The following is a 144,179-nucleotide window of genomic DNA, read 5'->3' as shown; positions in this document are numbered from 1 at the left end:
TTATTAGCTGGTAAAATAAAAGGATTTTCTCTCATCATTTGCCATTTTATCTTTACTAGCATGCTTTTAGAGCAGATTTTTCAGTTAATTAGCCTTTTTAAAAGAAATACATCTGTAAAATATTATTGCTGAGATTAAAAAAAAGAACATTCTATTAGGAAGAATAAGGGATGTTAATATTGGGACACTATTACTGTGTATTTTTGGGTAAATCACAAAAACTCTCTGAACCTCAGATTTCTTATCTCTACAATAAGGAGGATGAGATGCTTTGGTCATACAATTCTATTCTCCTCTGATAAATATTATAGTTTTTGTAATTCTTGCCATACTAGCAAACCAACGTCAAATATCACACGCACAGTAAACTCATAGTTTTACCTTCTTTCAGGACAGGATTAACTTTCAGGTTTATGCTCTTAAATTGTTGACAATTATATTTATCTCAGCATTTCTTCTGAAATCACCACACTCCATGTTTTTTTTTTTAAATTTTATTTCTTTTTAACAATACTCAAGAACTTTAGAATCTTAGAATGCTAGTTGTGTTCAGGATTTAAAGGATCATTTAGCTCGGTGTTTTTCAGAAGTGCTGTTGTCATGTGATGGGGATAATTCTTTAAGTTCACTTGTAACCTCCTCACTATGGTGCCTTTAGTGTCCCTGGTGCCCTGGTACTCGATTCTAGTAGAGTCACAGTCCTCTCACGACAGACAGGTCTTTGCCCCATATTTCCATTTCCACTATTTCACATGGTGGGACAATCAAATAAGCCTGTATTAATTGTCACACAATATGATGTCATAGGAGCTTAAGTTTTTCTACTTAAATCAAAGACAAATACGAGTAGATTCCAAAAACTGAAACAAGGCTATTTTTTTAATCACAATTTAGAATCCCTTCCAAAATTCTTTGTAGCTGTAGTTTAATCTTTCATTTTTTTCTTCCTAAAATTATAATTGGAATAAAATATTTTGTTCTCTTGGGTTCTTTCTTTTTTCTTATTTTTCTTTTTAAAGTTTTTATTTAAATCTCTATTAGTTAGCATGCAATGTAATCTTAGTTTCAGGTGTAGAATTTAACGATTAAACATGTGCATACAACATCTCAAAGTTTGTTTCAAAAACAGGAATTGCTTTGTTTTCTTATTTCTTACCCATTTTCTTTTCATTGACTCTTTACGATTGGAAATTTATATTTACTTTAATGAGCACTTTGTTGAAAAGACCCTTAATATTTCATGTAAACTTTAGTTTATTCTATTTTCTGCAGTACATCAATGTATATTTTGAGTTTATATATCTTGCTCTTGTCTTCCTTGCCAACTTCTTCAACACATTCTAATGGAAGGCTTTTTTAGCTATTCTTTTTTTTTTTTAGCTATTCTTTTTATTTTTTTTTAAATATTTTTATCCTCCACCAAAGCATTTCTTGAATTTCTTCATAAATAGAGTATAAAGGCTTACTCCACTTTTGTCCTTTGCAATCTTGCTTTTGAAATACAGAGCTCTTATCCTATAGAATAATACTCCATTCAACCAAACTTACATAACTGGAGTGATAGTCCTCTTTGTGACAAAAATATTTTTTTCTGGAAACATCCTTAAATAGCTTTGGACATTAATTTGCATGTAACTATGGTTTGGGATAATTGCTGTTGTAGGGATTATTGCCATGTTTTTATCTCTCCTTGTTGCATTTCTTTCCCCAACAAAATGATGTCATGAAAATTACTTCCCCAATTAGAGAGTGTTGGGAGTGTTGGAAGTCGTCCGGAAGGCTGAGTGGGCGTACAACCCCAGGCAAATCATAGGCTCTCCAGCTCTTCCTGCCACTGTCAGCAGCTGTGCAGTTTAAATGAATCCCCAGCCAACAAATAGTAAACAAAGTTTATGGAAGCACCAAACTAGTGTAAGACAAACAAGCAGTAATTTGTCTTCAAATGTCTCTAAGGAGAATTCCATGGGAAGTGTCGGGAGCCCCCTGAGTAGTCTAGTATCGTCTTGCAAGTGAGCCATAACAACGTTTAAGCTTCTCTGCTACTTGATTTCTATACTTGAGAAGCTCACATTTACTTTCCTATTTTCCTATATTTTATCAGATAATTGATTTTAGTAAGTTTTAGAAGACTTAACATTTGAGATAAAGGTGAGTTTCTTAGAATTTGGTTTTATGGGCTTCTGACTTGTCCTTTGAAAGATCATAACAAGCCATCCTGGCATAAGCATTTAACCACAGAAAAATGGAACAGTGTTTCCTGTTATGTATGTTTCCTTTCATCTCCCCTTTTTGGGTATATTACATAAGTATTGGATTTATATGTGACATATCTCTTGTCAGATAGTTTCAACTTATGCCATCTTGATAAAAAATAGTTTGGGGGGAATCAAGATCCTTTTTTTGTTTTGTTTTATAATTTTCAAGTATTGCAAAATCCGCATAAACAGCATTGAATTTTTTAAAGGTAGAATAAAATTTCATGACAATATATTAATCCAATATAGCAGGTATTGAGACTAAACACTGTAGCAGATGTAGAGTTTTATAAGACCATATTTGCCTTCAAACATCATTGTCCATTGAGATGAGAGTGTTTAAAAAGGTGTCAAGAAAACATACTATTGACCCTTGAACAACACAGGTTTGAATTCTGTGGGTCCACTTATATGCAGATATTTTGGGGGATAAATACAGTACAGTACTGTAAATGTATGTCCTCTTCTTTATGATTTTCTTAGTAAACTTTCTTTTCTCTAGCTTACTTGATTATAATAATACAGTATATAATATATATAACATATAAAATATGTGTTAATTGACTGTTTATGTTTTTGGGAAGGCTTCCAGTCAATAGTAGGGTATTAGTAGTTACCCTAATAACTTTAGGGAGTCACAAGTTACAGACGGATTTTTGACTGGGCAGAAGGAGAGGGTAGTGATCCTAACTTCTACATTGTCCAAAGATCAACTATACTCTAAGTACAATGAGGATTCAAAAGACTGAATATTCATAGAATGTGAAAAATCAGAAAATACCCTAATGTAGAATGCTGAATTCAGAGTTCTTGTTAATAATGAAGATAATCGATTATTTCATAGACAAATACTTCTAAGTAATTTAACATGCTGCTGATATGCTGAAGTGTTTTTTTTTTTTTTTGCATATTAAGCATTGAATCTTCACATATTTTGCTATACTTTAACTTCCTTATTTTGAGATGATCAAAAAGGCTTTTTTCATAATTTTCTTAAATGCATTTTTTTCATCTTGCTTTGAAATAATAAATGCCACTACAGACAGAGATGTTATCTGCATACTGTAACATTAATCAGTCTCACAGCTGGAGACAGAGAATTTCCCTGAAAATAATTTGTCTATGTAGTAAAACATGCCTTATATTGTGAGGTCAGAGAGTAAGTTCAATCAATAGCAAAACAGATTAGAACCATTGGTGTGTTTGCGTGGGAAAGAGGGAGAAAGAAATGGGGAGGGTATAGAAATTGACTAAATAGTAGCACAATCATAATTGATTATTTTTTTTTCACAGCTCCTTTGACTCTTCCATGGACATTTGAATTAATTAATGCCACGTAGACCCATCCAGGAATTTTAATTCTTTTTTAACTTATGCTTGAAGATCCTGTAACAGTGATATGGGACTTTTTAGCAATTTCCTTGTTCTTCTTTCACTTAAGTGCTTAAAACTTAACTCTTCTCAATATTTAGGTTTAGTCTTACATTTTACTGCTCATGCAAAGCTTATCTATTTCCCAAAGAGGTTAGTGTGGTGGCTTTGTTTCAAGTCCTTTTAGAATTCTGTTTCCTCTTTTCTATCATTCTTTACACTTAATGGTTGGTCATTGCTCCTGATTCCTTTACTTCTTCCCCTTGAGGGAAAGGAGTTGTTTTTGTTGTTGTTGTTGTTGTTGTTGTTGTTGTTTTCCTTGCTCACTCTTGAATTTCTGTTGCCTAACGCAGTGTTGGAAACTGCGGATATATAATAAAAATATGTTAAATGGATGAGTGAATTCTAATTCCTTGAACTCAATTGGCTTATCTTCCAACAACTTGCAGATAACTCCTCCAGTTACTTTTTATGCCTCTATACATACAGTAAAATCTTGGATTGTGAGTAACTTGTTCTGTGAGTGTTCTGCAAGATGGACAAACATTTCTAATAAATTTTAGCTTCATGAAAGAACGATATCTTGCAATACGAGTAGTACTTGATGCCAAATGTCACATGATCACAACTGAGTCAATGGCTCTTCTCTCGCTCTCTCACTGCAAGATTGCGGGTGATCGTCTCCATACTCAGATGCTCGGTCTCACGCCGTGTGGTGTTTGGCAGAAATCAGTGATTTTCAGAACGTTGGGAAGTGCCCACAACCGGCCCTAGTGTATTTTTTGCCACTTCAAAGCACCTATGGACAGTCCTTTGCTTTTCCATACAAGAGTAAGCTTGGGATTGTTTTGCTTCCTTCTAGGTCAGGCTGCCTGCTGATATAGACCCTTTCCTCTGCTGCCTTATTGTCAGTTACAGTAAGTACAGTATATGACAAGAGTTTATTAATACTGTATGGTGGCCAACATACGTGCAGGCATATATAATGGCCTCCATGCGGAAAAAGATTCCATTGAGCCAATAGATAGTAGTGAATCTGCTAGTGGTAGTGAAAGTTGTTCTACACAATAGCCCTCCTCGCTCTTGTCTCCTTCACACCAGCCAAGAAAATTTTCATAGCTAAGTGCAGGTTAATTTGTTTATTTTTCTTCATATTTTGTATTGTCTTTATCATTTTGTATTACATTACAGTGAATATTTTTGGATTGTAGAATGAATCATCTGAGTTTCCATTATTTCTTATGGGGAAATTAGCTTTGATATACAAGTGCTTTGGATTACAAGCATGTTTCTGGAACAAATTATGCTTGTAAACCAAGGTTTTACTGTATGTGTGTGTATGTATGTGTGTATGTATATATATATATATATTATATATTATATATTTTATATATATATATATATATATATGTTTCCTGCTCTGATTCAGAATAGAATCTCTCACATTTCAAGAGAAATGAATTTTATGTTTTCTGGGTTTTGTTTAGTTGTGGCAACAAACGCCAATATGCAGTTAGTATGTATTTTTCCCTCTTTTGCATTGTTTTAAAATCAATATATCATGGGGGAATCATGCAAAGATATAAAATCAAGTACAGCTGGAACAGAACTGACGATTTCAGACCAACTAACATAGCCAGCAGAACTGTTCTAATGGTATTTCTTTGGACAAATTATATACCTCTTCAAACATCATTTCTGCCATGTAGAAATCCACATAGTATGTAGTGAAGATGTAATGAGGTAATGTACATCAAACATTTAGTAATGCCTTACACATCCTAACTGGGGCGATCTAATAATTTTTGCTACTGTAAAATAACTGATATTACACAGAGAGCTATGTCTGTCAACTGAGATCTACTTTTTCGTTGGTCTGGAATGATGTTTCCTAAGAGCATTTGTTTGGATTAAATGATCTTTGAAGACTTATTTCCTCAATTTTATTAAAATAATAGGAATAGATTTATCATATATAATAGTATCTTTACGTATTAGATATTTTTAGTGTATGTAATTTATATATATATGTGTGTGTGTGTGTGTGTGTGTGTATGTGTGTATATAAATACACCCGGGTTATTTTTGTTCATAATGACTGTACATAGACTCAAACTTGGCTATATGCGTATTCTACATATTTGAACGTATGAACATTTGCTTTCATCCATGAATGACAGGCTAAGATCGTTAATTTATGGAATGTCATTAATATAGCCTCAAAATATTTCCAATTACTTTTTTATTTCTATGGATGAATCATTCTGTGCATTCTTCTCCACTTTTTTTTTTTTTTTTTTGAGAGAGAGAGAGAGAGAGAGAGACCACAAGTGAGTAAGGGGTAAAGAGAGAGTGAGAATCCCAGGAGGGGCAGAGAGAGAGAGAGAGAGGGAGAGAAAGAGAGAGGGAGAGAAGTAGTGCTCACCCAAGGCAGGGCTTGTGCTCACCTGAGTTGGGGTTCAAGCTTCTTTGACGTGGGACTCGAATTCACAAGCCATGAGATCATGACCTGAGCCAAAGTCAGATGTTTAATGATTGAGCCACCAAGGAGCCCTGTGCATTCTTATACAGACTCATATTGCAAAGATGAATATATTGACATACTGTGACTATTAATATTTTATTTGTTATTTTTTTTTATTTTTACAGAGAGGGAGGTGTGAGAGTAGGGGAGAGAGGCCGAGGGAGAAATAGAAAGAATCTTAAGCAGGTTCCACACTCAGCTCAGAGCCTGATGCAGGGCTCAATCCCACCACCCTGGGATCATGACCTGAGCTGAAATTAAGAATTGGATGCTCAACAGGCTGAGCCACCCAGGTACCCCAATATATTTTAATTTTAATCTCTTATTTGCTCCATTAACAGCTTTTAAGAAACATTGAAACTATATGAAAACATAGGAGGTAAAGTAAATGCATTTGGATTTTTTTTTCTTTGTTGGGAGGGACACTGAGGATGCTGGGTTATTCATTTATTGCATTGCAAAAGTGACCCCCAAAACAGACAGTAAAGGCCAGTATACACAGAAAAAACATGGCTGAACACAAATATATTAACATAAGTACAAACCAATAATTTAATTGTTAGAACAAATGAACTCTAAGAGTTGTTTTTATCAAGTATGTCCATGCAAAGCTCTTTAGAAAATTTCCTATGATAGTTAAATTCTAGCAAAGACTTTGGCATCTGTTTTGGGGCTGTTATTTCCAGTTACTTTAAATGATTCTGAAACAAAATGCAAAAACTAAATTTTCAAAATACATGGCCTTAGATGATATTTACTTGGCCTTTAGTAGTGAGATACTAGCCTAATGAGGTAGCAGCAAATGTTTGACATGTGTGGAACCAATCTGTTTCTCAAACATTGTTAGTCTTGTCTGTTTCAATAAATGGTCTGTGTGAACTGAAATATTTTGCTTCCACTATAGGTAACAATCAGAGGTGGGCAATGGTTTCCCAACCTGGGAATTATTCAGTATGAATGAAAGTCACTTCCTTCCCGAATGACAGAATCAAGATGAAAATGGGATTGTAGATAATGCCCTGACATCCCAAGATCTTGATTTACCTTGTTCCTCGGCTCTTTTTGTCCTATTCTAGGCTGAAACGGGAAGCCACAGCATGTTCATTTTTATAAGTATCCACTCACCCCATATTAACACCTTGTACACATTGTACATCTCCTGTACTCTGGTATAAAAGAAGTTGCCCCCATTATAGTGTTCTCAATTTCCTGCATAACTATAGAAAATAGCAAGTCATAGTAAATCCACTATAGGAAAAGAACACGTCATAGTAAATCCACTATAGTTGTCCAATCTGTTAACTAGATTGGAAGGGACATAGCAACTCCAATGTTCTTATACTGGCCATGTATAATAATAATAAAAAGTATAAAACGAGATATTCTACCTCCTAGTTATTTATATGAGTTCGTTTTTCTAGATTCTATCTTCATATTTAATACCCTGCTTTTTAAGGTTTTTTCATAGTTATTTTTGTGTTGTTATAAAAGAAGCCGATATAATGCCTACAGATATATGAAGATTGGAAATGAACTGCTATCACAGCCACAAAACAGATATATCTGCTCTCACAAGAGTATACTTTTGACATATATTAAATTTATTGCAAAGGTTTTAAACCATTTCTCCCTGCATATAATAAATTTTAAAAAGCAATTTAGAAATTACTCATAGAAAAGTGAATTGCCTAGCAATCCCATGAGTTAAAATTATGTCCTTGAGAAATCATTTAAAATAAAACAGACTTCCTTAAATGAGAAAAATAAATCCCTCTATTAACATAGCACCTAAACTAACAATACAAGTAACAAACCGCTAGAGGCCTCAAATCATAGGATTCTAACCAAGGTTAATTTCTTTAATATTTTGAACACTGAGAAGTTGTAGTCTAGAAGAAATAATATTTTAAGTCACCAAGTTATCAAAATATCATGGGAAAATAACAGATTTAAGTTTTTACTATCCTTCTGCTAAAGCCCCCTTGAGTTGCCAATAAATGACTGAGTTGAAAAAGAATATTTTATATGTAAGTTTGGAAATCTTTGAGGGTATAGTGGTTAAATCTCTGCAGCCTTTTTCTTAAAGACAGAGAGTAGCCATTCATCTAGAGCTTTTAGAAAAAAAAAAGAAGAAAACAAAAGAAAAAATATCTTTCTCATAGAGAAGTAATTTCCCTTATTGCTCTTAGAAGAGTGCACAATGGATGCTAAATATTTTATTTCCAAACGGATAAAGATCTTCAGGAATTGTCCTGTTAATCTAACTTTATATCTACTTCAAGTCAACAAATGTTTATGGGACATTTATAAAATGCAAAACTCTGCTTTAAATTCCTAAAGGATTTATAAAGATGAGCTAGACATGTTCTTGTTTTGAGGGAGTAAATATAGGAAGGAAATCCTAATTGCAAGGAAATGAAACACATCTTAGGTAAGACGTAGCTGAGTCTTGAAGAGTTAGGGTGACATGAACAGGCAAAAATAAATTGGGGATAATTCAGATAGAAGGCAGCAATAGAAATAAGATATGGAGATTGCTGATAGTACAACAAATTGTTATAAAATTAAAACATGTTAAGTTACCTTTTCATAGAAGATGAATTCTTCCTCATGTATAGAATTATTGTCTTTAGAACAATGCAATTATGTTACAAAGCAGGTGTCATGCACGTGTGTGTGTGTGTGTGTGTGTGTGTGTGTGTGTGTGTTGCACATAAGAAAATAGTGGCCTTTCCATTCCTTTATGCTAATTAGTAACAAAATTAGAAATTAACCATCTTCTTTGGCTACTAGAACTGTTCTCTTCCCACTACACTGTGCTCCCTTTCATATTACTTTTGGATCATATTGAACGAGCATTACTCCTCAAGGAAAATAAGAGCTCAAGAGGCAGAACATCATAGAAACAGGAGAAACACCATGCCTCAAGTAATTTATGTGAAACTATTCAATTGACAAAAAACTAAAACACTGCCCCCTCAGTTAGATTTCAGCTATGAATAGTCATATTAAACAAACATGGGGTAAAGGAGAAGGTAAACAGAAGTCAAATTGCAAGATCCCTGAGAGAAAACCTTCAACAATGATGAAGGAGACTTCTCGAATTGGGGTCAAACTAAATCATGGGACCTGAATGTGGTGAGGAAAATGTAATTTGAATTTTCAAAGATGTAGCCTAACAAATTAATTTTTTTGTCATGGTGAGGAGACCCTCAGTTAAAAGAAATTAGAAGAAATGAAGAAATTATATTAGATATCAATTCAATTTATTTTACAAATGGTTTCAGTAATTCAATTCAGCAAGGATCACCACTCCAGAATACTTACTGATGATATACAAAACTAAAAAAAATAACAAAAAATTCAGTAAGGGTAGATCTCAATGAACCAAAATATTTATCACCAAAATGAATTTTTGGAAGTAAATATGAAAGGTTTTTTCATTACTAGGTTATATTTCAAAATATACTCCCCTTTCCTATTCAGATTTTTATGCAGATCTCCATTCTATAAATAATCCCTTCTAAATATTTATTTTTCTTAGAAGACACTTATGATTTTGCTTTTGGGTTTTTTGTTTTGTTGTTTTTCTTTCTTTTTTTTTTAGTTTTTTAATAATTTAAGAATTCAGTAAATAGTCTAATTTTAGCCATTCTTTCATATTATTAAATGAGAAATTTGATAAAGAGAACCAGTATTTTGGATAGTCCACACGTATTTTTGTCTATATGGGTCTGATTTGGGGGTGCCCAATGCCAACCTATGGTCAGTGATTTGCTAAACAGAACTCACAAAACTCAGAAAAAAAACACATTATACTACGGCTGCAGCGTGTTACTGTGACAGGATATAGGTAAAATATCAAAGGGCAGAGGTTCATAGAGTCTAGGAGACAGACACAGGTGCAAGCTTCCAGGCGTCCTCTCCCAGTGGATTGTGCTCCCAGTCATGATGTATGACAACATGCATGGAGTATTGCCAAACAATGAGCTTGATGTCCAGGGTTTTTGTTGAGGTTCAGTGACATAAGTATGACTGTGTGCCTTGCCTTTATTCTCCAGCCCTTTCAGGAATCAAGCTAATAACGCATGGCCCATCCTTGTCACCATAAATCCCATTATTATCAAGAACTATCATTGTTGCCAAAATCCTTGAAGCAAACAAGGATACCCTTAACAGACAGGATATTCTAAGGATGTGGGTGTTGCCTCCTAGGGATGAGGCAAGGGACAGACCTTTAATGTGCAAAGTGTGCACAACCCAGACTTGCTGAGTTAATCATTTCGGGCACAATGGGATTAACGTTTTATTAAATACAGAAATATTTCTTTTTTAGATCCTGGAAAAAACATTTTTCCTTTAGATACTAGAAACACTAACAGTCAGGGGAAGATAAAAACAGTGAAAACAGAAAAGGTATTGTGGATAGCAAAAAACTAACTTAATTCTTATACGCTATTCTACACCAGATTTCATCACTTTCTTCCCTCTCATTCATTTCTCAGAACATAGCATTTAGCTTTTCTTTATACCACACTAAAGAAGCTTCCTGAAGGACACCTATAACGCCGTAAGATAGTAAATCTAATGAATTTTTCATTCTTTTTATTTTTTAATGTTTATTTTGAGAGAGAGAGAGAGAGAGAGAGAGAGAGAGAGAGAGAGCACATGTGTGTGCGCCAGAGAGGGGCAGAGAGAGAGAGAGGGAGAGAAAGAGAATCCCAAGCAGGCTCTGCACAGAGCCTGACATGGGACTCAGTCTCACTAATCCTGAGATCATGACTTGAACCGAAATCAAGAGTCAGAAGCTTAACCAACTGAGCCACCCTGGCGCCCTGAGTTTTTCATTCTTTGACTTTAGTGAGCTGTAGCACCAGACAGTGATGAGTACAAATCATGCTAGATTTTATTTGCATTTTTGACTATTTAAAATATATGTGCACAAAGATCCAAACTGCCTATAAGCTTACAATGAGAAATACTATACCTGAGAGCATTTTCAAACCTATAAAATAATCACCATTTACATTTTATGTATGTCCTTCCAGAAGTTGTCTACATACACGCATGTACACACACACACACACACGCACACACACGCACACACACGCACCTCTGTATGTCTACATTATTTATTCCAAGTGAAAAATAAAATATATGAACCAATCTTTTTCTTTTATTTAACATCTAACCGAGATACTGCAATGAGATATAAAGATAAAGCTGGATTTATACAACTACAGAGAATATTGATAAATAATTATGGTACAATTTATAATATTTAAGTTGTACAGTTTTGTTCTTTTAATATTTCTCAAGCTACGATGATAAAAGAATCTTATTGCTATTATTTTATGCATCAGTTTATACTCAATTAATTTGATCATATTTATTTATCTTTATCAACCATCCATACCTCTTTATTTTATATTATTATATCAATATCATTAGAACTGTAATCTGTCATATTTGCTGTAATTGTATATTTCCTTGGTGTTTTTATTTTTACTGTATTTTTGGTATGGTTTCTCTGCCAAAAAAAATCTGCACTGAGATTCTGTCGTTTCCTTTACAATTTTTGGGGTTGGTGTTTAGAAGAAATTTCTAAATAACAAGGTTATGGATACCCCTTTTTTGCATTTTTAGTGTAGATTTTAGTCTGTGACACTTCTATGTTTTGCAACCTATTGACATTAACTTTGTGGCTTAATATATAATAAATTTAGATACATTTTTTGTAAACACTTGAAAATATAATGTTTTATCTGTTTTCAGGGGCCAGAATTTAATAGTAACTAATACATTTACCCAATTTATTTGAGTCCTTAGATTATGTCTATATTTCTTGCTGTTTACTTGCTTTGTATATTTTTAGTAATGAGTTAAAATTCTAACATTTATGAGTTTCTGTTAATTTCTCCGATATAATTTCTATAGTGTTTGATAAATTCTGAATCTGTAATTTACTTCAAGTTTTTCCTTTAAAAATAATTTGGTTCATTATGGAATTCTCTTTTTCATTTTCTTTAAAATTTTTTGCCTTGGTTTTAAAATTTTTTAATTTTCATTTGCATATTTGGTATGTCATCTTTTTCTAACACGATGCTTATCACTTTCAAATTTATTAGTAATATGCTTTAATTTAGCTCTATCTTATTATGTGCTTTTTGCTTTAGATATTTCTTTACTTTTAATCTTTACTATAGCTTCTACTATTGTCATGAGTGTGTGAATGAACATGCATGGATTCGTGGGTTTTTTTCTGCTGAATATTTAAAATTCTGACATTTGTATTTATTGATTTATTAATTTTAATTTTTATTTTAATTTTAATTGAATTTTATTTTAGAGAGAGGGAATGAGAGCACAAATGGGAGAGAGGGGCAGAGGAAGAGAGAGAGATAAAGAATCTCAAGCAGGATCCATGCTCAACATGGATCCCAAGGCAGGGCTTAATCCCATGACCTTGAGATCATGACCTGAGCAGAAGCCAACAGTCAGACTCTCAACCAATTGAGCCACCCAAGAGCCCACTGACATTTTTATTTTTTCAAAATACTATGACAGCTGTTAACATCTACAATTTTAAGTAATAATCATACATATCCGTTAGTGGATTTATCAAAATTGAACAGTTGCACAATGTTGATTTTCTTATTCTAATCATTGATCACCAGCCTTGAAAGAATATGAAATCAGCATACCTAATTCATCACTTTGCCCTTCACTATCCTAATTTTATTTTCTATAATATCACTTTTCATAACTTTTTTATACTATAACCATAATCATAATTGTTTAGAGAAGGACTCAAGGCTTCTATGTTTACTGATTTCTTTCATATCTAAAGATAAACTCTTATGCTTATCTAGATATTCGTAATCCCCATTTTCCTTTTTTGAGTATTCTTTAGACATATTTTCACAATCTCCTCACTCTATCTGGGCATCTAAGGTCAGCCTTATTCCCCCCACGCAGGAAAGAATTAACTTGGTAAGTCAGGGTTGTCCACACCCCAAACATTTCAAAGAAAAATTGGCCCTTGTCTGGGAAGTAACGTCTAAGCCCTTGGCATATCCTGCCTGATAAAAGTGTCTGTTTATCTGAAGACCTTGGACCAGAAAACATACACTATGATAAGAATGTGATTTATGATGGAGACTGTGGGCCGTGAGGTATCATTTTGACTTCTGGAAGGGTATGAGTCTGAAGATCAGTCATGCTTGTGGTCAGACATACTAATGTGAATGACTCCCCAGTATAGGCCTCGGACATTAAGGTTTAGGTGATCTTTGCTGGTTAGCTATACTCTGTATGTGTTGCCATATGTCCATGCCGTATGCAAAACTCCACTGGGAAAAGGCAATTGGACCTTTGCCTGGTGTCTCCTGGACTCTGGCCTAGGAGTTTCTTTCCTTTGCTGACTTTAGCTTCTATTCTTTCATTATTATAAAATATAACCATAAGTATAACAGCTTTTCATAGTTCTCTGTGTCTTACCAGTGAGTCATTGCATCTGAGTGTGATCTTATGACCCACCCCCAGCAGTACTCCCTGTTATACTTACCTTGACCTTTTTGGATTTGGGGGCATTAAGGATAAGTGGGATATATTCATTTCAGGAAATTGTTAATCTCATTATTTGTTTTCAAATGTGTTTGGGTTCCACCTTGTCTCTTTCGTTTTGAAGAATGTTAATTATGGTTATATTGGCTTTGAGTTATCGGTCATCACTATATATTTTCTCTAGTCATTTGTAACTCTGTTGATTTCAGTTTTTTCTTTATGTGTTAATCTGGACCTATATTCCATGTTCTTGACTGTATAAAGTTGTGCATGTTTTCCTGTTCTGTTGCATGTATGCGAAGATCATTTCTATGATTATCTTATTTTCTCTTCTATTAATTATTGAACTCTTTTACCATTCTTTTCATATTTATCTTTGTATACTTTCTTTGAATTTTTATTTTTGGAAAATGATATTTTCCATAATTTTAGTTCTTATAGCATTTACCCACAAATCTGTGAGACAGCTTTTTCTGACATGCAATTTGTTGGGGTATATCTTGTATGTACCTACTCCCATTCCCTTTGAATGTTCCTTTTTCCTCTTTCAATATCTTTTCAAAGATCCTATACTGGTTCCTTTGTAATTTTTTTTTTCACTTTTGAAATGTAGGGGTACTTTTTTGAGCTGGCTATTTGTTGAAGGGTGTTTTGAGTGCGGGGCCAGACTAAAGACCTGGGTCACCTGGACTTTGGTCCATTTTCTCTGAAATCTTTCTCATGAATACTCTCCCTGAGGATAATTCTCTGTTCTGGTGTAGAAGAAAATAAGTAGAGAGTGCCCTAAAGCTTTGAATGTTCCTGTCCCCTGCAGTGATTTAACATTTACTTCTGCTGATCTGACCAAGACTATCCTTAGCAGCAGTGATTTCCACTTTTTTTTTTCTTTTCTAACCTGCCTTATTGAAAAGTTAGCTACATCTTACAAAAAAGCAGATCTATATATTTTCTTTTCTTCGCCTATTCTCCCATCTTACGCTGCTTTTCAAATTGTCTGAAACTAACTGCTGAAATCAGTTTAAACTTAAGAATGGACAGAAGTGATTGTGGTTTGCTTGCTTTTAACTATAGTTTAGAAGTTATTTTCCAATGCATCTCTTGTTTGCTTTCCACCCACTGGGCCACAGATTCAGATACTACTCTGGGATGATCTGTCAGCTCTCTCATAAACCCAGATCAGCAACAAATTTTGGGTTCATGTCTCAAGATGTATGTCACTCACTGATCAAAATTTATGTGGTCGTGTTCATCTCTTACATTCTTTTTGGTAGTTTTCAAAGATGTTTGATGTAAATGAGAGTTAACTACCCCACAGATTCACTACCATATTAAAATAAAAGGAGACCTGAGAACAAACACTGTCTCACATATAGATATCCAACAAACATTTATAAGACAGTAAATAGAAGATATCTCATAAAATCTGTTCTAGGAGTTTGATAAAATTAAACTTCACAACTTCACATGAAAAGTGAAGACAAAGCAGAGAATAGTACTCTAGAGGCAAGATTCTGTTTTCTTTAGGATTACCATCAGGGAAATAGAAATTCTTCAAAAGTAATTTCTGGATACAGCCATGTGTAAGGTTCAAGCTTCTGCCTTGCCTATATTCTTAAAGAAAATGGTAAGTTTAAAAAAAAAATCAGCTTTTTCAAGCCTAGTCAATTGAAAATTGAGAACCTATTTCTAATATTCATCATGTTATTTAATAAATCACCGATTTCACTTATAAAATTCCTTTTTACTTCAAATTTTCTAATGAGCAAATATTCAGCCATTGATCTATTTATGGGAAATAGGATTCAGTACTATTCAGTACTATCTTTGGATAATAGGCTTTCTGGAATAATTATGACTAACCACTCCTGTAGGATGTTTTTCTGATTACCCCTAGATAGAGTTGAAGCTCAAACTAACTAGTATATACTTACTAACATACTGTCTATGTTACTATGCTAAAATCTTGAATTATTTAAAAATAGATTACAGACAAGAAAAAAAAAATACTTCCTTTTGGAGAAACTGGCTTAATTCCCAAGATCAGCTTTTCAGCACACAAACTACCATATTGTCATTACTTTTGGTAGCTCTTTTTTTTTTAATTTTTTCATACATTATATATTTAAATGATCACTAACTATCACGGGATTTGAATTCTTAATTCTAACATATTTCAGAAAGGAGATTCAAGCAGATCTCTCTCCAAGCCCTCATTCTTCAATCAAATATTCATATATCCTTTCTTGGATATATATATATATATATATATATATATATATATATATATATATATATACATAGTTTTGCTACCTTTATCCCTTTCTGCATTTTTCTTCCTGTGCTCATTTTTTTTCATTCATTTCAAATTATATTTTTTTAGTTTGTTATTATTTCAAAGTTATAGGAAATGTGCAAGAATTATATCCAAACTAAGATCATGTGTTCACTTCCTCGGACTTTATTTTCTATGACTATGTAATTCTGTCAGTGTCAGAATACATGACTGTTAATTTGTAAAATGACCCTCTTTTGAGTTTCTTTGGTGTCTCCTGATGATGAAGTGTAGGTTATACCACTCGGCAGGAATACACAGGATACGTTTTGCATCCTCAATGTGTATCATATGAGGAGACACATAATGTTCATTTGTCCCTTGATCTGTCATCTAATTAGGCTGGGCACCTAAGAAAGTCATTGGCATAGTTCCAGTCTGAGTTCTAGGGCCTGAAACCCAGGAGAATTTATGGTGTAAGTTCCAGTCCAAGGGCAAGTATACATTGACGTCCCAGCTCAAGCAATCAGGCAGAGACAGTGAATTGTCCCATACCCTGCCTTTTGTTCTATTCATAAGCACAAGGAATTAGAGGATACCACTCGCATTAGAGAGCACAATCTGTATACTCAGTCTACTGATTCAAATGCTAATCTCATCTGGAAACATCCCCACAGAAACACAGAGAATTAATATTTACCAAATATCTGGGCATCTCATGGTCCAGCCAAGCTGACGCAGAGAATTAACTACATTACAATAACTTTTATCACTTGCAAGCCCAGAAAACTGGATATTTACTAGATTACTTCTTTGTACTCATCTTGCCACCCCCCACAGACACTAAACAATTCACAAAGAGATGTAATTAGTATTTCCTTCATGACTCTCAAATCTGTCACCTCTTTCTCATTAACTCATCAACAGTCTTAAGTATAAGCCTTGTAATTTTACAATATATTATTGTAGCGGTTTTCTAACTGATCACTATATCTCCAACCCTATCCTTCTTCAGTCTGCTCTTCTGTAGATGTCAGTGTCAGTATCCTGGAATAGAAGGTCCCTGACAGCAACGGATTTGCCTCTTTTATACACCATTGTGCTAGAACAGAGTCTAGGGCATAGAAAGTATTCCATAAATATCAGTTGAAGAAAATAATAAAATGAAATTTGAAAATGTATTTTCCAAACCAAACTTATTCCAATACTTCCAACAGACTTACAAACAATCTTCAAACACACTGGCCTAGTAAACAAAATACAGGCTTACCATCCCAAATTTATCATCTACCACCCTTTAATATACTCCATTGCTCTGGTGTTACAAAATTACTGTTTTTCACTTAACCTGTCAATCTATGTTATAACAACACAATTTCACACACGCTGTTAATTTGATCTTTTCACTCATATTTGAACGAACCATAAACTTACTTACACTTCAAAAAATGCAGCTCAATTCTTGCTTGATCACCATGCACCCTCAGTTGTCATGCATATATATATATATATATATATATATATATATTTTTTTTTTTTTTTTTTTTTTGTATGTGTGCTCCAGTAACGTACTTCATCAAAGCATTTAAATCACTGAATGGTAGTTTCTGTCCTCTTTTTCTGCCTTCTTTTGGTTAAGGACCATTTATTATTTATATTTTCACCTCTAGTTCATAACTGAGTACCTCTTACAGATAGACAATCAATACATATTTGTTAAAAAAGTGAATGCTGAACCCTAATGCCAAACCTTTCATCTCTTCTTTACTTCGTTTAGTATTGCAGTTTGTTTCACTATTCATTCTTCAAAACTCAGTTTTCATCTCCTCCAGGAGAAATGGTCTATTTTCCTTCTTGGAATTCAATAATCTCTTTGCTCGTATCCCACATAATGTTTGTCATTATTAAAACATTTAAATCAATCTGATTTGTTATAGAAATGACTATTTATTTTTCTATCTCCCCAAGTGAACTATAAGCCCATTAACAACAAAATCCAGGGGTGCCTGGGCGGCTCAGTCGATTAAGTGTCCAACTTCGGCTCAGGTCATGATCTCACAGTTTATGGGTTCAAGTCCTAGATCAGACTCTGTGCTGACAGCTCAGAGCCTGGAGCTTGCTTTCGATTCTGTGTCTTCCTCTCTCTCCATTCCTCCCCTGCCCATGCTTTGTCTCTCTTTCTCTTTCAAAAATAGATTTAAAAAAAAGATATTAAGAAAATTAAAAAAAAAACAAAATCCATGTGTTACCTTTCACTAGATATGCTATAATAATTATATTAAGAACAATTAAGGAAAAAGCAGGATTACAATGAGCAATAGTCAGATATTATTACAGAAACTAACTATTGGAGTCGATCGAAGAAGTGAACTCTTTAAGGGAAGGATCTTCATGGAGAATAAAGACAACATTCTACTGTACAATAAAGTACAGAATCAGCTGCCTTGTACAAAATGCTGTGCAGATATAACTTGACCGAACAATCTTTGGGGTCAGGCCGTGAAGACGTTTCTTGTACATTTTACATATAATCATCTTTTTGATAATTTTTAGTTAAGTACAAATTGTGAAAGGTTGTTATTATTGCTTATGAAATTGCTTCTCACATTTCAACAGTGATTCACACTTTGTAAATTGTGTTTGCATACATTATCTAATTTTAATAATAATATTATTCTGTAAAGTAGGAATTATCATCTCTGAATTATAGGAGAAGAAACTGAGGTTGAGCAAACTCCAACCATTTTCCTAAGCTCTAGTACAGCTTCCATTACCACAGAAATGAGTAATTGTATAACCATAAGCATGGCAATAAAGGCAGAGAGGGGGGAAGAAAGTATTGATTTATGATCTGATCTGTTTTTTTTCTTTGTTTTTTTGTTTTGTTTTCTTTTGTTTTGTTTTGTTTTGTTTTGTTTTGTGGGGCAGCTACTAGGAAAGCTTATCTTGGTGTATAAGCTAACTAGAGATGCTATGATTCTGAAGCATGTCCAAGAAATAGCAAATAAAAGTAAAGTAATTCAAATTTCCAACATCAAAGAAGTTTTCATTTCTCACCTATAAAACTAACAAATGTATTTTTTTGAAAAATCAATAGAAAGATGACATAAGGTTAGTTATTTAAGCTGTATTTAGCAAATGAACAAAGAGGAGTACAAGAGAAAAGGAGACAAACCGAGAAACAGACTCTTAAACTATAGAGAAAGACTGATGGTTACCAGAGGGTAGGAGAGTAGGGAAATGGTTAAATATGTAATGGGGATTAAAAAGTGCACTTGTTGTGATGTGTGTTCTATGGAGGTGTGGAATCACTATAGTGTATACCTGAAAATAATATTACAGTGTATGTTAACTACCTGGAATTTAAATAAAATCTTAAAGGGAGAGGGAGATGCCAAGTGGATAAAGTATAAAATGCAGAATCTGAGATTTTTATTACCATATTTGGTTTTGCAATTTGGAACATTAATCATAACTCAGCAGATTCCCCAATCTTTGTGTGCATCCAATGTTGGGAGTTGTTAAGTTCTAAAATCAAAGCAGGTCTCCTGGACCTGGGCCCAAATTAGGACATGGTTAGTTGATTTACAACAGTGTACTCAGAGCAGGAGCAAGGAGAGGAAGTTTAGGTGACAATGTTAATTTATTGCCTCATGTGAAAGTGTCTCAAGTATAATTTGGAGGAAAGAGTAGTGTTGGTAAGCCTGGCAGTGAAAAGTAAAATGAAGTGATTGGTGAGTCTGACAATTCAGTTTTTTGTCATTCCAGATCCAGTGCTGATTCTATTCTACCCCGTCACCACAACAGTTATTTTCAGATATTCACTAAATATTAATTGTTGAGTGAATTATATCCTGTAAAATATCATGTTCTCATGACCTCCCTACATTTTTAAGAACATATTCATTTTTTTCATTCTCCCAGTTTTGAAACCTTAACATCCTCTATAAAATAAATTATATAATATTTGAATTCACTAGCTATAGTTAATGAGGCATTCTATATATACTCACTATCTCTCAAATTCTTTATTCAATTATATATCATGCATTATGTATAATTCTTCATTATCACTGAATGAAGTTCAAGGCCCTCATTATTGCATGTGTGATCAATAGCAGTGATATTGTACATATTATTCCTATTTCTAAATTAGCAGATATCCTAAAGATCTTGGTCAAACTTTCTACAGCACAATGTTGATCATAAAATTTCCCACTAGAACACCTTTAAAGACCCCATGTTGAATGTGTAACAAGTACCAAAAAGAACTTTATAAAGATTTTATTCTCACTAATTTTCATGTCTTAGTAGGGGAGTAATATTATTTTCTTTTTGTTGACTTTTAAAAATGTCAGGTTAAATTTAGAACTTCAAAAAAAAAAGGGGGGGGTGTCTGGGTGGCTCAGTTGGTCGAGTGCCCATCTCTTGATTTTGGTTCAGGCCATGATCCCAGGGTCATGGGATTGAGCCCCACTTCAGGCTCCATGCTAAGCTTGGATTCTGCTTGAGATTCTCTCTCCCTCTCTCTCTCTGTATCTGTCTCTCCCTCCCTCTGCCCCTACCCCACTAATGTTGTCTCTCTTCTCTTTCTCTAAGAAAAAAAAAAAAAAGGAACAAAACAAAACAAAAAAAAATTCAAAATAGAAGAAATAAGGCAGGAAGAAAAAGAAAAAAGGGAGAAAGAAAGAAAGAAAGAAAGAAAGAAAAACTTATTTTAATCCACACTTTTTTTTCCTCATTTTCAAATCTGATACCACTGGAATACATACACTGCACCAAAGAAAGAGCAGTGATTCTATTGACTAGTCATTTATTCCATTCACCCACATAAACATGTTTCAAACACACGTATGCATAGTTCGGTTAGACTTATCACTCCCACACTGCCTCTGCCTCACCAGTCAACCCATATTTAATAAGAAAATAGATTACTAATTAATTTATATAAATTGCAACATAAAAAAAATTTATGAAAATCAAGGGACTTTGAAAATAAATGGTTTATTTTAGAACATGCTCAAAACGATGGTTACCGATGTTCAAAAGTACTGTTACATAGCTCTGAAGAAATGAGAAACATTCCTATAGAAATGTTTCTTATAGAAATCCTGACTGAAAGTTTGATTCCATTCTTAAGCCAATAAAAAGTCTCTTTAGAACAACATATACCTGAATCATTATATAGACAGGGTATTTTCTGGGAATGAATTGTGAGTAAGCATAAATTGGTTTAGAATATATAAAAGTCTTGGGATGGAACTCTAGACGTTACAAAGATCTTAGTCATATCAACTAATTTTAATTTTTATATTGTTAATTTCTAAGTATTCCTGCAAAAGTACTAGACATGAGTCACATTTCTAAAAATATATTTTCAGTTTTGTTGTCATTTTCTTCCAGTAACAGAAATAAAGTTGGACTATTTGGATAATTTAGAAAATATAATGAAACAGTAATCTAATGACCTGTAAAGTTCAGTAAATGTTCTGATGCATCTTTTTACTACCAGTAAATAATACATAGTAAGCTAATTTCCATTACAGTTAATTTTTAGTTTGAATACAATATTAATTTAATAATTAACTTATATATAATAATGCAAAAAGGGAAATATAGTTGAATTTATATATTTATTACAGAGATTATTTTTAAAAAGGATCTAAAAAGTTTCAAAATGAAATACAAATTTGAGGAGTAAAATATGACCGAATTAAAAATTAGTAAAACAAAGAAATAGTTGAAAATGCTATATGGAATCCTAAAAGAATATTAAGATGCATTCCATTTGTTTTCAAGTTAATAGGAAGTTTCTATACCAATTAATAAGATACTATGTTCTTTCAAAATATATTTTATTAAACTGAAGTCATATATTTTTCTCAAAAAATAAAACTTTTTCATATTATCATTTTTAAAGTATTTGTTTGTTTTTCATTTATTTTGGAAGATAGGGAGCAAGTGGGGGAGGGGAGGAGAAAGGGGGAGACATAACCTTAAGCAGGCTCCACATGACAGCACAGAGCTGAGTGCTGGGCTTGGACTCACAAACCACAAGATCATGACCTGAGCCGAAATCAAGAGACAAGACACTAAACCAACTGAACCACCCAGGAGCCCCCATATTGCCATTTTTAAGTAATTCATACCTTTGCCTCTTCAATTCAATGCTTCCTAAAAATATGCAGTTCATTATATGAAGGAAATTGATTTCATAATCACTTTCATAATAACAACAACACTTCTAAACACCAATCTGTCACTACAATTCCGTTTAGTGTCTTTTGAGTATTCTGAGGGGAAATGAAAGCTGAAGGTTCTAAAAAAGTCCAGCAGAATCCCTGAACATAAAGAGTGTGCATTTTATCTTCCAACATCATCGTGATATTCATGCCTTATCCCCAAGATCCAGCATTTATAAAATTGTATGGCTCTCACTGGCCACATAATAAAATTCAGACTCCCAAGAAAACACTTTATGAGTGGTCACGGCTAACTCTTTCCAGTCTAATCTCTACTTAATGACCCATTAACAAAGAAACAAGACTGGAACAAATGAAATAATTGGCAAAAGTACGTGACAATATAAAATATATTTACTTAATGCATTGTGATGTACAAAGTCCAACTGCTAATACGCTGTTAATAGGCTAGAGTAATCAGAAGGTTTTTGGAGAAAATATTAAAAAATATTTTGAAGGTAAACTGGATATCAACTAATTTATGGGAGAGAGAACACCATTTCTGTGAGGACACTTTAAAGAGGGGATAATTATGATGTGAATGTTATAAAATATTTACATCAGTCTGAATAAATAAGTTGTATTAATACTTAAAAGTAACCCAAATTAGAGTTTGATAAGTAGAGAGACACCAGACTGTGGAAAACTCTGAAATTAATTTAGAACAGACTTGATTGGTTTCAGAAGTGGGACTGCGAAAAATAAATTATATACTGTCCTTCTCCCAAGTCTAATTGCATGATGTAAGATTTTTCTCCTTCATCATTCATTTGAAATTATGTATTGAACTTCTGAACTTCTTTGTTAAATGTCTCGCATAGTTAAAGCATTACCCAATTTGGGGAAGATAAAATTCATGTGCCATAAACATAAATGTCTTAAGGAAAAACCATCATCAATCATTTCTTCGACAAATGTTTATTGAGCAACTTTCATGTACTGGGCACAGTTTTCAACATAGTCAGACATAAAACAATGAATCCAGGGAACCAGGGCAAACTAGAGAATTCTTGCTTTGCTTAAATGCTTTCTGTTTGGGGCGCCTGGGTGGTGCAGTCGGTTAAGCGTCCGACTTCAGCCAGGTCACGATCTCGCGGTCCGTGAGTTCGAGCCCCGCGTCAGGCTCTGGGCTGATGGCTCAGAGCCTGGAGCCTGTTTCCGATTCTGTGTCTCCCTCTCTCTCTGCCCCTCCCCCGTTCATGCTCTGTCTCTCTCTGTCCCAAAAACAAATAAAAAACGTTGAAAAAAAATAAAAAAAAAATAATAAATGCTTTCTGTTCATTTATTTATTTTAATCAAGCAGTCAGAAAACACAAATCTGATACTTCCCCCATTGACCTACCCTGACTCCTACCTCCTGAGCTGAGCCTTCCTAGCAGGGCAACCTGACTTTTTCAGACATTCTGAGAGGATCTCAGATAATATAGAAAAATGATCATTATTGGGTTTGTTTCTTTCAGAGCACCCTCGGGTTTAGAGGACGTTAATACTGGTTTCTGGAAATACAGCACTGAAAAAAGTTTGAAGTACAAACAGCTAATCCCTTTGCTATTTTATCTTCCCCAAAATATTGCCATCTGTCAGTTGCCTAGTGAAAAGCAAAGCTAATTTACACCTCTCTGAAATTTCTTTAACATCAACCAGTCCTCTTTCCACACAACTGCTGGGATTCTGCCTTAGTTATAGAAACAGTGAGTCTTTGAAAAGTGATCAGAAGAATTCAGTTACTTTTCATTTCTGTAGAAATTAGAGGCCAGCAAGATGAGAAGAGTGTGAAGGAAATAAACATATTATGATGCATTTTTCCCTTTTAGCTGTATTTGTTCATGAAAGTGGTTTAAGTTACTCAAATGTGTCACCAGTTAAACATAACTCATTAAAAGAAGATATTTCTTTTTAATTTAAAGTTTACTTATTTATTTTTGAGAGAGAGAGAGAGAGAGAGAGAGAGCACTCATGGGAAGGGCAGAGAGAGAGAGAGAGGGAGAGAGAGAAGAGAATCTCAAGCAGGCTCTGTGCTGTTAGTGCACAGCCTGATGCAAGGATCAATCTCATGAACCGTGAGATCATGACCTGAGCCAAAATTAAGATTTGGATGCTTAACTGACTGAGCTGCTCAGGTGCCCAAAGAAAATATCTATTGATAGTAATATTAGAAATCTACAGAAGTTATTTCACTCAAAATGAAGCCAAAGACACTTGCTTATATTTTGTTTTGTTAAGGTGAGATGATGTAGTTTTGTGTGCAAGATCTGTTGTATGTGAACATATTTTATCAAAAGAAGACCTAAAACTAATTAGCATTGTTGTTTATATAAACATAATTGTTGAATAAGCTCATGTATGATTTCACATGTGGGAAAAATACATATATTGAGTCAATGTTTTACCAAAATATGTCATAGATTTTTTTCCAAACATAGCTAAAGAACATTTTCATCAAAATGAAAAACAAATCTAGTGTATTAATTTGGAATAGGTCAATATAATTTGTGATTCATAAACATTAGTAAGGTTCACAATATCAAAATATTAAGAGTCAGGAAATATTTTAATAAATATTAAAATAATAAAAATATTTTGCCTTTTATTTCTTCATTTAAAGAAATGAAATGACATATTGCTAGTTATTAGTTAGTAACATATATGGAAATAAAATCGTTGTTCTTATATTTTACTATCCAAGCACCCATTAAACTCCTATCTCACTTATAAGGCTTATTATTTCTGAATTTGTTACACTAGATAGGTTAATTGACTTGCTCAACGTTTGATGATTCTTTCATTGTATTGGTAGCAGTGGACTGAATCTCACTCACCTACTAGGAACCTCAACCTAACACTTTTCCGCTGTATATTTGGACTGATACCCATGCTTATACTTTCTCCATACAATAGACATTGTTCCGACATACTTAATATACTTAACATATTTCTCTTTGTACTAGTCATAAATTGTTTTACCAAAACAGTGGAAAACTCAATAGAGGAACTGGAAATCAGTTAGTGGCAGCTGAGTATGTGAATTGCCACTCATGATTGTGCCGCTATTTAACTTATAGTAGGAAATTCATTTATTTAAAAAATACTTCATTTTAAGGAGACACTGGGCTTCAAGACTGGCCCCAGAATACCTGAACCAACATGGACTTTTAAGGAGACACCTAGGTTTGGGTAGGGCTGCATTGTCATTTTGCTAGAGAATGCATGCTCTCTTGCAGCATGCATGGGCTTTAATATGAGGCCATGTGCCTAGCAGATATGGCGATGTGCTAGCGGGCAAGGAGATGGAGCTCTATCTGAGGAAAATGAAAGCTCAGAGAGGCAAATAAATCTTCCTCCCTCTTACATTGGGTCATGTAATAAAGGTGTTTACTGTTCAAAAAATTAAATTAAAATTTTAATTTAATTAATTTAATTTAATTCTTAATTTTGGGTGAATCTTAAAATTGCAAAATAACTTTTGCTAATGTTCAATGAACCACAGGTATGTACATATGCATACATAAATTACATTTAGACATATGTGCATGTGTTTAGGGACAATAAATCATATGTAATGCTAAAAATTTTACAGATATGGGATACTCATGACATCAATTTACTTTTTTAATCTCCTACACATAGTTGTGATGTTATGTTGCTATTGAGCGGAGAACAATGTGGCATTTATAATGTCAACAGTTTTAAAGTAACTTTCTCTTCATGAAGATTTGTAGAGATCTGTGCTTGCAAAAACTAGCAGAGAAATGCAGTCAAACCACAGACAGATTTACCTTGTTCCTTCTTCAATCTTAGGAGAGGAAACCAACCATATTTATAAAGATAAGTCATACCAACCAGTAGAAGTATGATCCTTTTTCTTTTCCTGTTGGTTTAGTTTCACAAGAAAGTCAAAATGGCCAGTGGAAAGTTTCTGCCTACAATTGACCAAGTCCATGATCTTTTTTCCTGCTTGAAAGACTCCTTTCTCAGGAATTTCAAACCCACCCAGTATAAAAGATTAGAGATAAGAAGCAAAAATTCTTCAAATGAATTTTATGTAATATTAAAAGAGGTGAGCCCCACTTCTTATATTTGATCCCATGTCTGTGAATTCAGTAAAGAGAGACGGCAATACAATTTAGTGGCTGTGGTTTCAACAATATGTCAAATCTTATAGAAAAAGCCCCAAATCTTATAGGTCTGCCCTCTAGGCAGGTACCATAACTCATCCTTTAGCTGGCCATCTCTCATTTAATCAAGCCAGTTACATCCAAATGATGGGACTCATGGCAATAATAGTATATTCTTTGTGCAGGAACCAAAGGTCACGGTTCCTTTCTTCTAAAATAGGCTCTGTTTGAATGTTGAGAAGCCTAATCTGGGTTGACGATATTGTAAAATTAATTTGTATAATAAATTATTCAAGAGGATAAAGGGCAGGCGGGGTAGAGGGAAAGCAAGCTTCACAAAGTTGTCTCAGCTGCAATGTAGTTTCAGTTGATCACACTGAGAGGATTTGAAATGAAAACATAAGCTTAGAGTTTGTTCCATCTCGAGACAAGGACATAGTCCATTGTACTCCATTTCAGTCCAACACTGGTTGCTGACTTCATTTCTTTAGATAATGGTATAGGTGTAAGTTATAAGCATCCAATTTCAATAGCTGCTGGGTTATGGTGCACTGTCTCAGTAAAAGAATGTCTCATTTGGCATGGAAATAGAAACACGCAACAGAGTCAATTTTGTGTGGGATATCATGGTGCTGTATAAAGAATATTGAATTCCAAAGGTGCCTGAATGGCTCAGTTGGTTAAGCGTTCGACTCCTGATTTTGGCTCGGCTCATGATCTCATAGTCGTGAGACTGAACCCTGTGTTGAGTTCTGTGCTGACAGCATAGAGCCTGCTTGGGAATTCTCTCTCTTCCTTTGTCTCTGCCTCTCCTCGATGTGTACTCTCTCTCTCAAAATAAATAAATAAATAAATAAATAAATAAATAAATAAATAAACATTTTTAAAAAGGAATATTGAAGTCCAATCATATTAACACTGACTGGCATTAAGGGCAATCCATATCTGAAATATTTTCTTTCCCTGTGAGGACAAAGTGCTCAACCTCCATGATTGGAATGATCCAATATAATTAGCCAGTCATCACAGAACTGATTGGATACCCAGGAATTGCTACTATGTGACAGGGTCAGCGTTGTGTTCACAGTAATGATTATGGGCAGATCATGGTGAAAACAGACTATATTGTTTTGTCTCCTGCCATGGAGACTTTTTTCAAAAACCAATTATTGGCAGATTCCTTTCATATAGAAACTTTCTGGTTGGCATTTTATGTGGTATACAGGTGTCTCACACTCTTCTAAGTACTATCCCTACACTTCTTTAGATTTCCTTGGATGAACGTGTCAATGTTATTCAATGTAAATCTTTCCAAATCTTGCCCACCTGTTAGCCACTGTCCATGGGTCCATCAGATTCATATTTTAGACCATCTCTCCTTTCATGAGAAATGTACAACCAAACCTATTGCCTCATATTCTCACCTTTGGATAGTGAGTTTATAAGGTAGCAGACATTTATTTTTGACTTGTGTTAGGATATTTTTCAGGTCCATCCATGAACAGAACAGCAACTTTACTCTTCAAGGAATTGGTCAGAGGGAACTTACTATAATTCTTGGGTTTAAGAAGAGGTCTAACAAGAGAAGATGCCAAGGATTGTGAGTCATGTTTAACTTACTTTGATCTTCTGGTCATGTTCAGGACCAGTTTGTATAAACCTCTTCTCTTTTATAATACTACTCAACATCTCAATTTTATTAGAAATTGAATATGCCCTATTTATTATTCTATCATTCAGTGCATGGCATGATAATCAATGCTTATATGCTCAAAAATTATTACAAGATTTTAAAATGGAACGCATCAAAATTGTATAATAATTAGCCAAAATATTATAAAATTATTTCCTTTTGTTCTCCAGTGTTAATTTTATTTTATTATTCTTAAATAATTATTTCTAAAATAATTAAAATTATTAATTATTTAATTAATAATAATTACAATAATTATTTTTAAAAAATTTAAATTTTATTATTAAATTTTTTTAATGTTTATTTATTTATTTCCAGAATGCATGATCAGCAGAGGGGCAGAGAGAGGAGAGATAGAATCCCAAGCAGACTCCACACTGAGCTCAATCACTGGAGCCTTGATCTCATAAACACGAGATCAAGACCTGAGCAGATATCAAGAGTTGGACGCCTAACCAACTGAGATGCGAGGTGCCCCACTCCAGTGTTGATTTTCAAAAGGTAAAATTAGCCACTGTAATGAAAAAAAAACCCTGAAATATCAGTAGTTTAATAGAGATCTTTCTTGTTTATGTGACTTAAAAAGAAATGGCTACAAATAATGTACATCAATTTCTCTCCTCTTCTATTAGCTGGAAATTAGTTCCATAGGTACTCCTAACTGCAAGTGATGATTGACAGTTGTGGTAAAGTAATTAGTGATAGTAAATATCAAAGCACACAGAAAATATAATATTTCTATTCTTTAAACTATATTTGAGTTATTGAAAAGATGAAGTTATTTTAAAAGATAAAAAAAAATAAATAAAACGAAGAAAGAAATAGGATGTAATTAAACATTTTGAAACATGGTCAAGATTGCTAAAGTTTTCATCAAAGTCATTTTTCTCTTACCAGGAACTCAGTTAGATTATCATTGTTGTATAGATGGGCCAAAAATGGACCCCTATGTATTGACCTAAAATGGGCCCCATGATATTTCATTTTATTCAAAAGCCTAGGATCATTAGCTCAAAGCCTACTAGCACTAGGACTTTGGTTTAATCAAGGAGGAAACAGGATTATAAGAGACAATAACATACAACAAGCTTTACTGGGCATCATTTAGACAGGATTGCATGAGAGGGAAAGTCCCTTTCATCACGAAACCTTCCATGAAGCTGCATAAGGCCACCTACAAGGGGAATAGAAGTTTTAGCAGAGAGAAACAAACAGAGATAGACCTCATTTGTCTCAGCAGCAAGGTGGGGATTCTCTGGGTAATAGAGTTCCATAGAGTAGTAGAAGTTTAAAGTATTTTATACCTATAGAGTTTGACTTATGATTAGCAAATGTTGGATGTAGTTTGTAAGGTATGCAAAGTAGTTCCAGTCTAAATAACTAAAAATATGTCTAGTTGTAATATATTTAAATAAATGAAAAATTTCAGTTTGGTGTTGGTTGGTTCAGAGCAATGTGACTAAATACTTAGGATTGGGAATACAGTACCATAAGTGTATGTCTGACTTTCAAGAAATGATTAGAGTGTTTTCCAAAGTAGTTGTATAATTTTACATTCCCACTAGTAGCTTATGAGAATTCCTGTTCCTCCACATCCTCACCAACACTGCATATTATTGGAGGTTTTAATTTTAGTCATTTTAAAAGATTTGGTTTATAAATATTTTCTCATAAATTGTGACTTTTCATTCCTTTATAGTTTATAAATATTTTCTTTTAGATTGTGACTTTTCTTTTCATTCCTTTATAGTTTCTTTTTGAGAATGAATAAATTTTTCTTAAGCCCAAGTTATCATTTTTAAAATTGGGTTGATTTTGCTTCGGCTGTCATAGCTAAGAAATCTTTGTTTAACCTCTCTTATGTTTTCTTCTAAATATTTGGCGGGTCTGGTTTTATAATTAGTTCTATGATCCTTTTAATTACTTTTATATATGTTGTGAAGGACAACTATAAATATTTTAAAATTACTAGTCGTAGCAAATAATTATATTTTATTATTATAATAAAGAATAAAAATGGTTTTTTTGCTTTCATTTGTCAATGTCCATCATTCTTTAAATATTTCTGTATATCTACAATAAACAAATATTTACTGAGCTAAACTTATTTCTCTAGGGGATAAAATGTTAAGCAGGATGCAACATCAAATATACAATTACAGATGGTGATGGGAGCTGAAAAAGTAAAGTACGTGGAATAACGGAAGGGAAAAACAGCAGGACCTGGACGGATGTGGAGAGGCAGCTGTTGAGTTTGTGAGCCACAAAATCTTTATCTTTGAAAAGAGATCTGAAAGGTAAGGAAGACTTCAATCTCTCTCTCTCTCTCCACCTCCTCTCCGAACACACCATCTGTGTGTGTGTGTGTGTGTGTGTGTGTGTGTGTGTGTGAGTGTGTGTGTGTGCGTGTCTATTGCAGGGCACTGTGTATCAAGGAGTCCAACATTCATTCTAACATATTGAAAATCCCTAGGGGTGGGAGAAAACAAGGGAAGTTCAATGTAGTCAGAAAAAAGAGTGCTGGAATGCGTAATGCCATGATAGGTAAGCATTGTAACATGGCGTTTCTATTATTCAGAACCTTTTATGGACACTACCAAAGGTCTTCAAGAATCCTTTCAAGAGAGAAATTTTTACAACATTAAATTTTAATTTTAAAATGATTACCTAGATGCAATGTGAACAGAGTATGGATGGAACAGAAGAGCATGTAGGGAAATAAATTAATATAACTACTGAACACAGGAAATTAAAATTGCATGGACATTTATGAGGTGGATTAGACAGAGCTTGGCAAGAAATTGGAAGAGTTCAGGAAAAAGGAAGCACCAAAGATGATTTCATATTTTCTAGCTTACAAAATTGTCATTTATTAAAATAAATAATAGTGTAAGTGGATCAGCAAAGTTTGTCTTTTAAAACATTGATCTTGTAGGGTTTCTGTAATACTTTTAGTAAAGAAAGAAAAATCCTGGTAACAGGGTTAATTTTTACTAAAGCACACATCACATAAACTCTCTGGAAATGTCCAATCTTTCTTAAAATTTGTTTTTATGTTTATTTTTTTTGAGAGAGAGAGACAAAGTATGAACAGAAGAGGGGCAGAGAGAGAGGGGGACACAGAATCGAAGCAGGGTCCAGCTGTCAGCACAGAGCCCGAGGCAGGGCTGGAAACCACCAACTGTAAGATCATGACCTCAGCCGAAGTCCGACATTCAACTGACTGAGCCACCCAGGCGCCCCTGGAAATATACAGTCTTAAGCATCCATTTCCACATGATATATCGGGAGATACATAGATAGATAATTTAAATAGAATTAGCTAGTTTCATTCCTGTTTATCCTTAGGGCTAACTAAAACAAAATCAGAAGGCTGCTAATTTGAGTTATTTTCACAAAAGAAGGAATGGACACTTACCATTTAAGAAGCATTAAAAAGTCATGTTTATTTTAAGCCTGTTGAATTTAATATCTAAAATATTGGAATAAGTATAATGGTTTTTTATTTCTTCTCATTAGAAATCATGACACCCAGTACATCAGTCCGTCACATTTACTGCCTATTGCCCACCTGTTCTGGAGAACAATTGCCAAATAATAGGATCTATGATGAAAAGCAACTGCGATGACATACCAAGAAAATCGGATTATTTGGTGTTGTCTCTTTTAAAAAGAGAAAAACTGATAGCTCACAGAAGTGTCTAGAAGTTTCACAGAGAAGAAACTTTCTACTAAACAACTAATCTTCATGATGGCTTTTTTTTAACCTGGATTCTATCAGAGATCCATCTCAAAAGTTAAATGTGTATAGCTATTCAACCTATCTAAAGAAATTTAACACTATGCTCTTCATTTAAATTGCATTTGTACAAGATGATCCAATAAAATGTCAGATTGTACTTGGTGACACTGATTTCTTTTCAAGGATATCTTTTTGCTGATTACAAATATAATGCATCTTTACAGGACAGATTTTTAACTTTCAGAGGAGAAAATAGAGAACATTCATATGTCTACAGAGTTAGCCACAACAATAAGTTTGGTATAGCTTTAAAAACTTGTAAGCATGACATTTTATAGTTGCTGTCACCTTGATTTGTTATTAAACTAGTCAACAAGTTGTTAAAAGGAATTATTTAAGATCTCATACAGAAGAAGGTGGTCTTAGCTCCCAATGTTTCTTAACTTTCATCTTCATGAATATGGGGCTACAATTCAATAAGTTTAGTAATCCATTTAGAGTGAATATACCAGGCAGAGATGCCCAATATCCTCAGCTTCAGTGCCTTGAATTTTTTAGTGTTAGAGAACAGCCAAGGCTGGACCAGTTAAAGGATATTAATTTATGTCCTAATTATATAGTTTTCCATTCTGTTTCTTACTATATTGTCAGATTCATTAGGTATTTTGGTATATATTACCATTTATAAGAAGGAATATACACTTGGTTGCCTCTTGTTCCTAGCATAGAGCTCCTAAACCCTCGAAATTTCCAGTGGTGAGAGCTATGCTATGTTTTGTTACGTTAATGAAAACTTTTAGAAAGTATCTAGAGATCAATCTGGTTGTCAGTAGAACCGATTTATGATTAGTGGGTTGAAACTTTCGTCCCTTACTTTCAGAGAGGGGAGAGGGCTGAGTCAATCACCAACAGCCAATAATGTAATCAGTCATGGCTTTGTAATGAAGTATCCATAAAAACCCAAAAGGATGGGTTTGGAGAGTTTCCAAGTTGGTGAACCAGAATGCTTCCACCTGCCACTATGCCAGGCCCAGACTCCACAGGGAGAGAAGCTTCTTGGCTCAGGATCTTGCCCTCTGTCTTTTCACCTGACTGCTGGTTTGTGTCCTTGAATATCCTTTGTAAAAAAATAAAAGTCGTGTGGACTCTCCAGCAAATCAATAGAATACAAGGACTGGGTTATGAAAACCTCTGATTTATACCTAGTCTGTCAGAAACACAGCCTGGACTTAAGTTTTGTTAATAGAGGGTGATATTATTGGACTGAACTCTTAACCTATGGCATCTAATGGTATTTCTGGGTGGATAGTGTCAGCATTGAGTTGGATTGTAGGACATATGACTGCTATCAGAAAACTGCTTTGTGTTGGGACAAACCCCACACACTGGAATTGGGTGCAAAATCCTTGTGCAGTAAGCTTGACTACAGCCTGCCACATTCAGCAGGATCTATCATTTACAGACTTTCCACTGTATATACATGGTATAAAATATAACACATACATGTTACATATCTCTTTATGCAAAGACATATATATATATAAATACTATATATTCAATCATATATATGCATGTATATCAATATCTTTTATCTATCTATAATTATTAAAGTCTTTCTCTACACTTTGCTTCAATTATACTTTGATAGCAGCCCAAATGACTCATCCACTACAGAATCAGAAAATATGAGCAGCAAAGACTTGAAAACAATTCCACTTCATTAATGTGAGTATAAGGAAAAAGAGACATAGCTAAAAAAGTGCCATTGCAAGGTGAGCTACCTCAGTCCTAAACGAGAGAAAGAGGGGGAGAGTGGAGCATGGAGAGAGAAGGAAAAAGGTGGGGGGAGAGGGAGAGGGAGAGAGAAAGAAAGAGAGAGAGGGGGGAGCATGGAGAGAGAAGCAAAAGGTAGGGGGAGAGGGAGAGAGAGAAAGAGAGAGAGAGAGAGAGAGAGTGAGTCAGTACCACCTGACTCTTTGCTGCTTGGAAAAGACCAAGAGTTGACAGTAACTACCTTGGTTGCCCTTAAGTGAGGTGCACCTATGCCTTAACTCTTATTTTCCCTCTGACCTTCACAAAACTCTTAGTATAATAGGTCACTGTGTTCTTGGAATGATGTCAATAGCATGAGGTGAAAGTTCCCACATCTAAAGATGAGACAGCGAACCAGCACATAATGTCTTAAGTTTGAAAAACCTGTAAGCCATCAGGCCTATTTATACTGGTATTTTTATTTCTCTTTCCACATAACTTGATTCGAACGATGTTTCTCTACATCCAGATTTATGTTTCTTCTCTCATGTGCTAGTGTACTGTAAACTGTTTCTGTTTTGATTATTTTTTGGATATTTCTCTTTCACTGGTGGCATTAGCGGCATCCAAGGTTGGGGCCCTTCTCTCATGTCTCACTGGCCCTGCCTCTCCATCAGGCCACAGACACCATGTTGTATTGTGAACAAAAACACAGACTTTGTGGTCTAAAGTGATCCTACTTCTGCTTACTCTGTTATTTTCATTTGACTTGTTTCCAGTTTTGTCGCTATCATAAACTAGGATGCAAAAAACATGATTTACTTTCATCTTCATGCAAAGATCTCATTATTTGAGGGATACAGTTCAGATGTGAATTTATCGGGTCAAAAACATATTTTAAGATTATTAAAAATATGCTTATTTATATTATTTGTAATTTCATCACATACTATAATTATATACTAAACTATATTAATTAGTAATTTATACAATAAATTTTATGAAGAAATACAAATAATTTTTTTCTATTCATACTTTCACAACATATATAATTATGATACCTATTATTTCTCCCTTTTTCTAAAGTAAACTATTTTTTAGTAAAAATTAATATGCCTTGTAGTTATAGTTTTGTCCATTTAGTAAGATTTAGCATATACCCATAAGCTTGTTTCACATTGTCTTCTGGAGACTTTCTTTTTTTGCAAGTGTTCCATATTTATGGCATGGCTTTTTAGGAGCACTTTGCAAATTTAAAATTTCTGCTTCAATTTGTTATTTACTTTAAATTGTATGTGTATCAGTTTAAAATATTACAGTCAAATTGCTAAATCCTTTTTGGTTACATAGAGTCCTTTCTTATGTCATCATAATTAAAGTACATGTCTACTTTGAGTTTTACATTTAAATTATATTTTTCTTTCAAATTCTTTAGTTGTTTTAGAACTGACTTTGCATTTTTACTTATGCTAAATATCACTTATGCTAAATAAATTTCCCAGAATTATTTATTTAATAAGCTATCCCTTTCTCATTAATTCAAAACATGAATTAATTTTATCGTGTAATACATTTCTGCTTATACTTTGAATTTCTTGTCATAATTTTTATTTCATATTATCTGTTGTTTTGCTTACATCACCAATTTAAGCTAAATGCTAATTTCAAGTAGTACAAAGTCCCTCAATTACTCAAAAAATCACATTTATATTACTTTGTTTTTGAGTTTAAAATTAATGTGTGTGTATGAATGTATATATTTATTTTATCATATATATGTATAACATATACATAAATTTATATAGTGAATACGTTTAAAAGGGCTACGTCAATGTTTTCCAAAAGTATAAATTGCAATTGAAAGTGCATTAATACCTCAAAATAATTTGAAAGTGTTCGGATTTTTGTCATATTGTCTTACAGAGAATTTTCCCATATATAGATATCTTGACTCATTTCTTAGTAAAGCTTTAAGTCTCATGCCCTACCCTCAAATATAGTTATGTATATTTCTTTTTACTTTGTTTACAGTATATGTACATTAACTAGGAACATTCAGAGAGCACTACTCCTTGAGGTATGAACCCTTACATCCTTGCAATTTTAACAAACAAATCAATAACTAGAAAAGTAAAAAATAACAGACTTTGCTTCTCTCATTAAAGGAATTTCTGAGACTGGATTGCTATGGTTAGTAGTCAAAGACACTATCTAGCAAATAACGAAGTTAAACCCCTACAGGATTTGAAGATCAATTAAAGTCACAACGTAGTAGCTAAAAAATAAGTCTACAATCTGATACTAGGCTTTTATTTTTTAATCATCTTTGATCTCATTTAGGTCTTCAAATGCTTTTTCTGCCTTCCTCTCTGTTTCTTATTTGAGTAAATTATTTGAGTCAGCTTATACATAAAAAATCAAAGTGGATAATACAAACATTAATTAAAAGTATCTAAACAAGCAAAAAAGTTAAAAAAGTGAAATATACTAGGAAGTGATTATTAAACAAGCATATGCTGGGGCTCCTGGGTGGGTCAGTTGGTTAGGCGGCCGACTTCGGCTCAGGTCATGATCTTGCGGTCTGTGAGTTCGGGCCCCGCGTCGGGCTCTGTGCTGACAGCTCGGAGCCTGGAGCCTGTTTCGCATTCTGTGTCTCTCTCTCTCTGACCCTCCCCCATTCATGCTCTGTCTCTCTCTGTCTCAAAAATAAATAAACGTTAAAAAAAATTAAAAAAAAATAATAAACAAGCATATGCTGTGATTTCACTACATGTATTATGTAAATGCATTTGGGAAATTTCAGATGTGGCATGATATTTTGTATTTCAATTCTGACCAAATTAAATTGCTTTACATTTTAAATCTTGACATGCCTCATCAAAAAATATAGTACTTTTAGGAAATCTAAATCAAGTTCAAATGCTCATCACATTAAGGGGATAAGTCTGCTATAGCTCAGTTAAGGAATTGCCTGTATAAACATAACATATGAAAATTATAATAGCCCATGCAGGAACTCAACATGTATGATGTAATACATAGTTTTGTTATTAAAGACAAAACATTTTTGAAAAGTTGGTTTTATTTCTATTATTAAGTATCTATACTTCTTTCTTTACAATTGCAAACTACTTTTGTACTCTGTGCCCACAAATTTTCATAAAAGCCAAAGAATTAGACTTACATTTAAAATTAAGGTTTTGAGAGAAAGAAACATGAAAAGAGTTAGTTCTGTGGAAAAGATTCTGTAATGATGGAAGAAATTCTTTTATAGCTCTGCTTACATTGGGCATTTGTAAAATTAACTTGAAGTATCCGTTTTTGGGGCATGCATGTATATGGATATGTGTGCATAATTTTTGTCCTGAGTGAAATAAGAAGCCATTGTGCCAAAACAGAGAGAAAGCATGAAGAACTCTCTACTTAACAAATGATATAAGAGCACCTTTCTTCAATTTAGCTCCACAGTTGAGGTGACCGTCTCCATCAGAGTCAAAGGGTCAGAAGAACCATGGTGTAGCCTTAAATCTCATATATAATTCCAAACAAAAAAAAAAATTAATAATTAACCAAAAATTAGTCTAAGGGCAACTAACAAGTATCTGATTCTTTAGTGTTTCAATTTCAATAAAACCATCAGGTACCAAATTCATTAAGTTGTTTATGTGCCCTATATTTTGTTTACCATTGAATGTCAGTCCTATTCAAACTCCTGAAAACTTCCTAATTATATATCAAGGAGGTAACTGATAATATTCTTAAAAGCATTTGGCATTTGTGGTGTTTTGGTGACATCAATTAATATATAATATTATTGTTGCAAATAACTGTTCCTCTCCAGAGCTATAGAGCACATATTGGTATTTATTATGAAACATTTACCCAATCTGGCCCTTCACCAGAGTGGAGTGTAATCAACACATTTAATTTAAAAATAAAATTCATTTGGGGCGCCTGGGTGGCGCAGTCGGTTAAGCGTCCGACTTCAGCCAGGTCACGATCTCGCGGTCCGTGAGTTCGAGCCCCGCGTCAGGCTCTGGGCTGATGGCTTGGAGCCTGGAGCCTGTTTCCGATTCTGTGTCTCCCTCTCTCTCTGCCCCTCCCCCGTTCATGCTCTGTCTCTCTCTGTCCCAAAAATAAATAAAAAACGTTGAAAAAAAAAAAAAATTCATTGAAAAATCAAGTAAATATTGTGTTATTTTCATAATATCTGTGGGCATCTACACTAGCTAAGTTTTCTAAGTGTGCATTTAATTACAAGACACAAAACAAATAAAAAATGAAAAATTGTGTAAAATTGAGTAAGAAAAAGCAAAAATCAAGGAATGATATAAAAGATAAATTGGTAAGGATGATATTCGTAAACTCTTAACAATGCTTTGGGGAGTGTGGTATTAAGCTATTTGGTACATTGTGTTGACAAGTTTTCACTACAGAGTGAAATCTTTTTACTTAGATTTTTTCCCTAAACTGTTCAGATTGTCCAGATAAAAAATTTCAATGAAGTTTGTTCTGTTTCTTTCTTTATTATTCGTATTTTGATTTTGATTTATTTATTTTTTTGAGTGAGAGAGTGAAAGCAAGCGAGGGATAGAGGGAGAGGGAAGGAGAGAATCTTAAGCAGGCTCCATGGCCAGTGCCAAAACCTGATATAGGGACAGGGGGTTCAATCCCATGACCCTGGGATCATTACCTGGAAAGAAATCAAGAATCAGACGCTTAGGGCGCCTGGGCGACTCAGTCGGTTAAGTGTCTGACTCTTGGTTTCAGCTCGGGTCATTATCTCATGGTTCGTGAGTTCAAGCCCCGCATCTGACTTTGCAACATAATTATTCATTAGAATCAATGAAACATTTTCATTTTTAAAAAAAAAAATTTTGAGTTAATTTCGAATCAACAAAATTTAGTAAGCCCTACAGAATACCAGAAACTCTGCTAGTTGCCAAGAATTGAAGACATAAGAAATTTCCCTCATTGTAAGCAAAAAGTTTTCTCTGCCAATTTTAAAAGCATACATTGTTATCATCTACTAAAATGATAGACATAACTAATAACTAACTAATTTGAAGCATTTGCATATACTTACAAAACGGTTTCATACTTCAGCATTTTAGTATTCAGTGATAAAAATGAGTATACATAAGGAGCCTGGGTAGCTCAGTCGGTTAAGTCTCTGACTCTTGATTTCAGCTCAGGTCATGATCTCACGGTTGGTGCGATCAAGCACCCTGTCCGGCTCTGTGCTGAATACAAGACCCTGCTTGGGATTCTCTCTCTGCCCCTCTCCTGCTAGTGCTCTCTTTCTTTCTCTCAATAAATAAATAAACTTAAAAAATGAGTATACAGAAAGTAAAATAAGTATAAATGTAGAATAAACACAGTAAAATTTGTCAGCACATTTCTGTTCCCTTTAGTTATTTATTTTGTTTACATTTTCTATATCCTGATGGGCCTCATACTTTATTTTTTATATTAAAGTCAAATCTGGATGTAGGATTGTATTAATAAAATAGTCAAATGTACACTATGTGTTTAAATACATGTGTTTTTATTAACATCTGAGACACTAATTTGTCTTAGGTAAATGCTTTAATAGGAAAAATAATTGTGAAAGTAAGTGCCAGAAAACTCTGTCAATGACAGGGCTGCTTGTGGGTTAAAATAAATAATTCTACTCCTCAAATGTTTTCTGTGCAGTTACCTAACTGAGGTAACAAATTGGTGTTATTCACATGTACTTTAAGAGAGGCAACAAATTGTTTAATTCATTTCTTCTTTAAAAAAAATTAACATGTATTCATTTTTGAGAGACAGACACAGTGTGAGCTGGGGAGGGGCAGAGCGAGAGGGAGACACAGAATCCAAAGCAGGCTCCAGGCTTCGAGCTCTGAGCTGTCAGCACAGAATCCCACGCAGGGCTCGAACCCACGGACCTGTCAGCTCATGACCTCAGCTGAAGTCAGACGCTTCTCCGACTGAGCCACCCAGGCGCCCCAATTCATTACTTCCTAATATGCAAGTTCCTTTCAATAGTTTCCTACTCTTCCAGTTTAACAAAATAAGAGTAATAGTAATAATAAACTGGAAAAAATTGTATTCACATACAATTCAAAGAACTTAGGGTAAATGAAAGTAAGTTATTAGCTGCAAAATTGCTGGTGTCTTCTTTTTATTACTTTAAAATATGCATCATTTATTCATTTCTTACACACAGAAATAAGAGAATGTATTCTTTTTTCTCCAGTCTTTACTGATATTACAGATTTCAGATAGATTTCATTGTAGCAAACTAACCAGAAAATCCTCCCATCATCTAATTTACTGAACTTTTGCAGATGCTATGCTTTATTTTGTTATTTGATCAAAAATTAATGATAAACTATTATTATTTATTATGGAGTTTTAGTTTGCTATAATTCTTTTCAGCATAAGCACATTCTTCTTCAACTTTATAGCATCTCAACAAATATTTAATGGTGGTCTCTGGGTAGGGATTGTTATATGCCTGTAACAGTTAAAATAATATGTGTGTATTATCTGTTTTTCAGACTCTTAAGCAACTTCTTAAGTAACTTGTTTCACACATTTGGAAAGCAAGAGTTAACATTAAAGAAGATGTTAAAACAGAATTCAGGAAAGAAAATTTTATTTATTTATTTATTTATTTACTTTTTTATTTATTTATTACTTATTTAATGTTTACTTTTAAGAGAGAGAGAGAGAGAGCGAGAGGGAGACACAGAATCCGAAGTAAGCTCCAAGCTCTGAGCTGTCAGCAAAGAGCCTGGTGCGGGGCTCTAACCCACAAACTGGGAGATCATGACCCAAGCCAAAGTCAGACCCCAAACTAATTGAACCACCCAGCCATCCCAGGAAAGAAAATAGTTTTAATAGAAGGTAGAACATCTACTGTTATAAGTGAAGTTTATGAACCTGACAGTGTCATACCACAAATCACAACCTAACAAATAAACACAAAAGATAATTTGCATAGTAAAATTCAGAGTCCAAATGCATAAATTATTTACTTATTTTTTTTAAAGACAAAGGAGGGATCCTGGGTGTCTCAGTCGGTTGGGCGTCCAACTTTGGCTCAGGTCATGATTTTTCGGTCTGTGGGTTTCAGCCCGGCCTCGGGCTCTGTGTTGGAGGCTTGGAGCCTGGAACCCGCTTAAGTTTCTGTGTCTCCCTCTCTCTCTGCCATTCCCCCACTCGTGCTCTGTCTCTCTATTGCTCTTCCAAAAATAAATAAACATTAGAAAAAAAAAATTAAAGGAGAGAGGGAAGGAAAACTATATTCTTAGAGTGAGGAGGACAGAAGGAAAAAATGCGATAAAGTAGTCTTGCAACTGAATTCAATAAACAATCCATTCAAAAATATATTTCTAAGTCCTTTCTCGATTAAAAGTACTTTAAAAAATATATTTACAGGGGCATCTGGGTGGCTTAGTTGAGCCTCCTACTCTTGGTTTCAGCTAAGATCTTTGTCTCAGGCTTGGGATTGAGCCCTGCATTGGGCTCAGAGCTGAGCGTGGAGTCTGCTTGGGATTCTCTCTCCCTCTCTGCCCCTCTATCCCACTTGTGCTCTCTCTCTTTCTCTAAAATAGTAAATAAATAAATAAATATATATATATATATATATATGTGTATATATATATACATATATATGTACATAATTTATATGTATATATACATATATATGTATATAATATATATGTATATTTACATAATTTATACAATAGTTAGAAATTAAGAAATACCAAAATTCTAGTGCATATGAAATACTTTTACAAAAACGAATCAGTTGTATTTATATATGTGTGTAAAAATATATATACTTATATACATACATATATGATCAAAATTTTTTACAAGTTTTTTAGCTCAGATTTACTGATGAACAATTTACATACTACAAAACTCATCCTTTTTAGTGTGTATTTCTATTTTTTAAAACAGAAGCTTCAGTCTAATGCTTTCCCAACTGAGCCATTTTGGTTGTTTTGTACTTTGTGATAAAAGTATTGGGGCGCCTGGGTGGCTCAGTCGGTTGAGTGTCCGACTTCAGCTCAGGTCACGGTCCGTGAGTTGGAGCCCCGTGTCGGCCTCTGGGCTGATGGCCCAGAGCCTGGAGCCTGCTTCCGATTCTGTGTCTCCCTCTCTCTGCTCCTCCCCCGTTCATGCTCTGTCTCTCTCTGTCTCAAAAATAAATAAACGTTAAAAAAAAATTAAAAAAAAAAAGTATATAGCATGTAATCACCACCATAGTTAAGACAGAGAGCAGGTTCATTGGCCCATCAAGTTTTTCATGCCTCTGGTAGTCAATCCCCCCAAACTCAGTCACCTCAGCTCCTGAGAAACACTGATTTCTGTATGATCTTTTGTTTTTATAAGCTTTCTTTTTATCCTGATTTTATTATAATTTTTTGAGGTGTGTAATAGTATTCCAAATTAAATCTAAGCACCAAAATGCTCTTTAAATATATGAAAGTTTGGGGTATCTGGGTGGCTCAGTCGTGAAGCATCTGACTTCAGCTCAGGTCATGATTTCACTGTATATGTGTTCCAGTCCCACATCAGGTGAGCCAGAGCCCCGCTTGGGGTGAGCTCAAGCCCTGCTGTGGGTGAGCCTGCTTCTCTCTCTGTCTCTGTCTCTGTCTCTCTCTCTTCCTCCCTCCCTGTGCCCCTCCTGGGATTCTCTTTCTCTGCCCCTCACTCACTTGCACCCTCTCTCTCTCTCAAGAAAAATATTTCTCTTTCTATATATAAAAGTTTTCCTCAGATTGTTGTTTTATGTTCACAATGTATATGTTTGTATGTGTTTCCTTTGACCAATTAGAGTAGTAAGTTGACATGCACCTAGAAATAATATTTTATCAGTTTCTTCCCTCATTTATGACCAAAAGTTTGAAAAGTCTCTCTTTTACAGATTAGAGATTTTCCTTTTCAGATCAAACATTTAAATATTGTTTGTTCATAAATTTTCTTTATTATTCTAATATTTTTCTTATTTTATTGTACTTCTTATGTCCCTTGTGAGTTCTCTGAGAATTTCCCAGTGCCCTTTTATTTTATAATTTTAATCATAATTATTTTTTCAAATATTATATTTGATAATGTTACTAAATAAGTTTTTTCTGAAAAATCCTTTCATAATTTTACATTACACTGGCAATTTTTTCTCAATATCAATAAAATTGAAATCTGGAATTAAACCGTTGAAAGCATAGAAAATCAGACACTTTCCAAATTTGATGGTTATGAAGTTGAAAATCTTCAATTTAAAGCTGATAAAACCGAGGCCCACAGAGGATGTTATTCTTGGATACCATAGATATAATTAACAAAGCATGTATGGTGGATTCATAATTTACATTTTTACATAAATTTACATACATTGGAGAGAAGAGTGGAGTTTGTGTTAGGATATCCATGATCTAATACTTCCTTTCCCACGAACTATGTTAAACTTCTATGTGATTTAGACCCTATGTGTTTTTTCCCCTCTGACAAGAAATAGGTATCCCATTAGTCCCTCCTATTTCTAAAATATTTCCTTTATACAAATCCCTTGAATTTATTATATTAAAAGATAGCCGTGTGTATATGCACTTGCAGAGAGAGAGCTTATCAAGGTGACAAGATTTTTTTTTACCACAAATTTCTATGAAGCTACCTATATTTCTGACAAAGAAAACTTAAAGTTAACAGAATAAACTAAATATGAATGAAGTTCACTTAGTCTTATTTATATATCCTTAACTTATACGTTATAAAACTCTCAGCAATATGAACAATACAACAATGATTCAACAAATACGTAATAGTCATTGTTCTTGTATTTCCAATGAGATTCCATTGGACACACTAATTATGAATTTAATTACCATTATACAATACTTCTTGTTAGCCATTACTATAATATCCATTACAGTTTATTTTCTGATGGATTTTTTGTTAATAATTTAGTTTGTCATGCTTCAAAGATTTTTGTCATGCCTGAACTTCTAGTGAACAATTATTTTAAGTAACATTTTTAAATACTGATGACAGACACTAATAAATAACTTCTAAACATTTTTTCGCTTATTTAATGACACACACAGTAAACTTAACTCACACATACACACACAGAGACACACACAAAACACTGTAGCTTTCAAGGCATAAAAAGCACAGTGAAAACATTAATTATGATATGTAAAATCAACTCAAAACACTGCTATTATTATTCTCCTTGTGAAAAGTATCAAAATATGTTTTCCTATTAAATACAAAAACATGAAAGTTTAAAATACACACAGGAAGATTAATAGGAAACTTGTAGAAGGGAATTTTGATTAATTATTTGTTAATTAAACTGTAACCAATGCTAAATTATATCCAATTTGATTTATTCAACAAATAGTAGAAATTGTTCATAAATCTCATATGTATATTTTATTTAATAAGAATTTGTATTGGTAGATTTTAAAGATAGTCAACAATATATTCTAAGAATAAAACCACTTTTTTTAAAAGAAATACTTCAAGTCATAATAGGATTGTTTTATGTGAGTACGCGTCTATCTGTGTGAAAATAAAAGGGAGGTTAAATTCAGAACTATTGGATCAACTTTCTATTTTGTAAGAAGCCTGTGGAATTCATCTGAGCATGTATCTGCCTCAGATGTCAAAGAAATATGAGAAATGGCATTTTAGCTCTATTTCTAGATAAAAAACAGAAATTCAAAGAAATGGAAACATATATCTTGATAGTGTTATAGGAATTGTATTTCCCAAAAAGTTTTGTTTGTTATCATTTTGAAGAAAACAAAAGAACTGATCTGATCTGTTTACTGAAATGAACTCCCTAAGAGGTTTTCCTTTAATCATTTTTATCCTTGGAAAAATAACAAAATGTTTGTATTCAAATTTGGACAAAAAAATCTCATAAGTCTATATTAAATGGGATTATATATAATTGCTTTTCACAAGGAAGCATATGATTTCACAAATAAGTTCATTTATTTTTAATGTTTATCTATTTATTTTGAGAGAGAGAGAAAGGAAGAGAGAGCACGAGCAGGGAAGGGACAGAGAGAGAGAGAATCCCAAGCAGGTTTCACACTGTCAATGCAGAGCCTGACATGGGGCTCGATCTCACAAACTGTGAGTTCATGACCTGAGCCAAAATCAAGAGTCAGACGCTTAACTGACTGAGCCACCCAGGTGCCCACAAATTCATCTTTAATTATAGTTGATTAAGTTAAATTTTTACTCTTAAAAGACAAAACCTGATATTCATTATTATTTTAATATTATATTTTCTGAATATATCTTTTGTATAAAACTTGTTGATATATGCAAACTTGCATACAAGAAAATTATATCTGATTAATAATATTTATATGTTTCATTAATTTGGGATATCATTATGGTTTTTCCAAATACAGACATTTCTTCAAAGGAAAATAATTTATAGGCAATTTCCAAATTACCAGTGGTTGTTTTGAAACTATCATTTTAAAATCAGTTACTATCAAAGACAATACATTTTTCCATAAAAACAATATGTCTTTTAAATGTCAGGTTTGTGAAGTTTAATTACTTCTATACCCATGAAGCTGAATGTATCTAGAGTAATACATCCCCAAATGCTGGGTGATATCCCTCAAGTTCCTCTTACCAGCCTGAAGCAACTCATTAATGCTTCACCGTAATTACCCTACACTTCCTTTGTCCAAATCTCCCAAATGACTATTTTGCACATTCCGCTGACTCCTCCAACTGAAATCCATTTTAACTTCCAGCTAACTAAGGCATCAAAGCATCACAACATCCAACTGCCAATGTCACTTTGCCATGGACAAGTTTATGGGCCACATTCATTATTAAAAAAAAAAAAAAGAAAGAAAGAAAGAACGAGAAAAAGAAAGAAAGAAGAAAGAAAGAAAGAAAGAAAGAAAGAAAGAAAGAAAGAAAAAGAAAAAAAAGTGAATTGTGGCCCACTCGCACTTTCTCTCTCTCTCTCTCTCTCTCTCTCTCTATCAAAGATAAAGATAAAAAAAAAGATACTGGCTGGAGGATAGCTTGATGTTCTTTTTGATAAAGATTTGCAAGTTTTCAAAGTGTATTGCATACTCTCATTAATGTGAGGTAATAATAGCAGTAAAGTTAGATTTAATTATCTTGCCCATGATAGTAAATCAGGGTTATAGGAGAATACATGTATGTATACTTGTTTGTTCTTACTATACCATGTTGCAGCAAGCAGTACAAAAAAGAATTGGAAGAAAGCATAAACAAAACTTATGCAACAAAAATAAATTCTGATTTAAGCATATGATAAATGTTGATGCATGTGATATCTATGAAGTGAATGGATTTTTTTTTCTCTTAGGACTAACAAAAGTTTTGGGTAGCTTAAAATTATATTCAACACAAAGGAAAATGTGGCCAAGGACTTATTCTTACATATATTATATATTAATAACACTTCTTGATATATATTGCAATCTTGTGAATAAGCCCACCAAAATTTAGGGTCAAATATTCAACACAATATAATTTTAATCATTATCCATGAATTTAAAATGTCAATTAAAGGAATAGAAGTCACACAGCTGTTTTATATACCCTCTATAAATTTTTACATATAAAACCTATACTGGAACACCTGGGTGTCTCAGTCTGCTGAGGGACTGACTTTTGATTTCAACTCAGGTCATGATCCCAGGGTCATGGGATCAAGGCTGGTGTCGGGCTCTGTGCTGAGCATGGAGCTTGCTTGGCATTCTTTCTCCCTCTCTCTCTGTCTCTGTCTCTTTCTTTCTCTCTAAAAAATAAAAAATAATTAAAAAAACTCTATACTTGTAATTGTGAGGATTAAATGAGTCAATATATATGAAATAGTAGATTATCTAAGAAAGCAAGTATGGGAATTGTGACATCCAATATTCATGGAAATATTTTGTGAATGTGAATCAAATTGTATTTTTGCCATGTAAATTCTTGTTTGATTTTATTTACATAATGAAAGAAAGAAGAAAGAAAAGAAGGAAGGAAGGGGAAGAAAGAAAGAAAGAAAGAAAGAAAGAGAAAGAAAGAAAAAGAAAGAAAAGATCTGGTGGTTTTACTTTCATTCAATGTCTACAGAAAATGACACAAATAACAACTTTGGAAATGTGAAAGCTGATAAAACAGAAAGGAAATAGTGAAAAGATAGAAGTAAAAATCTGTGTAACATTTTTTTCCAAAATTATTCAATTTTCTATAAATTTGTAGAACTGCACAATCTAAATCTTACATATAAGCTTCAATCAACACTTGGAAGGAGCAGTGTAGAAGGAAGAATGTTTCAATGTAGAGAAAGTTCCTACTCAATAGAACCTCTACTATTAGTAATAACTGCCTGTTAAAAAACAGATTTTGCAGTGGGAAAAAAACCCTTCCTCCATTTGAACAAGGAGCATTCTTGACAGTGGGCTTTCTGAAACATCACTGCACAGCCCTGGATCTATTACAGTAAAACGGATTATTATGGTTTTAGCCCTAAATATCTCCAGACTTGTACAGCATTGTAGACAGATAGTATGGATAGTTTGCTATTTTCTTCTTAAAGAACCTCATACACTAGTGATGATGACTGTTATTGGTAAAATTGTGGCCCCCAGTCCTTCCCACAAAAGATATGTTGGAGTTCTAAACACAAGTGTCTCAGAATGTGGCTTTATTTGGAAATAGGGTCATTTTAATGTAATTGGTCAATTCAAGATGTGCTCATATTGGAATAGAGTGTACCCTTAATCCAATAGGAGTGGTGCTTTTATAAAAAAGATGGTCATATGTGAAAACACAGGCATACAGGGAGGATTCTATGTGATGACAAAGGCAGGGCAGAGTATTCAGCTATAAGCCAAGAAATACTAAAAATTGATAATCACCACCAGATATTAGGAAGAAGAAAAGGAGGATTCCCTTTATTGGTATCAGAGGGAGTGTGGCCCAACCAAAACCTTATTTCAGTCCTTGAGCTTCCAGAACTGTGAGACAATACATTTTTGTTGTTTTAAGCCACCATTTTTTGTACCTGCCCAATGAAGATCTAAAGAATCTAAAGAATTTATCAGCCAGAGTCATTTAGCTAAAGATACATGAATATCTCTGCATATGCAGACATTCCTTTATGTATGTGTGGTACAATTATTTACCCATTCTATTTCTCCTTTCCTAAATATCAAAGTATTCTATTAGGAACCACTTCATTGTCTGATATTAAGTTACTTTAGTTTGATTCTAGATTCGATTCCATCCCATTATGAATTTGACTTTAATTAACCTTCTTAAAATGCATTGGATTTCAAGGATAGCTTCCTTGAAAACGATGCCACAGTGCTAGTCAAGTGATAAAGTAGTATCACTTCATAAAGCTATTTATAGAAATGATCTTTGAATAGTAAAAGCTTCCAATCACTCAGAACTTGCATAAACATTGTAATATAAATGTCACTTATATTGACTTATAAAAGAGATACTCTTAAAGATAGAATAGCCTTTAAATAGTGTTCATAGACATTGTTATGGTAAAATTATAACAAAAATAGTTAAAAGTGACCTTTAAAAAATCAAAGGAGTTATATTTTAGCATATTCTAAATGTACTTCCTTGAAATTGGTAGAGTGTCCCTACTGTAATTCTTGGTGATGCCACTGCAAACAAATTTAGAATATATGTAGACATGTTTATTTTATATTTATATGAATTTTTCAGCACCAATTTTCTGTGTGTTGAAAATTTGACACACTATAATTCAGAAGGTCCTAATTTTAAAAGAATCTTTTATTAAAAAGTCATCTAAGGCACTACTTAGAAGAATAATTGAAAGTACTTGAGATTAAATTGTTCTGTTTGCCCACAGTCAACAAGGTACAGGTTGCAGAGCTAATAATGGGTTTTTATCGAACAAATATATGTCAACTTTCTGTTAGAAGGGTCACCCTATAAAGCTGTAATTACTGCTCATATTTTTTAAGTAGAGCAAAAGTTAGAGAATGGGCTTAAATAAATGGAGGTTCATATAACAAACATAAATCTTGCTCAGTATATTAATGTTTTGGCTTATGTTTTTCTTAGTGTAATTTAAGTCAAAATGAGAAGAGCTTGACCCAGCAATTGCAATACTAGGTGTTTACCCAAAGGATGCAAAAATACTGATTCAAAGGGGCACATACACCCTGATGTTTTTAGCAGCAGCATCAACAATAATGGTGGAATTTCCATATTTCCAAATTATGGAAAGAGCCAAAACGTCTATCAACTGATGAATGGATAAAGAAGATGTGGTGTGTGTGTGTATATATACATGTTTATATAGCCATCAAAAACAATGAAACTTGCCATTTGCAATGATGTGGATGGAACTAGAGTATATTATGCTAAACCAAGTCAGTCAGTCAGAGAAAGACAAATACCATATATATGATTTCACTCATATGTGGAATTTAATAAATAAACAGATGAACATAGGGGAAGGAGGGAAAAAGAGAGAGGGAAACAGACCATAGGAGATTCTCTTTTTTTAATGTTTATTTATTTTTGAGAGAGAGAGCCACAGTGCAAGTGCGGGAAGGTCAGAGACAAAGGGAGACACAGAATCTGAAGTGGACTACAGACTCTGAGGTGTTAACAAAGCCCAATGTAGGGCTTAAACTCAGGAACCATGAGATCATGATCTGAGCCAGTCAGACGCTTAACTGACTGAGCCGCCCAGGTGACCCTTAGAGACTCTTAACTATAGAGAACATCGTGAGGGCTGATGGAGGGGTGTTAGGTGAGGGATGGGCTAAATGAATGATGGGCATTAAGGAGGGCACTTGTTGGGATGAGCACTAGGTGTTATATGTAAGTAATGAATCACTAAATTCTACTCTTAAAACCAATATTACACTATACTTTAACTAGAATTTAAATAAAAATTTGAAAATAAAATGAGAATAGCTTGGCTAAATGCAAATAAAATGATTTAATTTGATAGAGTATTTTAGATCTTGCCATAAAACAAAAAAAAATATCTTTTGTTTTCTTATCATACAGTTTTCTTGGAAAAAAAAAGAGAATGAAATGCTAAAAATATAAAATTTGATACTAAAATGAACATTCCCAAAATGACTCTTGAAACACAAACGTATGTATTTGCTTCTTATAAAAATCAAAGTAATACTATATATGTTGGTTACTGAAAAATTGACAACTGGAGATCTGTTAAAATTTAAATTACCCACAAATTCAACTCACAGAGATAAGCACTGGTTTTTTTTTTTTATTTTTTTTTAACATTTATTTTTGAGAGAGTGAGACAGAGCACGAGTGGGGGAGGGGCAGAGAGAAGGGGAGACACAGAATCCAAAGCAGGCTCCAGTCTCCGAGCTGTCACCACAGATGCCCACATGGGGCTGGAACCCACGGAATGGGAGATCGTAACCCGAGCCCAAGTCAGATGCCCAACCGACTGAGCCACCCAGGCGCCCCCAGAGATAACCACTGTTAAAATGATTACAGTATTATTTGACAGGGTCTTATGTTATTAAATATTTTTCTACTAAGTGGTCATGACTGGTTGTTTCTATTGTACAGATGACCTAAGATTTAGACTCAAAGATTTATACTTATTTAAATGCTTACTTTGTTGCCAATGCTTTATTACCACAAATAATTCCATTATGAACATAGATGTTGTAAGTCTTTGGGCACCCTGGGATTAATTTCTAAACGTGAAACTAAAGGTGAAAGAATAGAGAAATATTGCCAAATAAACTTCCAGAAAAAAAAAAAAAGGCTCCCAATTTCCACTCAATCATATCCTATCAAAAATAATCCTATCAAAAATAATCATATCCTATCATATCCTATCAAAAATAATTGCATGTTAGAAGAAGAAGCATAGGAAGGATAAAAACAATCATTCATGTTTTCACTACCCTAAAATATCTGGTTTATCTTGTGTTTCTGAATGCATTTTTCTTTAGCTATCAATGTTACATACAGTTAAAATATGGTTTATAAATAGTTGTGAATCCTACCGTTTTTTATTTTATTTTTTTTACTTTTTGTTGGTTTGTAGGCAATTCGCTATTTTGCCAAAAAGTCTTCACATTTATTGTGAATAATTAATAGTCCATAAAGTAGGTATGCAATTTCTCTAAAGAAGGAACCAGGTCATTTCCAATTCTCCATTATTATAAACAATCTTGCCTCTTTGTACGTGTACACTTAAAAGAAACAAACAAACAAACGAAACCTAATTTCCTAATAATAAATTCCACTGAATGAGACACTGCCTAATACATGAGCAATTTAAATGATTTTCCTGTTGGTGTTGGTAGTGGTAGAATTGCCAAAGTGTCATACGAATTTCAATACCAGTAAGACGAAATCCTTGTTTCAGTATTTAGTCTCCTGCCAGCTTTGGAATTTATGTAGCATAAGAGATTTAGGAGTAGACTGGTTAAATTACCAGCTCCTTCCACTTTATATCTGATTAATATTAGAAAAATTCCTCAACTTTTTTGTCTTGGGTTCCTTCTCTAAAATGTTTAATGCTCTTAAATCCAAAGTGGTTTTGGTGTATTAATGAAGTTATTTATTTAAAGTGTTAGAATAGAAGTTTGTACATAGAGATAAAAAATATATACACTCTAGGGGCACCTGGGTGGCTCAGTCAGTTAAGCTTTCTCTGGTTATCTTCCTCTTTGCTCTTGAAAAATTTCCTTCCAGTACCTCACCCATGCCAGGGTTGGTTCTAGTATGTTCAGGTTATGTCCATTACTATCTTTCTTTCCACATAGGATGTCAAATCTATTAATTATTGATTTGTACTGATGTGCCTTTGTGTAGGGTTGAGTATAACAAAATGAAATGCAATCATGACACCCTAGACTTGAAGGGATGATAAAAGTCATTCAGACAAGATTCTATTTAGTACTCAAATCTTTTGGCATAGGATAGATTCTTCCTAAGCAGGGATTTCTCTCTGGTGTTAATTTATTTTTAATCAATATATATTCTAGCTTTGGAATGTGTGGTAAATCACAAAAAGTCAAAACGTTGGTTGGAAAACAGCTATTTGCCATTCTTGTCATGGCATCGGCAGCTCCCTACTCATCAAATTAAGCTACTTCTTTTTGTAACTTTTTGTAAATGAGTATTCATCAAGATACAAAAATGGTAGCATTTACTCCATTGATGTTAAGTACTTTTGTTTTACATTAAAATTATTTTATCCTTTATCAGGGAGAATGATAGGAATAGTACGAAGAAAACAAACTTTAACGTTAGAATTGTACTTATATAATTATATAAAAAATCTAAGCACAATGTGGGGTATTTACTTACATGATCCAAAATAGAATATTAAATTACATATATCTTTGCATTCATTTGGTCAAATGGTTCTTGTATTGTTTTAACTTACAGAAAGGATAACAGCAGTGTGAATTTCAAATCTAAAATATACCCAAACTCAAATTTTCAGAATTGTAAAGCTAGTCTGTATTGTATTATTGTCCTCTTTTCTTCCTTTGATCACTGGTACATTACTTATTACAATTTTCATTCATTTACATAATTCATAGTTTAGTTAATCTAGTCTATTTTAAGAATAATAACAAATCAATGTTTCTTTAGACATTTGGGTTTAATAACCTACATGTAATTTCAAACATCTCTTAAAACAGTTCTCAGGAGGTTGGTGATATATGGTTCTGATTTTGGAAAAATACTTTACCCATGAAAATTTTATGTTCCTTACATTTCACTAAGGTCTTACTAGATTAGAGAAAATGGCAAAGTCAATTCTAATTCTATACTGCTTTAAATTAAACCTCTTTAGTGTCACAGATTTTTTTAAAAAGTAAATGAACATGCCTTGGTGTTGATTTGAGACTGATAATACAGGCTGTTTGATGAGTTTGTCCAGTTATAATTCTTTCCTCTACCCTGAGGAATTTAGTTCTAGTATCGCCTTTTCATCAATTCTCCATTAGTATTTCTTTTATGAGGAAATTCATTCACATCTTGAAACTCCAATTTGTATTAATAAAGTAAGTCCTCCTGAAGTATTGTATCTAGTCATTTAATTTTCTGTGTCTTGGAATGTGTTGATAGTTTATTTTCTATCTGAGACATTTCATATTTTGTCGTACAAGTTTATTGTAATTGTAACAAGTTTATCCTACTATATACTAATGTTCTCACTGTGTATTAATAATTGCCCCAATCTGCCTATTACAAAATATGCTCTGGGGTGCCTGGGTGGCTCAGTCAGGTGAGCCTCCAACTATTGATTTTGGCTCAGGTCATGATCTCCAGGTTCATGGGATTGAGCCCTGCATTAGGCTCTGTACCAGGCATGAAGTCTGCTTAGGATTCTTCGGATCTTCCTCTGCCCCTCTCTCCTGCTTGCACTCTCTCACTCTCTCTCTTAAAAAAAATGTGTTCTTTTACATTTTTTAGAAATATTTATTCATTTTGAGAAAGAGAGAGAGCAGGGGAGGGGCAGAGAGAAAGGGAGAGAGTGAATCCCAAGCAGGCCTCATGCTGTCAGCACAAAGCTCAACACAAGACTCAATCCCATGACCAGAAGATCATGGATTGAGCCAAATTCAAGAGTTGGATGTTCAACCAACAGAACCATCCAGGCACCCCAAACCTTACACATTTTTTTTTTTTTTTTTTTTTAAATTTTTTTTAACGTTTATTTATTTTTGAGACAGAGAGAGACAGAGCATGAACGGGGGAGGGTCACAGAGAGAAGGAGACACAGAATCTGAAACAGGCTCCAGGCTCTGAGCCGTCAGCACAGAGCCCGACGCGGGGCTCGAACCCATGGACCGTGAGATCGTGACCTGAGCCGAAGTCGGACGCTTAACCGACTGAGCCACCCAGGCGCCCCAAACACATTTTAAAATCAACAATGTATGTTAACTATTATTTAATTTATTTGTAGTATTAGAATTAGACATATTCCATTTTGGGAATTGATATATTTTTATGTTTTCCTTAAATGCCTTATTTGGTATGGAAAACTTTACTATGATTATCTTTTGAATGTTTGGGATTTTTATTATTATTCCTTCCATTTAACTTATTGCTTATTAATATTATACTATCTTATATCTAAGAATATTAAAAAATAATTTCATGAAATATGAGGATAGAGTATCTTTCAAATTCTATTCAGCTTCACATTCTTATATTTGTGTATCAACAAATTAAAAAAAATCAGTTCAATTTGCTATAAATGCATATTCATTGTAAAATGAAAATAGTGGATTAAAATTTAAGAAAAGCAAAACTTTCCTTTCTTGACCCTATTCACATTTCCATTACAGAATATGGATATATATCTACAGTTAGAATATTGAATCTTCACAAGATGGTTCTCATGAGATCTGATTATTTCACTCACTAGTTTACAGACACTTTTTTCTCAGACCACTTGTTAATTTTAGAAATATCATAGTGGCAATATACTTGACCTCTGATGTGGTTAAGTATATTAGGCTGGTGTTAAATACAATTTCTTGTCTTAAAAATTCTTGCTCAAATGTGAACACCACTGAGTGAGTTATCTTTTTGAAGTGATTCTCAAGTATACTCAATGTCATATTAATTTGATGTAGGACACTAGGTGATTAAAACATAGAATCTTTGCACAATCTAATTAAATGCCTGACCTACCTCTAAATAAAGGCAGGCCATCAGATGAGAGCTCTTGAAGAATGTCACAAATAGAGAGGCAGACAGACACATACATAGCTAAGATTAGTGTAGAAAAATGAAGGGATTAATGCTGATACTTAGTGATAATCACTTTTTCTCCTTTAAATATTCCTATTTTAGAAAAGCGGCTTTAATTGACATATTGCATGTGTAAGTTCATTCTATATTAATTTATTATCCTGGGTTTATAACAGAGAGGCAAATTATTTATAAAAACCTCTGATTTTGTTTTGTTTTTTTCTTCAAGTTTTGATTTAAATTCTAGTTAGTTAACTTACTAACTGTAATAACGGCTTCAGGAGTAGAATTTAGTGGTTCATCACTTACATACAACACCCAGTGCTCATCATAACAAGTGTCCTCCTTAGTATCCATCACCCGTCCAGCCCATCCCCCACCCAGATCCCCCCATCAACACTGTTCTCTATAGTTAAGAGTCTCTTGGGGTGCCTGGGTGGCTCAGTCAGTTGAGCGTCCAACTTCAGCTCAGGTCATGATCTTACAGTCTGTGAGTTCGAGCCCTGTGTGGGGCTTTGTGCTGACAGCTCAGAGCCTGGAGCCTGCTTTGGATTCTGTGTCTCCCTCTCTGTCTGCTCCTCCCCTGCTCATGCTCTGTCTCTCTCTGTCTCAAAAATAAATAAAAACATTAAAAAAAGAGAGTCTCTTATGGTTTGCCCCACCCCCTCTTTTTCCCCCTCCCATATGTTCATCTGTTTGGTTTCTTAAACTCCACATATGAGTGATATCATATGATATTTGTCTTTCTCTGGCTGACTTATTGACTATCCACATAGGAAAAAAAATATCTACATTAAAACATAGCCCAAAATAAATTTCAGGTAAGTTTAAATATGTGAAAACCAAAATTTTAAACTGTTTGAAGAAACTATAAGATAAATATTAATGATTTCAGAGTAGGGAAGGATTTCTTAAACAAGATACAACGAGCACAAACAATACAAGGAAAAATAGACCAAAAACCCCTCTGATTTTGTTCTCTCTGGACCATTCAGAAATTTATAATAAGCAACTCTTAACTAACTACAGTAAGGAAAAATTATTAATACAACAAGCATATTTAATATGCTATGTAATAAAGTGAAAACAAGTAGTAGTTACTATAGCACAATGGTTGACTGACCCTAGAAATTCAAGACAAAATGATGTATCAATTAGTGATGCATGAATGACATTCCTCAGGAGAAAGCATCACATGAAGGTACGACTTAGGTTCAGAAGTGTATAAAATAGAGCAGGCACAAAATGTCTTTGTAACATAAATTTCTCCGAGTTCTGTCTTGATAATAGGTGATTGCTGATATTATCACGTTGTAAGCATTAGAAAGCACAGAATTTACAAAGTATTCTTCAATTTTCAAAAGTAGACACAGAAACTTGTAATAACTTTTTCGAGTAATATAATTTTACGTATAGCACAAAATCCCCAGTTGTCAGAATATAGAACCCTAAATAGTACAAAATCCTCAGTTGCCAGAATATAGAACTCTAAAACTAATATTGAATTAATTTTATTTTTCTAGATTACTAGTAACCATATTATTTTCTAAGAAATGGAAATTTGATCACAGAAACCTAAAATATGTATTTATATTTGATTGCAAATAATTTCAAGTCAATATTATGTAGCCAAAAATTGAATCAAAGCAGGTATATGTTATGACACAGTTTTTCGCTGCTTTCCACAAAGAGTTATTAATGCTTTCTTTTTCTCCCAAATCATGTCTTCCTTGCATTTCTTCCTGGGACAAGACAGAGTCAGCACAGTGTGTCTGATGTCAGCTTACTGATTGTATTTTTCTTTTGGTAAAATATTCCTGAAAACAATAAATTTTGGGACCGCAAGCATAGTGGTTCATTTATCTTACTCAAGATTCATGAATTTTACAGTTTTTTACTTACTTTTTTTTTCACAGACACAGGATGCTTAGTGTTTAAAAGAAACAAATGACAGGATCAAGCTTCACTTGTTCGACTATATGACAGCATTTAGCAATATTTAAGAAGAAAACGTCCTTGTAAGTAGAATATGGAATATTGACTACAACATCATTAAATATTGAAGCAAGTAAAAAAAAGTACATATTATAAAATGTAGTGTGAATTTATTTCATAGTAATAGCAAAAATAAACATTATTTGATTTCATTCACCACTTTTGAAACTATCTTTACAAATATGAATGGGTACCATCCACTCTCTTGGTTATATGCTTTTCACAAATGTTAGGTTCTTAATAGCATGTGCTCTAATTCTCAAATGCTAAAACTCCAGGAGTTTAAAACCTAATATTTTTGTATAAGTAATACCTTGCTATTTAAAAGTTTTTTATTGTATGTAGAACAATGAAAAAAAAAAACCTGTATTTAATTGTATAGTATTTTACTATAACATGTTATGCACGTAATAAAAAGGCTCAGGAATTGGCACCAGGTGAGATAAGTATTAGTAAAACACAATCTCTTCTTACATATAGAGATTTTAATCAAATAATAAATACATATTAGTACACTTATACCATGGTAAACAGTTGCCCAAACAGGAGAGTGTATTTTTCTGGCTGGGAGAAATCTGGAAAGTCTTCATAGAAATTATGATATTTTAGCTAAATCACTAATACATTTTGTTACCTTATTTTCATCCAGAGATACTCTGATTTAAGAATTATAATTTATTTTTGGGGGCGCCTGGGTGGCTCAGTCAGTTAAGTGTTTGACATCAGTTCAGGTCATGACCTCACTGCTTGTGAGTTCCAGACCTGCGTCAGGCTCTGTGCTGACAGCTTGGAGCCTGGAGCCTGCTTCAGATTCTGTCTCCATCTCTCTGTCCCTCCCCCACTTGTACTCTGTCTCTTTTTCTCTCTCTCAAATATAAATAAACACTAAAAAATAATAAAAAAATGTAATTTATTTTTACATTCATGTTACATGAGATTAGCTTCCATTATAACATAAGCAGGGATCAAACAGCAACACACATATTGACAGCCCTTAGAACATATTATATTAAAGGTTTTAATCAACCTGAAGGACTAATGTAAACTTGTAATTAATAACTTTCATCAGAACCTGTAGAATTTCCTTTCTGGTAATTTTTCTACACCATTTTTCTGAACTTAATGGTAGACTAATGCCACCTAAAGTTCCATTAGGTCCCTTTCATTATGGATTAAATATCTTCATATTAGACAGTTGCATTTTGTCGTTTAGAAAGAACTGATTATTGGGTTTAATAGTTGTCTTCAGCAATACAGCTTCTCTACCATCAACAAATAAAATAAATAAAACCCCCAGACTCTCACATTCTGCTTTTTCTTGAACCCTGCATCCTTTTAGCTCCTCTCTGAGAACTTTATTATAAACTGGGTCTCTTGGCGCAGTTGGTTCTCCACCTTGCTTTCGTCTATAATTCAGTCTTCTGCTATAGATAAATCTGAAAATTGTATTTTTGTCGTATGTTCTACAAAATTAATCAAACACGTGTAAATAAAACCCAGCTTTATTTTGGTAATTAAAATTGGTCAGTTCGGCCAGCAGTTAACTGTTGCTTATTATATAATTTTAACCTATGAAAAATAATGTTTTATACAAATGCAGCACATTTAAAACTGTAAGGGAATTCCATGAATATACAGGGTTATAAAGTCGCTGAAGACAAAAATGGAATCAGTTAAAGGTATGTTACATTATTTTCAGATACGACTGAACTCAGATACAAAAAATATATAAATTGACAGGAAAAATAAGCACTCTATGTGTCAATGTTTCATATATTGGCTTAATTCAAAAGTGCAGGTATCAGTAGGGGTGTGTGTGTGTGTGTGTGTGTGTGTGTGCATGCACCTGACATTATATAAAAATAAATAATCAGTGGTGCCTGGGTGGCTCAGACAGTTAAATATCCAACTCCTGATTTCAGCTCGGGTCATGATCCCAGGGTTATGTACTGAGTCCTGTGTCCACTCTGGGCTGAGCGTGGAACATGCTTAGGTTAGGATTCTCTCTCTCTTCTCTCTCCCTCTCTCTCTCTCTTTCTTTGCCCCTCTCCCCTAGTTGCACACTCTCTCTCTAAAATAAAGAAAAATAAGTAATTTACTGAAATACATTATATGGAAAAGATAAGAGAAAAATCATTGTTTACCCAGTACTTCTCATGTTCACTTAAGCACATGATTAAATATACTGAGTTATAATATTTTACATTTTTAAATAGAACATTTGGAAACATGCACACTTTGTATTTTATTCTATTTATCAGGATACAACATTTTTTTAAATTTTTGTAATGTTTATTTATTTTGGGGAGAGAGAAAGAGAGAGAGGCAGAGCACAAGCAGGGGAGGGGCAGAGAGAGAGGGAGACCCAGAGTCCGAAGCAGGATCCAGCCTCTGAGCTGTCAGCACAGAACCCCACGCAGGGCTGCAACCCACGAGCTGTGAGATCATGACCTGAGCTGAAGTCAGACGCTTAACCAACTGAGCCACCCAGGTACCCCAGGATACAACATTTTAAAGGTACATCTAACTAAAAAATGTATTTACAAATGTATTGTCTTGTTTCTTAACTCAAATATTTGCATTGGTTATGTAGACATGATTTCTTACTTAAACTCCATAAGTAAAATGGAGCTTTCTCAAAAAGTGAAAAATAGAACTACTCTCTAATCCAGCAATCCCACTACTGGGCATTAACCCCAAAAATACAAAACACTCAAAGGATACACACACCCTTTTGTTAAAGCAGCATTATTTACAATAGCCAAGATATGGAAGCCCAAGTATCCATTCATTGGTGAATGGATAAAGAAGAGGTAGTGTGTATATATATATATGTGTGTGCATTTGAGTGTGTGTGTGTGTGTGTATGAGTATATATATATATATTCAATGAAATATTATTCAGCCATAAAAAGAATGAAATCTTGCCATTTGTAATGATGTGGGTAGAGCTAGAGTGTATTATGCTAAGTGAAATAAGTCAGTCAAAGACAAATACCATATGATTTCACTCATATATGAAATTTAAGAAACAAAACAGATGAACTTAGCGGAAAAAAGAGAGAAAGCATATCTCTGACACTGATGACGTTTCTGTGGATATTTCAAAGCCACAGATTGGAAAAGTTTTTGCATTAGAAATTGAACAAAACCAGTTCTAAGAAGAAATTAAATTATTTCCAATATCTCATATATTTTTATATGTTTCAATATAAAATTAAATTGGAAAATCACCATGAAAGTAATCCTTAGTGACTAGTAGCACAAAGAGATAATGTTATTTAACAATTCTGAGAAAATGAAATTTTACAGAAATATACAGCTTCCTCTTTTCACTATTCCTTCCATTTCATGTTAAATAAAACAAGTTCAAATGATATAATTCAAACACAATGATTTAATCATGTTAATTAGTTTGGCCAATAATTTTATTCTACAAAATAATGATATAATTAACATTAGATAAAAGACATTTCTTGATTCTTTCTGAATTGTGTTTTTCTTGCCTAACAGTGCTAATATTTTATTCTTTTGCCTGTGGTTAATAGTGGTATGAATTAAATAAGCATTGTTTTTTGCCTTGTAAAAGTAGTTAAGACTATACACAATTAAATACTGTTTAGAGCATGACTGAAAGAGACTTTGGGATTAACTTGTGGAAAACATTGGTGTGTTTGCATGGTCACTTTTTATTGCGCTCTCTACTTGAAATATTTTTTTTTTGTTTTTCTGAGGAATTTTCAGAGGGGCATGGAAAATTGAGGAAAATAAATTTCAGTAAAAAATATAGGCAGCTAGAACTGACTACAAAATAGTCTCATTTCCTATTGTTGTGCTGTTACCATAGCCAAACTGATCGCTTCCTTATCCACTGAATTGTCCTTGTACCTTCCCTACTTTGGGTCATGCCATTTTTGCCCTTATACTTTTCCTCTTGGAGGATCTTGTCTCTGTTTCTCTAAGTCTTCCCCTACTGAACAGGATATGTCAAATGTCATGTTCATGAGGGCTTTCTTTATAAAAACTGTTTTGTAGATTCTGAAATTGTGTAACTTTTGTCTTATATTCCTCACCATTTACCACCATGTGGTAATTCCCTAATGTTCAAGTAGGCCAACTAAATATTAACTCACATCTTGTGTTGTTTTCCACCAGTCTAGTTTTCTATAGTCACCAGCAGCAAGATAATTTTTAATCAGTCTTTAATGCTCCAAAACTTCTCCATACTCTTTCTTCACACTACACCCAGAAAATAAAAACTATCAAAGTGGAATCTGCTTAGGTCTACAAATCCGCCTGCATCCACACATGGTTTTATCCATCCTTCTTCTTATGCTTCTTTATTTTTATTCTTTATAAATTTTTAATCAACTCATTGAAGAGTAATTTTACCTTTTATATGCCATTGTATTCTCTTAAATTTCTTTTTACCTATCTCCAAGCAATAGTTGATTATTAGCAACATTTTTAACATTGTAGACATCTTATAAAATGTGAATTAAAAGCACAAAAAACAAAATAAACCAGTGAAAAGTAAGTATTCTGAATATTTGTGAATCTAGTTTTCCAGTCCATTTTCAACACAGTTGAAAAAATACACAGAATTTTTAAATTAAGCTATTAATAATATATCATGAAAACTTTTTTATGTGTTACTTAAAAACAAAAACAATAACATGACAACAGGCCCCAAATGCATTCTCTTATGCTAAACTTCCCATCACCAAACTGGCACATAACTTAATTATAGTTTCATTTTTCCCAGAAATGGAATCTTAAACTGGTCAGTCAGGAATCTCCTGATCAGCAATGGTTAGATAATCTAGCTAATAGATCCTTGTCAACCCCTAAAGGAAGCTAGTCTTGTAATAATCTACCTGCTTTTTATCAGGTTTCCACATTATTGCACCTATAAAAGTTGTTCATTTTGTAGAGCTCTTTTGAGTTCCTTTTTATTTGGTATATTGGATACTGACTGATTAAAATTGATTTTTGCTGAAAAAGAGAACTAGAATATTTATTATGCCTCAGTTTATCTTTTAACAGTCTGTGGTTATTTTGGGGGTATGATGTCCCAAACACCTTCACAGCGGCATGTAGACTGCATTTGACCAAATAATTGATCACTCTAATCCAGTCAAGTTGACACATCAAATTAATCATCACAGTCACTGATTGATTTCCTTTTGTACCTCTACACATCTCTTTTTCTTTGGCTCTGTTGCCTATTTTTTCTCTTTAATATTTATCAATTCATTCCTACTTCTCTTTACTCTAATTGTTATCTCTAGAAAAATCTTCTATTCACATTATTTCAAATAATGCAAATAACTCACAAATTTGTTTTCCCACTACAATTACTCCCTTAAACTCCATATGAACATATATTTAACCAAATATTGACATATCTTTGTAGATGTTCCACAAGCCCTCATGAGATAAATAATTCTGAATTACATAAATCCTACATTTTTATGCAATATCCTGTTTTTCTAAAAAGATAAATTTGAAAATGTTATTCTTTACATAAAAGTTTTCAAATATTTTCTATTATTTTTAGAATAATCATTAATTGACAATTAGAAACACTTTACTAGTCTTCAGACTATTTTCCATTACATCTCCAGGGTTTTCTATAAGGCATTTCAATCCCAGAATTTACTATGTAATTCCCATGTAACTTGCTATGCTACTCACTCAAAAAATATTATTGAGCAAATACCAAGTGTTAGTCACTTCGTGTTTCCCCCACCATTTTGCCCATCAATGGACTTAATCACACAGTATAACACCCAACCTGTTCTAAAATGGAGACAAAGGCCAATTAAACATCAGTAAATGCTGAAATTTATAATACATATCTATCCATGGATATGTTTCATGTTTGATAATATGTAGTGGTCAATAATGAAGAAGCTGTGACTAAAGTCTGTTTTGTGTGTGTGTGTGTGTGTGTGTTTTGTGTGTGTGTGTGTGTGTGTGTGTGTGTGTGTGTGTGTGTTTGGTATAAATGTTAGTCAGAGAAATGACAGTCTGAGATTACTGAGGCAGAAAATAGCAAAATGTTTAGCTCACATGTCACACAAATTAATGGCTTTATGTCCCTTCCTGAACATGAAATAAATTATACTCTGAGTTCATCCACATGGGATCCCACCCATTGAGTTAATTAGGATTAACTAATTCTCAAAGATCAGAGGCCACAAGTCAGATGAGTAAAATACATTTTAAATAGTTGTTGTGTCAGAAAACCTTCACCATGTGTGTTAAATTAAGATTTCCAAATCAATTAACTGAGTAAAGAAATATTACATAGTGTAAAATTACAAACAAGAGAGAAAGCTTGTATATGCCAGCTTTAAGGAAGATGTCCTTAAAAAATATTATTGTCCTTCAAAATATAATATTGTCAGTCATTAACTGAGTGGAATGCTTTTTAATATGTCTTGCTCAATCTGTAGTTAAGAAAATGTGTGTTTAGATTTACCTTGATTGTTGTTTTTTTTTTTGTTTTGCATATTGAGAATCCTTGTAAAATATTTTTAATGTTGAAGTTAATTTAAATATTTTCAATTTAATAATAATACACTGATAAAGGTGAAAGAAAAAGGCTCTTTCAAAATTAAACTCAATTGCTATTTTAACAGATTTCTGTGCAGTAAAATTCTCTAACATATTGTGTATTTCTCTTATATACTTAACCTTTTGCTCCATTAATTTTAATCTGTATTTGATAATGAGAAAATAGATAAACAAAATGAATAGTATATTAAGTTCAATTTAAATTTTTTTTTAACGTTTATTTATTTTTGAGACAGAGAGAGACAGAGCATGAACAGGGGAGGGTCAGAGAGAGAGAGACACAGAATCCGAAACAGGCTCCAGGCTCTGAGCTGTCAGCACAGAGCCCGACGTGGGGCTCGAACTCACGGACCGTGAGATCATGACCTGAGCCGAAGTCGGCCGCTTAACCGACTGAGCCACCCAGGCGCCCCTAAGTTCAATTTAAATAAGAGACTTGAAATAGAATTATGTAATAGAAAATTACAATCTTGATTAGGACAATAAGCACCTAACTAAACATCCTAATACATACATGAACACGGGTATCATGAAAGAAAAATAAGGAAATATTTCACCCACTAATAAATGTATAGTGTTACTTTTAGTAATTTTTCCAGAAATTGCTCAATATAAAATTCATTCAATTAATATTAGAATAAAAGTTATTGCTATTAAAGATTTTTTTTAAACCTCACTAAGGTAATTTGTCACAGTGAAATAATTTGCACAGAATTTATGTTAACTTTCTGGATTTTGTGATTTAGATTTTTGGTAATATGCTTAGGATATGTGATTTTTTGTTTTTTATTTCTTTTTTTATTCCATGATGTTTCATCAAATGTTCAATTTTAAACCCTACTCTTTCTAGCAGTAAGTTAAGTCATTCTAGGTCTTGTTGTTATACACCCTAACACTTTCATCTCATTGTAAGAAGGAGGTAAGATAATATGAATGTATTTAGGAAATCATGTTTATTATAGGTCATAACTGGAAGGAGCATTGTTTCTCTACTGGGATCTCTCTCACACCTTTCCTCTTTGGCTCTCTTAAGATTCCTTTGTATGTAGTCTCATTTTCTTTCATATCTAATGGAAATTTGAGCTCTGGTCTTTCTCCTTTGTATTAAAGAACCCAAATGAGAAATGGTCATAGAAGAAAGGAGTGGTACACAGTTATAGATATTAAGTGAAAAGATCCTTAATACTCCACATGGTAGTGGTCAGCAGAACTAGAATTTGCATAAGGTTTAAGGCAATACAAACAATGTACATAAGAATTTGTTCTTCCATGTGTTTTTATCAAGTTGCCAAGTATAATGCAGGCATTGTATTGAGATTATCTCAATTCTAGAGAATTAGATATAAAGAATAGGAGCATATTATACTTTTTTCCCAAAAGTATCCAAATATTTTGCCATATAAAATCATATTAAGTTTTAGCCATGGAACCATTAATATTACTTGTCAACTTGTATTCCTTGTGGCAACTGAGTTTGTTTTATTACTTATCTGCTTCCGGTAGGAAAAAAAATAAAAAAAACAAACCATTCCTAAATTTGAATAATTTAGCCAAATAATTTATACTTATGAAGTATTACAATTCAGATTCCACCTTACTAAGCAAAGAATTATATTATTCATGTTTATTTCTTCTTGTTAAGCATCTACTTCTTATATTAGATACAGAGCTATTCAGTGACTAATTTAAATTGATTGAAATATTTGTACGATGCACATTTTTAACTATGCTTCCCCTTCTCTCATTTACAAATATAGTGAAATATCTGTCAAGTATATGCCTAGTCTGTAACTGACTGCAGCAAAGAGTATACAAACTGATGATTGTCTTTTGGAAAGAATATGAACATTTTTATAGTACAAATAAATGGAATTATATATTCAGTGGGAATTGTTTCCTGCAGAAGGAATATTATTTCTTTTAAAAGATGATTTTATGCCTGTCTTCTCCAAAATGGTAAGAGATAGAAATGAGAACGAGCAGTTTTGGTAGATTTCTTTCCTTTAAGTTTGAACTAGTTGATGTGTTTTCTGTGATAGTAGACAGTAAATAAGAAATTTAGATACTTTATTTCAAACCATCTTTTCTTCTTTTTTTTTCTTTTTCTCCTGGGAATATTTTCCTAGAGAGTGTTAAGACAGATTCACAGAGACTTAGTTTTCATTTTGATAGAATCTGCTTTGACACTTAGGCCTCTTTTGGGAATGAAGTATAATCTAACTCTGATGTTGTTGTTGTTAAAGCATTAAAAATTATAGAAACCAGTCTTAATGTTAAGGATTCTTTTAAAATCTTCTTGTGTTTCCTCACCTTTTTACAAGATGAATAAAATGTTAGTACTTTCTACTACACAGAAAAATTAATACAGAAGTTCTGGTTTGTCAAAAGTACTTTCATTTTGTAACAGCACATATTAAAAAAAAAAAAACACACATCATGCTATATCCTAGAAAACATCTCTTAACCTTGGCTGATCTGGGGGAGCCTCTTAGAGCAAGCACAATGTGATTCTTCTATATAGTTCCATTCTGGGCCTAAAAGCACCTTCTTCTGCTTCTTCAATTGTGATTTCTGTATCTGTTCTCCTTTTATTTCTCCCTGTCTCCTTCAAAACAATCATTTCATCAGTCACCTGCCCAACGGCTATTCCTTCAATTTGTATTATCTTATTTCTACCTTTTCCATTACTTTTGCTCCCTTCTTATATGTCATCTTCTTACTCTTGAACTAAGTTTTAAATTCATACACACCTCAAGTTTTATTTTTATTCAAACTTGTTCTTTGTTTCACTTGTTTAACTCCTTAAAAGATGGTCACACACTCTATTTTTTTCCAATTTAATAGTAATTACTTGAAATTTTCTTTTTTAAAAAAATGTTTTTAATGTTGATTTATTTTTGAGAGAGAGAGAGACTGACAGAGCATGAGCAGGGGAGGAGCAGAGAGAGAGGGAGACACAGAATCCGAAGCAGGCTCCAGGCTCTGAGCTGTCAGCACAGAGCCCAACATGGGGCTCAAACTCACAAACAGAGAGAGCATTGCCTGAGCCGACTGAGCCACCCAGGTTCCCCTCTTGCAATTTGCTCTGAATCCACCATGCTCACGAATGAAACTACTCTGCTTTTAGATTGTACGCATCTCATAAATCCCTCATTTTCCTTAACTTCTACACAGTACCCAAAAGTGAAAAATCAATTACATCTTTAATTTTTATCGTTTTGTTTTTGACATCGTTAAAAACAGACACACTAGATTATAGATTATCTTCAGTACTTTGCTGCTTTCCTCCTACTACTCATGTTCCCTCCTTCTCTCACTCCTTCCCTCTGTACTTTTCCTTTTCACTCTTTAGTTTCTCTCCTACAATCCCATTATTTGTATGGCTTTTTAATTTTATAAGGACAACTCTTGCATCTATATATCCAGAGCTGACTTACTGGCTGCCTTCTTATCTTACCAATAACTACTGGACATTTAGTTAGATGTCCTGCCATCATCTTAAAATATTAAGTTTGGAACTAATCATTTCCCTGTGAAATGACCAGTCTCTCATCTTATCCTTCCCCTTCCCTCTATTTCCCTCTCATTTTTCCATCTCTTAATTTTTTATTAATTTATATTCATTCTTCCTTTTTCCAGATCTTTCTCTTTCTTCTTTTTCTAGTGCTGTTCCTCCTATTTCTCTCTCTCTCTTTTTTTTTTGTTCTTTCCTTTTATCTGTTAATAGCATCACATTTATTCTTTATTGCCCGGGTTCAAATTATTGGAGTTATGTTACATTTTTGTGTGTGTGAGTCCATAGGCATAGAATATTGAAATCAATATTTAATTCCAAAAAGAACTACCCAGTGAAGCAGGTATTATTACTCTTCATTTAAGAATATAATAAATGGAAACTCCTAGAACTTCTTTCTCCATACTGTCTACAAAATCATCTTTTTGTTCATATGATTTCACTTCTAACACATCTTTTTGGGCTTCTCTATAATCATAAAATCCAGGCTTCTTATTCAGCTGCCGAATGTTTTCTGCTGTTAAGAATACTACATGCTCCTCTTTTCAATTATTCTTGGATTGTCAAAGGAACTCATTACCTGCCTCTATCCTCCAAAGGAACTTCCATTTTTACCTAAATCACTGTCCAACAGATGGAAAACAATGACATCAACGTAAGCAAAACCAATAAGAAACATTCATTGTACCTTAGGTTATTATATTTTTCTATGATGAATTATTCATTTCACTTTTTTAAGCCAGATGCTTCCAGTAAGACCCAGGCTATAATATCTCTTTTCTATCAAAACTACTACCAGTCACCATGTAGAAGCATTTAGAACACTGTCCTGAAGATTGTTATTTATATTTTGTTTAAATTAGCAGTAGGACAGATGTAACATTCCTTTGTAGGTGATCAGATTGTATGGCTCTTTGAAGGCCTGGTGGTATATAAGATTGCTAAATTAAAGACTATATAATCAATTTATTACTATTTCCTTCGACTTGGACCCTTTGTTTCTTATTGAATATCTTGTTTCTGCACAAAGGTCACGAAAATAATATCACATATTATTGTGTAGTATATAAGTCATTTTCTTTTGTAATATTATTATAATTTTATAAATTTTATATTAACTTTAATTTCATTTTTCATATTATAATTTTCTTTCCAAAGATTTATAATCTATCTATCCATCCTTCCTCCCTAAACTCCAGCAACAACTGATCTTCTCACTCCTTCCAAAATTTTACCATTTCCCAAATGTCTTATAGCTAAATCATATAGTATATACCTCTCCCAGATTAGCTTTCTTCACTTAGTAATATGCATGTAAGTTTCCTCCACATAATATGCATTTAAATTTCCTCCAAGTCTTTTTATGGCTTGACAAATAATTTCTTTTTAATGCTTAATAATATTTAATTGACTACCATTTATTTATCCATTTACCTACTGAAGGATACTTTGGTTACTTTCAAGCTTTGGCAGTTATGAATAAAACTGACATAAATATCCATGTGCAGGGTTTTGATTTTTAATTATTTTGGGTAAACACCAATAATGCACTTGATGATCATATAAGAAGAGTATGTCTAAATTTTGAAGAAACTTTCACATTGTTTTTCAAACTTGTTGTAACATTTCACATTGCTACCAGCAAGGAATGACAGTGCTTGTTGCTTTCCACTTTTGCTAGCTTTGGGTTTGTTAATGTAATGGGTTTGAGCATTCTAATAGGTATATAGTGGTACTTTATTATTGTTTTAATTTGCATTTCTCTGATGATATATGATGAATATTTTATTGTGTGCTTATTTGCCATCTGTATATCTTCTTTGGTTAATCCTTTGTTCAGATCTTTTGCCCATTTTTAATTTTTTTTTTTTTAACGTTTATTTGTGAGACAGAGAGAGACAGAGCATGAATGGGGGAGGGTCAGAGAGAGGGAGACACAGAATCTGAAACAGGATCCAGGCTCTGAGCTGTCAGCACAGAGCGCGACGCGGGGCTCGAACTCACGGACCGTGATATCATGACCTGAGCCAAAGTCGGCCACCCAACCGACTGAGCCACCCAGGCGCCCCTAGATCTTTTGCCCATTTTTAAATCAGGTTGCTTATTTTAGTATTGGCTTTTAAGAATTCTTCATGTATCTTGCACAACAGTTGTTCATCAGAAATGTCACTTGCAAATATTTTTCTACTAAATTGTGGCAGTCTTCTCATTCTGTCTACATTGAATTTTGTAGGGCAGAAGCTTTTAATTTTAATGAAGTTGAGTTTATCAATTCTTTTTCTCAAGGATTGGTATTGTGTTTAAAAAGGCAACACAAGGAACTCCTGGGTGGCTCAATCCGTTGAGCCTCTGACTCCTGATTTTGGTACAGATGATAATCTCATGGTCTATGGGTTTGAGCCCCATGTCAGACTCTGTACAGACAGCACTGAGCCTGCTTGCAATTCGCTCTCTCTCCCTCTCTCTCCGTCCCTCCCATTTGTGCTCTCTCTCTCTCTTAAAAAAGGCATCACTGTACCCAAGATAACGTAGATTTTTTCTATGTTATCTTTTAACATATATATATGCATATATATATGCATATTTTTTTGCATATGGATGTCCTGTTGTTCCAGTGCCATGTATTAAAAAGACTATCTTTTCTTCATTACATTTCCTTTGCTCTTTTGTCAGAGCTTTTTTGACTATTTGTGTGGGTCTATGTCTGGGCCCTCGATTCTGTGTTACTTACCTACTTGTCTATTCTTTCACCAATATCATACTATCTTAATTAGTGTAGCTTTATACTAAGTCTTAAGGTCATGCAATGTCAGTTCTCTGATTTTGTTCTCCTTCAATATCGTTTTGGCTCTTCTGGGCCTTTTGTGTCTCCATATAAACTTCAGGATCAGTTTTTTAATAACCACAAAATAACTCCCTGGGGTTTTAACTGAGATTGCATTGACTCAATCGGACAACTGACATCTTGACAATATTGGCGCTATTTCTGAACATGGAAAGTCTCTTCATTTATCCAGTACCTTGATTTATTTAATCAGTTTTGTAATTTTCCTCATATAGATCTTATAAATATATTTTTTTAAATTTATACCTTAGTGTTTTGAGATTTTTTTTGGGTGCTAATGTAAATGGTGCTGCATTTTGAATTTCAAATTCCATTTTTATTTTTGGATTCTGTACTTTTTTACTTCTAGGATTTCATTATGGTTCTTTTTTTATAGTATCTGATACTATGATTTATGTCAAAGGTTCTGAAAAGTCATTTACCTAACCCTTTTTGAATCTATTTTAGTATGCATTGATCTCCAGATCTTTAGTCAACTGTCCTTATCTTCTCTGATATCTAAAGATTCTGTGTGTTGCATATGAAAAATTTAAGCCTAAGGATGGTAATAATTCACTGGAGATAGAGTATAATTTTGCCTCTCACATGTTGTAGGAGGTAGAAGCAATCCCAGATTACCTTAATCAAGTTTTGATTATGGTGATGATTTTAAATGTGTCAGTTTTTACAAAAGCTGGCCTACTTCTGATTTACCCTTACCCCAAAAATGTAGCATGTTCTTGTCCTAGTCTAAACTCAACTTTTTGTCACTAGTTTCTATTTAAGTTTCCATTTTTTTTTACCTCAGTTTGTGGGTTTTTCAGCAACTTTTTCAAAATCACCAGATACTAAAAGGGGAAGAATGGCCCAAAATGACACAGAATTCTTCACGCTTTGTTATCTCTTGGATTTGTTCATATAGATTTATTTTTAAAAGCATTTTGTTCATCTCTTGTAGTTATCCTTTTTGGGAAGATTGGTATGAATTACCTAGAATACCGTTATTACCAGTAGAAACATGTAATTATTTCTTTTTTATCTATTAGCCTTGATATCTCCAGGGAAGAATCCTTTATATCATAGCCCCCTTCATATATCTTTATATTTTAATTTTTATGTAATTCTCTTGAGTGCTATGAACACAAATAATGAACTATCTTCAAATAATGGTAGAAAAAATAAAATATTTAACACACACAATTTCACTTGTCTTTCCTACATATTTTGGGGAAAAACTGTGTGATGATTTCACTTCTATAGAGAAGTATATGTTTGTTAGAAGAAAACACAAACATTGGCAAAAACCAAATCCAACCATTTTTCCCCAAAATAATATAAACAGATTAAAAAATAAACTATAATAAGTGTGTTCTATGATTTTTTTCTAATATTGTGGTAAAAACAACATTCTTCTAAGGAATAAAAAATTATGTTTTGGCTTACAAATGATAGTTTTACATATTTGTGACTATGCCTTATTTCATTTATTTTTTAAATGCTGAGTTTTATACCAAAATAAACATAAAGCCACTTAATTTAACTTAAAATCAATAGAGCATAAGAAACCTAAAAAATGCCAAGCAGTCAAGTAATCGCTAAACAATAGTGAATATTTGATTGCTAAGTTGTTTTGTCACAATTCCAGAGATTCGACTACTAAGGAAACAATCAGCCTATATATTATTTTAGAGAGAAGGAAAGTGTGAGTGGCAGAGATGGACAGAGGGAGAGAAAGAGAATCTTTTTTTTTTTTTTTAAACGTTTTATTTATTTTTGAGACAGAAAGAGACAGAGCATGAACGGGGGAGGGGCAGAGAAAAAGGGAGACACAGAATCGGAAGCAGGCTCCAGGCTCTGAGCCATCAGCCCAGAGCCCGACGGGGGGCTCTAACTCACGGACCGCGAGATCATGACCTGAGCTGAAGTCGGACGCTTAACCAACTGAGCCACCCAGGTGCCCCAAGAAAGAGAATCTTAAGCAGGTCCCACACTCAGTGCAGAGACTGATGCAGGGCTCAATCCCACGACCTTGGGATCATGACCTGAACAGAAATCAGTAGTCAGATGCTCAACCACTGAGCCACCCAGGTGCCTCTGAGCCCTTATATACTTATATAGTTTATTAATTAAACAGTATAGGCAAGATAAGAATGTTATTAGCTCCTCTTGTCCCATCTTCCATAAAATGACTGAAATGGAGTGGAAGCCGACCGATGGCATGGGCAGTGGGTTGCTCTGTAATAGAGGATAAATTCTAAGCTTCAGGTAAGTGACTTTATAGTCTTCAGTTATACCCAAATGGGTATAAAATGTAAAAACCCAATGCCTCACTGGAACCACAAAAGTAGGGTTAACTGCCCGGGAGTAGCCTCCCACAAATTAAGGAACCTTCTGAAAATCAATAAACAGTGGAGAAATAGCCTTGCAATTGCTCCTCACAAGTCTGCCTATATTCCTATATTCCAGGAGATGATCCCATGGTGTGCTGCCTAAACTTAGGTCAGACTGTGCTTGAGCCTTCCTTCTGTGTGTAGCGTGGGGCATGCAGAGTTTCCAGGAAGCCATGATGAGGATATTCCAATTCAGTATACAGAAAAAAAAAAATTCTTACATACCTGCAAAAGGAGTTCCAGTGACAGAGGAAGGGAATAATAGGGAGGAAGAAGCAATATTGCATGCACTACTAATGAAAACTTCCCCAAACTGCTGTAAGTCATCAATCAATGACTGAAGAAACTCCATGAATCCTAGAGAGCAAAAGACACATAGGAAAGCACAACTAGGCTTATTATAGTTAAAATGATGTAAACCAAATAGGAAGATAAAATATTAAAAGCATCTAGAAGATACAGGCTTCCTTTACAAAGCACTGATAAAACTAACTGCAAACTTCATAAAACAATGTCAGCCAGAAGACAATTGGTTGACATAGTGTTAGAAGAGAGTGACTTCCAAAGTAGAATTTTATTCCAGATTTAAAAATGATATGAATTTTTACTACAATAAATATATATAGAATATCAGCACTAAAAATTTTTATTTGAAACCTAATGGGAATTTATTAGATGGAAGAAAAGTGATATCACAAAGCAACACAGAAATACAAGAAGGAACAAAAAGTAGTGAAAAGGTAAATACATGGACCATTACCTTGACTATACATTACACTACACACATTGACTATAATGCAATATATTTAGAATCAAAATAACAATTATATAACAGGCTATCCAAAGTTCTAGTATTTTCAGGAATTCAGCATGGTGCTATTTTTACTACAGTGATGTGTCAAATACACATAGTATGCAGGGTAACCACCTAGATAATAGAGAACATGTGCATTAAGATAGTATTAAGGTAAAGATATATTAACAAAAATAAGTAGGTAATTATAAATCAGAACCTATAAAAAGCAAATAAAAGATCTGGCATAACTGAACTGTAAGAAAAATTGTCCATTATAAATACTGGAAATAAATGAATAGGTAATGGAATAAAAATAAGACTCAACTGAGAGCATGAATCCTTTGGTGGATAGTGTCAAAGAAAGCATTTTAAAAATGGAAAGATATTCAAAAACACTACATTGAGAAAAAAATGTGTAACTAGGTAAAAGTGGTAATAAAATGACTTGTTCTAATCCATAGCAGTTGCAAAATACTAAAATGAAAGATTTGGCACAGAAATAATATTTGAACCATTCAAACTGAAAGAAAGTACGTGTCTCTAGTTTAAAAAAAATGTCTGCATTTGTATATGTGTGTATTTGTGTGTGCCTATTGTGTTGGGAAATATGAACAAATATGAAGTTGTATAGTCTTAGAATAATTAAAATTCACCATATGAATTATAAAGTAAAATAAAATATACTATCTACTAGAGAGAGAAGACATATGACTTAAAGCAAATTAATAGTCTCATAAACATCAATAAAAACAGAAGAATAAAATAATGAAGCATACTCAACTTGGTGAAGATAAAGTAATATATTATTTATCGCAATAAAACAAAATGTTGTTATTTGTTGTTTTAAGATGCCATTGACTATAATTTCATAGATGATACATGTATAAAAATATTAGAATCAATTTAATATTTAAAATGTATGTATTATGATTATATTAAGTATTTGTAGGTTTACAATTATGAAATAATAGTTTAAAAACATATACATGAATGATATCTCTCAAACCTGAGTTTTTTGGTCTTCCCTAACAGATGAAGGGAAAAAACTTGAAATATGTCTGACACACATACCAGAAAGAAACTTTCAAATTTACCTTTTGTTGTTTTTGTTAGATGCAATTGAAACAAAATATTAGTATTTGACACTATCTTATTCCCTGAACTCTTCTGTATGTTATAAATAGTTCATAATAAAAAAATTAAATGAGTAACATTTCCATAAAATTTAGGATTTTTCCTATTTACTGTAAAGTAGATCATCAATTTAGTAACAAAGAGTTGAAACATTTCATATTAAGTATGCACCATGAATACATGATATGCTAATTTCAGAAATACTAAAATTAAAAAAAATAAATATATTTAAAGTCTTAGAAATATAACAGTTCACTAACTTGACTACATTTGCACTTGTCCCAATGGATGAGAACTTTTTTGCCTGATAGGAATTAGAGAATAATCTACTGTTTTTCATATGAAGGTGTTTTCCATGGTCTGCTCCCTGAAGAATATTTATTTGTTTCACTGTTATGCCAGCTGTCTCTTCAGAAATAATTTCTGTCTTATGTCCCAATAACAGCTTATATTTGTAAAATGTAATCAGCATCCTACTTCCTCATTTTGTTGTATCAGAACACTTAGCATTCTTAATTCAATTCTGGAATTTGTTTATCTTAGCAAAGAAAAAAAAATCAATCATTGAACAACTCCTTGGAGTCACCTATGGTTTTACGGGTAAACATTATTAACTAAGAAATGATTCCACAAGTGAACAACAGACAGGGGGAGTCCTTGACCTATTAAACACAGCTATGGGATTCCTCAGATAATGTATTCCACTGGTAGCAGCCCCAGGTAAATTCAAGAGACTAATTCGGTTCCTCTTCAAATTGCATTCAATCAATGACTCAGTCCATTTGGAAAATCAATATCCACAACTATCATCTTTGAAGAACCACATTATTCAGCAAAACCTAATTATCATAAATACTTGCTCGATTACAACAGCTCTTCACTATTGTGTTAAAATTATGAAATAAGATTGTCCTGATATTTTTAGTGAGTGAATCTGTAACAGCAACAGGAAATTAGCTTTCTGTACTATAATATGCTATTACTTTTTGTATTGTGATTCTTTTCCTAGTTTGGAGATTTGATTGTTCAAAATTAATCTGGAGCTATACTAATCATCAACTCTGTTAACTTTCTGAAATTCATAAAACAGTGATGGCAAGGTACGAAAATCTCACTGATCTCAAAAAATACTGAGAAACAGCTACAAATTAAAAACTAATTTAAAGGAAAATTACATACCTAGCTATTTATAAGATAAATACTTGCAACACCAAATGGAATGAGCCTGCATCAAAGAACTGAATAAACAAGAAAAAAGAACTTGTATGAAATAAAAATAATTATTATTATAAATATCTTCCAAATACATTTTTAGCTGCGACACTTCAACAGACTGCCTGATATTGCGACTATAGTAATTATGCCCACGTGGATCGAAGGAGCTCTAGGTTTTCTGAAGCACACAGGAGTTCTTGTCTGACAATGACTTTGCTTCAGTATACTCAATGTGGTATGGAGATTGATTCCGAATTGAGAAAACGTTCTACCAGTGCCCTGGAGATTGCTAGTGATATAGTATACCCTGATTGGAGATTTCAGTATATTTTACATTAAAAAACAAGAGAAACAACACAGTAGCTGAAGAAGCACATGGGATCAAAAGAGAATTTGCATTACTGCTATTGCTGCTTTGGTTTGATATTTATTTATGTTATGTGACATATTAGTATGCTGATGGGGATGATCCTAGACAGAAGAAATTTGATCCAGGGAAGAATGGCAATATGCAGTAAAAGAGTGACCTTGACCAAGTAAAGGTTTGGCCCTTTGTCCCCAGCTCCTGGAAGGGAACCACTTAGTCCATGGAATGTCATGCCCAACACCTTGGGCCATGCCAGCTAATCCATTCTAGCAATGTGATTTATGGTGGAAGCTTGGACCACAGGATATCAGCATAGCGTCTGTAGGGACTGAAGAGTAATATCAACCATGTGGTCAATTAGCCATATCTCTCTCTATTTTTAAATATTTTATTAAGATATAATTCTTTACCTTTAATTAGCTTTCACAATTTTTCTAATACCCTGAGCATAGTGCTCTCGTCTTTCTTTTTCAGAAAAATAAATTGAATGATTTCATCTTTGCCCATTTTGAAAAAAAAATGAATAAAACATTTCAGAAATAAAAACCAGGAGAATTTTTTAACCCAAATAGCCTCTCACCTCTTTCATCTTAATTAACTCTGTATTTATTGAAATAACTAGACATCTAGCTATTAGTGGAAGCTTTGGGGAAAAACAGCTTCTTACATGTACAATATGTGTTGGGTCATATTTTATGACTATTATTTTGGTGCTATTCTGGCCTTTGAAAACATGGAAATCATATAAAAGATACAATCAAAGACAATCATCAATGAATCTTAAATATAATACCGATGCTCAAAACATTTCATGTGTGGTGATTTTTAAAAAGTTTCTGCATCCTCCCTTATCCACTTTTTTTTAAATTTTTTTAATGTTTATTTATGTCTGAGACAGAGAGAGACAGAGTATGAGTGAGGGAGAGGCGGAGAGAGAGGGAGACACAGAATCCGAAGCAGGCTCCAGGCTCTGAGCTGTCAGCACAGAGCCCAGTGCGGGGCTGGAACTCACAAACGTGAGATCATGACCTGAGCCGAAGTCGGTCGCTCAACTGACTGAGCCAACCAGGCACCCACTCCCTTATCCACTTTGTTATGAAGATCTACTGGACCATCTTTTACTAAATCCACATTGTTTCTCTGTGGGTGGAGTAACTACTTTCCAACACTTGGTTAAGCATCCTGTTTTTCTGGTAGTTAATTCAGTTGACATGTGGTGATGATTAAAATGCAAAAGTAAGCAGATGAGTATCTGTGCTGAGTCCCAGTCAAGAAGATAATGAAAGATTTTGAAAAAAATTTTACCATGCCTACCTGACTTATTTCCATTTCAGTTTAAGTGCAATTTTATTTTTGTGGCTTTGACCATACAGATGAAAAACAGTAACAAAATTTTAAAAACTCTGTTAATATTATGTCTTCCCCTTTTTAAAATTGTTCACATGAAAAAATATTTCCCTAAGTCAACCAATTCCGGTGTCTGCATTCCACAAAGGAAAGGAAATACTGCCTGAGAAAAAAAGACACACGTGGGGACCAATGGAAAAAAGGTATTTTTTGTTTGTTTTTTGTTTAAGTTCTGGCTCTTAAAAGCTGTGTGCCTTAGGGTAAGTCCCGTAATATTTCTGAGTCTTGCCTACCTCCTTTTGAAATTAGGAACATTAGCACCTCACAATGTTGTAGGGAGGATCTGGTTAAGTAACATCAACACATTCATTTAACAGATGGTGTTCTGGGTGCCCACTGGGTGCTGCTTTAGCTTCTGGGTGAATGAGATACATTCCCTGATATCATGGAGCACACGTTCTATTGGGAAGACATAATAAATAGATGACTGCCTAGCCCCTCTGGTTAGAAGTTTTATAAAGCAGCAATATTTGTTTTTGTAAAGGTCTAATTTAAGACTGAACTGAAAATAACGGATGCCCCTTATGCTATAGAATTATCTCTGGCTTTAATTTTGTGACTGATGCACCCTCCCTTTCCTTGTTACATAAAAAATATAATAGACATTTAAAAAATCAGTAGGTTTTGGCTTATAATATCATACCAAACATTACCAGTTAGATACTTAGGGTCAAATAACACAGAGGTAATATGTAAAAAAAAAATAATAATTATTGTTTATTTATTTTTGAGAGAAAGAGACAGAGTGAGTGCGAGCGGGGCAAGGCAGAGAGAGAAGGAGACATAGAATGCCACACAGGCTCCAGGCTCTGAGTCTTTAGCACAGAGCCCAACAGGGGGCTTGAACTCAAGGAACTTGGAGATCATGAACCTGAGCTGAAGTCTGACACTTAACCAACTCAGACACCCAGGCCTCCCCGTAAAACTATTTTTAAGGTGTTATTTAATTTTGAAAAACTAGTGTCCTTACCTTCCCAAAGTACGGAAGCTTTCTTTCTAGTTCAATTAAAGGGTTAGTTTTGGTCCAGAAAGTGAATAATCAACTGTCATGAAAGGCACAGTAGTGGGGTATATGCTGAGTGGTTAGGCAATGTGTAAATCTTACCTGTTTGATTATAAATCAGTGAGTTCTATATACTTAGAACCAATAAAAAAAAAACAAAAAAACATTGTTCCTGTGGAATGTGTATGAATTACAGAAATAAAGCAAAGACTAAAAATGAATAAATAAAACAGCAAAAATAACCATTTTCCCAAATCACTAAATCTCTAAACTGCTTATGGATCAGAAAATGACACTGATAAAGTATAAAAACTGCAGGAAAGTTACGGAGAATGAGAGAATTATGATTCCTTCATATTCTTTTTGAGCTGGAGTCAGAATTGAACAAAATACATAAGCTGGGTCCGGGGTCAGCATACAGTTTTATTAAGAAACATTAAATATTTTAGGCTTTGAAGGTCATCTAAGCTCTGTTGTAAATACTCAATAGTACAGCCCTATAGTAAGGAAGTAACCAAAGACAATAAGTAAAATAATGGGTGTGACTGTGTTCTTACCAAACTTACCAAACATATTACCAAACATATTAATAATATGTATATGTATTACCATACTTACCAAACATATTAATAATATGTATATGTATGTATTGTATATATATATTATGCTCATTATCCATTTATCCTTCAATAATCACTTAGGTTGTTTCCATTTTTGGCTATTGTTAATGAAAATGGAAGTGGAGTACAGATGTCTCTTCAAGGCTGTGATTTCCCATTTTTAGGATATAAGGCAGTTGTCTTAAATTAGCTATTTATTATTGTGTAATTTTTCACAATATTTTGGGAGGGTTTTTATTTTTTCAATAAAAAATATCTTTTGTGCTCTTTTTTTAAAAAGAAAATGTTAACACTTTGGGTAAGCTAGTCTTTTAAAAATCATTTTGGACCCCAGTCACAGACTCAGATATATGACCATTTAACTTCAAACCAGAGTCTGTCAGTTGACAGAGATTGACCACTCAGAAGGAGTAGTGGCCCTCAGTTGTTTTTTGATATAGAAATGCTGATAAAATTAGCAAAAATATTATGGCAAAGATAAATTCAGATAAATTAATGTTGACATTTTAAAATATTTGTACATTCAATTTAAAAATATGAGATTGAAAAAAGAAAATGTGTTTTGGGATGAAATAGAAAAATGTTTAATATCCTTTATACTTATAGTTAGTACTATTTTCCCTTGTATTTAGCTTCACATTTGTGTCATTAAGGGTGAACAGTAGGAATTAACAGGGAAGGGACTGGAAAAAATATTTTACATATAGAAAGCAGAATATAAGCAAAGGTAACACTGTAGCACAGTATGGAAGAACTGTGGACAGAGTGTATTAATGAAGCTTAAACAGAGAGACATGGGGAGATAGGAGAGGAGACTTGGCATGGAAGGTCAAGGAACTTAGATCTTATCCTGAAACCAAACTTTAAGGAAAGTGATACAATCTGATTTACATTAAACATAGATCCTCTATGCAGGAAATTGAAGTGTGAATTTTAATTGAACAAGCTTGGAGATAGGTAGAATAGCAAGAAGTTAAAAAAGGGACTTGGAGGAAAGATAATACAGATCTGAATTAGGATAATAAAAGAAGGAGTGAATAGAAAGATACAAAATCAATCAATAAGTAGGACACATAACACACAAACCAAGCATGGACAGTGGGAAGTTGGGATAAAGAAACCCATCCTGGATTCTAAATCTAGACCAAAAGAAACAGAACAAATCATTATCAGTGAATGTATTCTGAAATAATAGAATAATAGAAAACCCTAAGTAAGAGATGTGCAATTACATGAAATAATTGAAAGAAGTATTTGATATTAATTGCATCAGTTAAGTTGGGTTATATGGTTACAATTATCATCATTTCAGGATGATTTTAATAACTACCCAGTATCCCTACAAGTAAACATTCCTGAATTCATTTAACTATTTACCTATAGCTGTAGTCTCTTTGACTTTTTAGTATCATAAGTAATGCCATGGTGGATTTTCATATATGTAAAACTTTCAAATTATTTTCATTATTTCTCTAGGAAAAAGGCACGCGTGCATGAGACATTGTCACCACAGAAATAGGAACATCTTTAAGGCTTTCACTTCATAGTGGAAGATTGCTTTCCAGTTTCTATTTATACCCGCAAAATATCACAGTGTCCATTTCTGTTCACCTTTCCTTAGAACTGAAAGAAGATTAGGACTTCTTGTTGAAAGCTAATATTTCATTCATTTTTAAGTATGATTTTTATGTCTTATGATGGAAAATTTAAGTATACATATTTAAAAATTCTAATTCTGTGAATTACCAGTGCATAATCCTTAATATTTACATGTTAGATGTAGATTATTTTCATGTTTGTAAGCGTTCTTTAAATTAATAATAGTTAACTGCTTGTCATATTTATCACCCATCTTTTATTTTTCCTTAATAATCTTTTCAAAGTATTGGATTTTTTTTTAATTTAAATTTTTTTTTTTGGAATTTTTAATAGCAATAACCTTCTAATATTAAATTCTTGGGAGAAAGCAGAGAGAAAGTGCTCCTATTGTGAATTTGCTGACAGACACTAGTTGTTGAATTGGTCAACTTTCAGGAACAGAAGAAAGAATCTTTGAGTGAAGTAAGCAGAAAAATCTAATAGAATATTTAGACTGAGCATTTGGAAAAAAAAATATTATGAACAAAGGGAAAGAATAAAAAGCAAATGTCAGCCACAGTGAAACACAGAAAAAGTTGTCAATGAATACGGCAGGTAAAGAACATCAAAGTATGAATAGAGCCAACTGGAAGGGACAGTTTAAACAGGAAGAAGGCGGTTTTATAGAGGCCTTGAGAGCAAATTCAAAAGAGGTCATGATTAATAGATGCTAATGAAATAAGAAATCCAAGCAAATTTTTGACAGAGAAATTATTTGCAAATGAGATGTCTATGTAAATTTAAGTATCGATTAACTGGAGACAAGTAAACAGATCAAATAATCAAATGTATCTGATACGTGGACAGTCATATTTCCCTATTACATACTCTGATACGCAATAATTCTACCTTAGTTGTTCTTAAGACCTAAGACTTTCAAATATGCCTTTAAAAGCAAAATAGTCATTTGTGAAAAACGTCCTTTTTATTCATATTTTAAGACATGTGGAGAAGATACTTTAACAAATTAGTAAACCCACCTCTTAGTTTTCACTCTTACCGACAGATGGGTAGGCAGGAACACACTGTTGATCTGAAGTTGTTGGTTGAGTTAATCTAAATATATAATGCAGAAAGGATGACATTCTTCTAGGCACAACTAACAGATCATTTTAATGTCAACCAAGAATGCACAGAATATAGTTATGCTTTCACAATATGGTTAACAACTAACAGGATGGATTGTCTGCTTTTGGGAACGTGCACAAGTAACGCTTTGACATAATAGCACTCACCGAAAACCCACAGCATTTTCATGTTAATATTTTACAATTATTAATTCATTATTAATATCAAAAGAAATGTGGAAAAAGGTATGATACTCTGCTTATTACTATCAGAAATTAAAAACATTTAATTTTATAAAAAATACTTAGTTAAAGCCAGAAGAAACATTCACCTATGGGGAAACAGGGGGAGGGTCTTTTTTTTTTTTTCCAATGATTCTTTAATTTATACCAACAACATATTTGATTGAATTATTTTTTTTCCCAATATATGAAATTTATTGTCAAATTGGTTTCCATACAACACCCAGTGCTCATCCCAAAAGGTGCCCTCCTCAATACCCATCCCCCACCCTCCCCTCCCTCCCACCCCCCATCAACCCTCAGTTTGTTCTCAGTTTTTAAGAGTCTCTTATGCTTTGGCTCTCTCCCACTCTAACCTCTTTTTTTTTTTTTTCCTTCCCCTCCCCCATGGGTTTCTGTTAAGTGATTGAATTCTAATGTTAAACTAATATATTTTTATATATACATCTTTTACCTGTGTATACAATTATGAAAACTGTCCACTGACAACATATTTGCTTGAAATTTCTAACCTGGGACTGTTACATGGGTGCACAAATAACATTTATATGCATGCAACTATAAAACCTGGTTAATCAAGAACAATGTAATGAAACTACCTAAAATATAGTAGACTAGTCAAAGGTGTTTGGTGATCATGAACATTAAATTTCACTTGTAAAAAAAATTTTTTAAATTAAAAAATAAATAAATTTCACTCGTAGTTTTGTTTTTTTTTATTTATTGAGATACAATTGACATAACGTTATATTGACTTCAGGTACACAACATAATGATTTATTTTATATGCATATTATGAAATGATCATCACAGTAAGTATAGTTAACATCCATCACTATATATATATAAAATATATATCATATTTTATATATATTATATGTATAATATGCATTATACATAATTATGTGTATTGTATATATATATATATATGTATATATATATAGTTCCAATTTCTTTTCTTGTGATGAGAACTTTTAAGACTTTCTCTTTTAATAACTTCAAAATATACAATACAGTGATATTAACTAGTCATCATGCCATATATATTACATCCTCAGAATTTTTGTTATTTTACAACTGGAAGTTTGTACATTTTGACCACTTTCACCCATTTTCCTCAACCCTCACTGTCCAACTCTCATGGCCAGAGTTTTGTATCTCTGGTTCTCTGTATTTATGAGTTCATGTTTTTGTTCTTGTTAGATTCCACGTATAAGTGAGATCATGTCTTTCTCTGACTACACTTAGTATAACGCCTTCAAGATCCATCCATGTTGTCACAAATGTCAATATTTCCTTTCTTATAGTGTTATGTTAGTTTCAGGTATACAATGATTCAACAGTCCAATACATTACTCAGTGCTCATCAAGATAAGTGTACTCTTCATCTCCTTTCTTTATTTCACCCATCCCCCTACCCATCTCACCTCTGGCAACTACTAATTTGTTCTTTGTATTTAAGAGTTTGGGGGTGCCTGGATGGCTCAGTTGGATGAACGTCCTATTCGTGATTTCAGCTCAGGTCATGACCCCAGGGTCATGGGATCGAGCCCTGTTTCAGGTTCCACACCGAGAGTGGAGCCTGCTTAAGATTCTCCCTCTCTCCCTCTGCCCCTTTCCTCCACTTGCACACACACATTCTCTCTATAAAATAAAAACAAAAAAAGTAACAAAATAAAAAATCAGAATAAAGAGTTTGGTTTTTTCTTTGTCTTTTTTTTCTTCATTTGCTCATTTGTTTTGTTTCTAAATTCCACATTTTAGTGAAATCATATAGTATTTGCCTTTTCTGACTTATTTCATTTAACATTATACCTTCTAGTTCTATCCATGTCATTGCAAATCACAAGATCGCATTCTTTTTTATGACCAAGTAATATTCCACTGTGTGTGTGTGTGTGTGTGTGTGTGTGTGTGTGTGTGTCACAGCATCATTATTCATTCATAAATGGATGGACATTTGGGTTGCTTCTGTATCCTGGCTATTGTAAGTAATGCTACAATGAACACAGGAGTGCATATATCTTTTTGAGTTAATGTTTTCATTTTCTTCAGATAAATACTCAGAAGTGGAAATGCTGAATCACACGATAGTTCTATTTTTAATTTTTTGAAGAACTTACATGCTACTTTCCATAGTGGCTGCCCCAATGTGCATTCTCACCAAGAGTGCACAAATGTTCCATTTTCTCCACAACCTTTCCAACATGTGCTGTTTCTTGTTTTGCTAGTAGCCATTCAAATAGATTTGAAGTGATATCGAATTGCAGTTTTGATTTGCGCTTCCCTGATAATTAGTGATGTTGAGTACCTTTCCATTACCTGTTGGCCATTTGCATGTCTTGCTTGTAAAATGTCTGTTTAGATCCTCTGCCCATTTTTAAATCAGATTGTTTTTTGTTATCGAGTTGTGTGAGTTCTTTATATATTTTGGTTATTAACCCCTTATTAGGTATATTGTTTGCAAATGTCTTCCTCCATTCAGTTGGATGTCTTTTCATTTTTCTGGTGGTTTCTGTTTCTGTGCAAAAGTGGTTTACTTGGATGTAGTCCCAGTTGTTTATATTTGTTTTTGTTTCCTTTGCTTTTGTTGTCAAATCCAAAAAATCATTTCCAAGATTGATGTCAAGAACTTGTCCTCTATGTTTTCCTCCAGAAGCCTTATGGTTTCCGGTTTTATTTTCTAGTCTTTAATCCATTTTGAGTTTGACATTTGGAGCTTTTGATGACTTTTAAAGTTTGCTAATCCAGCAGTAAGAAGATTGACTTTTTTAAAGTTTATTTATTCATTTTGAGAGGGGGGAGGAGAGAGAAAGCAGGGAAGGCACAGGGGGAGAGGGGAAGAGAGAAAATCCTAAGCAAGCTCCTCACTAGCAGTGCTGAGCCTGACATAGGGCTCAGACTCACAAGCCATGAGATCATGATCTGAGCCGAAACCAAAGTTGGACATTTAACCCGCTAAGCCACCCAGGTGTCCCAAGATGATTGATTTTTTAAGACACTGAACAAAACTACTTTTCTCTTTACTAGAAATTTTCAACTAAAGAATTCAAATTTTCTAAACTCAAGGGAAGTCTTCATTATACAATCCATATTATATAAAGTGATTTCTCTCATTTCCAATCCATTTATTTCCCCCACACTGCCATCCGACTTTTTTCTCAATATTTTCTCTGGCATTTTTGCAATATTTCCTTTATATATTTTCCTCACAATATACCACTTAAGCTTTCTTAAAGAACTAGGTATTTTTCTTTGCTATTTTTTCTATTTAGTATTGCTTAAATATTCAATGTTTATAATTATTCAACACTCTTCAATAGAAATCTGTGATAACAAAAGTGTAATTTTTTTTGAAATAAAATTTTGTTAAGCAATTTTCTCCCCAAATAAATAACCTGTTCTCTAAAAAAAAACAATCTATTCCCCACTGACAGATTTAAATTCGTTGCTCAAGGGCAACACTCTAAGAACAACAGTCATTTTAGCACTAACATATTATAGTTTATCTCACTTTAAACTAGATGCCCAAACCAATAAGGTCCTTCCCTGTATTGTTCTGCCATATTGTCAAATAGGTTCCAACTTGGTAAAATCTAAAGTGAAAAACAGGCTTTCTAACTTGTCATGTATATCAAGATCAGAAAATGTTCTGCAGGTGTCCAACACTTGACATCTGAATGAGCATCCCTTGACCCTCCATATCACTTTCAAGACACTATACTTCTCTATGAAGCACAGTCTCTATATGACTTCAAGGAAATAAGCCATATATTTTTCATCTATCACATAATATTTATTTCAACAATAAATTAAATTTTCCTTAAAACATTAGGAAAATCTATACTGCATTTTGGTGTTTATGTTAAGTCCTTACATTTCTTTTTGAATTACTATGTGCGAGTTTTGCTTTCAAGATGTTTGTTTGCTATCACTTTTTCATATGTCTCATATCACCTAGGCTTCCACTAGTTATGTTTACCTATCTTCTGATTTGTAATATAGTTTATTTTTTTAAAAAAATTAATGTTTATTTATTTCCTGAGAGAGACAGAGCCAGAGCACCAGCAGGGGAGAGGCAGAGATTGGGAAGACACAGAATCTGAAGCAGGTTCCAGGATCTGAGCTGTTAGCACAGAGCCTGACGTGGGGCTTGAACACACCAACTGCAAGATCTTGACCTGAGTTGAAGTCAGATGCTTAACCGACTGAGCTTCCCAGGCACCCCTGTAATACAGTAGTTTAGATAATCAAAATACTATAAACAGAGAACTGTTTAAAATATATGTCTATATCTCTGTGTGTGGGGAAAATATCCATATCTGTATAGAATGTTTACATATGTTTCTGTGATCTCTCTCTCTCTCTCTCTCTATATATATATATACACACACACATACACACACACTCTCTCTCTATATATATATATGTGTGTGTGTGTGTGTATATACATATATACACATACTTATATACACATACATATATACATATAAAATGTTATATATGTTATTTTACATTCATCATTGACAAAGAAATCATTTTTATAGCATTCAAATCTCATTTGGGACATTCTTTAAAAAATCATTTGTTGACAGAGAGATTCAAATAGAGGAAATAGAAATAACTGAACATAATATAATATGACTATATTACCATTATGCAGATTGTTCCAGAGCACATAATAATGCTTTATTTGTACCATGCTGTAATTGGCACTTATGCATTCCTTTCTCTGAGAGCCCATTAGAAATGCAATTATGCCAAAACATGATGATGTATTTCAGCACATGGAATTGAACCTCTGCCTTTGGCAACAGTCCCACGAGGTAAACACAAATCTGTGAGCAAAATATTTAACAAGGAAAAAAGAAAACACAAAAGTTCATTTTACTATTGTAGAGTACAATATTTGCTTCTCACCCTAGGATCAGTTTAAAAAAAAAAGAGGAGATGGAGGGGCACAAGCTGATACTCCTCCCTAGAAAGTGATCAGTCAGTGACTGATAAGATCATATTAGCAGCAGGGGCAGGCTTGTGATATTAACCAGTTCGTGATCTTATCTGCTCCAGATAATTATTTTGCAATGGAAAGCAATAACATCAGTACTGCTCGTGCTAGGAAAGGTGGTGTATTCTGCACTCATTATGAAAAGCCATTCTCCTTGTGTTGTTTCAGTGTCAGAGACAATCCTGATGCCATGCATTTTGAAACTGTCTATAATACTAGCTGATTCATTTATCTAGTAAGGATTCTCTACACCACGACCGAAATGATTACAAATATGAAGAATAAGCATCTGAAAAAAGATTTACTGATTTTAATCTCTATAATCAGATGTTGATAAAAGTGAATCATATGTTTGTAAGAATATTCTAGAATTCTTATGTCTCTGTTATAGGATCTTTACCATGAATCCTTCAACTTAAAATATGCTAACAAATTTGTAGAGTGGCTTACTTTATATATTTGAAGAAGAGGGTAGAGGCTATTACCTTCCTTTAATATGAAGATACTGAGAGTTGGAAAGGCAGTAGATTGCTGACGGGACACATAGCTAAGCAAAATCCTACGTAAAGCATGAGTTCCCCCTAACCAAACTATATGTATAGACAACTGACACTGGAAGTACACAATTTGGACATTTTCATGTTATGTGGTAATAGGTAAGGAGGAAATTGGGGAACGCAGTGTGAGTATCAAAGAATGTTAGACCATGTGAGAACTCCACGAAAGATTATGTCCCATGAGAATATTCTGTAATATAAAAGATGACTTAATATGTTTTATGCTAAATAGGGAACTTCCCCCCATTCCCAAAGACAGAACCTAAAGCTTTAGTAATGATTTAAGTTAGATACAGAGAAGCCTTTTCTATGTGTTAGAGCACCTTGTAGCAGACATCCTCCTTCAAGACCTCCTTCAAGAGGGGATGAGTAATGCTTCAAGGAACCTTTAAGCTATTTCTTTCTGGTTGGTGTGGGTTACATTATTTAAAGCACAGAATCATAAGTATAAAGAAATAGATTTCAAAATTCCTGTTGCCCTGCTGGAAAACAGGTTGATAATAAATCTTGTATTTATAGAAAATGGAAATAAAAGTAAGTTTAGACATTTGGACTGATCTTTTTATAGCTAATTTATAATGAATTGATACACATAAAAAGAAAATTAATATTACAAAACAATATAATTACTTTTGATTAAAACAATACATAATTTTAAGTGTAGCTTGTAGACAATTCTGTTATACTATGTATAATTCTTCCTCAAGATTACCCCCGTTTTCTTTCTTAAATAGAAACAAGCTATTTGCATTAATTTTAATGGTTCAACTGCTTGATTTCTCCCTGCATGAAATTGCATGCTTCAGTACCTCAAACCTGCTGATATAATAATTCATATAATCTCAAAGGGTGTCAGGAAGGGACTTAAAGTAGAAGTAAAAAAAAAAAAATACGAACTAAAATTAATGATGATCCCCCACCACCTCCTGATGAATAGGAGAACAGGTCATCCATTTCAACACTGAGGGTCTGCCTCTTCTCTTGGTCTTCTCTGGTGCCACCGGCCATGGGGGTGTGATTACAAGCTCCTTTGACACTGAGGGGCAGCACTGAATAGAATAAGACAAGCCTATTCATTAAGGAGTAACAAGACCATACTATGAATAAAATAATAATGCATTGTTTTGTAATAAACAATGGTATATAGGGGTACCAGTTAGTTAAGCATCAGACTCTTTTTGGGGGGTCAAGTCATGATCTCATGGTTCAAGGTTTCGAGCCCCATGTCGGGCTCCATGCTGACAGTGAGGAGCCTGCTTGGGATTCTCTCTCCGTCGCTCTCTGCCCCTTCTCCTTACTCTCTCTCAATCTCTCTCTCAAAATAAATAAACAAAAGAGCAAAAATAAAAAACAATGGTATATACATATATTAAAATATTTCACATTGCATTAAAATATAGAGTTTATAGAAAAATTTGTATGTTGATCGATTAGGAAAATGACTGCAAATATCAAATAAGACATACCAACTCACATAGAAACCTAAAATATTACCATATTTTTTAAATATTCAGGAATTTGACGAAATATACTGCTTTTGTTTCTCCTCATTGAAACTTTCCCTGCCAAAATTATCTACCTACCGATGAATGCAGATATGTAAACTGACTTTTCTTTTCCATAATTTCCAAACAAGTGGCTTCCTTGAATGTCCTAGGAACAGTTCTACCTACCTGTCTTGGATGCTTCTTATTGTTTATGGTGATCTGTCAAAAGACTTCCAAGTAACATCTTCTGAATTGGTTGTTCCATTCCATCAACCTGGGGGAAAGTGCATAGAGAATAAGGTCCACCCTCACGTTGCCATTACTGCTGCTTTTTTTAGTAACAACAACAACAACAACAACAACAACAGAAGAAGACCTTAGAGTATTCACTGTTGAACTTACATCCACTGGCCATTCTGATATTTAAAGAACATGTGCTCATTGACATAATGTTCCCTGGACGTATTTCCAGAATATTTGAATTTTTGCAGTGGATAGTTGTCAAATTTGGGAGCACTGAAATCACTTCAAAAATTGAAAAGGAAGAAAAGTCATTATTTAAACCCCAGAGAGATACTTCAACTGACCCAGAATTGGGCATTATGCCATCATGACAGATGGATGAGAGTGTCACCTCCCCAAACGATATGTCAGGATCTAAAAAAGATCACTTCACTAGTGTCCTGTTATGAGATGATACCCATACGGGGCCCAAACATGCCACAGACTATTATCAATCTATCAAATTGACTTTGAAATATTAAACAGTCTTTAAGACTATGCAGATGAAAGGAGAACAGTATCTTTGATTAGTTGGCATAGCAGATAACGTGAAATAGTATATTAAAAAACCCATACCTTTCTTTTTATTTTAAATCTCTAGAAACCCCCATTTTGACATATTCCTCATTCTCAATTATTTTGTAAGTTGAGTAGTTAGTAGATATTCCAAAATGTCACACTGGTAAAATCTTTAGGGCTTTAAACAAGAAATGTCTACCTGCCAGCCTTCTCATTAAATGGGCTCAATGTGGGATTAAGGATGTTATTTTTCACTTTTGATAGGAACACAATTCAACAGGCCACATTACTGCAATTCACATTATCCTTTCTTTTATCACATGTAAATGTATTCATGATGCATTTTTGTGGAGTGAAAAAGAAAAAAAAACGGATAGAATGACATATAATTGTCAGTATAATAAAACGGATCTGTTTAGCCAATTAATATTTTCTTCTGTTTCACATTTCAAATATAATTTTAGTGGGCATCTTATGTCCGACCATATATATCTCACTACTGAATCATGACAAGGTCCACGATGGAACTAACTCAGGAACCTATCATAAGTCCTTATCAAGTCAATTTCTATGTGTTCATTTTTTGTGGTTGTAATTTGTTGAAATCTCATGGGTCTTGCACATTTTAAAGCTGGTAAATGGCAATTAAACTTAGTTTCAAACTCAAGCATAGGAATTAGTTTTAAATCACTAAGCCAGCCCTTACTTTCAACATGGGATCTATTCATGCGAGTTTCACAGGTTCAATATGCTTATCAACCAAGTGGAGTTAGATTGTACCACTTCCGACATCTTTATTTCCCTGTCCAATGTGTCAGTGTACTTCTGATCACGTATGTTTGTGAAAAACAGAATCATAACAATGCTTGTATACACACTAAGAATCCTGGTAATTGGTAATACCTCTATAAGTATTTCTTTAGTTCTATTTTTTCTTTTTTTTGTCCATAAATACATCATTTGAAATAGCAACATTTTCTAAAATTTTTCTTAATATTTATTTTGATTTAACAATTACTGTCCACATTAAATTTCATTGATACAAAGTATATTATTATTGGGATAAATTTCTCTCCCTACCTTCCATTATTCATTCATTCATTCATTCAAAAAAAATTTTAAAACGTACTTACTTTATAGTAGGTGAGGCACACCCATAGATATTTGGAATGCATCAGTGAACAAAAGAAAAGTCTTTGCCCTTAAATAACTTGTATTCTAGCAGTGAAAGAAAATAAACACATGTAAAATTAGTAAATTATGAGGAATTTTGATTTGAAAAGTGTATTTTATACAGGGAAGTTAATAGGGCTATTTATTAAAAGTCAGAATATGTGTCAATGAGAACATCATTTTAGAAAATAAATCAATCAGCATTATTATTTTGTCTCTTTTTGTCTCCCTGAAACCTTTTTTGAAATGGTCAAACCAATGCTTTTTTTTGCATGAACAAATCACAATAGATGATAAGATAGATAGATCTTTTTAGCTATTTAATTCTCATTTTTTCATGATTTATTCCCATTGCATGTGAAATATATATGCAAATACTTATTTCCTTACATTTAACAGCCTTTTATATTTTATTTTTTTATGAAATATGTTTTTCCCATCATTCTATGAATTGATCTTTCCTATTACTTTTGTAACTACTGCTTTATTTAATCAGAACATTCTTCACCTACTGTATAGATTGCAAAATTTTTCCAGTGTATATTCTTGAAATTGATTTCAAGTAATATTACTGTTTGTAAACAATTTTACTTTTTAGTATCTATATGTATCAATCTTTTATTTTTGGATTTATAGTTTTGTCTTTTGTTAAAATACAGCCATCCATATGTTGGTGCTTTTTCTAACAATTTGGTGATTTTATTTTTATTATGAAATCTTTGACGCAACCACAATTTTTGGTGATGCAGGGAAGATCAAAGATCATTCTGTATATTCAACAAGTTATCAACCATTTCTTCCAGCAATATTATTTTGTAATTATTCTCCCAATGTTTAAAAATTCTGCTTTAATGCTATATTTCCATAATGAAATTAGATGTATTTCTAAGCTCTTATTATTTTTCCTCATTTTCCCACCTATCTACATATGTGCATAATAACAAATAATGTTAATTACTGTAGCTTTTCAACGTCCCAATAATGCAGGCAGGGAAAAATGTCCATTGTGTCATGATTTTTCTTTTATTGAAATTTGTTGGAAATTCTTACACATAAATATGATGAAATCAACGATATTAATTTACAATTTACCCAGAGTAAATTGCACATCTTTAACATGCCGATTTGATGAGTTTTATCTAATTGACACAGCCGTGTAACCACCATCAAAATCAAGACAAAGAACATTTAAATTATCCTCAGTGTCCCTTGGTGTCCCTTCGTAGTCGCCTTGCCAAGGCCATGGATGATTTGCTTTGTCATTATAAATTTATTTAGATGATTATGTGATTTTTATCTTTCATTCTATTAATTTGGTGTAGCACACTGATTGATTTGTGTATGTTGAACCACCCTTTCATCCAAGGAATAAATCCCACTTGATCATGGTGTATGATCCATTTAATGTGCTGCTAAATTCAATTTGCTACTAATTTGTTGGGAATTTTTGCATCTGTATTTATCAGGGATGTTGGCCTGTAGTTTTCTTTTCTTGTAGTGTTCCTTCCTGGCCTCAGTATCAGAGTAATCTGGTCTCATAAAATAGGTTTGAGAGTATTCCCTCCTCTTCCATTTTTTTGGAAGAGTTTAAGAAGGATTAGTATTAATCTCCTTTAAATGTTTGGGGAGAATTCACCAGTGAAGCCATCTGTTGCTGGAAACTGATTTAATCTCCTTGTCTGTTTAATCTCCTGTTTTATCTATTTTTGTTTATCATTTCAAAAACCCAGCTCTTAAATTTATCACTTTTCTGTTGTTTTTCCTCTCTCTAATTCATTTCTTTCTGTTTTAATCTTTATTTTGTCCTTCCTTCTGCTAACTTTAAATTTTTTTAATGTCTATTTATTTTTGAGAGACAGAGACAGAGCATGGGTTAGGGGAGGAGCAGGGAGAGAGAGAAAGAGAGAGAGAGAGAGAGAGAGAGAGAGAATCCAAAGTAGGCTTCAGGCTCTGAGCTGTCAGAGCAGAGCCAGATGCGGGGCTCAAACTCACAAAACACTCACAAAGCATAAGATCATGACCTGAGTCAAATTTGAACGCTTACCTGACTAAGCCACCCAGGCACCCCCATTCCTCAGCCACCCAGGTGCCCCAGTATATCCACAAAGTTTGAATTTTGAATTTATATTTTCATTTTCATAAATCTATATTTTTTGGCGTCCCTTTTTGTTTCTTCTTTGACCCGCTGTTTGCTAAAGAGTGTGTTGTTTAATTTCCATAGTTGGCCTGAAGAGTGGGTTTTGGGCTCCAGCCTGGTTCTGGGCCAGGCCAGGAACCAGGGTTCAGAAGAGACCACAGAGGACCCAGAGCCATGGCAGCTGATCAACTCTGGGTTAATCTGTGATCCTGGAGTCACAGGAGCTCACAAGGAGCCTGATGCCTGGTGCTAGAGCTTGCCGGGGCTGAGGTCTGCAATGACGTAGGCTGCTTCATGCGGAATGGGTATTTCTTTCCATGCCGAGTAGCCTGGGTGGGCTTGAGGAAGGAGTGATAGGCATAATGTTAATCTGTATATTTCCTCCACTCTTCAATGAGCTTTCTTCTTTCTGTGCTTCACTTAAATGCCATAACTTCTCACCATGACTCTGTTATGAAGGCATTTTGTGCATGGATGGCTGTTCAAATTGATGTTTCCGGGAGGAGGCAGGCTCCAGAAATTTCTATATTGCCATCTTCCTGGCGTCATTCCACAGCTTCTTGTTTTATTTCTCAGTTGGCTGAAACCAGTTATCCAACAGTTTTCTCAGGATAAAGAACATTATTTTCTAAAAGTTTTATCATGTTTGAAAATGTTTGCCTTTTGTGTGTGTATATATATATATATATATATATATACACATACATACATATATATATACACATGCATGTATGTATATATATATATATACATACATATATTTGTGTATATATATATATATATACATACATATATTTGTGTATATATATATATGATGGTTTTACTCAATTTAAAATCATTTGATCATTAGCTCTTTCCCAAAAGACTTTATAGTCACTGTGCATTTTTCTTCCAGCTCTAAATTGCAAAAGTAATATCTGAAGTCTGCCACATTGTTTTGGTAAGGAGATGATTTTTACTTCCTATATCCTCAAAGGATTTATTTTTTATTACCCAAACCTGACAATTTTGGTTGGTATCTATCTTCCTTGGAATTATGATTTTTACTTCCATTATTTTCAAGGGATTTAGTTTTTATCTTACAAAGCTGGCACAGTTTAGTTGGTATCTGGTGTATCTTCCATGGAATAGTATGTGATACATTGTGCTCTGAGATGGTGTCTTCTCTTATTTTTGCAAAACCATTTCCTGTGTTTTTTAATATTTCTGTAACCACCTTATGTGTTTCTCTTTCTCAGGGATACTAATTACGGATGTATTGGGGATGCGGATATATCATTTAATGTGTGAAATATCTCTCTAAATTACTCAATTTTTTTCTTTATTTCCCATTTATTTGCCCACTTACACTTGAGCTGATGTTTATTGTCCTTAACTCTGTTTGGCACAGGTATTGTTCTTTTGTGAAACCTTAACAATAAATCTTTATTTCTGTAATAATTTTACAATATCTTTCTCTTCTGAATTTTTCTAGTTTCTATTCCATACTCTTAGAATTCTAAAAACTTTCTCAAGAATTTTATGTTTTATATATTTTTAAATTACATATGTAATTTTTAAAAGAAATCTAAACATAAATTACATCCAATGCCAAATTTTTGCATGCATATTCTACTCTGTGTTTCTTGATCATACCTGTGTCTTATTGATCGTATATACTTCCTATAGAATTTTATGTACTTGATATTATACATCCCCTTCTATTATTACTCAAGTTAAATGGGAAGGATTCTTCCTGAATCAACCAAGTACCTTCAGGACTATGCTCCAGTCTGGGAGCAAGTTTTTTCTGATTCACAGTAAATGTATAACTGATGGGGATAAGGGTGCTGTGTGTGTGTGTGTGTGTGTGTGTGACAGAGATAGAGAATTGAAATTATTAGATCAGCAGTTGCATGGATGCTTATGTAGTTGAAGGCCAGGGCAGAGATGCACATTAAAGCCATTATACTATTAAATGGATGGGGTAAGGCATTCTACACAAAAGAGCTCAAGTTGCTTCTGAAAATTAAAACTGTATATTCAGTAAAAGAAATAATAGAATTAATGCATTATATTAGGACTAAGCTCTTCTTTTTTTTTTTTAATTACAGTGTATATATCACAATAGAATAATGTCAGAATTCATCATTATCGTTTAAAGATTTTATTTGCTTGGGGTTCTTGGGTGGCTCAGTTGGTTAAGCGTCCAAATTTGGCTCAGGTCATGATCTCACAGTTTGTGGGTTCAAGTCTCGCATCAGCCTCTATCCTGACAGCTTGGAACCTGGAGCCAGTTTCAGAGACTGTCTTTCTCTTTCTCTGCCCCTCCCTCACTCATACGCTCTTTCTCTCTCTCTCACTTTCAAAGATAAACATTTAAATTTTTTTAAAGATTTTATTTGCTTCATAATGATTTATTTACATAAATTTTATGTTATTTGGAATTTTTTTAAACAATATTCTACAGAAGTTCCTGGCTGGCTCAGTCAATAAAGCATGTGATTTTTTAAAAATTTTTCTTTTTCTTTTTAATATGAAATTTATTGTCAAATTTGTTTCCATACAACACCCAGTGCTCATCCCAAAAGGTGCCCTCCTCAATGCCCATCACCCACTTTCCCCTCCCTCCCACCCCCCATCGACCCTCAGTTTATAAGAGACTCTTAAAAACTGGAATATTTTTAATTAACCCAATTTAGCATTTATATGAATAAAATTTAGATTTTTAAAGTCTTCTTAGTTTAAATTCTCTTTTTTTTTAATGTTTATTTTTGCGAGAGAGAGGGAGAGAGAGAGCAGAAGCAGGGGAGGGCAGAGCGAGAGGAAGACACAGAATCTGGAGTAAGCTCCAGACTCCGAGCTGTTAGTACAGACCCCCACACGGGGCTCTAACTCACAAACCACGAAATCATGACCTAGGCGGAAGTCAAACACTTAACCAACTGCGCCACCCAGGCTCCCTTAAAATTTTAATTTAAGTTAAATGTTTTAAATTTGGATTTAAAAATCCATCAAGATACAATCAACTGTTTTTAACGTTATTCATATATTTTATTCTGATTGATAATGATATAATTTTGTTATCTGCCATGGCGGTTCTATTACCTGCCATGGCTGTTCTGACAAAAGACATTTTTTTTGTCAAGTTCATAATATTTGTTACATTTTCCTTAACGAATATTTTGTAAAGGAGTCAATATAAATACAAACTAAGTTAATATATTTACTGTAAGTTGAATTTACTAAAAGGCACTTTGTATAATAACCTAAAAATACAAGGGGAGGTACCTATTTTCAAGACATAATAGCATACCCAGATCACTGTTATCTCCCTGCAACCTACTTCATGGTGTCATTTATGTAGTTGCTTTTTACTTAATTTTTATTTTTATTCTAATTAAAAAAATTCATATATAAAAGTATTCACCACCCCCTGGAAAAACATAACTGTCTAACCTGATAGGTTTTTCTTAGGAACACAATTATTTTCTGGTTGTAGTTCTCAACATGCATTTTTTTAAATCTAGAAAAATGGTATCAAATGATGTTCTGCTAATTTAATTATGATAAATTTCAGAATTGATGCCTGGCTTATGTGTAATTTTGGCTCAAAATTAGTCTGATAAATTTACCTTTGGCCACAACGATTACAGGAATCAGTTTTTTTTGCTTTTGTTTTTGTTTTTGTTTTTGTTTTTGTTTTCCCCTGCCTTCCCAGATCTTTAATCATAGAAACTAAAATAATATTTTGTGCATTTATACTTAAGTAACTATTTTAAAAGTCAACATAGAATTAAATGGACACAAAGCATTTTAAAACCTGGTTGTGGACTTGGGTCTTTTGTCTTCAGTGACCTGATCGTTTTCAGACATCTAAAATGTCAGAGTTCCCTGCCCTAAATCTCATTGGTAAAATTTCCAACAAACTGAACAGTCTGGAATAAAATTTTTTAATCTGGCCATTATAATTTAATAATGTATTAAAATTTGGATTCCATCTTATTAGGAAATGATCACAAAAATATCAGCCAATATATGTTTGTAAATCTCAGCCTGAGATTTATGTTTTAAAAATTCAAACTGTATGTGTTATAGACAGGCCAAAATGTGATGCATTGCGTGCTATCTCCAACTTCCATATTGGCACTCAGTAATCTTGGCAGTGTGTAGGAGAAATGAAAACAGAAGTAACACTTTTGTTGACAGTGGGACAATAGTGATTATTGATTTTTCTTTAACCATTTCATAATGTTCAATTGATATTGAAAGTATGGCACATAGAAAGACATTATCTTTATCGACATTGGTTCAAAAGTTACACCATTAAAGTGAGTTAAAATGATGGTCTGGATTTTATAAATGATATTGACTAACACTTTGAGCCTTAACAAAATATAACAAGTTCTATATTGCATATTTGCAAATATCTTTTTAATTTTGAGCTCAGAACATTTTAAAAGCATATTTTTCATATTATTTTTCTCTGGCTTTTATTCAATTATATTAAACACTGGTTTTTAAAAAATTATATAAAGAGAAAAAATCCTGGAAAAGTCAACTGAACTCCTAAATTCTGGGCTTATGTGATTAACACATAATCTTGTAATATAAGTATTAACGATGTAGAAAGCATGAGGAGTAGATCAAATAAATATTAGAAATATATTATAGCATTGTTTGAAGTAAAGCTGAATATTTGACATTCTGTCCTAGAGTATTAAGATATAAATGATCAATATAAACATAATTAAGCTTCATTTTATACATTTTATAAATTTGAAAGAAATAAAATATAAATCAAAGATCAAAGATGTTGTAATGCTTTATATTAACTGATTGAATTAAATCCCAACAACATTATTGTAAATTGTGTGTCAGTTAAATATGAAGGTATGAACAGGTTCTAAAGAATACTGCTTCAATTAGGAAAGTAAAACTTCCAGGTTTAATGGCTGATATTTGCAATGAGATTATATGAAATGCTAAAGCAGAAATTACAAAAGTTATGGAAAGCATTTCATAGGGAGCAAGCCTTGAAGAACTATTCATTCTATATTCCTATCTAAATGTGACTATATTAACAAAATCCAATGCTGTTCTCATATCGGATAATAAATGGGTAAGCAGAGGGAAAAGTGGATATGATGACAAAGAAGACTTCTTAAAGCAGGTTGAGACTTGTATTTCATTTTGATTCAGTTGAGTTAAACTAGCACACACATGGGCCCATGCTCTGTATTATTTACTTTCTTGGGTACTAAGTATTCACAATAAAAATTGGGTCCAGGAACACCAGAAGTGAGAGTCAGAAAACATAGACTGAGCAGACAAAAAAAGACATTTTTAAATAGTTAAGCTTCTTGAATTATTACAAGAATTGTTTCCAAAGAGTTAAATGTGACTTCACCTCATATATATTTGAGATAATTGACAGTAATGATATCTAATTACAACCTATCTACCACCACATCTTTCTGTTGTGACAGTCAAAGGAAATCTTTTTTTTTCCTATAGTCTAATAAAAATTTTAAAAACTGGCATGCGTGAATAATTTTCCAGACAAAGAACAGAGACAAAAATTATATTGTTCTATTCACTTAACTATCAGAACATATGTAAATTATATCTTGGAAGAAAGTGACTCTCCATTTCAGATTCTAGATATAATAGAAGGAGATTATTGATCCACACTCAGTCCAGGTAAAGGTAAAATTGTAACATGGAAAAAAGTCCATCTGCCTATGAAGTATTATGCAAAATTTGCATAATATTGTTGTGTATTAGTAATATATATGTAATGCTCTTAAAAGGGGAGTTGTATAGTAAATACATAGGAAATACTGAATGAATATCACTCATTATTAATAATTACTTCCATCATTAAATTCCCAGGTTATACCGATTTTTTCCACTCCAATATTTTATTTTGTGGTGTCAGTTAGAAGAGTTCATTTAGAATTTTACATAACATCAGAGTTTTTTCTTCTTCATGAACTGCAACCAAAGTTCTCCATTACTGTAAGTATTATAAAATAACACAAATTTAGTACATCCAAGTTGTATATTATTGTAGAATAATTGACATACAATAAATCGTACATGTTTAGAATGTACAATTTAAGTTCTGACATATGTACATACCTGTGAAGCTATTACTACAAAACCGTACCAAGCATACTCATTGTCTCCCAAAGTTTCCTCACACCCTTTTGCATTATTTCCCTTCCTACCTATTCCTATCCCCTCCTCATATCCAGGCATCCACTGATCTGCTTTCATATCTATTTAGATTAGTTTCCACATCCTAAAAGTTTATATAGATGAAATTGTACAGTATCCATTCTTTTATGAGGGATATGCCTTCTTTCCCTCAGTAAAATTATTTTAAGACTTTATCTTGTAGCATGTATTCATTTTTATATTGGGCAATATTCCAATGTATGGATATCCCAGTTTGTTTATTCATTGAATTGTTAGTCAATATTTGGATTGTCCCCAGATCTGGGATAATACAAGCAAAGCTTCTGTTAGTATTCATCCAAAAGTGTGACAATGCTTACATATCTCATAGGTGTATACACTGAGGAGTAGAATGGCTGGATCATAGGTTAGGTAGATGTATTATTATTTTAAAAAAAAATTGCCAAACTATTTTCCTGATTGTCTCAGTGAATGAGAAGTGTAGTTTCTTTGGATCCTCACCAACCTTTGGTATTCTTGGACTTTTAAATTTTAGTCCTTCCAGCAGATAATGCAGTGATATCTCATTTAGTTTGCTTTTCTTTAATAATCACTGTATTTGATTATTGGCTTATTTTCCATGTGTTTTCTTTTTGGTGAAGTGTGTGTTCCAATCTCTTGCCCATTCTAAATTGGCTTTTTGGTTTCTATTACTAACTTTGAGAGTTGTTCACATAATTCTGGATAAAAACTATCATACATATGATTTGCAAATATTTTTCCCCAAGTCTGTGAATTGTTCTTTCCTTTTCCTAGCAGGGTCTTTGAAAAGCAGATTTTTAATTTGGTGAAGTCCCAATTTTGGAATTTTGTTACTATGGAACATGTTTTTATTGTTGTATCTAATAAATCTTTGTCTAATCCATGGTAATAAGGATTTTCTCCTGTGTTTTCTTCTGGAATTTTTACAGTTTTAGGATGTACATTTAGCCCCCTTGTTCATTTTGACTTAATTTTTGTATGTGATGAAAGGTAGAGGTCTAAGCAATTTTTTTGTGTGTGGATATCTGTTATTCTAGCATTGTTTTGTAAGTTCTATTATTCCTCACTAAATGACTTATGCAACTATATCACCACGTCATATTTTGCTCTATTGCTCTATTTGCGTGAATTTGTGCCCATAACACACATCTTGATTATTGTTGTTTTATAATACCTTATAAAAAGATGGCGTTATTCTGATAAGTTTGTTATACTTTGTCAACGCCATCTTGAATGTTATAGGATTTTGATTTCTATATAGATACGAAAATTAATTTTTCATTTTCTGTAACCACCTGTGGGGGTTTTGATTGAGATTGCTTTAAATCTGTATATCAAATTTGGACAGAATTGTCCTCTTAACAATATCAGGTTTTTTGACTCATAAACACGATATACCTTTCATTTACTTGGGTCTTCTTTATCATACCAGTATTTTATAATTTCCAGTGCTTAGGCTTTTCATATCTTTTCTTAGATTCATCCCTAAGAACATCATATATTTTCACACTATTGTATATGATATTGATTATAAATCCAATTTCTGATTATGTATTAGCATTATTTTTAAAATGTAGCTGATTTTTGCATAAAGAGATTTGTTCCTTCATTCAATTATTAATAGTATTGTTCACTTATTAGTTTCAGTAGGTTTCATAGATTCCACTGAATAGATGATCATGGTATTTTTAAATAAATTAAGAAGATTATCAGAAGAAAATATACTTTTTCCTTTTTAATTTGGATTCCATTTATTTATTTATTTTTTCATATTATGGTATTTACTAAAATTTCCAGCACAATGGTGGGTGAAAGTGATGGGAGTGGATGACCTTATTTTTTCCATATCTCAAAAGTAAAGATTAATTTTTTACCATTAGATACGATCTTAATTGTAGATCTTTGTAGGTGCCTTTTATTAAGTTTATGAAGTCTCCATCTCTTCTTAATACTTTAGGAATTTCTATAAGTAATGAATATAGATTTTTATTAACCGTTTTTTTCTGCATTTGTTGAAATGGTCTTTTTTTTTTAATTTGATATAGTGAATTGATTTACTTGACACATGTTAAATCAATCTGGAAAAGCTATACTTGGTAATTGCATGTTATTATTTTTGTACTGACAGGTTCAATTTGTTAAAATTCTGTTGAGAATTTTTGTAGTTTTTGCTATAATTTTTATTTCCTTGTAGGGTCATACTCTAGTTTTTGTATCTGGTGTTCCTGGCCTGTACAATGAGTTGAGACATATTCCCTCCTGTTCAATTTCCTGGAAGAGTTTGTGTAGAATTCATATTTTTTCCTCCTTAAATGTCAAGTTGAATTCACCAGTGAGGTCATGTGGGTCTAGAGTTTTCCTTGTGAAGTTTTTTTAACAATTAAAGAGACACTGTTCCTCATTGGGCCCTTGTTTGTCCCAGATTTGTAAGTCTCAAGTCTCACTCAGCCCAGTGATCTTCAGAAGATGATTCTCCAGCTCAGAAAATGTTGAAATGTGGGAATCATTTCCAAGGAACCAAAATCATCAGAATAAAGAATCTTAGTGTGGTAAGTCCTCTCCCTAAGGAAAGAAAACAAAACAAAACAAAACAAAAACCTCAAGGCAACCTGGCTATAAGCGTACAACATCCCTCGTGACCTTGCAACATGAGACCACTTAATCAGACTGCATGTTTGTGTGCTACCATATATGGGAGACAATGAAAGAGAAAACGTATAAAAAACTATGCCACATGGTGTTCGGGGCTCAGTTCTTCCAGGAACCCAACCGAGCGAGCAGTGCCAGCATGAATAAAGTTGCTTCCTGGAAGGAAAAGCCTTGGTGTCACAACTCTCTGTGCGAGAATCCTGCTCCATTGGCAGCAATAAGAGTCCCTATGACACAGCTAAAAATGTCTAGGAGAGTATATACAAAGGAAGTACAGAAAGAACAGAAAGAGCCTGAGACTGTGGAAAATGCACAGCAAAAATGTCTTCTTTTAATGTCACCAACGTTTCCAAATCCACTCAAGTTCCAAAATGAATATGGAACAAATGAGAACATGAATCCATGCCACCAGCTGGCGTCAGGTTCAGTTTTCAGTTAAGATGATCAGTGTATAGCACAGTTCTAAGAGGAAACACAGAGAAGTACAGAACATTGAAAGGAAGACAAGCATTAGATAAGGCTCTCTGATTATGACATTACCACAAAAAGTTCTAACATTTGTTAGAAGCTTAAAAATGTCTCAGATTCAGTTAAACATAAAGGCAACATGCAAAACGAATATCTCTCTATGATGCCAGAAGTAATATGCTACAAGCAACCTCATGATGAGAAGCTTCTGTAAATTATTTACGTTAACAAGTTGTAGATTTTGAAAAACCAGCGCGGCAATCTGAACAACTGGCCAGGCTGAAATCAACAGTATTTTCTTTTACTGTTGTGTGTTACTTGTCTCCTCTCTTCTTTGGATAATGTAAATTTTCTATTTTCATAGGCTAACAATGTCAATATTCAGGTCTTAATTGTATTATGTATTGGGTGGTAGGTATTTAACAAAGAAGGCAAATTTGCTACTACTTTTCAGATATTTGGATGTTGGGATTAGTGTCTAAGAAAGTTTACAGCATGAAAGTAGTCTATAGCGAGACAGAGATAAAAATAAAGGGAAAGAGACCGAATGAGAGATGGATGTGGACCTAAGTCCACTGTTTGTTTTAACATATTAATATTGTCCATCAGAGAAAGTAGGTCAAGTAATTGTCATTGTCTTACCAGGTTTTCTCTTCCCTTGAAGAAGTGCTCTTAAGTGGATAGTATTAGGACGACAATAATAGCTGACATTTATCGAGTGTTTATTAATGCCAGACTATTTTCTCCACATGAAATGCGTACCTCCTCATTAAATAGCTCTTATACATGCATAATGTTGCAATAGCTCTTTCAAGTATGTACTATTACTATTCCTATTTTAACATGAGAAAAATGAGGGACACCTGGGTGGCTCAAATTTTTAAGTGTCCGTCTTCGGCTCAGGTCATGATCTCATGGCTTGGGAGCTCCAGCCCCGCTTAGGGCTCTGTGCTGACAGCTCAGAGCCTGGAGCCTGCCTCAGATTCTGTATCTCCCTCTCTCTCTCTCTGCCCCTCCCCCACTCATGCTCTGTCTCTTCCCTCTCTAAAAGCTAAAATAAAACATTAAAAAAATTTTAAAAAATTAATTTAAAAACCACGGGGAAAATGAGATACACTGAAGTGAAGTAAATCATTAGTATCACAAACTGGCCAGTTGTGGGTTTGTTATTCCAATCTACTTGCCTTGTACCTTGAGCTTGCACTAAGCTATACTCCATAAATGTATTTCTCTGTGCTTATAATTTAGCAAAATATTGGTTTAAATTGTATCTGCTTTAAGATAATATGAGGAAATTAGAATACATATTCTTCTTCAAACAATTAACTATAAAATAAAGTTCAAATCACTTAAAAAAGCATTAAAGTAACATGTATGATGCATTATGACTGAAAGAACCACTTCTTATTATCCCTTATTGTCTCTCTCATGCACTCAGATACTTCATTCAAGCCTTTCAAATTCAGATCAGCTACAGTAATATGCGTCCAACCATTCATTACTTTTGTTGTTTATGTTATAAATATCAGAAAAATATAGTTTAAGACAAATGTAGTTCAAAGCAGCAAGAGAGTAACTTTACAAAGATCAAAGATGTAATTAGCCATGTGGAGATAATTATAATAATTTTATTTCCAAAAACTTTACTAGAGACATCATACAAAACCAATAGAAATCCAAGAAGAAATCCATCCAGATTTAAGATATCAAGTGAATCTTGTCACTGATACAATCTTTTTAGTCTTTGCAAAATATAGAACCAATATTCACATATTTTATAAAATGTTCATAGATAGAATTATGTATTAATCATTCTCCAATAATTTGTTATCATCAAAAATGCTCCAGTATCTTTTCTCCATATACTTATTTTGTCTTTGCCCCTTATATGTCTCATTCGTCACTCCATACTTTTCTCCATACCATCAAAGTGATGTACAAAATATACATGGAGAATTTTGTATTACTTAATCAAAAATTGGTTCATGCTACACTAGTTTTTCTGTTAATATATTTTGGAAATTATTGTATGTAATCATGCCTCTATTATTCTAATTTTTTTATGGCCTTAACACTTATTTATTGTTCATACGGTCACAATTTATTCGGAAACTCAAATGTGTTGGGCATTCATGTTGTTGACAATGTTTTGGTACTTAAAGCAAATCTAGAGTAAATATCACTGATCATAAAGTTTTTGAAACAGAATTTCTATTTCAATCTACTAAATTCTCAGGACTGGAAATGCTGTGTTTAAGAGTATGAGCATTTAAATTGCAATAGACATTGACTGACTGATTTCCAAGAAGTCTGACAATATTTCACATTTCTACCATTCAGTACATTAGGGTACAATGTCTTTTTTTTTATTTTTTTAATGTTTATTTATTATTGAAAGACAGAGAGTCACAGCGTGAGCACAGGAGGGGCAGAGGGAGAGGGAGACACAGAATCTGAAGTAGGCTTCAGGCTCTGAGCTGTCAGCACAGAGCCCGACGCGGGGCTCGAACTCACCAACCACGAGATCATGACCTGAGCCGAAGTCAGAGGCTTAACCGACTGAGCCATCCAGGCACCCAGGTACAATGTCTTAATCAGCATCAGGTGCTGTTGTTCCCCTCCCCACTTTATTTTACAGTATCAGTTGTTAGAGTCACAAGTTTTTTCACCTTTTAAACATTATTTATTTATTTTGAGAGAGAGAAAGAGCAAGGGAGGGGGAGAGAGAGAGAATTCCAAGCAGCTCTGCACTGTCAGCTCAGAGCCTGATGTGGGGCTCAATCTCATGAACTTTGAGATCATGACCTGAGCCAAAATCAAGAGTCAGAGGCTTGACCAACTAAGCCATTCAGGCACCCTAACAATTTTTTTTCACATCTTAACATCTCTGGAATAAAAATGCAACTTACCATCAATGGCATGTTAAATTTTTACTTGCAAATTTTTTTTTCTTGAAGTATATTAAATAATGGTTTGTCTTAGAGTCCATGAAATACAGTAAGTTTTAAATAGTTCATTCAGTGTATATAAAATGAATTTTTTAAAAACCCATGAGATAGTTCAACTGGCCATTTAATATTAATTTTTGGTAACACATAAAAAAAATACAAGTCTCTTATAAACAATGGCATCTTAAATTCAATGAATTAAACACTATTCTACTATGTTGTACTATATCCCCAATAGCTTCAATATGTAGGGTCGGGAGAAAAGGTGGAAATAAACATGGCCCCTCTTACTATCACTCCCAATAATCCACATTCGTGTTAATAACTTATTCATTCCAACCTGAACCCTGGATTAGTTTCTAGCTCCTGGAGGCTAAGGAAGAGTGACTTCTGCCAGGGGACCTGGTAAGCCTCCCACTTAATTTGGGGCTGCCATTCTTCACTGGTCACTTTGTGCTTTTCCGGCCAGAATGCAAAAGAGAGAGCTAATTTCCTAGAAATGGTAATAGATCCTGATTACCACAAGAAGCTGTAATTGACACTATGCAATTGCAACAGTAAGGAAAGCACCTAGAAGCCAGGGGTTTCACTGGGCACTTGGTGGTGTGTGTGTAGCCAGTGGTAACAGAAAACCACCATGAGAAGAAAAGCAAAGTAACTAAGACTCAGATGCCTGAATAATGGGTAGGAGAATAACTGACTCAGTCTGTTTGCACTGCTATTTAAAAAACACCACAGGGGCGCCTGGGTGGTTCAGTCAGTTAAGTATCCGACTTCGGCTCAGGTCATTATCTCACTGTCCGTCAGTTTGAGCCCCACATTGGGCTCTGTGCTGACAGCTCAGAGCCTGGAACCTGTGTCAGATTCTGTGTCTCCCTCTCTCTCTGCCCCTCCCCTGCTCATGCTCTGTCTCTCTCTGCCTCTCAAAAATGAACAAACAACAACAACAAAAATACCACAGACCGGGTGGCTTCTAAACAGCAAAAATTTATTCTCACAGTTCAAGAAACTGGAAAACCCAAGATCCAGGCACCAACAGATTTGGTTTCTAGTGAGGTCCTACTTCCTGATTCATAGATAATGTTGTTTTCCCTGAGATCTCACATGGTAGAAGGACCAAGGGAGCTCTGTACTGTCTTTTATAAGGGCACAATCCCATTCATGGTGACTTGGTCTTCATGACCTAATCACATCCTAAAGGGCCACCTCCAAATACCCTCTCATTGACCATTAGGCTTCAACTTATGAATTTTGTGGGAACACAGTCAGATCGTAGCAGTCCTCTTACCATATAAGCATAGCAGATTGACCAAAGTGTTGCCCAGGGGTAAGAGACATCTAGAATAGGTGATGGGGAAGGGAGATGATGAAACTTATTTTTAGCTATAAGAGTAGTTGCACGCAGTAACAGGACTACAGCTTGTTTCTTAAAGATACCACCTTGAAGTGGACTCTGTGACACATTAGACTTTCCTCTTGAGAGAAGAAATAATAGCATCTTGTTCATACATAGTGTATCCCCTCTTGTAATGTTGGAGATGGTAATAATGAAGGTACAAGGAAACTTGAATGGTGTAGTGGGACTGTACCAGACATCTCTGATTAATAACTTGAAACCCCCTTGTCCTTTCCTTTCTTTAATTGTATCTGTTGTCTGGGCTTTGTTATTGTATTGTTAGATCCCGATAATAGTAAATCCTAATTCTAATCAGATCCGAGAAATGATCCACTTTTCCTACCTCAGATTTACTCATTTCTGAACTCCTATTAAAGTATATCCTTTACTACATAGGAATTATATCAAAGTAAATATTAATTTAAAAACAAATAACTATTTAAAATATAAAGTATTTCAATATTCAAATGAAGAAGTACTTAAAATACAGTTAAGTAACTTTTCACAGTCACGGATTTAAATAGCAGAATAAACATTTCACCCTGTATTAGTCTGATTACAACTTCGGAGTTCTTATATATCATTGCATTTTATCTCTTGGTTTAAAAAATGTAAAATGATACTTTGAAAATTAAGGGAATACAGTTGACACTTGAACAATGCAAGGGTTAGGGCGCCCATTCCCATATAGTGGAAAATCTGCACGTAACTTTTGACTCCCCCAAAACTTAAAAATGAATAGCCTACTGTTGACTGGAAGCCTCACCAATAACATAAATAGTCAATTAACACAGATTTTGTATTTTAAATATATATATATATACACATTTATATATATATATACACATATATATATACACATTTATATATATGTATATATATGTATATATATATATACACATTTATATATATGTATATATATATGTATATATATATACACATTTATATATATATATACACATATATATATACACATTTATATATATGTATATATATATGTGTATATATATATATATATATATATATGTATGTATAAAACAGTATTCTTACCTTAAAGTAAGGTAGAGAAAAGCAAATGTTATTAAAAAAATCATAAGAAAGATACAACACATGTATGGTACTCTAGGTATATTTATTTTTTTAAAAATCCAGGTACAGATAGGTGGACTGAGCAAGGCTGGGGCAGGGGCAGTGGCAGCAGCAGGGGTGGCTTCAGATGACCATGTTTTGCAACCTGCTAGCCTGGGGTGGACAGCAGCACTGGCCGGGCCCAGGAGTGGCAGCAAAGACCTGGTGTCTAGTACTGAGCGGCCCCATCTGCCTGGAAGCCAGTTGCCCACAGTTATTGGCAGTTCTGACCACACTTGACATTAGGCTCCAGGAGGTCGGGGGCTGTGGCACCACTGTGAAAGAGGTCCACACCCGACCACTCCATTGGCACACTGTGGGACCAGCAGCCCTGCCAGTCTGGAGCCCAGGTACACTGAGAGCCGGGGGCCTCCCCAGGTACTCAGAGGGCAGCAGATGCAGACCGTTCAGTCTGTGGAGCCTGGGGTGGTCGGTTGTAAATAAATGTCTTGTGGCTTTGCTGTCAACTCTTCAAAAAACGTCTGTGTAGAACTGGACTGGCACCGTTTAAATCTGTGTTATTCATAGGTCAACTGTATTAATAATTAGATAAATGGATCATTCTTTAATGCTGTAAAATATAATTTGTTTTAAACGAAAAGAGTAGGCACTCTTTTGGAATGTGTAATTCTCAATTTATTTGGAAGGAAAAAGAAGGTATATGCAAGACCTTTTTTGAGATAGAAATGTGATAATGTGGGCTTTGTATTACCAAACATAAATATTAAACTTCTAACAATATCGACTACTTACAATAGGTACAATGAAGGCAAAGAAATTAATTAGGATAGAATATTAAGTTTAGAAATAGATTATAATACAGGATGTGTGGGTGGCTCAGTTAACCATCTGACTTCGGCTCAGGTCATGATCTTGTAGTTCATGGATTCCAGCCCTGCATGGGATTCTGTGCTGACAGCTCAGAGCCTGGAGCCTGCTTCGGATTCTCTATCTCCATCACTCTCTCTCTCTGCCCCTACCCCACTCACAGTGTCTCCCTCTTTTTTTCAAAAATAAATAAACATTAAAAAAAAGAAACAGATTATAATATATGGGTTGATTTTTTTAAACTTGTTTCAAGAGTATATATTAAGTTATCTACTTGAGTAATTATAAAATTGTGTTTAATGTAGGTGTATATTGTGAGGAAGATAAATATGTCATATCCATCCGCTGCTTGTGTATAGATGAATACAAATAAAATACAAAAAGTGGAAACACTTATTATAATAGGCAATAATTAGCATATAACAATTCCAACATTTCCATCAACAATATATTGAGTAAGAAGAAACTCTTTTGTTTGTTTCTTTATTTAGGTAGTATTAGAGCAGTACTGTGTTAAATTTTAGGAGTGAAAATATTTTGGCCCAATTATTTTTATAGATGCCAACAGATTTTTTTTCTCTCTTTTCTTCCCTTTCTCTCCTTCTTAATTCTTCCCCCTCCCCTCTCTCTTCTTCCCTTCCACCCTTTTATCTACTCTCCCACCCTTTCTTTCTGCCTTTTCTTTCTTTCCTCCCTTCCTTCCTCCTTCTTTCTTTCTTTCTTTCTTTCTTTCTTTCTTTCTTTCCTTCTTCATAGAGCTAATTTCCCATGACTGTTGTTTAATTTTCTCCTTATAAAACCGTTTAATAAGAAGACCTCTTTTACATGCTCAAGGGAATTGCATCCTTAATAGGAAGCAGACCATCATTTTCATGCCTAGAGAAGGATCTCATGCTTTACTAAACAAGCAGTTTTACTTTTCTTCCTTTCTTTTTATTAGTTACAGCAAGTCATTGGAAAGAACAAGGGTATTCTCTTTTTCAAAGCACCTGCATTTAATTGTAGGTTATTTCATGTCCTGTAGGAAGACATGCACAACCGGATTAAAATAAACTGTACTGTTACAAGAAGAAAAAAGAGAGAGAGAGAGAGAGAGGGGGAGAACATTCTCATTGGAGAATGATTCACATTGTTCGGAGGGTGGGGGGGTTGGGGGAAACAACAAAATCAAATAGAAACTCTGAAGGCAATAATGTAGATGCTTTGGTTTTGCCAGGATTTTATTTTTACCTTCTGTTCCTCTGACTCTAGCATTTTAACACTCTGAAATAAAAGCATTATAATCTGAAAGCCAATATACTGAAAAGTATCTATTAAAACCTCACCTTACAGAAAAAATACTGTAGCCGTCTCCTGTTTGTTTATTAGTGGAAACATTTCCCACACAGCCTTGGCTGTTCTTCAAAATCTACATTTAAATGCATATAATTCAATAAGATAAGGCACTATGTCTTTTAGGAGTGGTTTACATACAAGATAAATTTTAACTTAAAGCAGTAAATATTTTTTTTTCATCTCGCTGTCTATATAAAGTTTTAATTGATTAGTTGTGAAAGGTTATGAAATCCAGCCATACAAAAGGATAGGAAAAGTATGTACATTTTAAATTTCATAATAACTGCTTTCAGTCTTTACAAGAGTGTTTTATGGGATAGAAACGATAACTAGAAAGTTGCAATGGCACCTGCAAAAATACTGTTCTCTCACGTTTTATTTAATATCCTCTCTGACTATGTAACTGTAGGTCAGGGAACGATAATAAAACTGGGTATGTAGTCTGGACTTAAACAGGATGTACCGGGTAGCTCTTTATCTTTCTTAACACATTGCAGTTTCACAGTAAAAGAATATATGTTTGCGATATGGAGCCTAAAATCGGGAGTTACACTCGACTCCCTTTACAGTATCACTCTTTTTCTTGTAATTAGGCATATTGACATTCTGAAAATATCATATTTTATCAATTACATTCACCCTGGAAAATGATACAAAATGTCTAAATATAAAATTTAGATATTATGAAATAGCATCAGGACATAAAGGACTGTAAATGTGAGTCTGCCTCTGATCATTGAAGCACTGGCAAGTCAGAGAGAATTTTGTCCTCATCTAATGTGGCACTTTGAGGGCAAGCTCCTGTGCCATCATGCAAGAGGTGCTGGGAGCCCGCACACTTTTAGTTCCGTGTCACCACATGACAATCTCTGCCTTTTCAGGATAAAAAGAAATTAGAGCACTGTGTTCATAATGGATGTCATCGATATTAAGGAAACTCAGTGGAATGGATGAGAATGGGACAGAATGAATTCTTAAAAGTGATACGACTGAAAGCAAATTACTGAAACTTCATTAAGTGTTTCTCAGCTACAGTTCCCATTTGTTTAGTTTTTCCATGATGCTTATGTTCTGCATGCTGCAAAACCAACTGTATCTTTGTCAATCAGCTTTACAAATGGTAGTTAGCCAGTAAATAATTGCTCATTAGTGCTCCTCTGGAGATCATTTCTATAAAACCCATCTATATCTGCTATATGATATCTATAATTTTAGTTCCTCTCATCTTATTGTTATTCTTATTCTTGATTTTGCTTAGTTCAGGTGTCTTTGTAAAGCACATATTTTCTTTTTTCCCTCTTAGTGTGTGTTGATACATACATATGTATGCAGTGAATTTTTAAAATCTATTTATTTAGGTATAATTTTGAATTAAATAACTTTTTAAATTTAATCTATTCATTTTGTTTTACTTATTATTAATATATTTATTTATTAAAATCCCTGTTTCCTAAAATTATTCAATATTTATAGAAACTTTATGAATGTTAGTCACTATGTAATCATACATATTCAGAAAAAATATTTATTGAAAATGTAATTATTTGAATACATATATATTTTCATCAATATCTTTTTAAAAATATTTATTTGCTTATTTATTTGTTACTTTTTTGTTATTAATTAATTAATTAATTAATTTCTTTTTAGAGAGAGAGCACATGTGAAACTGGGGAGAGGGGCAGGGGGTGAGAGAGAGAGAGAGAGAGAGAGAAACAGAGAATCTCAAGCAGACTCCACAATCAGCCCAGAGCCAGACACAGGGCTGCATCCCATGACCCTGGGATCATGACCTCAGCTGAAATCAACTCAGCTCAACTGGCAGAGTCACCCAGATTCCTCCATCAATTTGATTTCTTAAGAGTCTGTTACATTAATGTCAAAGAAAAAACTTCAACAGAAAAAGAGAAGCATAAGTTCAATGTTTGACCAAAGAGGAAAAAATCAAATTCATTTCATTGACTCCAGAACCGATTTTGTTTGCCTTAAGTTTTGTGAAATCAGAAATCAAATAAAAATTGGGCTGATTCACAACAGAAATGGTTTTGGGGTTTTTGTTTTTGTTTTTGTTTTTGTTTTTTGGGGGGATTTTGTCGTTCCTTTTTATCATTGAAATTATCTCTGAGATAGAGGACTCGGGTCTAACAAATAGTGTAGTGAAGTTGGGAGACAAACTGCTTAGAGTTTGAAACGAATCGGTGCCACTTACTAGCTATGAGGCAGGATAGCAAACAGCACCTAATCTGTAAAATTGATGTGTGAACCACTTGGATTTATATATGTGATGTGTTTAGAACAGTGATTGGCACATATGTTCTCACTAAAATTAGTGTTGCCTTATCACCGTTTGCATTCCTTGCCAGAGGGCTGACCTAATCAAGAAATTAGACAAAGCTCTAAGGTTACCTGGCACAAGTGTGTCTTTGTTGAAGAACAAGCTGGTGTTGGAGATTGTGGCTCATAGGTGAAGCGATTAGGTTTCAAAAGAACTGAATCTAGGAATGAGACAAGACTTCCCACCATTTCGTAGCCAGTCATACACTAGGACAGGCATCTCTGCTACAGGGACAGTGTTTGTGGCTGAGAAATTGAAGGCATGAAGGGTTGGGGAGGAGCAAGAGAGCAGGGAGCTACCAAAGACAAGGAAACTGAATGAGGTACACTCCGGATGGTGTTGCCCCTTTTCGAAATCTCAAATCATCCAAATCACTCCAGCAATCTATGGTATAGACAAGTGAAAGGGATAAAAGGAACGGAGTTTTGCAATAATGGAGTTCCCACTACAAGGATGGTAATTTTAAGGGCAAGAAATAAGCCTCCCCCTTCCTGCGAAAAAAAGCAGAACAAAGCAAAGCAAAAACCCTCAAATCCATTTTAAGACAAATCATCTAACAATTATATTGAGGGACAAACTTCAAATAGAACTTAATTCCAGATAGGTCTTTGGGTTCTCTTCATTGTTTTCCTGGAGGATTGAAAAAAAAATTGATTAGGGAGCATATTGCTTAAAGCATCTAAGGAATCAAATAACTTCCTCCCTATGCAATCATTTGTCAGTTAACAGATATTCATTGCCATTGAGGATGAAGAAACCATCAAAACAAATTGTGTGGTGGGGAAAATTTTCAGTGGGTATAAGAATAGGAAAAGGTACAAGTAACAGGTATAGGTATAGACAGAAGATAAGTATATGTATAAACACAGGAAAAGGTGTAGATATGTCTATGTCTGTATGTAAGTTCGTTCATTTAATTTTAAAGTGAGACAGTTGGGAAACAACAATGTTTGAAGGTATAGAATTCTGAAAAAAAAAATGCTGTTGGGAAAATACTCTTTCCACCTATTTGGAAAATCCCATTATAATTAAAGTTTGGAGAGACTTTTGAAGATTACTAACTGGTAGACCCACAGAAGCTTGGCTTTACTGGTATTAGTATCAAAATGAATACAAAATAGAATCATATGAGTGATGGTAAAGATTACTATCAGTCCTTATCTGAGAAAAATATTTGCTGGCAATTTTTAATTTAGCTTTTAATCCAACTTAATCAATACTCCTATAATATTTCAAGTTAGCCTAATTCTCTTCAGTCTAAAAGTGATGAGAACTTGTCATGAAACTAAGGTATTGTTCTATTAATGAGTTTATTTTCAACACAGTTTCGCAAAAGAAGAAGCTCAATTTTCCATTCAAAGGGAATTTTAATTGGTTTCTTGCTATTCTCTAAACATTTATGGAATTCCATTCCATTTTACTACAGAAGGAATTTCATTATAGATAAGTTCACAAGAAGTAAAATCCCATCTTAATTTAGAAATAAGTATAGCCTCTTCTCAGAAAAATAAGTGTCCTAACTTCCTTACAACAAAGAGGAAACTGTCTAAACACTGAGCCTGTTGTCTCTTCATTTAAAGAATGCCTGTTATTTAACATGTTCACATCAAAAATTGCTGCACTGAGAAACAATATAAAATATTATACTGAACTTTACTTTTGCAGATACATAGATAACTTTAAACAAGGTCTACTTTGTAAGACCTGTAGATGGTAAACCGCTATGTATAAAAAAAGAACTTTTCCTTAATTTTTTTTTTAAATCAGGAAAATTATACAAATAGTAGAAGTGAAAAAAAAAAACACAAATACGTGACATTCACTACTACTCTTTCCTTTTCTCACTGTTTTCTTCAGACGATCCTTTTTTCCTCAGGTGGATTTTTCTTCTGAAAGCTCTTGTCTTTTATTTGGCAAATAAATGATGTGGTTGGTGCAAAAGGAAAAAAAAAAAAATAAGAAGATTAAAGCTAAAGCAAGTTCATTGCACTTAAACCGTCTGCTTTAACTTTTGTCATCCAGTCACCCTTTCAGTAATGTGACTATGTACTGACATATTTCCTAAAGGGGAAGGCTGCAAGGTGCAGAATAATTTGCTTAGTTTAAATCTTTCACAGGAGAGTTTGCAAAGCAATATGATGAGGTGGTTAGGATTATGTATTTGACATCAGACTGAAAAATGCTCAAATTCATACTCTGCCACATTGTAGATGTAAAGAATTGCCAACTTGTTTAACCCCTCAAACCCTGAATCCTCAACTCAAAAATTAGCCTAATAGTATCTACCCCAAGAGGTTTTTGAGTGTCAAATCAAATTAGGTATGAAAATGAGCTCTGGGTTCAAAAATAGCCACATCCCTGTCAATTTTCTAATGCTTTACTTTCAGAGTCATCCTCTTGGAACCCTTTTGATGACTTTGACTGACTGAGAATCCCAAGAGCTTCAGTGGTCCATGGGTGAGTGGAGAGAGGGCGATGGGCAGTGGAAGTGAAGAAGGGATTTCACTGCTACCAACAAATAGTCCGTGGTCAGGGGGGCCACTGCTGTGGGCATAGTCCAGTGCCTGCATTGCTCCTCAGAGTTGTACAAGTTGCCCCTGATAGTAGTCTCTTCACTCTCCAGCCTGTCCACATTTCAATAACACCTCACAATCTTTGCACACCTTGTCACGGTTCCCTGTGGGAGGCCAGTCACACCCCTTCCTGTTAAGATGGCGTGTGTTTATTTTATTTTTTTAATGTTTATTTATTTTTGAGAAAAGAGAGAGAGAGAGAGGGAGCATGAGTGAGGGAGGGGCAGAGAGAGAGGGAGACACAGAATCTGAAGCCGACTCCAGGCTCTGGGCTCTCAGCACAGAGCCCGAGGTAGGGCTTGAACTCTTGAACAAAGAGATTATGACCTGAGTTGAAGCCGGACGCCTAACCAACTGAGCCCCCCGGGCGCCCCAAGATGGCCTGTGTTTAGATGCTAAAACTGCAGCTCTTCCTACATATGTGATTGTTTTGCAGAATACCTTCTGTCTCGGGAGTTCCTCCCAATATTATTGGTTTAGTCACTTATTTATTTTTTTTCCTTTTTAAAATAAATAGTAATGTAGTATTGCTTGCAGCATAAAGAATATATAATCCAGCTAACTGGAAGCATAAATAATATATAATTTATCTTTTCTATTCAATATTTAACTTGGCCACAGAGTAAGTATGCCATTTTTTCTATTGTTCTTATTTGCTTAGCATTCTTTATTCTTTTTGTTCAAATACTGTATCGTTTTTTGTAAATATGTTTCTCAAGATTTCTGCAAATAAAAAATTAATAATGTGAAAGTCTCTCTTTTAATACAGTAAAGTATTCTAATTGAAATGTTTGATATATTGGGCATCGACTCACTATTATACTTTATATATTTTATTTTCTGAGCTTCCTTGTAACAGTTTATTTTTTCCCTTATTTTTCAGAATTGATTGAAATTTCATGATATTTCCACGCTAATGTAGGAGAACTTATGCAATTTACATTCTTCTAGCAATTAATTTTCACTTTATGTAACATTTAAATGTTTTTTCTTACAAAATTAAAAATAACCAATATTTATAACTCCCCACCAAATGAGAAGCCAGATATAACCATTATCCAAGTTTAATTATCCTGCTCCACATACATCAATCATGCTCATATATTTCGAGAATGCTTCTTATTCTCTCATTATTTTTTTTTCTGGTGGCTGATCTTCCTTAATATTGCAACATTACCTCAAACTTCCTGCAGACTCTCCTGAGGAAATAATCCAAGTTAGATTGTCTTTCTAATTTATCTCTGCTTCTCTTCAGGTCAATTATTTTATTCACATTATTTTTTCTGTTTATTCTTGTGTGTGTGTGTGTGTGTGTTTCTTCAAATGACTGCTGATTTTAAATTAGTCATATAAACATTACTAAAACCCTGGCTTTCTTAGTGGTAATGCATAGTATTTCTATTCAGTTTTGAAAGTCAGCCTCACGTCTATCTTTCCACTCTGGCTATGACCTGATGTGACTGCGTGGGTAAGTGGGCAGGGGGTATTTAAACAAAGCTGTCAATTGGAAATTGGAGCAGTCATAAAGAAAATAGCTATCAGCCCATGTAGTGACTAAAAAAGTAAACTAATAATAATAATAATAATCTGGGTTTGTGTAGTACGATACATTTTATTTTTAAACTTTCTTCTCTGTGTGTTTTCTGTGTTTTTTAAATTTTTTTAAGTTTATTTATTTATTTTGAGAGACAGAGAAAGCACGAGGTGGGGAGGGGCAGAGAGAGAGGGAGAGAGAATCCCAAACACGCTCTGCACGGCCAGGGCAGAGCCTGACATGGGACTTTGTCACACAAACCGTGAGATCATGACCTGCGCTGAAACCAAGAGTTGGAAGCTTAATCGACTGAGCCCCTCAGGTGTCCCTCTTTGTATGTTTTCTAACCTTATCGGTAAGGTTCAAAGCAGCCTTTTCCCATTTCTTTCTAGTGCCAACACACGGAGTAAGATGATGCAGAGGAACATCCCCACTTTATTTAGAGCTCAGTGGGGGATACTTTTAGAACTAGAGTGACAGGATGAAGGCTTAGAAGGAATCAGGGGCCCAAACTTTCCATATTCATCCAATTAACTATTCTAACTTTGGCTCCTGACTTTTCTCCTATTCCCAGTTCTTGCCACCTACAAATGCCATATTTTGGGGGGAATCCTTTGAAAAGAAGAACTTTCATTTCTACACTCATCCTCCTCTGTGCCACAAGGTCGACAGATTTTACCAGGATGAATTCTAGGCCAGTCTTTTTTTCCTAATGTGTATTTATTTATTTTTTTAATTTTTTTTAACGTTTTATTTATTTTTGAGACAGGGAGAGACAGAGCATGAACAGGGGAGGGTCAGAGAGAGGGAGACACAGAATCTGAAACAGGCTCCAGGCTCTGAGCTGTCAGCCCAGAGCCCGGCGCGGGGCTCGAACTCACGGACCGCGAGATCATGACCTGAGCCGAAGTCGGCCGCTTAACCGACTGAGCCACCCAGGCGCCCCTAATGTGTATTTATTTTTGAGAGAGGGAGAGCACAAGCAAGGGAGGAAAAGAGAGAGAGAGGGAGAGAGAGGGAGAGAGAGAGAGAGGGAGAATCCCAAGCAGGCTCTGCGCTGTGAGCCCAAGCCCATTTGGGGCTCAAACTCAAGAACCATGAGATCAAGACCTGAGCCTAAGTCAGATGCTCAACCAACTGAGCCACCCAGGCACCTCTTAGCCTAGTCTTTTATAGAAGTTTGACATTTTAAAGACAGGCTGTTGACAAAATGCTTTCCTACTCCCATTGCTTTTATGGGCTTCTCACTTTGTCCTTGTGTTCTTTCAGTTAAATTGTATTTGGGAACGGAAGGAAAGTAAAAGCTTATGGTTAGTACACAGTTTTGAAGCAGAAGTTAGAAATGATCTCTTGAAGGGGATTTGAACTTTCACTGGATTCTGTCTATATTGTTGTTAAATGGCAGAACTGTTTGGATTATGTGCCCTGATGTAAAGAAGCTTTGCATAACTTAAATAATAAGACCTGACCATAGACGTATAGTCAAAATACCCAGCCATTTGGTTATTTTCATATTCCAATAAATACTTTAACTTTTAAAGAACATTAAACACTTAAAGTTCATTGGAATTAAATGGTGCTTCACTCTCTCATAATAGACTTTAGTTACCTCTATTTACTCAAATCGGTTGCACTCATAAAATGAATAGCTGGGCTTATCTGGGAGTTTATTAACTTTTAGGAGAATATCACCAACAAGGAACTGTCTACTTCAGAAAGCAAACGTTTTCCAGAATTTCCTCCTTTACCATTTCTTTCACTCATCTCATATTCTTTGTGAGAGTCTTTTAATTTGTTTACCTAAATAACAATACCCTGGTTAGTACTTATTAAAGGATCTTGTTATTTTCTTTTGACTATTTGTTTTTTGATGTTTCATTTCTCTACTCTGTGAGGAAGCAGAAATAAAACTGACTAGCTGAGAATTCCTGTTCAGTGTTGCAGGAACTTTAGCTACTAATTAGGACTCAGTTATTTCCCCCCAAGTTTATTTATTTATTTTGAGAGAGAAACAGAGAGAGAGAGAGAGAGAGAGAGAGAGAGAGAGAGCAGGGGCAGAGAGAAAGAGAGAGGGAGAGAGAGAATCCGAAGCAAGCTCCACACCATGAGCACACAGTCTCCGACCTGGGGCTCGATCCCACGAACTGGAAGATCATGACCTGAGCTGAGAGTCAGATGCTCAATAGACTGAGCCACCCAGGCGCCCCAGAACTCAGTTATCTATAATTAATTTTTTCTCATATAATAGATCAGCATAGCTGCATATCTGAAAGATCCCAGGGAACAAAACGTGAATCACTGGGGAATTTTTAGAGGATGTTATGGACTGAATGTGGCTCCCCAAATCCATCTTTTAAAGCCTTATATGATGGTATTTGGAGATGGGGGAGTTTATGAGGCAATCAAATTTAAATGAAGTCATGAGGATGAGACCCTTGTGTTAAGATTAGGGCCCTGAAAGAAAAGACAGTAGAAGAGGATGCTTTTCTCTGTATCCTCACACACCTAGGAAAGGCTGTGTGAGCACACCGCAAGAAGGCAGCTGTCTGCAAGCTAGGAAGATGGTTCTTGCCAAAACCTGACCATGTTAGTGTGTTGATCTCAGACTTCCAGTCTCAGAAAACAAATATCTGTTGTTTAAGCTGCCCGGTCTATGGTATTTTGTTAAGGCTGCCCCGGATGATGATGTCAGAGAGGCAAATCTGTTACCCCCATGATTCCTGCAATCAAATTCTCAATACTGAGGACCCAGAAACTCAGAGATATAGTGCACCCAACCTGGAGCATGTTGTTCTGAGATGCCTCCACTGCTAGACCCACCCGTGCTTGTTTTTCTTATCTGTTTGTTTAGTTGTGGTGGGTCCTGAGTCATAATACCTTCTATGTTTTAGCCACTCATATAAAAAGCCACTTTGATCATATAAAATTTGGGCCTGAAAACCACTCTAATTATGGGTTTTATTCATACTAGAATATACAGAATTATACAGAACTGACGTAACACAGTATGCCTTCACATTAAAGTAAGAAAGAAAAATGGGGTGCCTGTGTGGCTCAGTCACTTAAGCATCCAACTCCTGATTTCAGCTCAGGTGATGAGCTCATGGTTTGTGAGATCGAGCCCTGCGTTGGGCTCTGTGCTAACAGCACAGAATCTGCTTAGGATTCTCTCTCTCCCTCTCTCTCTCCCTCCCCCCTGCACATGCTCTCTTTAAAAAGAAGAAGAAGAAGAAGAAGAAGAAGAAGAAGAAGAAGAAGAAAAGAAAGAAAGAAAGAAAGAAAGAAAGAAAGAAAGAAAGAAAGAAAGGAGGGAGGGAGGGAATTAAAAAGGGGGAGGAACATTGTTCACTATCTTTACTGGATCCATTTTCTATTCCCTAACTTGTTGATTTTTTTCACACATATTGAACTGTTTTTGAATATCAAAAACAAACTGGTTGTTTTCACATTATATGTATCCGTAGTGCGTCATTAAGGAATATTAGCATATCATAAGTAAGTGAATCAAATAGAGTTTGAGTCTACTTCTTTAATGTTATATGTAATGTAAATATAAAAAAAACAACTTACTTTTCTTGTGAGTAATTAAGTGCAAACCTTCCACATACTAATAGTACATTGATGGATGGTTACTTGCTCTGTGGTCTGTATTTAAAATGCCGGGGTGCAATATCTATCAAAACATAAATCAGTCATCATGAGGATAGATGTGAATATTGATTCTGTGGTGAAAACTCTCAGGAGATGGTTTTTAGAAAGCCACAGATTAAGACTATGTCTATATAGAAGTACCATTGAGCATTTATTGATCTTTGGCTAAATAAGTATGTAAATAACGGTACATAACTTTTCACCATTGCCAGAGGACTTAAATTACATGTTTTAGGTTTAAAATCTTAAACATTCATAATAATACAAATAGATAGGTATTTATTTTGACAGAATAGAAGTCATTGCCCCTGCATATAAAATTACTGATGTCTTTGTAAAATCCCAGGGGCCTGAAAAGAAGACATAAACACAAATGCATTGTAATGATATAGATTATAGCAATGAAAAAACAAGAAGGAGGTACTGTTTTTGTTGGTTCACAATGGGTGAAATCAGACATATGAACTGACAATATTTCCACTTATTTAGCTTATTTTCCAACAACAATAAGAAATCTACAGAAATATTCACATTAAAATTTTAAAAATTACATGGAAGCATTGCTACCCCTTCTATCACAGTGTTGGCTGCTTTGCTGTAGCTGCTACTAAAAGTAGAAATGTTATAATTGGAAAAAGTATGAACAAATAAAGAAAATATGCTGAATTAACAAATAAAATTAACTTTACTTTTCATGAAAAGGCATTTGATATTATGGCATTCATCTGAACTTATTTAAAGGAAATGAGTGTGGAATATATAGTATTTTTAATACCCTGGCGGTGAACCTGTAGAGAATGTGACTTCCCTTTCTTTTCTTCAGCCCATTATTAGTAGAGTTGCCAGAGTGATCTCCTTAAAATGTTATTAGAGGATTCTTTTCCCCTACTCAAAGCCTTCCAGGGACTGCTGATGGCACTCATTGGAACCATGTTCCCAAGAGTGGCCAAAAGGTGAGCTATCCCCTTAACCCTTGGTATCTCTGCAGTCATCTCCTGTTTTCTTCCTTTGCTCTCCAAACCCCATGCACACAGCTTCTTTGTTAATTGCTGAATCTGCAATTCACTCTTTTCTCTTTGGGTTTTATACTTCATCAAGTGACACCTCATCATTAAAGTATTTTCTGACCAAAGCACATAAAACAGAATCAACTACTCACAAACACACACAATTCTGGAGACAGCTGTGCCCACTCCCCTTATCCTGCTTTAGTTTTGTCCATTGTACTTCTTGTCATTGGGTTTATTACACACTTAATTTTTCTTTATTGAAGTATAATTAACATACAGTGTTGTATTAGTTTCAGTGTACAATATAATGATTCAGCAATTCTATTCATTACTCAGTATTCATCAAGATAACTGTACTCTTAGTCCCCTTTATCTATTTCACCCAGAGTATTTGTCTATTTTTATTCTCCCCCTTCTCAGTGCAATGAAAGATCTCTGAAGGTGGGGATTTCGACTTTTTGTTTCCTGCTAGATGTAGACTATAGAAAAAACATCAACATTCTATACACTTGTCTTATTTAATCTTTATAGTAACTCTGTTCAGAAGGTATTAGGAACTATATTTTATAGAGAAGAAAGCTAAAGTTTAAATTATACCTATTTCCAAAGGTTACCCGCCTTGTAGCTGGTAGATCAGATTGATGTACTGCGTGGTGTAATAGCTTCTCTATTCTGTGCATTTCTCTTTAGAGGTCGCTAGCCATTTGGTAATTCAAAGGGCATTCTAGTACCATCCCAATAATGCAAAATTGAATAATGTTCACTATCTATTTCCTATCCTAGTCACCAATCCCTGAGCCAGAAAAAAAAAAAATAAAGCAACTACTGGAACTAAAATTATTCATAGTTCAAGGCTCACATAGTACCACTCAGTTTTGTTTTAATCTATTAAGAGAAGACAGTAAGTTGTCCTACACTTACTAATTCAGGAAATAACTTTCAGGATTGCTATAAGACAAAACCAGTAAATAATGTTTCTCTCAACACCATCATCCCCAAAGTTCTCTCCCTCCTACTGTTACCAAATTGTGCTTCAATATCCCAGAAAAGGTGTAAGATCCCCACCCTCCTCACTACCTAGCACACAATATGTCAATTTCCCACAAATTTCTTATACTAGATACTGCCATAACTGGGTGGTCTCCTTTTTCATGTCTTTTCATGTCTTTTCCTCTCTTTCCTAGCCATGCAGATAAGATATGTCAAATGTGCCTTAAAAAAGATCCCATTTAGGGGCGCCTGGGTGGCTCAGTCGGTTAAACGTCTGACTTAGCTCAGGTCACGATCCCGCGGTCCGTGAGTTCGGGCTCCACGTCGGGCTCTGGGCTGATGGCTCAGAGCCTGGAGCCTGCTTCCTATTCTGTGTCTCCCTCTCTCTCTGCCCCTCCCCCATTCATGCTCTGTCTCTGTCTGTCTCAAAAATAAATAAAACGTTAAAAAAAAATTTAAAAAAAAGAGCCCATTTAAATTATGGTCTAGTGATTCAGGCTGCCAGATATTACATCAAGACTTACACTGTCTTTTTGATAATTAAATGTGATTGCTGACATTGAACAGAGTCTCCAAAATACTTAAAGCAATTATTTCAATTACTTTTTTTTAATTTAAAAATGGAAATACCCAAGACATCTAATCAACACTCAGCAACCAATGTAAGACAAAAGTGTAAGAAAAGAGATGTATTTACATGGATTTAGATATCCATAGTTTCCCAAAAGTACTGTCCACTAAAATTCTCAACTGCATATCAGTTTTCATTTTCCCTAATTGGGTAATATGATTACAAATAAATAATTTGTATATGATTATGAATAAACTATTATACAGACCCTACAAAGTTCCTCAAGTTGTTTATCTTCTTTGCCAGTGCAATATTTGAGAAATTTTTCCATAAAATTTTATCATAAACATTTCTGAAATAAAAGGGAATTACACAGGAAGATAAATAAGACTTAATTTAGAATTTGTGTGATCCAGCAACTTAGGTAGGTGATTGCATTAAAACGTAGGTAATAATGGTTCTTTATTACCTAAGCATGGCTTAGCTAATCTTTCCTTTTACATTTTATATTTTTTTAAGAACTTAAAAACCATCTTGTGTGAAATGAGAGAAAATATCAACTGTTCTAAAAATTAAAAAAATTAAGACATATCATGCTATTTTGTGTCTAGCTCTCCCCTCCTCTTTTTGGACAATCAGTGAATATAGTGGTTGCTTCATTGTATAGTCAAACATATGCAGATGTACCTGTATGGCTAATTTTATGTGTCAACTTGTCTGGACCATGGTGACTAGATATTTGGGCAAATATTATTTTGTATGCTTCTGTGAGGGTGTTTTTAGATGAGATTTACATTGAAATCGATGGAGTTTTTTTTGGGTAAAGCAGATTGCCCTCAATAATGTGAGTGAAACTCCTCAAATCAGTTGAAAACCTGAATAGAACTATCCTACCCTGAGCAAGAGGGAATTTTGTAGCAGACTGCTTTTGGATGTCAATCTAGAACTTTAGTGAATTTTCAAGCTATCTTTTCTGTAATAAAGCGCAGAGGTAATGATTATTATTGGCATTTTGCCATAAAATCATTCATTTCCTCTCTTACTTGCTATTTATGTGTTGTGCAACAACACTCTATGATGCCATATGACATGAAATCAGCCTTAAAGTGTGTTTGCTTTTCTATGAGTTTTATTACATTTTTCCAGATTTTTTTTTTTTTTTTTTTGCCCTAGGAATCTACCCCTTCTTAAACTATATATTTCCTAAGAGTCATCATGGAGCTGATAACGTACAAAATAAAATAAGCATTAGGGCTCCTGGGTGGCTCAGTTGGTTAACATCCTGCTCTTGAATCAGCTCAGGTCCTGATCTCACAGTTTGTGAGGTCCAGTCTCTTCCTTTAGGGCTGAGCCTACTTTGGATTCTCTGTCTCCTTCTCTCTGCCCCTACCCAGCTCACATACATTCTCTCTCTCTCTCTCTCTCTCTCTCTCACACACACACACACACACAAAATAAATAAATAAACATTAAAAAATAAGTATTATTTGAGCCAATGGGAAATACTACAAAAGATCTTGATTTGCTTCTTTCTTTTAAAAGAAATTCACCTAACCTGTATATCAGGGTTGGGTTATATATTTATTTTCCTTTGTGTTATTAATACACACATCAACATTATTTCTATAAAAGCATTCTATGTGTGTATAGTGCAAAATGCTACAACATCATATGCTATTATTCTTACTGAGTGTATTTTCTTATTTGGCCATCATGCACTAATAGAAATCCTTGCATTAAATAGCAATCCTTTCCTAAAAGCTTTCTAGTTTTCTGGAGTCAGACTGTCTGGTTCTTAGTATCCAATTCATGACCCATGGAGACATTCAACAACAAAAAAAGAATATTAAGGGTGACAATTTACCACAAAACACACCATAAAAAACAATGACTAAACTAAATGATATATTCAAAGACATTTAATGAGAAGCAGAGCTCTCCAGTCATTGTGTGCCATCCAACTATTCCACCGTATCTCAGGGAGAGGGTTTTCACAAATGTGACTCTGAATGCTTGGCAAGAAAACAGAATACAGATGTGAACATTACAGAGAGCTTAAGCTGCTTTGGAGTAAAGTACAGGATTGCCTTTTTTAAATCTGCTGACAAGCATATTCATAAGGAAAAAAAAAGAATGTTAATGAAGATAAACCTGGGACAAAATATATTTGGACTACAAAGAGAGGAACTTTTAATTTAATGCTGCCATAGTGGAAAGACCAACCCATTCTCAATTTAATAGTTATTCTTCTTCATTCAAACTATTCTTTTCAAATAGGAAAGCCAAGTCACTGTTTTTAATGATCACTACTTTACGTTCCAAGGAGAAAAGAGAATGGGTTGCCAAATTGAAAATTGCAAATGTGGAGGAGAGATAAGCCACAAATACCTGAACACATCAAAGGATAAAATGTTTACTGGCTACAACCTCTCTATTTAGAACAGTAGACAATAGACAGTTCCTGGAACTTCCTGCTAAGAAGAGTTGTAACAGACTTAGGGAACCTCTAGATTACCGCATGAATGTATGTAACAGATATGCTTTCTATGAAAATATGCTAATAAGGTCTAATGATTAATTTCTTGTCACCTTCTAGATATTTTTAAACACCTGTAATTAGATATATGCTTTCACTTCATTGGAATGACACTTTTTACTATCTGAAGAATAAAAATTGCTTTCCATAATTATATTCAAATACACTTAATTAAAAAATGAACAAATAAAAATTAGATTCAAAGATTCAAAATACACTGTTTTAGATTTTCTGTAGAAAAAAAATCAAGTATAATAGTTCACATTAAAATGATCTTTAAATAAAGGGGGGAGGGCACCTGGGTGGCTCAGTCGGTTCAACATCTGACTTCGGCTCAGGTCATGATCTCGAGATTTCTGCGTTCAGCCCTCATGGGCTCTGTCTTAACAGCTGGGAGCCTGGAGCCTGCTTCAGATTCTGTGTCTCCCTCACTGTCTGCCCCTCCCACGCTCACACTCTATGCCTCTCTCTCTCTTTCTCCCTCGCTCTCAAAAATAAATAAACATTTCAGAAGAAAAAATAAAGTGATCTTTAAGGCTATTTAAGAAAATAGTGTAATTAATTTTGTCCTGTTCTGAGAAAAAAAAAATACATTTACATAAAACAACACATGAAAGAATGAATAAAGGTAAAATAAAATTTTGGATTTTTTTTCTTAACTGATCAAAAGATAACTCCTTGCTTAAAGTAACAGTAACAATGTATTGGAATTCTACAATGTTTTACAATTCAATGAGTAACTGTAAAATCATGACAGTGCAGAGCCTGCTTGGGATTCTATCTCTCCCTGCCCCTCCTCCGCTCATGCACTCTCTCTGTCTTTCTCTCTCACTCACAAAATGAATAAACAAACTTAAAAAAAAACCTATAAGGATATTTCAAAGTCATTTTATTCTCATTTAATTTTATTTAATGTATGCATCATATTTATCAGAACTTTGCTCCCCATTTTTATTAGCATTATTTCAATGATTTTATTTTCTTTCATTGACTCAGAACTCATGTTACTAAAAACTTTTTGTTAAAACTCACTTATCAAAATGAGGATAAAATCATCATGTAAGAAGAAATATTTATAATGTTTCATATGGGGAAGTATACATCTGCCTTATATATTTGAGAATAATATGTTGTTATTCTTGTTGAATATTTTATTAAAATGTTTTCTTCAAACTGTTAAACTTGAATTATCTGTAATAATGAGAACTCAGGCCACAAAATTTTATTGTTTCTGAATTAATCTTTATCCAGAAGAATATCTTTTTGACAATGCATTGTTTCTGTGTTATATACAAATAGGTTTTTTTTTTTTCTCCTATGAAGTATATTAAATAAATTTTGTTTGGGGCATGACTAACATGAAGGTTTTCATTGCTATTAAGGACTCACTCCAAATTCATATCAAAAGCCACTAAATGATACATGTAAATATTTGTCCATTCAATTTCTTGCCGTTTGAAATTAACTTTCTGATGGTGTTATTTGACAATTTAGTTAAAGGACACTGTTTCCCCTCTTGTTCTGTGTGCACAGGAAAATGATCTCAGCACTGTGCAAACAGGGCTCTGTAAGAAGAGAGGACACAGAGGGATCACATGGCCAAGTGCAACTAGGTGTGGGTGTCAGAAAGTTAAATAAGAGAAGACACTGAAAGAGTAACCATTCTGGAAATAATTGTTTGAGTTTGGAATCATTGATAGTTTAAGGAAATTAATATATAATCTGTGTGAGTTCAATTAAAGATGGTTAAATGACATGAAAACAAATATAAATTAATAGGACTCGAATATTCTGGATAAGACTATAAAAATCAATTAGCAGAAAACACTAAGAGAGAAGAATATTGAAAAAATATATTTCAAAGGCAGAGAAATTTTTCTTTTTTCTTTTTTTCTTTTTCTTTTTTTAATTTCTTAAAAATGTTTTAATGTTTATTTTTGAGAGAGAGACAGAGACAGAGACAGAACATGAGTGGGGGAGGGGCAGAGAGAGAGGGAGACACAGAATCCAAAGCAGGCTCCAGGCTCTGAGCTGCAGCACAGAGCCAGACGCGGGGCTCGAACTCACGAACTGTGCGATCATGACCTGAGCCGAAGTCGGACGCTTAACTGACTGAGCCACCCTCTTTTTCTTTTTTAAATGTGGATTTCTTTATTTTGAGAGAGAGAAAGAGTGAGTGGGAAGAGAGGCAGAGAGCCAGGGGGGTGGGAGTGGGGGCAGAGGGGGGAGAAGCAGGGTTCATGCTGAGAGCAGGGCTTGATTCCACAAACCATGATGAGATCATGACCTGAGCTGAAACCAAGTGTTGGACACTCAACCGACAGCCAATCAGGCACCTCCAGAAAGCAATTTTCTCTTACTCGGTGACTTTACGGAAATGGAGCCTGGGTGAACCCACTACATAAGTGTGTTTGCAGAAGACACTGGGTTCCTATTCACCCTACGGACTCTGTGAAGTGAGGTGTTCAATGATAGTTCTATTTTCCAATGTGCTCAGCCAGGCCTAAGTCAGATGATTCTGAGACTGTAGAGAAGAGCTTAGCAGGAAAATGGAATTTTAGTTCCACCTGTGTGGTTGCCTACTTGCCGGAGCTGATGACAGGAAATTAAACAGCTAGAGTCTTTAAAACGTAAGAACTTCAAAGGATCAGTAAGACATTCACCGTGAAAGCATCGAGTCACTTTTACAGGTTACGTGAAAGAAATTTCTTTAGTGAAAGTATAACTAAGGCAAAATTAATCAACATATTTTAATGAAAAAAATAGAGAAAGATCCTAGACATCTAGTTTCCTTTGTAAGCTAAAGAATTCCTTAATGAAAAATTTCCTATACAATTGAAGTCTGCTGACTCTGTGCCCAACTACCTCCTCACACCCCAGGAACCTACTCCTCCTAAATTCAACTACTGCTAATTTTCCCGTATGTGTAATGCTACCCAGTCTCATACCCCAGGCCTTGGAATAATTTCTGGAGATGGTGGTTCCAGTCTCCTTAACAATAGGCCCTAAGTGGCACCCCATAGCCTGTGCCAACCATTTTGTTTTCTGACCTTGACCATTCCTTATGCAATCTGGTTACACTGCTTACACCTTTTCCATTTCCCAGAGAAATCCTTAGATGACATTCCCATAATTTTACCCTACACTGTACCAAATTAATGTACCTGTTCACTTGTTCAGTCTTCAACCTTCTGGAATTTTCACTTTTTTCCATTGCTTTGACTTCCATTACTTTAACAAGCATAACTCACACGTATCTATGCATATGGACACTAACGTTATAAAGTTTATCAGCAGACTTAATATTTGGCTTATTTTCACGTTTTTTAGAGAAAGGCACGCACACACACACACACACACACACACAGAGCAAGTGAGGGAGGCGCAGAGTGAGGGACAAAATCCCAAGGAGGCTCCACACTCAGTGTAGAGCTCGCTGTGAGCAGGTCTTGCTCTCACAACCTTGAGGTCATGACCTGAGCTGAAAGCAAGAGTCAGACACTTAACTGACTGAGCCACCCAGGTGCCCCAGTCAGTAGACGTTTTGGAACAGCTTTATTAAATCACTGAGTAGTAAGTATCATGGTGACACAGGCACTTTGATTTCCAATGCATGAAAATTAGTTTACTATATTTTATTTTATTTTATTTTATTTTATTTTATTTTATTTTATTATTATTTTTAATTGTTTTTTAACGTTTATTTACTTTTGAGACAGAGAGAGACAGAGCATGAGCAGGGGAGGGTCAGAGAGAGAGAGGGAGACACAGAATCTGAAACAGGCTCCAGGCTCTGAGCTGTCAGCACAGAGCCCGACGCGATGCTCGAACTCACGAGCCGTGAGATCATGACCTGAGCCGAAGTCGGACGCTTAACCGACTGAGCACCAGGCGCCCCTAGTTTACTATATGTTAAATCAAGCTCACTGTCATTGACAGTTACTGATAATATCAGTCCATGGTAGTATAATCATGATATATGTTGTGCAATTAATTTTGTCTGATTGATAAACCATTCCCACAAAAGTAATGAGGAGCATGCATTAAGTCCATTCTCCAATCCATGATGTTAGACATGGAGAAAAAAATTACATGATTGAAAGAAAGAGCATTGAAGTCAAATACAGGTTTCTTACCTGTTATGCAACTTTTGCTGTATTACTTAACTTATACATGAGAAAATATTATATACATCAAAAAGTTATGAGAATTTTTAATACACATATTCTTAAAATATGTATTTATAAAGAACACAGGACATTGCAACGTTTAATGAACAGTTACTATAACTGAAAAATGACATATTAATTTATAAATTATCTGTTGGTGATAAGAAAACATGTTTTCTAATGAAATCAGTTTCCAAAGGAGAATATCCAAAGATAACTGAATTATTAAAAACAAATGACCCTTTAATATCATTAGAAACACTAGATTATTGTGTCAAATAGCCACCCTAACCTAAAAAGGAAGAAACATTAATTGTTACAAGTATAGATAAAACAGAACTAAAATGTGAACATTTGACCAGAGGCTGAGTCTTTTATTCTCCTTTCTTTACTTTTTCAATCGCACCAAACATACCTGCTAGAAAGGGAAAGGCATAAGATGCATTCTTTTTTTTTAATTTTTTTTAAATATGAAATTTATTGTCAAATTGGTTTCCATACAACACCCTGTGCTCATCCCAACAGGTGCCCTCCTCAGTCACCTTAGTGATAGAGTACATGCCTAGAGTTTTAGAAATATTAAGCCACATTAGCTAGCCAGAGTTTTCAAAAGAATAAAAACAGATGAATAATGTAAAATTGATTTCCCGTATATGATTGAAAAAAGCAGATACATATTGTGTCCATTTAAAGATGTATATTTATGACCTTCATGCTTTGCTGAAGCTGCACTGTGTTAAGCTCTTAGCTTTCACTCCTATTTGAAAGATAAAAGCTGGCAGATCTGGCAGACTTTAAGCTGCCAATCATTTAGAGAGCTGTATTTGTCTCGATTAAATAAGCACCAGTTATTAAAACTAGGCCTTGACATTCAGGAGAACCTGTGGTTGTTTTTAAGTCTCACTATACCAGAGAGATGCATCAGTGCTGGAAGTCTCTGTTACCCCCAGAAACCATTGAAAAGGTCCCGGGTATTATTAACCTGCCGCCCCTCAGTAGAAGCACTCTAGAGGGGATTTCAACCCTAAAATTAGGTATCTATATAATTTATATATTAAAAGAATTCATCTTGTTCAAAAGGAAACATATTGTCAGATTTTATTGAAACAATATTCCAGGTTATCAAAGTTGTTACTATTTTTTTGGCCAAAGGAATTCCATTGACTGATGATAGTTTGCATCTCACATGGAAAGTGTACAAAGGGCACTGTATATACCGAAGGAGAAGAGGTAAATATCACTACACATGTGAAGCCATTCATTTCAAAGGCTTTCTGGTTAGAATGCTGTGATTGTAATGTAGCTAGAAATTGAATATATCTAATTCCATGAGAAAGAATCATAATCTCAGTATGAAATATGATAACATATTCTCTGCAATCTTTTGTCTAGTTAAAACAATGTTTGCCACCAAAATAGGATAGATAATCTATGCCAATTGAAGAATTTCCACTTGTCTGAATTAATTTATATATTTGTCTCTTGGGCATTACATCTTATAAGATATATTTCTAAATGATGTGCTGTTTCAAAGCTTAATGTGTTCTTCATTTCTAGCAATTGCTCTGTAGTGCTGGTTTGAATCATAATAGTCTACTGAAAATAAATCATCAATTGTGATAGGACTGTGGTAATTCATATGAAATTTCCAAAGGTCACTTTAAGAAGTAAAGAGAGCTATGTATTTGTCTTATCAAAGTGCAGTAGGGAAGGCAACGTAGAAAAGAAAAAGAAAGTTAAGGGTTTGCATTTTACGACTCTTTACTTCCCAGGGGGTAGACTGTCACCTGCCCTGTATTCACTATTCAAAGTGCCCTCAATGGGGAAGAAAGAAAGAGGTAATGGGACATAGCGCAGCAGTTGTGATGAACACTGATCGGTAAATGCAGCTGCCAGCATCTCTATGCCCTACTAGCCACTGTCTTTGAGAATTGTGGAACTAAATGTTTCATGACGTTGAATTATACCATAAAAATACGCGACCTCTAAGCAGTTTCTGTTCCTCCGCAAACCCAGTGTATGTATCCCAATATGTAGTACAAGCGATATGTAACGTAAAAGGTATTATCAAGGTGTAAATGGGGAAATTCTCAACACTTTTGTTGACCTTATTTAAGATAGTGGTACATAGATGAAAATTAGTTCATTTATTCAGAGAGAATTCAAAGAACGCTTTTTTTGCCTCAAAAATTCAACTTATTTGGGTTCAAAATATTTGTTTCCAAAATTAACTTGGTAATTAGCACTCTTTAATTTTACATGCAAATACAAATCAGAATGTAAATTTTCACATAGAAATAAACTAATAAACTTATATCTCACATTTTCAATATCACTTTGTCTTTTGATCTAAACTATGTCCAAGTTTAAATTACAATTTCACACAAAGTTGTGGCATCTCAATGCAAAGCAAGGTGGAAACTTAATTTATAAAACTGCATTATATATTTTTCATTTTTTAAAATATGAATCAAAAAGGATCATACATAGTAAGGACATACTTTTAAGATTATGAATTAAGCATTACAGATTAGTTTAAATTGTCTATTCAAACACAATCACGTGTATTTATATGAATAAATTAAATATATAGTGAATTTAAAAGTTTAACTTGTTCTAAACAAGATGCTTTTAATATATATTTAGTAAAGTAATTGGAAAATGTGGTAATTATGGCTTCAGAAAACATAATACTTTAAATTATAAAGAGATAAGTTATATGCAGTTCTTGAATATGTTATTCTTTTTAATTATACAACCTTGATACTCTTTGCAATGAAAATTATCATCTAAGTGCATTCATATTTTCAATATCATTATGAAGGAAGATAAATCTCCATATCAGAACCATGCAAATGTTATTCACAGAAATTAAATATTCCTATCAAGAAGTTATAAAATGGCATATATTCTTGAGACACAATGCCACCCGTATCATTAAATTTCACGAAATACTTGTTAAACTACAATAATCAGTTGAAAACTCATTATTATTTGTGTATCATCCTCAAGATATCAACTAACTTTGGGAAAAGGAACAAATTAGTGCAAAAAAAGTGATGCAGAGCTTTAAAAATGTTATACTTTTTGTATATATGTCTGCAATAAACACATTTGAAAAGTAAAAACAAAACACAAACAAATGAAAAAGAAAAACACACGCTATTTAATGAGCATAGTATTTCTTTATGTGCTTTTGGTATATTTATTTGAGTAGGGCTGTAAAAATAGGCATTTTTCTTATTTCCAATTGTTTGAACTTACTAATAATCCTATGGTGAAAATATACTCTTGGCACATGTTTGGCATCCTTGAATCAAAGACATGTTCATTTAAAATTGGCCATTGGCCAGTTAAAACTAGCTATTGGCAAGTTGCATTCAGGAAGATTGTATCAATTTATACTCCCATTAACACTACCTGATAATCTCTAAACTCCTACCCCTTGAAAACCTCAAAATGGTACTTTATAATTGTTTTGCTTTGTAGTTTTTAAAGAATAATTTCTTTCCCCTTTTTCTTCTTCTTCTTCTTCTTCTTCTTCTTCTTCTTCTTCTTCTTTCTTCTTCTCGGCCTCCTCCTCCTCCTCCTTCTCCTTCTTCTTCCTCTCCCTTTCCTTCTTCTCCTTCTCCTTCTTCTCCTCCTCCTTCTCCTTCCCTTTCTTCTTCTTCTTCTTCTTCTTCTTCTTCTTCTTCTTCTTCTTCTTTCTTCTTCTCGGCCTCCTCCTCCTCCTCCTTCTCCTTCTTCTCCCTCTCCCTTTCCTTCTTCTCCTTCTCCTTCTCCTTCCCCTTCTCCTTCTCCTTCTCCTTCTTCTCCTCCTCCTTCTCCTTCCCTTTCTCCTTCTTCTTCTTCTTCTTCTTCTTCTTCTTCTTCTTCTTCTTCTTCTTCTTTCTGGTTTATTTATTTAGAGAGTGAAAGAGAGAGAGAAAGGGAGGGGAAGAGAGAGAGGGAGAGAGAGAAAGAATCCCAAGCAGGCCCTGCACTGTCAGTGTGGAGTTGGATGCTAGGCTGAAACTCATGAACTGTGAATCATGACCTGAGCCAAAGTCCAGAGTTAGAAGTTTAACCGACTGAGCCATCCAGGTGCCCCAGAATAATTTCTATGTTTAGGGTTAATTTTAATGATTTTTCTCTGAAATGAACTTCCTTTTCATCATATAATTTTTAATTTTCTTGATTCTTTATGATAGTTTTTAAGCATAAGATTATCAGTTTATGGGCAAATTGTATCTCAAGAATTCTTTGTGATATCTAAGTTTGCATCACGTCTAAAAGTCTTCTTAACTCTCAACTTACAGAAGTGGTACCAATATTTTTGATTTTTGTTTTATAAGAACTTGATTCATAAGAAATATACTTTGCGGGGAGCCTGGGTGGCTCAGTCGGCTAAGCATCCTACTTCAGGACAGGTCATGATCTCACAGTTCATGGGTTCAAGCCCTGCGTAGGACTCTATGCTGACAACTCAGAGCCTGGAGCCTTCTTCAGATTCTGTGTCTCCCTCCTCTCTGTCTGCTCCTCTCCTACTTGCTCTCTTTCTCTCTTTCTCAAAAATAAATAAACATTAAAACATTTTAAAAAATAAGTATACTTTGAATGCGGAAGATACTTAAGATAACAATTCATTGGAGCCAAAACATTTCTATATATTTTTTTACACTTGTCAATATTGTCATATTGAAAGGAATAATTTTTAATACAAAAATAAGTCTGACTATCTGTCCCTCATTCCTCCTTCCCATCCTCCGTGCCTCCTGATTTTTTTCCTTCCTTCCTTTCAGCAGGTATATGTTAATCAATTATCACATACGAGGGCATACAATAGTGCAGTTTTTCCCCTTCCTGCTAGAACCACGTATCAACAATTATGATTTTTCTCCTGAGGGCTCACCACAGGTCTTATTTTCTGAATAAGCAGGAGAAATACCAGTAATTGTCAGCAAGTTTTCTAAACAATGATTCCTTGAGGCCCGTGGTGCATTATCAGACTTGTCCCTAAAACCTTTCCTTTATGTCAAAATTCATCTTGTAACTTTTTCAATCATATAAACAGGTATTATAAAGGCATGCAAATAACTATTTCTAAAAAATGACATATAAGCAAAAAAAAACTTGCTTTCAAAGTCAGTTTTCTAAGGTTTTGAGAGCCACAAGCATGGAATCCAAGTTCAATGTATTGATTAAGTTTTCTCATGTCTTAGATCTGGTTCTGTTATATGAGTACATGTTAATTTGGGAGGCAAAGAAAAAATCCACTTATTTTCATTTTAACTTTTAATACTAGCCTAAACTTTATCAAAATCGAATATTATAAGGTTGTTATAAAAGTCAAAAACCCTCGATGCTTTTTACCCAATGACTTGTGTAATAGATTGTATACCTGTTATTAAGTGTTGGTAGCTATCAAATACTGGACACATTGGAATTGACAATGCAATGTTCCATTGTATTAATTCTGTACTCTAGCTTCAGGCTAATTATAGATAAATGCATGAGAATGGATGTGATCATAAAAAAATTCTGTGGTATTTTAGAAATAGTGGAACTGTTCTCTATCAAGCAGGAAAAGCTTTTTTCTTACTATTCCTAAACTGTGTACAATCGTTAGTCTTAGTTTTGAAAATTTTCTAATTATTAACTCACACACAAGTCCAAATGTCATTTGATTACTAGATTGAAATTTGTCAATGATTATATTTTAAAGTGTATCTGAAAGTACAGAAATAGGTGACGTGTACCAGATGATTTGGGCTGCCTCTGTGCCTAAAGTTGGTCCGTGAGCCCCAATAACCTGGAAGTAGTCATTTTTAACAAGCTCACCAGTGATTCTTACAGACTCAAGAGCTTATCTACTTTGTCACTTCATCATTTTTACCTGGGAGATGTAAACAAATCAGACACATAAGCTTATCTAATGTGTAATCTATTTTTACCCTGATACCTAGATGGCAGGATGGAAAAAAGAAAGAAAAAAAGAAACATTCTTTTTTTTATAAAGTTATTTATTTATTTTGAGTGAGAGATAGCTCAAGAACACGCACAAGCACAAGTTGGGGAGGGGCAGAGAGAGAGAGAGGGAGAGAGAAAATCCCAAGCAGGCTCCACGCTGACAGCCCAGAATCCCACAGGAAGCTGGAACCCACAGGTGGTGAACCTCGAGATCATAACCTTAGTCAAAATCAAGAGTCATGTGCTTAACCTATTGAGCCACCCAGACACCCCTAAAAGAAACATTCTTAACTTATGTGAGAAATACTTTATGTATTATTACTTCTATTATACAGATCATGACAATGTGGTCTTAGTTGGTCAAATATTTTTCTCAAATTTTAATAACTTCATAATTATTTTTTATTGGCATTCTTGTACACTGCAAATAGGAGGTAACATGGAATAATCCTTTAGAAACTAAATGGCATTTTTTAAAAATCTCAGAATATTGAACACAATTTTAATTAAGTTTATCAATCTATTTATCTTCCCAGAGAATTGAAAAATGTATGTGCACACTCATAATTAAATCAGGGTATTTTTAACTTTATTTAAAAAAAAAAAAAACTAAAAATTTAGAAATATCCTAATTTTCCACCAATAGAATGGCTAAAAATGGTGGAATACTTATGCAAACAGATTTCTACTCAGTCGTAGGTAGAAACAAAATACTGATGCATGCAATTACAGGGATGAATCAAAACCACTATGCTGGTCAAAAGAAATCCTATTGTGTAAGTCAATTTATAGGAATGTCTAAATTAGGCACATCAGCTAGAGTGAAATAAATCAAAACAGTGGATTCCTCTACAGTGTGGAAAGTGTGAGAAAGCAATGGATTGTAAAGGAACATAACCAACTGACGTGACAGAAATGATCTTTATTCTGTAATCCGCATAGTGGTTTCATTGCTGCATACATGCTTTCATATTCATCAATCTGTAGTACTTAAAATATGTGAATTATGGTGTATGTAAGCTAAAACCCAAATAACAAAAATGGCCTTCTTCAGACATGCTTTTTTTTTTATATGAAGTTTATTGGCAAATTGGTTTCCATACAACACCCAGTGCTAATCCCAACAGGTGCCCTCCACAATGCCCATCACCCACTTTCCCCTCCCTCTCACTCCCCATCATCCCTCAGTTTATTCTCAGTTTTTAAGAGTCTCTTATGGTTTGACTCCTTCCCTCTCTGTAACTTTTTTTCCCCTTCCCCTCCTCCATGGTTTTCTGTTATGTTTCTCAGGATCCACAGAAGAGTGAAAACATATGGTATCTGTCTTTCTCTGTATGACTTATTTCACTTAGCATCAGACTCTCCAGTTCTATCCACGTTGCTACAAAAGGCCATATTTCATTATTTCTCATTGCCACGTAGTACTCCATTGTGTATATAAACCACAACTTCTTTATCCATTCATAAGTTGATGGACATTTAGGCTCTTTCCATAATTTGGCTATTGTTGAGAGTGCTGTTATAAATATTGGGGTACAAGTGCCCCTATGCATCAGCACTCCTGTATCCCTTGGGTAAATTCCTAGCAGTGCTATTGCTGGGTCATAGGGTAGATCTATTTTTAATTTTTTGAGGAACTTCCACACTGTTTTCCAATGTGGCTGCACCAGTTTGCATTCCCACCAGCAGTGCAAGAGGGTTCCCGTTTCTCCACATCCTTGCCAGCATCTATAGTCTCCTGATTTGTTCATTTTAGCCACTCTGACTGGCGTGAGGTGATATCTCAGTGTGGTTTTGATTTGTATTTCCCTGATGAGGAGTGACGTTGAACATCTTATCATGTGCCTGTTGGCCATCCGGATGTCTTCTTTAGAGAAGTGTTTATTCATGTTTTCTGCCCATTTCTTCACTGGATTATTTGCTTTTCAGGTGTGGAGTTTGATGAGTTCTTTATACATTTTGGATACTAGCCCTTTGTCTGATATGTTATTTGCAAATATCTTTTCCCATCGGTTGCCTTTTAGTTTTGTTGATTGTTTCCTTTACAGTGCAGAAGTGTTTTATCTTCATGAGGTCCCAATAGTTCATTTCTGCTTTTAATTCCCTTGCCTTTGGAGATGTGTCAAGTAAGAAATTGCTACGGCTGAGGTCAGAGAGGTTTTTTCCTGCTTTCTCCTCTAGAGTTTTGATGGTTTCCTGTCTCACGTTCAGGTCCTTCATCCATTTTGAGTTTATTTTCATGTATGGTGTAAGAAAGTGGTCTAGTCTCATTCTTCTGCATGTTGCTGTCCAGTTCTCCCAGCACCATTTGTTAAAGAGACTGTCTTTTTTCCAGTGGATATAATTTCCTGCTTTGTCAAAGATTAGTTGGCCACACATTTGTGGGTCTAGTTCTGGAGTTTCTATTCTATTCCATTGGTCTATGTGTCTGTTTTTTTGCCAATACCATGCTGTCTTCATGATTATAACTTTGTAGTAGAGGCTAAAGTCTGGGATTGTGAAGACATGCTTTTTCTAAACACGGCATATTAAACATTATTGTACACCTAATACAGGCTACTATATCTCTGTGTATTTATTTACATTTTACAAAATTGTTTTATCTTATCTACTTTTTCATTGAATTTTTGAAAACGATGAAGTTCACAAACTGCATGAAAATATTACAGATTACAGAGTAACATAATCTTTCCAAACCTGTCTCTTGACTGTTCCATCCAATTCCAACGCATTGATTGTTTTTCATTTCTTTTGTACAGTGCTATAGATAATTTTTACATATAGAAATATAGGCATATGTACGTCGTTCTTTTCCCTAAGTATAGGTAGGAGAGAATTCCAATTCTTTATACACAGTATGTGACAATTTTAAAACATATCTGTAAATACTTTAAAACTCCTTCCATCAAGAGTTAGGGTCTGTAACCAACCCCCTTCATCAAATCTGGGCTAACCTTAATGACACATTTGTAACTAATTTCTGGAGTTAGGTCAGAAAAAGTCATTCAGCATCTCTCTGGCTTAACTCCATTGGAAGTTCAGAGGGAGACTCCAAGGGGCACAGCAAAACCCTTCCCAAATTCCTGATCCCTGAAGTGTATGCAAAATACAAAATTGTTATTTTAAGCGATGAAGATTTGTGGTTGTATATTAACCACTGTATTGATGTGTGTTTAAAACATTGCTATATTGTACATGTATATAATATATTAAAAATAAAGTTTTCTTTGGGGTGCCTGAGTAGCTCAGTTGGTTAAGCATCTGACTCTTGATCTGGGCTCGGGTCATGATCTCACAGTTTGTGAGATTTTCTCAGGTGACGCCTGCTATAATGGTCTATTTTGGCACTAGGCAATTAAACTCAGGATGGGGTAGGGGAGGAGGTACCACTGACTGAGAAAAGTTGGATAAGATAGATGGCTTGGTTCCCTACTACAATGAGGCTCCGTGTTTTCCTGAATTCTCTGGTCAGGCTTACTAGATGGTCAAGACTGGGTATTCAGTAGTAAATGGGACAATGACTTAGCTTCTTGCCCTGGCAGGGCAGTAGGACAGGATCCAGGGCCTATATAGCTCATTGTTTGGGAACCCAAAACAGGCTAGAGTGTGCATTAAATTCCCTGGTTAGGTGAGGCCACGGTTTTACTCTGTAGATGGGGAAAACCATGGGCTGCACCCTCTGTTCAAGTGCTCACTGTTCTGTATGCAGAGGTGTTGAATGAGCTGTACAGCTTTTCATGTGCTCCGATTAGGTTCCCTGGTAAGATAGGCTGAAGGTTGCATTCACAGATGAGCGGGGCTATGAATTAGATTACCTGCCCAGGAGCAGTGGGAGAAACAGTTCTATAGGCAGTAAAGCTCTTTGTTGTCCTAACTCAAGCTGACCCACACCCCAAGCTCCTGACTGTATAGGGCTACCAGCTTTTCTCTGTAAACTAAGAGCCCTTTCCACTTCCTATGGGCACAATGGCTTCCAGGAGTTGTCTTCTTCTGATCAGATGGATCTCAGGACACGCTCCACAGCTGGTGGGATAATGTCCCTTGCTGGTGGAGAGGGAGAGGTTAATCCAGACTGCTCTCAATTTTCTGAGCAGACTTTCTGACTGGGAGGGGCTGGGAGCCACCTTCAGCCTTGGCAATGAACCAATGCCCCTCCTTGTACATAGCACAGGAACACTCCACTCCCAATACTGGCTTTGCTTTTCAGGCAATCAGATCTGCTTGCCTGTCACTCAGTCTGAGTGCCACTAGGCTGCACTGCCTCCAGGAGTTGTCTCCAGTCCTTCTGGTCAGATGGGGTTGGAAGACACTTTCCATAGGAAGTGGGGCTGTGATTCAGCTTCTTACCTGGGTGTGGCCAAACCAACTCTAGGGCTGGCAAAACTCCTTCTTTGAGGTTCTAAATAGGGCAGGTAGATTTGCCCTCCACCCTACTCCCAGGTTAGAGTGCATCCCAACTTGGTTCTGCAGATGAGCAAAACCACTGATTGGGATCACTGCTTGAGCATTCCAGATATAAACCGAATCCGCCAAGATCTGTATGCTGGTTGTGGCAAGTCCTGTCCCCCTTCTCCATCACAGTGAGATTCCTAATGGTTGAGCCCTAGAGATTTCCCTACAACCCTTATGGTATGAGATAAGAGTAGGGGCTCCCACAAAGAGAAGGGAGGAGACTCTGGAGGTCTCTCAGCATGGTGCTATGTTGTCCCTGGGTGAGGGGCAATGGGGTCAACACATAGCAGCTTCTCTTACCCTTCAAATGAAGTCTGTCTTGGTTTCTGTGGTGCCGGGTGCACTTAGCCTCATCCATGTGTTCTAGAATTCTCTCAGTGGTGTCTTATTCTTAAGTAGTTGTTAGTTGTTCTCGTGAGGGAAACTAAAGTCAAGAACAACCTATATTGCCATATTAGTGATATCACTTCCCTGCTGATATTTTTATTGACATCACCTTAAATGTAAGAATGTACTAAGGGAGAATAAAATATTGTATATTTTGAATGTCTACCAAATGCCTTTCCATTTATTCAAGTGTCCTTTTATGTTCCTTAACAATGTCTTTAGGTAGATTTGTAGATTCATTTTGTACTTATTATTTGATATATAATACTTCTATTGCTTTGAAATAAATTCTTCTACCATGGCTGTTGTGTATATGAATATAGTGATTATATTATTTTTGTATTATCATTTCATAATTCTCTTCTTTAGTAACATATATTTGTTTAGCCCTTCCAGTTTTAAGAATATAGTCATGTCTTCTGCAGAATTAAAAAAAAATCTCCTTACTCATGTTTCATATTTCTCATCTTTCCTCTGTTCTAAATATATTGGCTAGTAATTTCAAAGACATGTTATTACTTGGCTCATAGTGCACATTCTTGTCTTGATCTGACTATAGTGGGTGTAATACTTGTGCTTACTCACTAAAACAATTTTGGCTTTAGGGGATGAATAGATAATTTTTTGTTTTGTTTTGTTTTGTTTTGTTTTTTAACTAGTGAGAATGTATTCATATATTCTTAGTTTATTGAAGGTGCGTGTGTGTGTGTGTGTGTGTGTGTGTGTGCATGTATGCATTCAAGAGTGTTGACTTGACTTATTATTCTTCCCTCCAAATCAAGAATTTTTCTAATTATATATTCAAAAGAGCATCTTTGTAGTCTCCCCATCTGTTCCAATCCTGAAGACCATGAAATCAATTAGTCTTCTCCACAATTCTCTGTTGATCAAATCACTCTGATTACTAATCTGTACCTGTAGCCTGGTTATGGTAATTTCATCCACCATTTATTCTACTGGGCTCTCTGAAAGTTGAGTGCTACCAACTGGCTCCTACCACTCAGAATGCTCATTATTTCCACCCAAAGCAGGGAACCCAATTCCCTTACAACATCTCCCATAATCAGCCCTTGCCTGCAAAGAGCAAAAATAAACCCAAAGATTTTCAGAGATGATGGTGCCCTTCCCTCTTCCACTCCCCCGATGCATTTTTTAGTTTCTTCAACATTTCTACAAGTTGAAGGAAAAATATTTCATACCTTGCTATAGAATATAGTTGAACAGGATATTCTTGAGCATAAATTGGACCCTCATGGTTTATCTAACTTCAATTAACCAGCCTAGAGACTATTAATGTCACTCACATTTTTTTAAGCCAACCCATTGTCTCATTTCATTACACCAAGATTTGCTGCTTTTTTGTTAGCTTAATAATCTTAACATCAACTCCCTACATGATCCCAGTATCCTGCCACCACAAATTGGTAGAGCTCCGCAACTCTTTCAAAATATAGACATCTTTTTCTGGACTAGGTCCTTTGTTCTCATCTGAAAGATGATTAGGTACTAAAGGCGACTGACATCCCTTTGTGAGACAAGTGTCTCAGTTAATGCCATTAGAATTTATTTATGCAGAGGAAAACTCAGATTGGAGATAGGACATGCTTTTCTCACTAAGCAGTATTCAGCGATAATTAAGGATTCTCAGCCCCATCTATGTCCACCGCAGTGTCTTAATTCCATTATTCAAAGACTCAATACCCCTCAGATATATGACCATCTCAATTCCTAAATCCCAGTTTTAAGATGGTAAACTCCAAAATCATTGATGATTGAATAGGAAAAGATGGAATGCTCAAATAGGTATGAAGGATATATTTACTAGGGTGTGGTATTATCTAGGGGAATCAATAAGAGTAGGCAAGGAAACCCAGGGCTTGCAAGAACACTTCTGTGCCTAAAGGGAGAGGGAACCTTGTAGAAGTGGGCTTTCTGACAAAAGCTGCAAGCTTCAGTAGATTCAAGTAGTCTATTAGGAAGAAGGCAGGGATATTAAATGCCCAACCTCTCTCTTGCCCTTCCATTACAGACCTCACTGCCTCCCATTAGCCAAACCTTATCACAGAAGGCAAAACTGTCCTGTTGATGCAGAACAAAAGTGTCATCCTGTCTAGAAACAAAGGAGGTGAGGAAGGGATGTGGAGGAAGGGAGGATAGGATATGTGGCTCAGTGACACTTACCTGGCATCTGTCGCCTCCTGCATAATGAGTCCAGAGAAGATCTTGCAATTAACTGGTATATACACATTTCTTTTGCTACAAATAAAAAATTTAGTTTTTTTTTTTTTTTTTTTTTTTTTTTTGCTCATGGTATGCCACTCATCTTTAATTACAGTATAATGACTGTTTCATATGAATCGTTGGATAGGTTTTGTTCTGTGTCTTCGTTCTAGTTTCTTCTGCATGCCCCATGATCTAACGTCATGACTTTTGGGAGCTATAATCCCTTTTGGGAGAGGGTCCGAATTTTGGCTGGTCTTGAAATTCACTTCTCATTTGAAATGAGAAATGAAATGGAAAGAAATATGAAATGGAAAGAAAAATGCTGATTTTATACCACTATATTCATGCCAGAAGTACTCTCACCAAATAAATGTTTTCATAAAGCTTCCTTTATTTAATGTGAGGACTATAATATACTATATCAAATAGGTCAATATTCCTTCAGTTAACAATGTGCCAAATTAAACTATCAATAAATAAAAAGGAGAGAAAAATAAAAATTCATATAAATTGGCAACAAGAAACTCTTTCAATATTATAAATTTATATTTAATGATCTACTTACATGCTAATTTGCCAGATCAAATTGTGCATTCTTCAAGAACTCCAACACCTAGGTGATCTAAAGTCCTCTGAAATGTTTAAATATTATATACAAATTTAATAATATTTCAACTTAGAATTCAAGGCTAAATCAAATTTGGAATTATTTAAGTTGAAATTGAAATTATTTTGAATTGTAATATTTTTTTTTACTTTAATAAACTAAATTTTTCTAAACATTACAGGTATTTTAAATATCAACTATTTCAAAAATATTAATGCTATGGGTATTATTTACTTAAACTTTTCCTTTTCTAAATGTTTATTTATTTTGAGAAAAAGAGAGAGAGAGAGAAAGAGAGAGACCACTTGTACCTGCACAGGAGGGGGCAGAGAGGGAGAAAGAATTCCAAGAAGCCTCCGTACTATGAGTGCAGAGCCTGACGTGGGGCTTGATTTCACGACCATGAGATCACGACTGTGGGATCCTGTCCTGAAATGAAATCAAGAGTCAGACACCTAACTGACTAAGTAACCCAGACACCCTTGTTTACTTAAACTTTTCTAAATTTAATTCTAAATTTCCTTGTAATTATAAGTTGATTATCTACTAAAAAAAGCAATTATGCTCTTTAGAACCACCCAGGTTACCATTTATGTTTATCCAGCTCTCAAGACCAGCATAGGAATAATTGGTTTGTTGTCTGTTACAGTGATGGGCACAAAGAACCCATATAATAGTCATTTGTCAATGACTGTAAGCTAAAGAAGATTACATCGTCCTTCTCCCTATATTATACTTAGTGATATTAGCAGCCTTTTGAATGATTAAAATATTGTATTTTTCGTGGCATCTGGGTGGCTCAGTCGGTTGAGCAACCGACTTCAGCTCAGGTCATGATCTCACAGTTTGTGAGATTGAGCCCTGCGTCAGGCTCTGTGCTGACAGCTCAGAGCCTGGAGCCTGCTTGTGATTCTGTCTCCCTCTCTCTCTGCCCCTCCCCCACTCATGCTCTGTCTCTGTCTCAGAAATAACTAAACATAAAAAAAAAATTAATAAAAAAATTTTAAAAATTTATTGTATTTTTCTACTTTTGTTATTAAAATGTATAAACATATTCTCTCATTAGATATTGATATCAAACTCATTGTTTTCTATCTTTTAAAGTTTTATCTGATAATAGAATCACAATTTCTAAAGGCATCATAATGACAGTACTTACTTGTTTTTTTTGTTGTTTTCCTTTGCCCAATTCCAGAACCAGGGTGAGTCATTCCATTAGCTTAGGACATCTTTATTATAACCAAGAAAATATATATAAAATTACCCTATTTACAAGAAAAGTTTAATATTCATTTAAGATCTTTTTCAATCTATGACATATGGACCATTTGTCATATCTAATAACCAATCCCAGATTACTAACATTTTAGTTCACCTTTACAGGATCACACAGTTTAACTTCAAACAATATTTTACAATGGAGATATGCTCCATACCTGTAGCAAGATTTATTCCAATGAAGTAACTCGCATGTATTTTTAAAGGTTGTCTTCTGGTGTTAGTAAAATATGTTCTTAGATGCTTTAGCTAGATGCTACATTAGTCATTCCTATTACAATCAGTCCTCTATTCATATGCTCTCTCACTCTTTCTCACACTAAAGAAAGTATCCTATGTTTTATAATGATGAATATTTCAGTGATAAAGATTTTTTTTAGCAATGTCATTGAAAAGATGAATAACTCTAGCTTACTTAAACCCTGGCATGAATTAGAAAATCCAAGCAAAATGATATATATTTTTAAAGCTTTCAAGTAGAAATGTAAATGACTATATCTAAAATTAGTAACATATTTAGAACTTTTACCCTTTCTCCATTCTGGAGCATATGCTGTTTTAAAGGCTTTTTTATTCCTCCAAATGTTACTTTTATTTACTTATTTGCTTCTTTATTAGTTTATCCTTATTTTTTAATTGAGAAAAGGATGCTCATATCCAGTATGATTTTTATTTCTTCTGCTATCTGGT

This window comes from Panthera onca, chromosome B1 (assembly GCF_046562875.1).
Source record: "Panthera onca isolate mPanOnc1 chromosome B1, mPanOnc1 haplotype 2, whole genome shotgun sequence".
NCBI classification, from domain to species: domain Eukaryota; kingdom Metazoa; phylum Chordata; class Mammalia; order Carnivora; family Felidae; genus Panthera; species Panthera onca.
The sequence above is the reverse complement of the archived record's forward strand: the minus strand, read 5'-3'. Positions refer to the sequence as shown.